The sequence below is a fragment of the Schistocerca serialis genome, chromosome 4, assembly GCF_023864345.2.
Source record: "Schistocerca serialis cubense isolate TAMUIC-IGC-003099 chromosome 4, iqSchSeri2.2, whole genome shotgun sequence".
In the NCBI taxonomy this organism is placed as follows: Eukaryota; Metazoa; Arthropoda; class Insecta; order Orthoptera; family Acrididae; genus Schistocerca; species Schistocerca serialis.
The window spans coordinates 503,385,102-503,529,280 of NC_064641.1; positions in this window are offsets into that span (position 1 = coordinate 503,385,102).

Sequence of the window (144,179 nt, forward strand, 5' to 3'; positions counted from 1 at the left end):
CATTTTTTCTATTTCAAGTTACTATATATTCAAATAGATGTCTATAAGTTCATAAATTACTCTTGTTCATAATGTCACACCTATTTAGTCGAAATATTACAAAAATTATGCTTCAATGCACAATTTTATCTTGTTTCATAATATTTCTAACTGACTGGAACATTAAAAATTTCTTGCTTGGAGAGAATGTAACAGATAGCATGTTTTCCATTAAAAATATTTTTCTCACAAAATAATGAGGTGAGTTAATTTTGGTGACTGCAATCAGGAGACCCGAGCTCAAATCCTGGTCTGCCACACATTTTCACTCATTGCCGCTGATTTCACAAAGTTCCAAAGCAGCTGACATCAATAATTTGTTCCCTTCCCTTTCCTCTCCTTTCCTTTCTCCCCTCTCCCAACTTGAATTTACATAAGATGTACCACAGCTTTGGATTCCATGTGGTGACTGTTCTTTTGGACAGGCTCGAAAAAACATACATCACACATTCATATCAAAAACAATTTCATTCCATACTAAATCACAATATTTCAAAATGTAAACAAAGTTTTTTAAGTGTTGTGGTCTGGAAACTTCTATTTTCAGTTCATGATTATTTCCCCTACCTTTTATGATTATTTCTCTCTTTGATTTTCCTAATCATAAAACACACAGTTTCGCTTGAATTTATTCTGGTAAGAAAACCAGATGTAACATGACACTTCAGGTTTCCAGAATATTCCGGTGCACACACGCAGATTATAAATATAGTCAAAAACATGCAAAGGATTAGTTCGTAATTTGGTATTTTGCAGAAACACATGAGAGTTTGTCTGTCTCTGCAAACAGTTCTTTGTTCATTTGTTCTCTAAAAATGCAAGCAAACTGGACTTCTTTGCACTGGTGCTCACGCTTTGTATCAAGTGCATCATAGTGTGAATTTTTGATACTGGTTAGTGGAAAAATGTGAGTCTTTTTCATTGTCACTTTCTATTGTGACATATCACTTTTTTAAACAAATGTGAAAGCACACAACTAACTGCTAGCAAGAAAGAAGGTAAATAAATCAAAAAATGAATACTTATCAACACATGGTGTTCTTCCTGAAACTAAGCCCTGTCATACTACCTAGTGAAACAGCAACTTTCCAATGAAGATCTGCAAAAAGATGTGTACATTTTTACCTAAAGTAATAGGGATTTAATTCACTTGTCTTACTATTAGCGATGAGCATCACACACACTAACTTAGCATGCTAATAGCTAGGAGAACGCATGGAGAATCATAAACAATATTTTTACCTACAGATTTCAACAGAAGATTCATGTTGAATACGGGAGATGTTGCTTACACACTGGAAATTGATATTGTATGAAACAGCCAGTGAGGAGTAGTTGTATGAGGTAACTACATGCACACATCATAAAAACAAAACTCTGTTCAGAACCACCACAAAAAAATGCCCTTGATGACTCACAGCAGAGAGATCTACTTTGTGACCCCAGACAACATAAGGTCCGATAAATAAGTTAATACACATATTTAACTAGTTCTCCAATATTTTCATGTACTAGCACCACTACATGTACGTGTCATTTTAACCATTACTTTTAGCAAAGCAATTTCTTTGTTTCAAAAAATTTTACCTGAATTGTTAATGGTTACACATTAACTACTGCTATCATCCCTTGGTTAGCGAATTTTAGGCTGCAGATGATCGAGAACTATTTGCTTGGCATCAAAATGGCTCTAAGCACTATGGGACTTAACATCGGAGGTCATCAGTCCACTAGATTTAGAACTACTTAAACCTAACTAACCTAAAGACATCACACACATCCATGCCCAAGGCAGGATTCGAACTCGTGACTGTAGCAGCAGTGGGGTTCTGGACTGAAGTACCTAGAACCACTAGGCAACAGCGGCCAGCTGCTTGGCATCAGACTACAATATTCGACAACAGGGAACTGGTGAATGAAAAGAGAAGGCTAGCAGAATTTTAGTGTGTTGAATTACCTGGAGAATAGGGAAAACTTCATAGCAATCTTTAGCTCAATCTGCGCAAATATGAAAATATTACTGAATAAAGGAAAGGTGTAACTTAACATTGGCTATGCAGTTCTTCATGATGGAATCCTCAGATGGGAAGTTCTCAGCAAACTTGCTACACTAAATTCAGATAAAATACCTATTTCACAATTATTGCCTTAATCACTGTTGTCACAGGCTATGTATGAGTTACAAAACTGGCAAGGCTCTCACTATTATGCCCAGAAGATGGCATCTAATCATCAGGTTTAAATTGGAGGAACCCTGTGTCTATTGATTATGTTAGTACTTCCTGTTCAGTATTTCTAGCAGCATCATTACTTGCATCAGGTGGTCAACCATTGTAACACTACTTCTGTGCTGTTTCTTTATAAAGTGGATGCTTCCACATGTTGCTAAGTGCATAGCCAATACTTCTATCGACCATTTTGTCATGGAGCATTCACAACAATGCTGCAATCTTGAATGTTTTCCAATGTAGTACATCTTTCCAGCAACAGAAGGCAGCAAAATGCATGACACTCAAACTGACAGATGTCCAGTAAACAGGCTACTGGGTCTCGAAGGTGAAAGAGATCATTTATTGGCAACAAATGTGCATCTTTTGTTCTTTCAATCAACAAATCTAAGAACTCCTCCCACCCTTCTCTGTCTCCACCATTAATCTTATATTTGGATGTACACCATTTAGATGGTCAATGAACAGATGCAGCACCTCACTGCCATGGAGCCAGATTGAAAATTTATTGTCATACAGCTCCAGAAGCAGGATGATTGGAGAGGGCCACTGTTGAATGCCTGTTCTTCGAAATCATCCATGAAAAAGTTAGCTATGTGTGATGACAGTGGCAAAACCATGACAATTACCTCAGTCATTACACAACAATTTTGCAGTGTACAAAAAATATGAGTTTGCCACTATCATCTGCTACATTTTATTGATACACTAATAAACTAATCCTAGTCAAAAGTGTTGTCACAACCAAGTCCCAACAATGCTTAAATTGCTGTCTCTTCTACCTTAACAGTTACCTGTGAAATGAGCTTTCCAAACTAGCTGGTAGAAATAGGATGATGCGGGGGTCATTAAAATCAATATCTGGATGCAGCACTGTTATGAATGCTCCATGACAAAAGGGTTAATAGAGACACTGGCTATGCACTTAGCATAGTCTGTCGTCTACATAAAATAACAGACTGAATATTGCACATGAACTGGCATGAACGAAGCACATAAAATTATATAATAATTTCATATGTGTTAGTAGTAACTAATCATTATACTATTTAAGAGGGGAAAAATCTGCATAGAATACCTATAGTGAATAAAGCCTGTCTATTACCATTTGGCCATCTGGCACACATATATCTGTTCATCCAGAATCCAGGATGCACATGCTACTGGCCTAATACACTATGCAGCATTGATAGATCCCAAATTTTGTAATTCATAATTCTGGACTACACTACCAGAACACTAGACTATGCAGCACTACACTACCATACGTAGTATTAGAATCAAGCATGATCTCTTGTTTGTTTGGATGGTTAGCCCATGGCACACTAGAAGTACAACTCAGGATTCCCGTTGGCTGTGTCATCCAAGGTACAGATATTGGGAGATGGCTGTCAGGGTCTCAGGAAGTCGTTTCTGGTCCTCCGCAAGGCTCACCTCCTCACTGCTGCCATAAGGTTCTTGTAGGTGGGTGTTCTGCTATGGCGCATCTTGTTATCATGATGTAAGCCGTCTTCTTTGTCCTCTCTCAGCCATGTAGGGTTGCAGTTCATAAGCTGATATCTTAGCTGTGAGCGAATTCAGCTTATACCACAGTTCCTAATAGCACATATAGCATATTTTCAGTCACTGGTAACAAATGATACATTGTACCAGAGTAAAACAAATTTTCCTTCAAAAGAATTTGTTATATTGGAAGAAAAAACTACTCAAATTACAGCAAAAGCACATTGTATGAACTGATTGCAAAAATTTAAGCTTCTATACCTATTCTCACACAGGTTTGTTGATTAACAGAACCAACCTTGGAGATTTTATTTAAATGCTGACTCTCATAGTGACAATAATCAAACTATTGGATCCTCCAGATAGGCATAGAATGAACAAAAAGTAACCCCACTCACAGGAAAGTGAGCCACAATGGAATTGCATGCTGCAATGGACTGAAAGTTTACAGGTATAAGAGGAAGCTAAATTTAGTGCAGAATTAAATATGTTTCTACCTGAGAACTGTGTTTGCAATTTGAGTGAATATCTATACCAATAATAACTTCAATGAATAACATCTATACCAATAATAATCCATTACTGTATGGATTTTGTTGGGTATGTTTACATGCCATACTTGCGAAGAGAAATGTACTGAAGCTACTGTCTACTTTGTAGCATTAGTCTGTATTTCAAATAAATTCTTATATGCATAAGTTGTTGAAGTGAGCATGGCAAAAAATGGCTTCTGAAGTTACATTACTCTCCATTAGTGGTGAGAAATGTTACCTACAAATGGCTCTATACTGCCTGTGCAATGGCATAGTCCTCTCTCCTTCTCTTCTCTCCCAAATACCACCATGCTCCCCTTTCCTCCAGCACTGCTTCTCAGTGCTGCACTAAGCAGCACACTACCCTGTCCCACCACAACCCTGCACCTTCCACAGGCTGTATTGGTATTTTCCCCCACTCCTACCCTGTTATCCCTCCCCTTCTCCATCCAAGTACTCATCCATATCCTGACTACCCACTCCAGCAAATATTGCTGTTCACCTCAGATGGAGGGGAATATGTTGAGAGGCCAGACAAATGTGTGGTTCCTGAAGAGGGCCAGCAGCCTTTTCAGTAGTTGCAGGGGCAACAGTCTGTATGATTGACTGATCTGGCCTTGTAACACTAACCAAAACGGCCTTGCTGTGCTGGTACTGCGACCAGCTGAAAGCAAGGGGAAACTACAGCCGTAATTTTTCCCGAGGGCATGCACCTTTACTCTTAAATGATGATGGTGTCCTCTTGGGTAAAATATTCCGGAGGTAAAATAGTCCCCCATTTGGATCTCTGGGCGGGGACTACTCAGGAGGACGTCGTTATCAGGAGAAAGAAAACTGGCGTTCTACGGATCGGAGCGTGGAATGTCAGATCCCTTTATCGGATAGGTAGGTTAGAAAATTTATAAAGGGAAATGGATAGGTTAAAGTTAGATATACAGGGCGTTTCAAAAAGAAAGAGCAGATTTCAAACATTTATTTCTCAAAAACTACAAATGATAGAAACACAATTCAAACGTTTCTTGTCAGAGAAAGGTTCAAAGTTTTTCAATGGTCCGCGCAGAAGTTCCATGCAAATCCGCAGTGGCGCTGGCGTTTGTTTGTAGGAAAATGGCGACGACACCACAGGAACGATCATTTTGTGTGCTGCAATTTGCAAAGTTAGAGTCCATTGTTGGTGTGCAACGTGCATTCCGCCGTCAATTCAACAAACAGCCGCCTCGTCATAAGCAAATTTATGAGTGGCATCACAGATTCGTAGAAGATGGTTGCATCTGCAAGCGAAAAAGCACGGGTCGTCCACGCACATCGGATGAAAATGTCGAGCGTGTCCGTGCAGCTTACGAAAGGAGCCCTAGAAAATCCACGACACGGGCAAGTCACGAACTAAACATGTCTAAAACAACGGTATGGCGCGTTCTGAGTAAGCGTCTGCACATGAAGCCGTACAAACTGCAGTTATTGCAAGCATTGCGTCCTGACGACCACAACAAAAGGTTCGAATTTTCAACTGCAATTCTACAGGACATGGAAGAGGACAATTTTGCCGAACGATTAATTTTTTCAGATGAATCAACGTTTCACATTTCTGGTAAAGTTAATCGGCATAACGTACGAATTTGGGCGAGTGAAACTCCGAGGGACGTTATTCAACATGAAAGAGACTCACCAAAGGTTAACGTCTTTTGTGCAATTTCGGTAAACAAAGTTTATGGACCTCTCTTTTTCATGGAGAAAACTATCACAGGAACCATTTACCTGGACATGTTAGAAAACTGGCTATTTCCTCAACTTCAGGAAGATTCAAATCACTTCATCTTCATGCAAGATGGCGCCCCACCACACTTCTCTGAACCTGTACGACGGTACCTAAATAACACCATTCCAGGACGGTGGATTGGAAGAGCAGGAGCACAAGATCAATGTCATCGTCTGTGGCCTCCCAGGTCACCAGACCTTACTCCCTGCGATTTTTATTTGTGGGGGTACATAAAGGACTGTGTTTATGTCCCACCTATGCCCGCTACTCTTCAAGAGGTACGACATCGAATTGTTGCGGCCGTGAATTCGGTAACTAAAGACCAGTTGCGTCGTGTGTGGCAAGAAATGAGATACCGGTTTGATATTTGTCGTGTAACAAATGGTGCTCATATTGAGGTACAGTTTTGATATTTGTTGTGTAACATTTGGTACTCATATTGAGTGAAGGACCGTTGGAATTGTGTTTCTATCATTTGTAGTTTTTGAGAAATAAATGTTTGAAATCTGCTCTTTCTTTTTGAAACGCCCTGCAGTAGGAATTAATGAAGTTCGCTGGCAGGAGGAACAAGACTTTTGGTCAGGCGAATACAGGGTTATAAATACAAAATCAAATAGGGGTAATGCAGGAGTCGGTTTAATAATGAATAAAAAAAATAGGAGTGCAGGTAAGCTACTACAAACAGCATAGTGAACACCTTATTGTGGCCAAGATAGACACGAAGCCAACGCCAACTACAGTAGTACAAGTTTATATGCCAACTAGCTCTGCAGATGACGAAGAAATCAAAGAAATGTATGATGAAATAAAAGAAATTACTCAGATAGTGAAGGGAGATGAAAATTAAATAGTCATGGGTGACTGGAATTCAGTAGTAGGATAAGGGAGAGAAGGAAACATAGTAGGTGAATATGGATTGGGGCTAAGAAATCAAAGAGGAGGCCGCCTAGTAGAATTTTGCACAGAGCACAACTTAATCATAGCTAACACTTCGTTCAAGAATCATAAAAGGAGGTTGTATACTTGGTGTCAGATAGATTATATAATGGTAAGACAGAGATTTAGGAACCAGGTTTTAAATTGTAACACATTTCCAGGGGCAGATGTGGACTCTGACCACAATCTATTGGTTATGAACTGTAGATTAAAACGGAAGAAACTGCAGAAAGGTGGGAATTTAAGGAGATGGGACCTGGATAAACTGAAAGAACCAGAGGTTGTACAGAGAGTCAGAGAGAGCATAAGGAAACAATTGACAGGAATGGGGGAAAGAAATACAGTAGAAGAAAAATGGGTAGCTTTGACAGATGCAGCAGTCAAGGCAGCAGAGGATCAAGTAGGTAAAAAGACGAGGGTTATTAGAAATCCTTGGGTAACAGAGGAAATATTGAAATTAATTGATGAAAGGAGAAAATATAAAAATGCAGTAAATGAAGCAAGTAAAACAGAATACAAACGTCTCAAAAATGAGATCGACAGGAAGTGCAAAATGGCTAAGCAGGGATGGCTAGAGGACAAATGTAAGGATGTAGAGGCTTATCTCACTAGGGGTAAGATAGATACTGCTTACAGGAAAATTAAAAGAGACCTTTGGAGAAAAGAGAGCCACTTGTATGAATATCAAGAGCTCAGATGGAAACCCAGTTCTAAGAAAAGAAGGGAAAGCAGAAAGGTGGAAGGAGTATATAGAGGGTCTATACAAGGGCGATGTACTTGAGGACAATATTATGGAAATGGAAGAGGATGTAGAGATGAAGATGAAATGGGAGATATGATACTGCGTGAAGAGTTTGACAGAGCACTGAAAGCCCTGAGTCGAAACAAGGCCCCAGGAGTAGACAACATTCCATTAGAACTACTGACGGCCTTGGGAGAGCCAGTCCTGACAAAACTCTACCATCTGGTGAACAAGATGTATGAGACAGGCGAAATTCCCTCATACTTCAAGAAGAATATTGTGGTGTCACCGCCAGACACACCACTTGCTAGGTGGTAGTTTTAAATCGGGCGCGGTCCATTAGTACATGTCGGACCCGCGTGTCGCCACTGTCAGTGATCGCAGATCGAGCGCCACCACAAGGCAGGTCTTGAGAGACGGACTAGCACTCGCCCCAGTTGTACAGACGACTTTGCTAGCGACTACACTGATGAAGCCTCGGTCCTTTGCCGAGCAGATAGTTAGAATAGCCTTCAGCTAAGTCCATGGCTACGACCTAGCAAGGCCCATTAGCCTTACATAGCAATTGATACTTATCGTATAAAGCATGTCTCATCAAGAACGATGTATACAACAAGGATGGATTAAAGTTAAGTATTCCAAAAGCTACGTACTTTTCTTTATAGCATTCATTACGTATCCTGTTTCAGACCTCACGCCATCCTTCGTGTGTTTATAGCGTGCATTGCGGTCCCCTCAAATCACACTGTGTCGGCACTTCTGTCGACACATCAAATATAATAATTCCAATCCCAAAGAAAGCAGGTGCTGACAGATGTGAAAATTACTGTACTATCAGTTTAATAAGTCACGGATGCAAAATACTAACGCGAATTCTTTACTGATAAATGGAAAAACTGGTAGAAGCCGACCTTGGGGAAGATCAGTTTGGATTCTGTAGAAATATTGGAACACGTGAGGCAATACTGATCCTACGACTTATCTTAGAAGCTAGATTAAGGAAAGGCAAACCTACGTTTCTAGCATTTGTAGACTTGGAGAAAGCTTTTGACAATGTTGACTGGAATACTCTCTTTCAAATTCTGAAGGTGGCAGGAATAAAATACAGGGAGCGAAGGGCTATTTACAATTCGTGCAGAAACAAGATGGCAGTTGTAAGAGTCGAGGGACATGAAAGGGAAGCAGTGGTTGGTAAGGGAGTGAGAGAGGGTTGTAGCCTATGCCCGATGTTATTCAATCTGTATATTGATCAAGCAGTGAAGGAAACAAAAGAAAGGTTGGAGTAGGTATTAAAATCCACGAAGAAGAAATAAAAACTTTGAGGTTCGCTGATGACATTGTAATTCTGTCAGAGACAGCAAAGGACTTGGAAGAGCAGTTGAACAGAATGGACAGTGTCTTGAAATGAGGACATAAGATGAACATCAACAAAAGCAAAACAAGGATAATGGAATGTAGTCAGATTGCACTGGGTGATGCTGAGGGAATTAGATTAGGAAATGAGACACTTAAAAGTAGTAAAGGAGTTTTGCTATTTGGGGAGCAAAATAACTGATGAGGGTCGAAGTAGAGAGGATATAAAATCTAGACTGGCAATGGCAAGGAAAGCGTTTCTGAAGAAGAGAAATTTGTTAACATCGAGTATTGATTTAAGTGTCAGGAAGTCGTTTCTGAAAGTATTTGCATGGAGTTTAGCCATGTATGAAAGTGAAACATGGACAATAACTGGTTTGGACAAGAAGAGAATAGAAGCTTTCGAAATGTGGTGTTACAGAAGAATGCTGAAGATTAGATGGGTAGATCATATAACTAATGAGGAGGTGTTGAATAGGATTGGGGAGAAGAGAAGTTTGTGGCACAACTTGACTAGAAGGAGGGATCGGTTGGTAGGACATGTTCTGAGGCATGAAGGGATCACCAATTTAGTACTGGAGGGCAGCGTGAGGGTAAAAATCATAGAGGAGATTCAGAAGGATGTAGGTTGCAATAGGTACTAGGAGATGAAGAAGCTTGCACAGGATAGAGTAGCATGAAGATCTGCATCAAACCAGTCTCTGGACTGAAGACCACAACAACAACAACAACATGTTTGATGAAGGACTTAGTCCAATAGCTAGTAATATCTAGTAGCCTTCCTCAATGTGCCTCTCTGGCACTTGACGCTTCCTCCGTGTGGTGAGTATCAATCTATCCTTTTAATAAAGAAGAATGGATGAGGTGTACACACAATTACACTCGTGTCTGCGTGTGCTGAAAGTGAACCAGATTAATGTTGTACACTGACTCTACTGGTAAATGCGACTGTGGCTGAAACTCGTCTGTAAATTGCGTAGACCAGGTGGTAATATTAAGACACAGTGACTCAGCATCTTCACTACATGGTGAGTAGCAACTATCCTTTTCATAACATTGTCACATTCCATCCTGGATTTTACAGTGTTTAAATTGCCTAAATTATAAGGTTGTGTGTCCAGTGGGATCACACTTGAAGAATCAGTTTACAACTGACTAAGCATATCCTCAGTGATTGCTCTAACACTGATTACTCTTTTAACTTACCGAGCCAAGTAAGACAAATATGGCTCTATTCATAAACCTCTGAACACTAATCAAAATAGGCCTCTTGTGACTTCACACATAATATGAAAAAAATTATCATACACAAGATGCAACATAAGTGATACACAGGACACTTGATTTGAGCGATACAAATGAAAAGAATATAGTGAGGATGAGTCAGCACTGCTTTGCACGTATATAGGTGTGAGTTGCTGGTAGATGGCAAGGCTGAGACCACGCTGTGTGCACACTTTCTACAGGTGGCCTTTAGTGGCTGGCCCATGCTGACGCAGTTGGCAACTGATTTAAGTAGAAATGCATGGCAATCCTACACTCAGCATACTCACATCCATACACACTAGTAGCAGGATACAGCAAGCTGCATACAATTTGCATTCACTGTAGGTACTGCTACTGTGTCTTTTCCCAACAATGTAACTTATTTGTTTCAGAGCAGGCATCTATGAATTCAGTGAGAGCTACTAACCAGACATGGTCATATTTGAATGCACTGATGAAATTTTGACAGAGGCAGCCCAACCTATTGAAAGCATCATCATGTTCGATTAAGCATCTCATAAAATTTAACTACAGAAAATTTATTGTCAATATCATTACAAGGTTGATTTTTTATCTCATTAACAAAACAGTTGTCATATTAGTAGACTCAAACAGAAAAAGAATTAGGCCTATCTGAAAATCAGGTAACCTCAGACTTGAAACCCTCAAACCCTTGGATCACTTTGCTCTTGGCACATGTAAGTGAGAGGTAAACTTTTGGAAACAGTAATAATTGTTCATTTCATGTGAAATCAATTAATGGTCTGGTTATTGATAGCTCAGAGTTTCATAGTTTCGTAGAGCGTTAGTAGGCCTAGTTGTTTGCCTGAACTATTACAAATCAAATTTTTTTAGACCTTTCTTTTTTTGGGTTTTTAATTTTTAGTTTCCAAAATAGCGAAACTATTGTCACATTTTGAAGCATTAAAAATGTCCACATCTCAAACATTAGCCTTAATTTTATTTTACACAGTATCCACTGTGTAGTCTGTGAGACTTTGGGTGTGATAAGTTGAAACGGAAACCTTAAACAGCAAAAATCAAATATGGCTGTAAATTCATTGTTATTTTTTATTTGGTAGAAATTGTTGTATTGCACTATTAATTGTTTTATTTTAACTTCAGATTTGGCGTTCCCATGTTATTTGTGAAAATATTTTAACATAAAATCGAATCAAATACGATCAACAAGACTAAAAATAATTTCCTTAGTTCTACCTTTACAAACACATTACAGTAATACTATTTAATATTATAAATTAAATACTGGTGTACCTGTTACTATTTGTGTTATTTGAGTTCCCTGCAATGAGAAACTACACTCATTTTAAGAAAGAAAAACATTACAGTGAAACGACTACCATCTTATTAGAGCTTGAGATTATATATTTCAGTCTTCTTTTGAATGGCATAGCACAGTTCTGTCATGCAATAGTGACTTATTATTGATAAAACACTTTTTTTGCTTTATAATCCATGTGACAGTTCACATCTCTGTATGTTCTCCCAGTAGCAGTTGTGGTGTTTAATTTATACTGTAATTTATGAACTTTCTTGGAACAGTAAACTTATGAAGTCTTCTTATGTATGAAAGAGTAGGAACTGCTCCACAACCATGCCTAAATAAAAGGTTTACCTCTCCTTTTCATCTCTTGATAGTACACAAACCATCCACTACTTGTTGTCATCGGTACAAGCAACAATCCTGTAATCTGTTCAAAAGGCATGCCATCTGCATCTAGTCTCGCTTGAACTCTGTACAATCAGAAACAACATTTGCTCTTAGCTTTGAATTTGCTTGACCAAGGATAATCAAATGATATTCCTGAGTCACCCTGACTGTTATGGCTTCATAATGTCTTTTAGCCAAGCTCCTTTCTTGAGCTACATACTCATTATAGATCACACAGAAAAAGGTGATAGAGAATATTTGGTTTAACTCACTTATACAATTGGAACAGACTTAATTTGGTTATTCACAGAATTTGGAGAGAACCTTCGGTTGCAAGTCTTTTGACTGTGCTGCCAACACCACCACACACTCCCATTCCAAGTGAAAACTTCACAGAAATGTTCAGAAGACAACCACTGAAGTGGATTACCGCTAATCTTAACTCTAATGAATAGATGTCAGGCTGTGTGTGCATACCAGTTGTCCGACTGCTTCCTATAACAACCTAAGTATGAGGGTTGGAACTTAAATAGTGGCAACTATTCATTCACAACCAATACAAAAGAGTTACACGTTTGCACCTGTTACTGTCCTTCAAAGTAGTCAACAGCGTTGTGTAGAACCCATTGCCAGCAATGTGGAAGGCGTAGTATACTGTTAACAGAGCCTGTTCTGTGGATGGTGCGAATGGAGCAGTCTACTGCCTGTTGAATCTCTGGAACAGTTCTGAAACGAATGCCATGAATTGGTTCCTTCATGTTCGGAATCAAATCAAAGTCACAAGGACATAAGTCCAGGGAGTATGGTGGATGGTACAGTAGTTACCAGTCCCATCGACCGAACACAGCTTGTGCTGTATGCGCCTGCACTCTGTCGTGGAAAATGATGGGTGGGTTGCGCAGAAAGTGTCGCCACTTCTTTCGCAAGGCTGGTCGCAGGTGATGCTCCAAATACGAACAGTAAAACTGTGGGCTGGCAGTCTGCCATGGAGGAACGTAATGCGTTAGGATAACACTATCAGAGTCGTGTACGAGAATCACCATAACTTTAGACCACTCTATTTGCACCATCCACAGAACAGGCTCTGCTAACAATAACGGGTTCTATACAATGCTGGTGACTACTTTGAAGTACAGTAATAGGTGCAAACATGTAACTCTTTTGTATCGGTTGTGAATAAATAGTTGCCACTTTTTAAGTTCCAGCCCTCGTAGTTTGGTGATCGGGCAGCATCATAATTTTCATCCTCCCCCCCCCCCCCCTCCCCCTTCGACAATAATTTATGTACAATAATGTATTTTGACGCTAAAACTACACAGTTACAAACCTTACAAATCTCCAAGAATAACTAAATTTATTTCGCAACACCATTGCGCTGCACTGATAAAATAAAAGCTGATGGCCATTTATTCTGTCCTATAGGCAGAACTACCAAATGTAGTAGACTTCATGGAAAGTGGCAAAATCAAAGATGATACGTAAATTGCTCTTTGAATTTTGGGCAGAAGTGAAAAGCTAGTGTTCTGTACTGAAAACTTGAGCATTTCGTATACTATTACCATTCTTTATGAAACCAGATTTCCCGCATTGGCTGCTCTGAAGACATTAAATAGATCTCAGCTAAACATAGAGAAAAAATTCAAAAGGTCTCTTCTAATATTAAATCCCCTTCCTACTCTGCAAGCAAGGGCCAAGGGAGTCACTAATCCTAGTGCTGAAAAGTTAATCATTAAATGCATGGCACAGTGCTGATACAGTCATATTTATAAATGAGCTATATCAGAGTAAATGTGAATTTTAAATATTTTATATCATAACGTATTTTGCTTTGCATTCATTTCACTAAGTTAATCATTTTCAATTTATATTTTTTTCTTTTTAACATGCTCACTCTAAGCATGCCCTACAGGGACCATGTGCTACATGAGTAAACCGCCTCTGTTTACATCCCATGAAAAGTACGGTATACCATCACTTTTTGCACTATTCCTTGGAAGACCAGTCACAATGTACATATCAATATTTGTAGAAACAGCCAAGGCATGTGCCAAATGTTAGGTCGAAAGTTTTCCAGCTACAGTATGATTACAAAGTGAAATTGTGACTGTTGCCAACTTTGGTCACATAATGCGAACTTATCTCGGATATTTTTGAGAAAAGTTGTGTGAACAGTGTTCATTTCACGAGCTATCGAACACAATTAAGAATATACTGTTTATTATAAAAAAGATGTAAATGAGTCGAGCATACACTACGTGTCCTGTCATTTGCGGAAAACGTTTCGATTTCTGTTAACTAGGCAACATGGGTCGCCCTTTATTCAGCAAAATAAAATGTCTTATTACATACACCGATTCAATACTCCTCTGAATAGTAAGTCTGTAACAAAGCAAAAAATGCCAAGATACGCAACTGAAAAATTTTTGAATCGTTAAATGGCGTGACTGGGATCACTGCTACAAGAAGCCAAAAAGAAATCATAAAATAATAATAACAGCAGGTCGGGAGAATGACGCAGAAGAGAAGAAAATTGTTAAGTCTCAAAAGGGGTAAAATAGTTACATTACCTTGATCTGAAAATAAACGCTATTTGAAACCAGCATACATACAACTTAACGCTAAATGTAGATAAAAATATTAATAAGTAACATCATTTTTAATGTGGTTTACCTGAAATTGTCAACACTTTGTTGCTTGTTGCTCTTATTCTAACAATCATCATATACAAAGAACTTCTTGCTCTGAAAACAAATGAAAGTTGAATTTTACTGACGAATATGTATACCATTTGGAGGAAAACTGGTAATCTACCACTTAAGTAGTTTACTTATTTTCAGCATTCTTCTCAAATGCGTTGCTTTTTCCAAAATTTCGATTTGTTTCATAGTTCTGTCATTCAAAAATATTTTCGATTAGACATATCATTCCATAGGAGGAAGGTAACGGACGATATATAGGAAAGGATATACAATGAATAGCCTTAATATTCGGACGCTAAGAGATTTTACTTTGCTGCATCATAACTATTTTCTGAATGAAAGAAAAATACAATATATCCACGTATTATATGGAGATAGACGTCTAGTAAATGCCGGCCGGAGCGGTCGAGCAGTTCTAGGCGCTACAGTCTGGAACCGCGCGACCGCTACGATCGCAGGTTCGAATCCTGCCTCGGGCTTGGATGCGTGTGATGTCCTTAGATTAGTTAGGTTTAAGTAGTTCTAAGTTCTAGGGGACTGATGACCTCAGAAGTTAAGTCCCATAGTGCTCAGAGCCATTTGAACCACTTACGATTGAAATAAAGCACTCTTCGATGGTCACGTTACTTTAATATCCGGACAGATGGCAGTGCCGCACTTGTTTTCACCGTACACACCGGGGTAAATACTTCGAGTCAGAAGGCAAGTGTGTGTTTACAAGCGCGGTCGACTATCCAGTCGGTACGATGCCACGCAAAGCTAATACTAGTTTTAAGATACGACAGATTGCGATTTTTGACAACGCGAAAGGTAAATCGTGTAGACAAATTGCTGCCATGCTCAACATAAGTGAGAATACTGTGGCAGATACCGTCAGACGAATCAAAAATGAGGACCGTGTCGACTCTATACCGCAAAAGGGCCAGCCACCGAAGCTGGAGGCACGTGACAAGAGGCAGCTAATACGGAAAATAAAGAAGGATCCTACACTCAGTGCACCCAGATTAGCACGTAAGCTGATAAACGAGACTGGCAAGAAGGTACATCCTCAAACGATTCGCAGAGCATAGAATGAAAGTGGCTACAATGGAAGAGTGGCCAGGAAGAAAACGCATGTGAATGAACAGAATCGAAAGGAGAGATTGTACTTTGTCAGGGAGTTTATTACGAAGGATGCAATATGGTGGAACGACGTCATTTTTGCCGACGAAAGTAAATTTAAGTGTTTGAGTCGTGTGGACATAGCATGGTGTGACGGAAGAAGAACGAATTTACCTTCTCAAATATTAAACCGACTGTAGAGCATGGAGATGGCAGCGATCTTGTCTGCAGCTGTATATCGATATTTGGACCGGGCGAATTGGTGTTAATCGACATTATTATGGACAAATATGTCTACTTGAACACATCAAAGAATAATTTACGGAAAAATGTTGAAACCTCGGAGGTATAAAATACGTTCAAGTTTAGGACAATGACCTGAAACATAAGACTCGCATTGTGCAGGAATATTTGTTGTACAATTGTCCCAAAGTCTTACAACCACCATCTCAATCACCAGATCTCAACCCCACTGTGAATGTGTGGGGAGAATTGGAGCGACGTATTAGAAAAACACCAGTATCGTCCAAAGAAACTCTGTAGCGTCGAATAAGAGAAGAATGGGACAGTCTACAAACGGACTATTTAAAAAAGATCATTTGCAGTATGCCACAGCGTTTGAAAGAAGCGATGAAACAGAATGGCTACCTGACAAGGTTTGGAAACATTTAATGTTCCACAAATCTTGTCTTGAAATGATTAGTTCTGCAAAGTGTCCGAATATTAAAGTAAACTGAATATAGGACCGCATTGTATTTAAATAGTATTATAAAAGAACTTATGTACGTTATCGTACAAAAGTTTATGCTATTATTTGCAAGACACATCACAGAATATAATACTTGGTCATATGTTTTGTTTGTTTTGTTACGAATAAAGTTATGATGCTACAAGGTTAACATATCACAGTGTCCGAATATTAAAGTGATTCACTGTACGTCGTCGGCTTCGTACATATTTCCTTGACGCACCACAGTCATGCATGCTGACGGTAAAGGCACCGTTTCTCGAAACTGTTGCGTAATTGTGGCCAACAGGGTATGGGACGGAGTCGGACGTTGCGGAACCATCTCGATAAAGGCGACGAGCACCTCTTCCGTTACCGTAGGCTTCGCCATTCATAAGGATCATTTCGGTGTATGCTACAAAGTTGCTCTCTCACAGACACATGAATAAGGCTCGAACCAGGTCAGAGAGGTAGTGTAGACGACAAATGACATCAGCCGATTCTACGTAACCACCCCGCTCCATGCCTACCCTGTTGTATACCTACCTAGCAAACTTGTTGTCAAATGGCTGTAGCGCTGAACTGGTACGTTTCCGGACATGGGTTCCTGTTCAAAATATTATGTGCTCACTCCCCTCTACAAGTCCTGGAAGTTTGTAACGGGAATTTCCGAACACCCTGCAAAAGTATTACAGCTCTGGCGCCCCTCTCAGCTTGGCACCCCCAAGCGGCAGCTTGTTCGCTCGAGCCGGCCGGGGTGGCCGAGCGGTTAAAGGCGCTACAGTCTGGAACCGCACGACCGCTACGGTCACAGGTTCGAATCCTGCCTCGGGCATGGATGTGTGTGATGTCCTTAGGTTAGTTAGGTTTAAGTAGTTCTAAGTTCTAGGGGACTTATGACCACAGCAGTTGAGTCCCATAGTGCTCAGAGCCATTTGAACCCCTTGTTCGCTCGAGCCTTAAACCTGCTCTGATTAGCCCACAGACTTAGGAAGGTGGAATTTGCCCGTGAATCGATCTGCAGATTCTTAATGAGCTAATGGAGACAGACGACGTTCAAAAGTAACATGGATTTTTTTATGTGATCGATAAGCTCCTTGATATCAAACAGTCTCATTCATCACATGTCAACCCATGCACTTCCTTTACCTCAACAGTAAACGGATTCAGTATCTTGTCCTGGAAAATCTTTACGAAAAGTTTTTCGAAAACCGTACAAAATGCTCTCGAACATAACTCACTGATAAATTTGTCGTTTCCATAGATAAAATTACATTCTTGAACTTCCAAAATGTATCATAGCTGCTATATGACAAAAATCGTTGTCCCAATTTTAATTTCTTTATCACTGCCTCACTTTTGCCTTCCACTTCAAATTTTTGTAACAGTTATTGTTTCAGGCTCCGGTCCAGCAACTGCCTCCTTTTGACATCATTAGTTCTAGCCTCGTTTTCGTTTCAGTGTTTGACCTTTTGCCTGGTTAGCGCTGTTTGCATAACAGGGAATACAACCAAAACCACGGTAAGGAAGACAAAGACAAAATAAATGTTTATTCCACCAATTATTACAAGCTACACTCACTGCTAGGCAGCATGGACGCAAACCAAACATTTGAATATGTATGCTCTAAAATTCCTCACTCGGTATCTAGCAGCTGAGTGAGGTGGCGCGGTGGTTAGCACACTGGACTCGTTTTAGGGAGGACGAAGGTACAAACCCGCGTCCGACCATCTCGATTTAGGTTTTCCGGGACTTTCCTAAATCGCTTCAGGAAAATACTGGGATGGTCCCTTTGAAAGGGCACGGCTGACTTCCTTCTCCATACATCCGATGACCTCGTTGTTCGGTCCCCTCCCTCAGATCAACCAACCAACCAGTATCTAGCTTACAAGTGGCACATTAATACTGAGCCGTGCTGCGGCTCGCGTTGGTGTTGTTTGTAGGTTTCTGTCCTCTGTTGGAGGCCAGACCGTATCGTTTAGTTGACAAGGCTGAGGTTGTTTGTCTTCTTCTCGTGTTGACTGGCGCCACTTGGTTTCGCAAGCGTTGCCTGTCCGCTAGTGACAGCAGCGGTGGTTATCGATATGTAGTAACTGTGGCCCTATCTTTGGGTCGACGTCGTGGTTCTTCCGGGTCGTGTCAGAGTGCAGTTCGGGTGGGGACTCTGGAGGAGCCAGGTCCGAGCTGTGCGAGAATACGCTGGGACCGTTGTCGGCGCGCATGGACTGCCGGATCGAGGGCCTGTGGTCACGAGGGTGCACGACCTCATCGTAAACCGGATCCTGCAAGTTTTGAGTGCCTTTAGATTTACGTAGAGAAACCTGCACCATTGTGAGATCTTGCGATTCTTCAGTGACTTGGGTTCGTGTTGCTGCTCGAAGTGTTGCCGAGGCGAAGAGCAGCGAGTGGAGTGCTTGGGGACGGCGGATCTGATTAGATTTCCTGGACTTCTAATTATTACTTATTGCATTCAGTTTGTTGTATGTTAACCGGGGACCTAGAAACGACGGAGAGGCACCGTCCCCGCCGCAGCCGCAGTGGTCCACAACCCCACGACGACTACCGCACTCCACTTCGCCCCGCCGCCGCCCCACACCGAACCCAGGGTTATTGTGAGGTTCGGCCCCCGGTGGACTCCCCAGGGAACGTCTCACACCAGACGAGTGTAACTCCTATGTTTGCGTGGTAGAGCAATGGTGGTGTACGCTTACGTGGGGAACTTGTTTGCGCAGCATTCGCCGAGTGTAGTGTAGCTGAGGCGGAATAAGGAGAACCAGCCCGCATTCGCCGAGGCAGATGGGAAACCGCCTAAAAACCATTCACAGACTGGCCGGCTCACCGGACCTCGACAAGTCTGCCGGAAGGATTCGTGCCGGGGACCAGGCGCTCCTTCCCGCTCTGGAAAGCCGATTCAGATTGTTACTATTTATTAAGTTCAACCAGCGGTATTTATCCTGCCTCGTGGCCACTAAAGCCCCAGTTACCTGCCCTGGGGGTTAGTGTATGTAACGGCAGTGTACATTTCCTCGCCTTGCCGCTGCTGTCCGATGAGGCGCGTAGTTTGACAGGCTCAAATGGCTCTGAGCACTATGGGACATAACTTCTGAGGTCATCAGTCCCCTAAAACTTAGAACTACTTAAAGCTAACTAACCTAAGGACATGACACACATCCATGCCCGAGGCAGGATTCGAGCCTGCGACCGTAGCGGTCGCGCGGTTCCAAACTATAGTGCCTAGAACCGCTCGGCCACCCCGGCCGGCGTAGCTTGACAGGTTTCTTGATTGTAGGTTGCTTGGCGATTCTTCTACTCTGGTGGTAGTGATGCCTTTCACGTTCCAGGCGCTCTATGCACAGTATTCTGCGGGCAGAGTCCAGACCGCCGGCTCCGGCTTTGGCGTATTTCACATCTTTGCATTTGGTTTATTGGTTGTCAGGTAGCCTCAGCAAGATTATCATTAGTCATTCGTTAGACAGCCACTAATCTGAGTTACCATCCTGTGAAGTGAATGTAACTCTTGGCTGTCTATCTCATCGCTCGCGAAAGTGTTTTTTTGCCGGACCAACTAGGTGGTCGATTCCTGGTGCACCGTCTGTGACTGGCCCTTGTGTTTTATTATTGTATTTGCTGTTTTATTGTATGTTTCTAAATTTTTTTGTATAATTGCCGTTCTTGGCATTACAACACTTTTAAATGACTATGCTACAAAGTTTACCATCATTTTGTCTCACCTGTTTGGTGAAGAGTTACTTGTCCTTTTAAACTAACATTGCTATTGCATTGCTGTTTCACTGTATGTTGCTTAAATTTTTTAAAAATTGCCGCTCTTGGCATTAACGGCCTTCAGCCGTGACTGTGGTTACTTTCCTTAAAATTCTAATTGGGATCACATTGGCTTGTTTTTAAAACATTATTTGCTGTATGAGATTCTCACTCTGCAGCGGAGTGTGCGCTGATACGAAACTTCCTGGCAGATTAAAACCGTGTGCCGGACCGAGACTCGAACTCGGGACCTTTGCCTTTGGCGGGCAAGTGCTCTACCAACTGAGCTACGCAAGCACGACTCACGTCCCGTCCCCACAGCTTTACTTCTGCCAGTACCTTGTCTCCTACCTTCCAAACTTTACAGAAGCTCTCCTGGAAGGTAGGAGACGAGGTACTGGCAGAAGTAAAGCTGTGGGGACGAGGCGTGAGTCGTGCTTGGGTAGCTCAGTTGGTAGAGCACTTACTCGCGAAAGGCAAAGGTCCCGAGTTCGAGTCTCGGTCCGGCACACAGTTTTAATCTGCCAGGAAGTTTCATTATTTGCTGTGTTTGTATTTTTTTGCTCATTTGATAAACAGTGACGCACTGTAAGCACTATTAATTACAAAGTTGTTTATTCCTTCATTAATAACGTGTGATATCTTTATTTATTGCTGAGTCTGGAATTACCGTTTTAAAATAAATGTGTGTAATTGCAAAAGGTAACCAACAGTAACTGATAACGGCCCCGTCCACAATCGTAACCGAATCCTGTCTTCCGCGTTTACCATGTTTCAAACACACTGATGTGAAATGATTTGGGTGAAGGTCACGGTTAAAGCAGGCTCAGACATGGTAATTGGATGTCTCTATAGGCCCCCGGGCTCAGCAGCTGTTGTGGCTGAGCACCTGAAGGATAATTTGGAAAATATTTCGAGTAGATTTCCCCACCATGTTATAGTTCTGGGTTGAGATTTTAATTTGCCGGATATAGACTGGGAGACCCAAACGTTCATAACGGGTGGCAGGGACAAAGAATCCAGTGAAATTTTTTTAAGTGCTTTATTTGAAAACTACCTTGAGCAGTTAAACAGAGAACCGACTCGTGGCGATAACATATTAGACCTTCTGGTGACAAACAGACCCGAACTATTTGAAACAGTTAACGTAGAACAGGGAATCAGCGATCATAAAGCGGTTACGGCATCGATGATTTCAGCCGTAAATAGAAATATTAAAAAAGGTAGGAAGATTTTTCTGTTTAGCAAAAGTGACAAAAAGCAGATTACAGAGTACCTGACTGCTCAACACAAAAGTTTTGTCTCAAGTACAGATAGTGTTGAGGATCAGTGGACGAAGTTCAAAATCGTCGTACATAATGCGTTAGATGAGTATGTGCCAAGCAAGATCGTAAGAGATGGAAAAGAGCCACCGTGGTACAACAACCGAGTTATAAAACTGCTGCGGAAGCAAAGGGAACTTCACAGCAAACATAAACATAGCCAAAGCCTTGCAGACAAACAAAAATTACGCGAAGCGAAATGTAGTGTGAGGAGGGCTATGCGAGAGGCGTTCAATGAATTCGAAAGTAAAGTTCTATGTACTGACTTGGCAGAAAATCCTAAGAAATTTTGGTCTTATGTCAAAGCTGTAGGTGGATCAAAACAAAATGTCCAGACACTCTGTGACCAAAATGGTACTGAAACAGAGGATGACTGACTAAAGGCCGAAATACTAAATGTCTTTTTCCAAAGCTGTTTCACAGAGGAAGACTGCACTGTAGTTCCTTCTCTAGATTGTCGCACAGATGACAAAATGGTAGATATCGAAATAGACGACAGAGGAATAGAGAAACAATTAAAATCGCTCAAAAGAGGAAAGGCCGCTGACCTGATGGGATACCAGTTCGATTTTACAGAGTACGCGAAGGAACTTGCCCCCCTCCTTGCAGCGGTGTACCGTAGGTATCTAGAAGAGCGTAGCGTTCCAAAGGATTGGAAAAGGGCACAGGTCATCCAAGTTTTCAAGAAGGGACGTCGAACAGATGTGCAGAACTATAGACCTATATCTCTAACGTCGACCAGTTGTATTATTTTGGAACACGTATTATGTTCGAGTATAATGACTTTTCTGGAGACTAGAAATCTACTCTGTAGGAATCAGCATGGGTTTCGAAAAAGACGGTCGTGTGAAACCCAGCTCGCGCTATTGGTTCACGAGACTCAGAGGGCCATAGACACGGGTTCACAGGTAGATGCCGTGTTTCTTGACCTCCTGCAAGGCGTTCGATATAGTTCCCCACAGTCGTTTAATGAACAAAGTAAGAGCATATGGACTATCAGACCAATTGTGTGATTGGATTGAGGAGTTCCTAGATAACAGAACGCAGCATGTCATTCTCAGTGGAGAGAAGTCTTCCGAAGTAAGAGTGATTTCAGGTGTGCCGCAGGGGAGTGTCATAGGACCGTTGCTATTCACAATATACATAAATGACCTGGTGGATGACATCGGAAGTTCACTGAGGCTTTTTGCAGATGATGCTGTGGTGTATCGAGAGGTTGTAACAATGGAAAATTGTACTGAAATGCAGGAGGATCAGCAGCGAATTGACGCATGGTGCAGGGAATGGCAATTGACTCTCAATGTAGACAAATGTAATGCGCTGGCCGGCCGGTGTGGCCAAGCGGTTCTAGGCGCTACAGTCTGGAACCGCGCGACCGCCACGGTCGCAGGTTCGAATCCTGCCTCGGGCATGGATGTGTGTGATGTCCTTAGGTTAGTTAGGTTTAAGTAGCTCTAAGTTCTAGGGGACTGATGACCTGAGAAGTTAAGTCCCATAGTGCTCAGAGCCATTTGAACCATTTGTAATGTGCTGCGAATACATAGAAAGATAGATCCCTGATCATTTAGCTACAAAATAGCAGGTCAGCAACTGGAAGCAGTTAATTCCATAAATTATCTGAGAGTACGCGTTAGGAGTGATTTAAAATGGAATGATCGTATAAAGTTGATCGTCGGTAAAGCAGATGCCAGACTGAGATTCATTGGAAGAATCCTAAGGAAATGCAATCCGAAAACAAAGGAAGTAGGTTACAGTACGCTTGTTCGCCCACTGCTTGAATACTGCTCAGCAGTGTGGGATCCGTACCAGATAGGGTTGATAGAAGATATAGAGAAGATCCAACGGAGAGCAGCGCGCTTCGTTACAGGATCATTTAGTAATCGCGAAAGAGTTACGGAGATGATAGATAAACTCCAGTGGAAGACTCTGCAGGAGAGACGCTCAGTATCTCGGTACGGGCTTTTGTCAAAGTTTCGAGAGCATACCTTCACCGAAGAGTCAAGCAGTATACTGCTCCCTCCTACGTATATCTCGCGAAGAGACCATGAGGATAAAATCAGAGAGATTACAGCCCACACAGAAACATACCGGCAATCCTTCTTTCCACGAACAATACGAGACTGTAATAGAAGGGAGAACCGATAGAGATACTCAGGGTACCCTCCGCCACACACCGTCAGGTGGCTTGCGGAGCATGGATGTAGATGTAGATAGAAAAATATCGCAATACGAGAATCACACCGTAATTAGTATAGAGTAATGAAATATTGCGTATAAATTTGCCTAGGTACCATATTTAAGTGATTAACTTTGCAAGATCACAAGTTAGTGTAAGCGCGAGATAGGCCATTGCAGATGTGAAATGTTGGTATACTAATAACCGGCGTAATCACCAGAATTTTGAATACAAGCATGCAAACGTGCTTGCATTGTGTTGTACAAATGTTGGATGTTAGTTTGTGGGATGGAGTTCCATACCTGTTGCACCTGACCGATCATTGCAGGGGCGGTTAATACTGTTTGTGGACGACACTGGAGTTGTCGTCCGATATTGTGCCATATGTGCTCGACTGGAGAGGATCTGGTGATCGAGCAGGCAAGGGCAACTTGTTTACACCCTGTAGATCAAGTTAGACTACAACAGCGGTTATGTGGGCGAGCGTTATCTTGTTGGAAAACAACACCTGGAATGCTGTTCGTGAATGATAGCACAACAGGTGGCATCATCACAACTTTGCGATCAGGGTTCGTGGGATAACCACAAGAGTGCTCCTGCTGTCGTACGAACTCGCACCCGAGCCTATAAATCCAGGTGCAGATCCAGTGTGTGTAGCACACAGATTGGTTGATTGCAGGCACTCAAGTGGACAACTCCTAACCAACACACAGCTGTCACTGGCACCGAGCCAGAACAAGCTTTCATCAGAAAACACAACAGATCTCCACCCTGCCCATAAATGAGCCCGCGCTTGACACCACTGAAGTAGCAAATGACGGTGGTTTGCGATCAGCGGAATGCACACTACAGGGCGTCTATCTCGGAGCTGACTTGGAGTAACTGATTTGTAAGTGTTTGTGGTGTTACTTTGGTGCCATATGCTGCTCAAACTTCTGCTAGAGATACAGTATGATGCGCTAGAGCCATACGCCGAACTCGACGGTCTTCCCTCTCGATAGAGTCACGTGAACGTCAGGAATCGCTGTCTTCTTGTGACTGTACTTTCTCGTGATCCATGCTGCCATCAATCATGTACAATGTACACCCGATAGCAAAAAAAAAAAAAAAAAAAAAAAAAAAAAAAAAAAAAAAAAAAAAAAAAAAAAAGGGGGACTTGCTAAATGCAACTAACGTAACAAAGCTGTGTCGCAGGTCCTCTAAACGCCGAATCCTGTGGGGTACAGTTGTTTGAATGTACAAAATACCACTAGAGAACACTGCTCGTACAGCAGTCAGTCGAGATGTAAACCAATAATTTCATACAACAAATATTAGAAAACACGTTATTAGAGATGAGACAGTCCTTAACGCTTGTAAATTAAACTTCATTACAATAAGTCACACTGCAGAAGTCTTATCACACTCATTAAATGGCACGATGAGTTGTTGTTCGTGATTCGAATTTGAACCCACTGTTCACCAAAGCTTGTGTATCTGATCGAGACTTGACTAGGCATAAAGAGACGTAAAATATCTAAGTTTTTACCAGTATCAGCTTGCAAGACCGAATGTTCAAACCTGGAAATAAATGACTATCTTTTAACACTGCACCATAAACCCCATGAAGCTGATGTTTCACCTGAGAAGTAACCACCACAGGTATGTAATAAAGAGCAAGGCACAAGTGTGGCACGCTATGAAGTAAAGTAGTGGTGATGGACTGGGATTAGAACACAGTACCCGTAAGAACTGTTAACCAAGAACAATCAAATGTCAAATATCAAATATGTTCACCGATAGCGTGATACTGGAACCTGAGATGTTACAGATGATTTTTGCCTGGCAGGAATTCGAACCTAGCACCTGCCGTTCCTGTCTTGTAGCTACGAAGAAATATACATGAACAGCGAGATGTGTGCATGTTCGACTAGAGGTAACGCAACGAATAGTTGTGGGCTACCTGGGACTCCAACCTGCATATATCGTCGTTGTTGGCACCACATGAAGAGGTACCAACTATCAAATTCTCTGTCACTAGTTGTTAGGATCGGTCCGTTCGTAGAGACCTGGAAGAGTTTGGCATCGTGAGGAAACAATGAAATGATGGGAAAGTATCACCGCTAAAGGTTCAAACCCAGAGGAAAAAATGGAATTGATGATTGAATCCTATTCTAGTGTCAAAATCTTCAAAATCTCAAGGTCACTTAAAGTAAGAAATGAAGGACCTATGACAGAACATGACAATTGGTTCATGAACTAAACTAACATTGCTAGTATAAGAAAGCTTACTAGAGACACTGTATCTGCAAACAGCGACTTCCGTCTCTGACAGCCAAAACTAGTTCAACTCTGTTCCTCTCAGAAGCGAATGCGGTCTTGCGTTCTTTACTTTGTGTTACTGGAGGTGGAGAGGGGGTATCTTTATGGCTGCTGGAAACTGGTACGCCCGCGGGAATCGAACCCACACCTTAGTCATTTCGAGTTAACCCCAGTCCAACCAGCCACCGACTTTCACATGTGTTAGCATCATGTTTTTATCATAATGGGACATGGTGCACACGGTATGAGAAGTTTTGAGTTCCACTTGAGCTGTTGTAGTGAGTACCATATTCGTGGTTTAGTGGTAGTCAACGTCACGCAACGGCAAAGCAAAGCCATGATATCAGACCAGTCCTCCTTTCTTTTTCAAGCCGTATTCGGTCTGTGTGTGTCTGATAAGAGCATCAGAAGGTCAGAGTAAGTTTCGTTCATTTCCTAATCAGCCAGTAACAGAAATAACTTGCAGAAACATGTTTGTGAAAGGGCTTATGGGTATCTGTCTCGGTAAGACGAATTTCAGCGCGATGAGTCAGTGGCCGCTTGATACAGACTGACATCCGCTCAAGCGATCACGACGCTTCGAGTATAGAGCCAGTCATCTCCAGCGGACGTTTCTGCACTCGAATTATCAAGTATGACATTATGTAATGCTGTGTATGATATAATACTATGTTTTATTTTATTATGGTCTTATTTTGTTCAAGTTTCTAGTATAGCTCACGCCCTGACAACTGTGATATATCTGAATTTTGACATTATGAGGAGCGTCGTTTATGAATTAGAAAATGGAGTGTAAAACGGAGTAAAGTCTAACATTTGTGATATTGTGTTCGGTTTGTATTTAATAAAAGGATGAAGGCATTAACGGTAATTAAAAATAGCTGTGTCCTGTATGGAGTGACAGCCATTGAGAAAGTCAAGTTGTTCCAAGCACGATCACTTTGAGATAAGTCAATCACTACATTCAGGAAGACAAACTGTCGTTGATGAAAGACGATGCAGTGTATCCGATAACTGGCATGTGTGACGAGCAATTAACCATCGTGTGACACTTACCTTCAGTAGTCATATTGAGGTTAAAATAAAGGAAGGAGGATTACGGTACAACGTCTCGACGGAAACGATTTTAGACATGAAGCAGAATCTCGAACTGGGAAGGATGGGGAAGGAAGTCGTCTATGCCCTTGCAAACGATTAACCCTGGCATTTGCAGTGATAGATTTAAGGAGGTCACCGTAAACCTAAATCAGTGTGGCTGGTGGCGATTTGAAGTACCGTGTGGTAACTTCATAAGGAGAAAATAGTGGGTAAGCCAAAACAAACAACACTGTATCTAAAACGAAGGCCTGTATAAGTCCACAAAACGTACTGTTATTGATGTACATCTGGTACACAAAGGAGGTGTTTCTTGTTACGAACTTCTTCAGTGGGTGTGTCCTTTGCAGTTTACGTTTGTTGCCAACAAATGAGATGCCTTGCAGTCACAGAGTAATAAATGCGACCTTGAAGACAGCACCAAGGAGCTTGGTTGGCAAACACGCCTACCGCACGTCTTCTAATCTGGCACCCGCTTCTGTTTACCTTTCTCGCCTTTTATCGATCCTTTTTAGTTTTTTGTTTTTTCGACTGCGCTTTAAACGTGGCTGAACTCAGAATCAGCAAGTCGCCAGATGCATTGGATCGAGAAGCTACTTAAGCAACATTAGAAGGTTTTCGATAATGAGGTGGAATATATTGTTGACAATTTCTTTGATATTTGCGTCCATGTTGTTCAGTAACCTAACGGGAAACGCTATTAATATGCCCAACACTAACACAACTGGTATCTCATCATAACAACATACAACTAATGGTATCCTAATTAAACGTGAGGTCCTTTGTCATACTCAAGTAGCTTCACCGGACTACAACGTAAATACAACAATGTGGCTGCGAGAAAAGTCGCTGACTGACACACAGTTAACATACGTAGTATTCAGCGATACGATTTCATTAACATATTTGTGTATTTTCAGTAACAGTTCTGCAGTATGTTATGTTTCTTACATCTAGATCTACTTGTTACTGAATGTAGCGAGAGTCTCATGATGACAAAATTCCTAAATATATCGTTCTGAGTTCGATACATCTGTTTGTAAAGGCCCGTCCGCACGCAAAGATCTGTCTGCGCAAATTTCTGTGCACATCACATCTGCGCAGACAGATCGTTGCGTGTGGACAGGAGATTTGCACCGACATGAGGTATGTGCAAACCTGAAGTTGGAGTTGGAGGTTTGAGCGAATAGTCTCAAATCTGTGGGTTCAAACCACATCTGCGCAGACAAGTTGGAGCGTGTGGACAGGAGATCGCCGCAAATCTGGCACGAAACAGCTGCTTGTTCAGTCTAGTGTTTGTATTTGCGCGCACGGAGCATTAAAATGGCTGATGCTCGTCAGTGTTCTAGACAGTTTATCAGTGAGTTCATTGAACTTTATAGAAATGACCCTTGTTTGTGGAAGATTAAAAGTAAAGAGTACAGTGACAGGGACAAAAAGACAGCTGCATACAATGCATTAATAGAAAAATTACGAGAAGTTGACGCACCGGCGAACTGAGAAACGGTAATAATAAAAATCGTTGTGGACTGTTTACTGTGAATAATTATCAAAAGTTCAAATATCTCGAAGATCTGGTGTTGGAGTGGGTGAAATATACCAGCCAAGTTTGTGGTATTTTGTGATTCAAACACGTCTAAAACAGCATAAATATTGTGATTCTTCATCAGCAATAATATTATTTGTAACTTGACAGAATTAATGAACTTGACAGAATTAATGAACTTGACAGAATTAATGAACTTGACAGAATTAATGAACTTGACAGAATTAATGAACTTGACAGAATTAATGAACTTGACAGAATTAATGAACTTGACAGAATTAATGAACTTGACAGAATTAATGAACTTGACAGAATTAATGAACTTGACAGAATTAATGAACTTGACAGAATTAATGAACTTGACAGAATTAATGAACTTGACAGAATTAATGAACTTGACAGAATTAATGAACTTGACAGAATTAATGAACTTGACAGAATTAATGAACTTGACAGAATTAATGAACTTGACAGAATTAATGAACTTGAATTGCCTTCATGAACTCATCCTTCAGGACAGCGTAAATAGCTTCACTTGTGTTGTGTATAATTTCACTCAATGCTTGTTTAGAAATTGCAGTTGAAAATTTAAAGTCCTTATAGCTCCTTCCTGTTGCCAGGAATCCTAATGTCACCGTCAGCCGTTCATGGAGAGAAATTGGTCTTCTCATTTAAGTATTATTTCGTATAATGTGAGAGGTTACGAGCGTTAAGAGACAATTATAAGATTCGACATCCATCTGTAAATAATTACGCCAGTTGATAGGGTGGCCCTGCAACTCTCGCAGTAAATGTACGTGCGAAAAATGCTTTCGCTTTAGCAGCCACTATGTATACCATTTTGACCGCTCTATGTTTCCTGCGTTTTGTCTGAATGTTTTTTGCAACACAAGTTGCGAACACAGACCACAACAGAATTTCTTCAATTCCTAAATTTCAAAATAAATTAATTAAACTTCTGACATTTTTGGCAAGCGTAGTCGCTTGCCACTGATATTTCTTTTCTACACCGACAGATGGCAGGCGAGTAGTAGATTGGAGTTTGTGTCGTGTGAACACATTTGTGTTGCATGTACAGACATCTGCGCCGATATCTGCACAGACAGATCGTTGCGTGTGGACCGGCCTTAACTCTGTCACAGAGGGGGTAAAATGTTACTCTCGTGCCACTTTCGAACTGAGAGCTACTGCCTCTTACTCTTTACAGTGCGACAGTGCGACCAACTGCGGCATTCATCGCCTCCTCATTGCCCTTGTGATGGCTGATACAGGTAATCTGCAATGTCGATAACGAGGTTAGTTGTAGCTTCTGTGTGAAAGTGTTCTCCTCTGTCTGTGAACGTATGCTTGGTAAGTCAATGACACACCAAAGTAGAATTCATTCATAATATTTGATTTGGGTAGTTGATTTAAAAGAGGGGGGAAGGGACCAAACTACGAGGTCATCGGTTTCCGAAGGAAACAATGCCCCAAGGTTCTGAATAAGTCCATGAGACTACATAAAACAGAACGAAAGAAAAAACTACAGCGACTGAAGGGCAACAAACACTTGTTGTTGTGGTCTTCAGTTCTGAGACTCGTTTGATGCAGCTCTCCATGCTACTCTATCCTGTGCAAGCTTCATCATCTCCCAGTACCTACTGCAGCCTACATCCTTCTGAATCTGCTTAGTGTATTCATCTCTTGGTCTCCCTCTACGATTTTCACCCTCCACGCTGCCCTCCAGTACTAAATTGGTGATCCCTTGATGCCTCAGAACATGTCCTACCAACAGATCCCTTCTTCTAGTCAAGTTGTGCCACAAACTCCTCTTCTCCCCAATTCTATTCAATACCTCCCCATTAGTTATGTGGTCTACCCATCTAATCTTCAGCATTCTTCTGTAGCACCACATTTCGAAAGCTTCTATTCTCTTCTTGTCTAAATTAATTATCGTCCATGTTTCACTTCCATACATGGCTACACTCCATACAAATACCCATAGAAACGACTTCCTGACGCTTAAATCTATACACGATGTTAACAAATTTCTCTTCTTCAGAAACGCTTTCCTTGCCATTGCCAGTCTACATTTTATATCCTCTCTACTTCGACCCTCATCACTTATTTTGCTCCCCAAATAGCAAAACTCCTTTACTACTTTTAAGTGTCTCATTTCCTAATCTAATTCCCTCAGCATCACCCAATGTAATCTGACTACATTCCATTATCCTTGTTTTGCTTTTGTTGATGTTCATCTTATACCCTCCTTTCAAGACACTGTCCATTCCATTCAACTGCCCTTCCAAGTCCTTTGCTGTCTCTGACAGAATTACAATGTCATCGGGCGAACCTCAAAGTTTTTATTTCTTCTCCATGGATTTTAATACCTACTCCGAACTTTTCTTTTGTTTCCTTTATATCATTGGGGAGAGGCTACAACCTTGTCTCACTCCCTTCCAAACCACTGCTTCCCTTTCATGTCCCTCGACTCTTGTAACTGCCATCTGGTTTCTGTACAAATTGTAAATAGCCTTTCGCTCCCTGTATTTTACCCCTGCCACCTTCAGAATTTGAAATAGAGTATTCCAGTCAACATTGTCAAAAGCTTTCTCTAAGTCTACAAATGCTAGAAACGTAGGTTTGCCTTTCCTTAATCTTTCTTCTAAGATAAGTCGTAGGGTCAGTATTGCCTCACGTGTTCCAACATTTCTACGGAATCCAAATTGATCTTCCCAGAGGTCGGTTTCTACCAGTTTTTCCATTCGTCTGTAAAGAATGCGCGTTACTATTTTGCAGCTGTGGCTTATTAAACGGATAGTTCGGTAATTTTCACATCTGTCAACACCTGCTTTCTTTGGGATTGGAACAATTATATTTTTCTTGAAGTCTGAGGGTATTTTGCTTGTTCATACATCTTGTTCATCAGATGGTAGAGTTTTGTCAGGACCGGCTCTCCCAAGGCCGTCAGTAGTTCTAATGAAATGTTGTCTACTCCCGGGGCCTTGTTTCGACTTAGTCTTTTAGTGCTCTGTCAAACTCTTCACGCAGTATCATATCTCCCATTTCATCTTCATCTACATCCTCTTCCATTTCCATAATTTTGTCCTCAAGAACAACGCCCCTGTATAGACCATCTATATACTACTTCCACCTTTCTGCTTTCCCTTCTTTGCTTAGAACTGGGTTTCCATCTGAGCTCTTGATATTCATACAAGTGGTTCTCTTTTCTCCAAAGGTCTCTTTAATTTTCCTGTAGGCTGTATCTATCTTACCCCTCGTGGGATAATCCTCTACAGACTTACATTTGTCCTCTAGCCTTCCCTGCTTAGCCATTTTGCACTTCCTGTCGATCTCATTTTTGAGACGTTTGTGTTCCTTTTTGCCTTCTTCATTTACAGCATTTTTATATTTTCTCCTTGCACCAATTAAATTCAATATCTTTTCTGTTACCCAAGGATTTCTACTAGCCCTTCCTTTTTACCTACTTGATCGTCTGCTGCCTTCACTAATTCATTCCTCAAAGCTACCCATTCTTCTTCTACTGTATTTCTTTCCCGCATTCCTGTCAACTGTTCCCTTATGCTCTCCCTGAAACTCTGTACATCCTCTGGTTTAGTCCGTTTATCCAGGTCCCATCTCCCTATATTCCCACCTTTCTGCAGTTTCTTCAGTTTTAATCTACAGTCGTGGTCCACATCTGCCCCTGTAAATGTCTTACAATTTAAAACCTGGTTCCTAAATCCCTGTCTTACCATTATATAATTTATCTGAAACCTTTTAGTATCTCCAGGGTTCTTCCATGTATACAACCTTCTTTCATGATTCTTGAACCAAGTGTTAGCTATGATTAAGTTACGCTCTGTGCAAAATTCTACCAGGCGGCTTCCTCTTTTATTTCTTAGCCCCAATCCATATTCACTTACTATGTTTCCTTCTCTGCCTTTCCCTACACTCGAATTCCAGTCACCCATGACACTTAAATTTTCGTCTCCCTTCGCAAACTGAATAATTTCTTTTATCTCATCATACACTTCATCAATTTCTTCATCATCTGCAGAGCTAGTTGGCATATAAACTTGTACTACTCTAGTAGGCGTGGGCGTCATGTCTATCTTGTCCACAATAATGCGTTCACTATGCTGTTTGAGGTAGCTTACCCGCTCTCCTATTTTTTTATTCATTATTAAACCTACTCCTGCATTACCCCTATTTGATTTTGTGTTTATAACCCTGTATTCGCCTGACCAAAAGTCTTATTCCTCCTGCCACCGAACTTCACTAATTCCCACTATATCTAACTTTAACCTATCCATTTCCCTTTTTAAATTTTCTAACCTACCTGCCCGATTAGGGGATCTGACATTCCACGCTCCGATCCGTAGAACGCCAGTTTTCTTTCTCCTGATAACGACGTCCTCCTGAGTAGTCCCCGCTCGGAGATCCGAATGGGGGACTATTTTACGCAAGAGGACGCCATCAACATTTAATCATACAGTAATGCTGCATGCCCTCGGGAAAAATTACGGCTGTAGTTTCCCCTTGCTTTCAGCCGTTCGCAGTACCACAACAGCAAGGCCGTTTGGTTAGTGTTACAAGGCCAGATCGAATCAATCGAGTCAATCATCGAAACTGTTTCTCCTGCAACTACTGAAAAGGCTGCTGCCCCTCTTCAGGAACCACACGTTTGTCTGGCCTCTCAACAGATACCCCTCCGTTGTGGTTGCACCTACGGTACGGCTATCTGTGTCGTTGAGGCTCGCAAGCCTCCCCACCAACGGCAAGGTCCCAAGGTCCATGGTTCATGGGGGGGGGGGGGGACACACAAACACTTAAACGGACAAAAGTGGAAAAGAAAACCACAAAGACGCAAGGAACAGATAGAAGAAGTGAAAACAAGAAAGCAGGTTACCATGTCTGGCTGACCACGAGGGTAAAAAGGAAAAGCCAGCCACTCTGCAACACATTAAAACCGCCACCCTGATAGCACTAAGGTGGAGGACACAGAGAGCAAATGAGAAAACCCACCCTCGCGAATAAAACGTAAAACTAAAGCTGCTGTTGAGGCATTGTCGCCCAACACCGAAGGTAGGGTGATGGGAAAGCTGAAAGTCCGCCACAGACCGGCTAATAGAAGTGGGCAGTCCAGCAAGAGTTGGACGACCGTCATTCGTGAGCCACAGCGACACTGAGGTGGGTAGTCGCTATGGAGGGGGTAACCATGTGTCACGGACGCATGGCCAATGCGGAGCCGACAGAGAACCAGAGTCCCTGCAAGAGGCCCACACGGTGGTCTTCTGCACATTAGCAGTTTCCTTAATGGCAAACAGCTTGTTGTGCATACTGAGATTATGCCATTCCGTCTCCCAAAGCCACAAAATCTTAAGGCATAATACTGAATGCAGATCAGTTTCAGAGAAGCCATTCTCCATAAGCGGTTTCCACGTAGCCTGTTTGGCCAGCCTGTCGGCAAGTTCATTGCCTGGGATTCCGACGTGATCTGGGGTCTAGGCAAACACCACTGAACGACTGGACCGTTCCAGGGCATAGATGGACTCCTGGATGGTCGCTACCGAAGGATGACGAAGGTAGCACTGGCCAGTAGCTTGTAGGCTGCTCAAGGAGTCAGTACGCAGGAGAAATTACTCGCCTGGGCATGAGTTGATATGCTCAAAAGCACGAGATATGGCCGCCAGCTCTGTAGTGAAGCCAGTGCAGCCATCTGGAAAGGAGTGCTGTACTGTATGTCCTCCATGAATATAGGCAAAGCCATCGAGCCATCGGTGTGAACCACTTCATGGCCGCGGTACATGTCGAGAATCGAAAGGAAGTGACAGTGGAGGGTCGCAGGGTTAACTGAGTCCTGGAACCATGTGAAAGGTCCAGGCGACGGTGCGGCCTAGGTGTACACGATGGAGGTGTTCGTGAACGAACCTCAAGTATAGGTGGTAAATGCAAGGACTCCAGTTCAGAGAGAATGGATCGCACACGAACTGCAATTGTAAACCCTGACCTGGGCCGCCGATACGGGAATGAAGCACCATGGGTGAAAAAACGAGACGGTAATTCGGATGCACTGGAGAACTATGAACGTATACAGCGTAACTGGAGATCAATTGCACACGCTGAACCGCGGATTTAATTTCAAAGAATATTCTTAAAATTTATTTTATTCACTAGCGATTCATCGAGAACATTAACACATTTAATCACACTATGTGAGCGTGGAAATAGTTGCCAGGGGTAACTGATGAAATCAAAATCAAATTGCTTTTAACAAATGGGAATTTTATTCCAAAAAGCTTTTTTTTTTTAAGAAACAGATTTAAAATTATAATCAGAAATCACCCTCTAAATATCAAGTTACAATTTATTCAGAGGCAGAAAGAAACAAAATTTTGAGTGTATGAGCTTTCGTGCTGAGAACCTGGCCGCTCCCTTTTGACACGGCCGAAGTCACGACCGCTCACAACAAACTCTGAAAGACTACACTGGTGCAAATCTGCAACACACCAGATTACCTTAAAGTAAAAGTTTTAACAATTCACACAAGCACACAAACTATGCACCCTGTAGGAGGGATGGAAATGGTACAAAACACTGAAATTAACAGATGAACTTGCCACCAGAGGTGCAACTTGATTTTAACTTATAAGAAAAGTCTTATGGTGAAAGGGTGGCAACTTTGATTACTAAAATGATCATTTAAACAACAGCCCATGAAATGCAATCTTATATAAAAATCATACAATGTTGGCCAAACGAGTTAACATGTTCTACAGTACACATATACCGCCTCTCAAGATGATAGGCAAGATAGAAACATATTTCAGGAATTAGGCCGTTACACTCCAAGCAATAAATTACTTAACACACCGAATCCGGTAAACATGACAGAGGCAGCTATTAACTTACAGCAGATTGATAGAGAGAATACCGAACAACCCGAACCGCAGGTTGCTCTAACCCGCCCCTACTCCACAAGGAAAAAATGGACCACCCAATTCATAAATAACCACCTTCCGGTGGGTGGGCAAACAAAGCGGCTGGTGACCTCACCAAGAAAACAAGTGAATTTAACAACTAAATGTAACAACATTTCACTAATCACTTAACTTCTAATAAACTGTGATTTCTGGAGAAGACCTGGCGCAGCACCCCCAACTCGCTCTCCCGAACCGTCCGCTGCCAGCCACTTCAACGGACGCAGGAAGGCGCGCCGATCTCCCGTCTCACGGCGTCGCAGCTCGCACCGGCCAGACCAATGTCGTGGGTTGACTCCTCTTGCTCTCGTGTCGGCCGCGAAGCCACTACCCCTCGCTATACGGCGCGGCCCACTGGACTGACGTGGCGACCTCACATGCGCCGACGCTCAAGACGGACAAGTCATCTTGTGTCTCAGTGCGCAACCGATCAACCGATCGATCCAACCGCCAATGACCATTGCCTGAGCATCTGGAGCAGACTGGTGGCCTAACGTGCAGACTCAGATGCAGGAACTAAGCCTCGACCAGGCGACCACTCGTTGAGTTCTCTTACTGGTGGAGTGGAAAGACTCCCATTTATCCGGCTTTAAAGATTGATCGGAACGAAAGACATACTATCACTCCGGACGACAGACAGACAGACACTAGCTGCCATATACAAATTCGGGCGAGAGACAGACTAGCAAGCTGGGGACGAGAGACTGACCCCAGACTCACCCAGACTGACCAACTGGCGAGCTCATAGCGCCCATTAAATGCACGTGAACAGGCAACCTTTCCCCTTTCCCATCAGAGGGAGACACCAAAGCTGCGATTGCCACAGCGGCACCACCGCCAGAAACGGAGGGCTACTGCTTCACACAACAACCTGTGGTGGTCTCTTCAAAACAGCAATTTTTACCATGGATCACACGCCTAAACTGCAATGGATGGACTCAGGCCTCCACCAGGACGCTGGTCACTGGACTCGTCTAAAAGCTCCTGTCGCTGGGGGAGAGCCACATTGGTGCACTGGGTCGAGAAAGTGCAACGCTGAGAGTGCTGCCGAACCATAAACCAGGCGGGATTGAACAAGGGCTTTGTAGAGCTGCAGCAGCGTAGATTGATCTGCACCCCAGTTGGTGTTGTTCAGGCAGCGGAGTGCATTGAGGTGCTGCCAGCACTTCCGCTTAAGTTGACGGAGGTGAGGAAGCCAAGTCAATTAGGCGTCGAAAACCAGTTCTAAGAATCGATATGTCTCCACTACAGTGACTGGATCGTCATTGAGGTGAAGTTCTGGGTTCGGATGAACGGTTCGACGTAGACAGAAGTGCATAACAAACAACTTTGCTGCCAAAAACTGGAAACTATGGGCTAGAGCCCATGACTGCGCCTTTTGGAAGGCTCCCTGTGGGTGTTGCTCAGCAACACCAATACTGGTGGAGCAGTACGAAATGCAGAAGTCGCCTGCATACAGAGAGAGTGCGACGGACGGCCTTACAGCTGCTACTAGACCCATAATGGCCACTAAAAATATACACTCAATATGGACCCCTGCAGGGCCCCATTCTCCTGGATATGGGGCGAACTATGGGAGGCACCAACTTGGACACGGAAGTACGAAGCGATAGGAAATTTTGGATAAAAATCTGGAGCAGACCTCTGAGACCCCACTCATATAATGTGGCAAGGATATGATGTCGCCAGGTTTAGTCATACGCTTCTAGTAAATCAAAAAAGGCGGCAACCAGGTGTTGGTATCTGGGAAAGGCTTTTCGGATGGAAGACTTTAGGGTCGCAAGAGTGGCAGAGCGACCCTGGTGGAAGCTGCCCTGACATGGAGGTAGTAGATCATGTGACTCCAGGACCCAGCCCAACTGCCGACACACCATACATTCCAGCAGCTTACAAAGAACATTGGTGAGGCTGATAGGTCGATAGCTATCCACGTCAAGCAGGTTTTTACCGGGTTTAAACACCTGAATGATGGTGCTCTACCGCCATTACGATGGAAAGACGCCATTGCACCAGATCCGGCTGAAGATGACAAGGAGATGTCACCTGTAGTCAGATGAGAGATGTTTAATCATCTGACACTGGATCCGATCTGACCCAGGAGTTGTGTTGGGGCTATGTGCAAGGACTTTCCTTTCCATCTGCAGTTTGAGGGTGCGCAAGGCTGGGGGAGGGGGGGTGGTGGTAGTTCTCTGATGCAGATGCTCGAGCATAGTGCTCAGCAAAGTGCTGAGCAATCGCGTTTGCGTCGGTAGACAACACGCCATTGACGTTAATACCAGGCACACCTGTTGGGGTCTGGTACCCAAAAAGAAGTCTGATCTTCGTCCAGACTTGGTAGAGTGTCGTATGACATCCAATGCTCGAGACTTATCTCTCCCAACACTTCTGCTTCCGTCTTCTGGTAAGTTGGCGAACACGGGCATGGAGCCCCTTAAAGGCTATGATGTACTCCAGGGAAGGGTGCCGCTTATGCCGCTGTAGAGCTCGCCGACGCTCCTTCATTGCCTCAGCTTCTTCTGGCGACCACCAAGGGACTGCCTTTCGCCGGGGCCACCTTAAAGAGCGAGGTATCGTGTTTTCTGCCTCAGAAACGATTGTTGTAGTCACCTGCTCAACCATCACATCGATGTTACCATGTGGGGGAGATTCAATGGTGACAGCAGAGGTGAAAGTTTCCCAGTCCGCCTTGTTTAAAGCCCATATGGGCAGGCGTCCGTGGGCCTGACGCCGGGGCAGTGACAGGAAGATGGGGCATTGGTCACTACCACACAGGTCGTCATGTGCTCTCCAGATGGGAGAAGTCCTGGGCTGCAAATGGATAAATCAATGGCAGAGTAACTGCCATGAGTGACACTGAAATGTGTGGCGGCTCCAGTATTTAAGAGGCAGAGGTCGAACTGAGACAGTAAAGTTTCGACATCTCTGTCTCGGCCAGTAAGCATGGTGTCACCCCACAACGGGTTATGGGCGTTAAAATCTCCCAAAAGTAGGAAAGGTTTAGGGAGTTGATCAATCAGTGCAGCTAATACATTCAGGGGCACTTGCACCATCTGGAGCAAGATATACATTGCAGACAGTTATTTCCTGTGTCGTCCTTATTCTGACAGCCACGTCTTCAAGAGGGGTTTGAAAGGGCACAGTGTCACTACAGACTGAATTTAGGACATAAACGCAAACTCCACCTGACATTTGATTATAGTCACTACAGTTCCTGTAATATCCCTTTGGTCGCAGAGGGCAGGGGTCTGCATCGTCAGGAACCAGATTTCCTGGAGGGCAATGCAGAAAGCAAGTGTAAAGCTTAACAGTTGCTGTAGCTTGGTCAGGCGGTGGAAAAAACCACCGCAATTCCACTGGAGGATAACATCGTGATACTGGAAAGGCATTGAACATTCAATGAGGCAGCTTACGCCTCAGGGTCCCCTGCTTCCACCGACGTATTGCCTGAGCAATCTATATCAATTGTGTCCGACGTTCTGGCAAGATCTAGACCCTCAGTGGAAGCCAGAATCTCCACCTCATACCCAGGCTCAGAGCTTATAGGTAACAGTGGTGTGGGTGTCACCACAATTTCCTTGGTCTTTGGGGGTCTTCTTTTTGGAAATTTCTCGCTGCTCCTTGCGTTTCTCTCGCTGGGAGGGCTTCACTGATTCAGTCTCTGGGACTGAGGAGGATCGTGAAGCCCTACGACTATCTGCTTTTTGGCACTTCATGTACTGGTAGGTGTCATCTTTCCCACTAGCAGAAACCTGGAAAGGGAGTGACCCAAGGGATCCCTTCCTGGCGAGAGGAGCCAAAGAAGACTTACTCTTCTCTAGCTGGGAAGTGGGGGGTGATGTCCCCGATGGTTGGGGAGGGGGGGCAGTGCTTCTGAGGTAGTTGGTGCAGAAGCAACAGGGGGCGGGGAATTGCCCCCCCCCCCTCCCAGCTACCATCAAGGAGGCATGTGTAGCCTTCTGGCTCTGAGAGCCGACTGGAATTAGTGGAACTGATGGGGCTACAACTGTTCTTGTAGCGGCTGCATACGAGGAGGTCGTAGCCACAGGATGCAGGCGCTCATATTTTTTCTTAGCCTTAGTGCAGGTCTGTCGGTACAGAGTATTGTATTCCATGATTTTCCTCTCTTTCTGTAAAAAGTCCTGCAGTCTGGCAGGCAAGGTAAATGATACTCGCCACAGCTGACACAGATGGGAGGTGTGGCACATAGAGTATTGGGATGTGATGGACGTTCACAATCTCGACATGTGACACTGGAAGTACAGCAGGAAGACATATAGCTGAACTTCAAGCACTTAAAGCACTGCATCGGGGAATGGTTATATGGCTTGACATCACCTTGACCTGCTCGGGTAAGGTGTCACACTTGAAGGCCAAGATGAAGGCACTAGTGGCAACCTGATTATCCCCCAGACCCCAATGGACGCGCCGCACGAAGTGAACACCTCTCCGCTCTAAATTGGCTCGCAACTCGTCATCAGACTCAGAAGAAGATACCTGTGGAATGTAATACCCTGGACCATATTCAAGCTCTTATGTGGCGTGATAGTAACAGAACCATCCCCCAACTTGTTACAAGCGAGTAAAGCCTGTGACTGGGCAGAGGATGATGTTTTTACCAAGACTGACCACGAGCGAATTTTGGACAAGTCCTCCACCTCCCCAAACATATCCTCTGAATGCTCTACAAAAAACTGTGGCCTCATGGAAACAAAGGCCCCGTTAGTTCTCATAGATATGAGGTACCAGGGTGAATAAGGTTTGCTGCCATCCTTAGTCTGGCGTTCCTCCCACAGTGTGGCCAGGGAAGGGAATCATTTAGAGTCATGCTTTCTTGCATTGTACTGAGACTTGGAATGCTTAGAGATTGCTTGTGTCTGATCACCAGCAAATGATGACGTGGTACACTTCATCACGCGTCATCCGCCCTGATGCCACCCGCTCCGACCAGGGACCCTTCCCATGGGTGCCACACAGCCGCAGCAAAAGCCACCTGGCAGGATGGTCTTTGCTGAGAGTCCCGATGCCCCACGATGACGGGCATCTATTCCGTGTTATACGTGGGGAATTAGCGGTGGAGGCATCAGCAGAGTGATCCCTGTGTTGTCAGGGGGCTACAGTCAACAGGGTACATGGCGGCCCCACCACAACAGACTGGCTACCGTGCTGGATATCAGGTGCAAAGAAGTGCATGGTTATCGTCGGCACAGAAAGCGACACTGCATAGTGCATGGTGGAAAACGCACCCAGGAAGGTTGGGCAATAGATCTCAATGCACGATGGGCATGATGCACCATGTTGGGTGCCCATCCCCAATTGGCTCGCTCTTCAGTAAAATTCTGAAAAATGGAGGTCAAACCCTACAGGGGACCATCACATAAAGCCCGAAACGTGTGGACTCCTTTTAGTCGCCTCTTATGACAGGCAGTAATACCTCGGGCCTGTTCTAATCCCTGGACCTGCAGGGTCCTGTCATTCCAGGAAGAAACAAAACTATCACAGCGTCACCAGATATGTACCAATCGTCACCAGACATGTACCAATATGTTGTCATGACGTATCATAGTCGTTGGATGACGATTATGTTTCTACAGGCAAAGTCTTTCTTGAGTGGGCTAACAATTTAGGAGCGCATCTTGTGCATCAATGATGCAGCGGCTTAATTACTTTTTCATGAGGAGTTTACTGGTATTTAAGGTAAGAGAGAAGAATGGAAAGTTGTACAGACCACTACAATGCTTACAAAGAAAAAAAAACCCTAATCCACTGAGTTACAGACCCATTTCATTGGCATCGACATGTAACAGGATGCGTGAACAAATACTTTGTTCCAATGATATGAAATACCCCGAAATATATTAACTTTTGACGCCAAATCAGCATGGATTTGCACAGCATCTCGCTTGTGAGACATAGCTGACACTTTATTTGCACCATGTACTGCTTACAGGGGCTCTCAAACTGATTCAATATTTATAGGGTTCAAAAAGGCTTTTGATATCAGCCCTCGTAAATGGCTTCAACCGCATTGCTGTCCAATGGACTATCCTGTCAGTTGTGAGACTGGATTCGTGATTTCCTGTCTGGGCCACAGTTCGCAGTAATTGACGGGCCGTCACTTAGTGAAATGGAAGTGATGAGTGTGATTCCTCAAGTAATGCGATGTAGATCTTCTGTTATTTCTAGTACCTATAAACTATTTAGCACTTAGAGCATTTTTCTTACATTTGTGGCAGGTAATGCTGCCGTCTAGTAAACTACTCAAAAGAGCAAAGCGAATTGCAAAATAATGTTGAAAATATATCTTCATGGTGCAAAACATACTGACTGACCTAAACAATAATCTATGTGAGATTCTTCACATGAATACCAAGGCAATTCCGTTAAAATTCGCTTACACGATATATCAGTCACATTTAAAGGTTGTCGATTCAACTAAATGGGGAAGGAAACCAAACACCGTGTTTTATTGGAAGAGTACGTAGAAGATGCAACAAATAAAGTGACCGCGTGCAACACAGTTGTGCGTCCTTTTCGTGAGATTTCCTGCGTGGTATAGGATGCCTACGAGGATGGACTGACTGAAGACACCGTAGAAGTTCAAAACATGACAGCTCGTTTTGTATTATCACGAAACAGGAGAGATTGTGTCATTATGATAAACGATTTAGGATGGAAATAATTGAAATGTCCGCGTTTTACTTTCGGCGAGGTGTTTTCACTACATTCCAATCGCGAACGTCGTCCACTGAATACCACAATATTTTGTGTTCCCCGACAGACAAAGGAGACATGACTATTGTGATAAGAGACATTGGTGCTTGCCCGATAAGGTTTAGTTGTCCATTGTTTCCACGCCATTTTTGACAGTGGAACAGTAGAGGAATAATGCGACAGTGTTTCAAGCAGCCCTCTGCCAAGCACTTAATTGTGAATTGCGAAGTATTGATATGGGTGTAGACGCAGATGTCAAGGGATGAGTAGCAGGAAGGAAGGAGGAATCTAGGAATGAATAGGTGTAGATAAGTGCAAAGTATTCCTTACTTAGTCGGATGCCACAGTTCGTTTTATCTTAGGACAGAACTAAGAATGGATTATAGGCAAGGGGATATGAAGGAATGCAGTTTCATAGGTTTTGAGAGGAATCACAGAAGACAGTAAAGAAGGGAAACATTAAACGGGAACGTATAGTGTTTTCAATGGAATTCGCTAGATTTGTTTATAATGATTTGGGAGAATGAAGTAGAAGGGCAATAGGGGTACTAATCTAAGAGAGGCTAGAGTGGGTGAGTGATTGAGAGAATGGAAGGGAAATTAACAATAAATAAATGTAGGACGAAATCATCTGTATAAATTTTGGAGGATGGAGGGTGTATTAGTGGGTGGAGTGAAGAGAGAGATGTGTCTGAAGTAACACAAAGTACTTTTAAAGCGTCCATCTAAATTTATTACTTTGTAAGTATATAGACAGGAAACAAATGAAATAAAAATAGAATATTTAACAAACTGTATATTCAAAGGAAACTCACTTCAAAGGAAAACTAACTCAAATTTTATTTTATCTGTTACCAAGTTTTCTTCGACCGGTTCTCAATGAGGAAAAATGAAGAAAAATACGACGTAACACAACGCTTTAAGTACTCTAACATTTTATCCAGAATCCTACATTGTTCCGTATTTCTATCATGCGTCTTGGCATAGACTCTATAAGCCGTCAGACTAACAGTCCGAAGAAGGAACTTCCTCCCAGTGTTCAAGAACGCAGTCGCAAAGGCTGTCAGCTATAACTGGTTGTTTCCGTGGACACTTCTCTATTAGCGTTCTGACGACCTCATCCCACATTTTTTGCATACGGTTAATATTAGAAGCCCGTGGCGTGAAGTCCATGACATTGGCGCCAATCGCGGAGAGCTGACGCTGAACGAATGCAGACTTGTGAACGGGAAAATGGTCCTCACGCAATGTGAAGTCCCCTTCTCTGTAAAGTATTCGCACTGAGAAAAGCGTCACATTTTTCAATATGTGGGTGTCCTGTTCGCTGTTGAGAGTTCCTGCTATCCAGTGAAGAACTCCTGCTCCTGTTGCAGAAACACATCCCCAGCAGGAAACAGACAGTTGCCCATTTCCTCTCGTCGTGGTTACATATTCGTGTAGATCGCGAGCCCCTTGCAGCCTGTAAATTATACTTGGACCGACGCTGCTGGTGGAAAACACCTCCTCGCCAGTGAAAACGGCGTTTTCCCATGACACACTCAGATGGAGCTCCGCATATGCGCTGGTATAAAACATTGTCTCCACTGAGCACTTGTTTCACGGCGGATCGTTGTGCATACAGTCCTGTGCCCCTCAGCCTTTGACGAATCGCGTCGCTGGAGGCGGGGTGGTTGGTCTCCCGCCGCTGCTGTTTTGCATACAGAAAGGAACTTTCTTTGCGCTTAGACAGTAGCTCCCTATCCTCCTACTGTGAGCTCACTCTCTTCTTGCCTGTGCTAGGAGCTCTGTTGGTAACGCATCTTTCAAGATAATTTCTCCACCGTCTCGGTGCAGTGGAATGTGCACAACATACCTTCTGCCAGTTTCTCTGATTGAATATCCACCTCCTTCCATAAGAGCGAGGACTATCTCGAGATGATCTCGCCAGTGAATCATTGCAATGGGTGGCCTGATGTGTTTTTCTGATTGGCGCTCTTATAGTGACGACAGGAGAGGAAGTAAACAAATTTACATCAAAAGGGGTGGCATAGGCTGAGTCATGTGCTATGGCTGTGCCGGCCTGTACTGGGCTGGAGGCTGTCCGCCACTGCCGGCCCGCTTGCTTCGGTCTCATCCGGGCACCAGGCTGCAGCTGGCCGGCCAACCTGTTACACGCCCAGCATGGCTGGCCCTTAGCTCGTGAGCCGTGGCTATTACAGGCCCAGGCAGCAAAGCCACACTCACTGTATGAGAGATCAAAAGTTACGTCTAGCCTGCCCAAGTCTGTAGTATAAACTAACGCAGCGAGAGCTATTTTGCTATAACATGAGCAGGCACATCTACTTTTGACGTCTCATTCAAATATTTAACGAAAAATAAGTTAAAGAATACACTCATAATAAACGTAGCTATCACAGAATATTTGAACTAGCTAACAATCGCACGACGTAGGAAACTATTCTTTTTTGTAAGCGCTCTGCATTAGATCTCGCCTTAAGAAAGTATGCATTGTACCATGATAACTAAGCGAATTTTAAATTTAAACGGTTTTGTTGGTAGCCTTGCCAAATAATTGTGTATACACTGTATACATAGTATATCATTCACATTTTGAGCACTTATAAAGTGTACTCAATGTCTCTGAAACAATAAGGGATGTACGACGGAAATTACTTTCCGCTGAGCCACTGCGGCTATACACAGTTACTGTGTAATTCACAATTAAGTGTTTCGTAACCAGTTCACAGAATCGCTTCAATTTCTCGACCATTCCACTCAAGTATGAAGCTAAAGAGAAACGAACACCAAAACGTTTATGTGCGAGTTCTAATTAATCTTCTATTATTACAGTTGTAATATCATCCTGTGTACGGCAACGGCAACAAAAACTGTTGGCATTCGGAGGACAGAGATGGTGGTTGAGACGTCTTGGATATAACGTGTCACAATGAAAAAATGTTTGTTTTAATATTGCGCCCTCAACTTGTCCCCCTGCCCCCTACAATCTGATGGAAAAAAAACATCCGAAACACTCTCTCGTCTAATTCACTGTATTACGCCCTCAACTTGTCCCCCTGCCCCCTACAATCTGATGGAAAAAAACATCCGAAACACTCTCTCGTCTAATTCACTGTATTACGAATTTAGCTGCCTTCTTTCAACGTTTTCGATGTCCTCCGTTAACCCCGCCAGATAATGATCTAACAGTGCTCAGCAATATTCCAGAAAAGATAGAACGACCATAGTGCTGGCAGTCTCCTTAATAGACTTCTTGGGTCTTCCAAGGCTTGTGTCAATAACCCACCATTTGTTTCACCTTCGTCACAATACGTGATGTTTCCCAGTTACGTTGTTTATGTTTGCAGTCCCTAGGACTTTCGATAGCTCTACAATCCTCAAACTTGTTTTAATTACCGATTTCTCGAAGCTTGACGAAACCTTCTTAATAATCATGCACATAACCTCACACATTTTATTGAATAGGGTCAGTTGTCACGTTTTGCACTCTGAAGATATATTTTCAACATCATTTTGTAATTCGCTTTGTTCTTCTGGGGACTTAGACGACAGTATTATCTGCCACAAATCTACGAGAAATGTTCTGATTGTCTGCTAAACAGTTTATATATATATATTAGAAATAGCAGAAAGTCTACGTCACTTTCCTTGTGGAATCATACTCGTCACTTCCGTTTCACTAGAGCATTTCCCGCCTGCTACTGCACACTGTGACCTTTCAGACAAGAAGCCACGAATCCAGTTGCACACCTGAGACGATTGTCCATAGGAAAGCTATGTAGTTGAAGCCGCTTATAAGGAATGATAACAATCTCTTTTTGGAACTCTATAAATCAATTTCAGAGCTCCTGTATGCAGTACATTGTGCTAATAAAGTGTCAGCTATGTCTCACAAACGTGAGGCTATGCAAATCCACGATGGTTTGGTGTCAGTAGGTAATATATTTCACGGTATTTCATAGTGTTGGAACAAAGTATTTGTTCACACGTCCAGCTGCATGTCGATGCCAATGAAACTGGCCTATGACTCAGTGGATTATGTTTTCCTTTTTTTTTTTTTCCTTCGTAAGCATTGAAGTGGTCCGTACAACTTTCCATTCTTCTCCCTCGCCATAAATGCTAGTATACTCCTTCTGACAATGTAGATAAAGTAATTAAGCCGCTGCATCATTGATGCACAAGATGCACTCCTACACATTGTTAGCCCACTCAAGAAAGACTTTGCCTGTAGAAATATAATCGCTCTCCTACGACTATGATAGGTCATGGCAACATAGTGGTACATATATGGTGACGATTGGTACATATCTGGTGAGGTTGTGGTAGTTTTATTACTTCCTATCTTGCAAGAGTCACTTGATATATTTGCAGTATACTATGCAAAATTCCGAATGAATTCCACTTTGGTATATCATTGACTTACCAAATGTATGTTTTCAGACAGGAGTGGTTACTTTCACGCAGCATCTAGAACTAATCTCATTGTCGACATTGCGAATTACCTGTATCAGCCATCACAATGACAATAAGGAATGCGATGAATGCTACAGTTGGTCGCACTGTAAAGAGTAAGAGTCAGTAGCTCGCAGTTCCAAAAGGGCGCAAGAGTAATATTTTACCTCTTCTGTGCTAGACCTACAAACAGCTATACTGAACTCAGAACGACATATTTAGAAGTTTTGTCATCGTAAGACGTCTCAATACATTCAGTAACTAGTAGATTTAGAGGTAAGAAACATAAAATGCTGGGCAACTGCTACTGAAACTACACAAATATGTTAATGAAATCGTATCACTGTATACTTTGTCAATTGTGTTTCATTCAGCAACGACACTCACAGCCACACTGTCGTATTTACGTTGTAGTCAGGTAAAGCTACTTGAGTATGACAAAAGAATTGGCATTTCATTTCATTAAGTCAGTCATTCGTTGTATGTTGTCATTAAGAGCCACTAGTTGTATTAGTGTAGTGCGTGTTAATAGCATTTCCATTTAGGTTATTGAACAAAATGGACACAAATATCAGAGAAATTGTCAACAATATATCTACCTCGTTATCGATAACCGTCTGATGCTGATTCTGAGTTAAGCCATGTTTAAAGTGCAATCGGAAAAAAACTAACTTTACAGGTGGTTGATCGATAAGAGGCGAAAAAGGTAAACACATGCAGGTGCCAAATTAGAAGACGTGCGGTAGGCGTGTTTCTAGCCACACTCCTTTGAGCTGTGTTTCAGGTCGTATTTTTTACTCTGCTACTGCAAGTCATGTCATTTGTTGGCAACGAACGTCAACTGCAAAGGACTCATCCAAGTGAAGCAGTTCATAACGAATAACACCTCCATTGTGCACCAGATGTATATCAATAACAGGCCGGCCGCGGTGGCCGTGCGGTTCTGGCGCTGCAGTCCGGAACCGCGGGACTGCTACGGTCACAGGTTCGAATCCTGCCTCGGGCATGGATATGTGTGATGTCCTTAGTTTAGTTAGGTTTAAGTAGTTCTAAGTTCTAGGGGACTTATGACCTAAGATGTTGAGTCCCATAGTGCTCAGAGCCATTTGAACCATTTGAATTACATCAATAACAATACATTCTGTGGACGTATACAGGCCATCGTTTGGGATATTGTTTATTTTCTCCCGATGTGAAGTTATCATACACTACTTCAAATCGCCAATAGGCCGCATTGATCTAAATTTACAGTGATCTCCTGAAATATGTACGGTAAATGCCAGTATTAACCGTTTGAAATGGCTTAGGCGACTTCCTTCCCCATCCTTCCCAGTTCGAGATTCTGCTAAGCGTCTAATCTCGTTTTCGTCTAGACGTTGTACCGTAATCCTTCTACCTTTCTTTTAGCCGCGCGATCTCAGGCGCCTAGCCACGGTTGGCGCGGCTCCCCCCGTCGGAGGTACGAGTCCTCCTCCCTCGGGTATGTGTGTGTGTGTGTGTGTGTGTGTGTGTGTGTGTGTGTGTGTGTGTGTGTGTGTGTTGTCCTTAGCTAAGTTAGTTTAAGTGAGATTAAGTAGTGTGTAAGCCTAGGGACCGATGAACTCAGCAGTTTGGTCCCATAGAAACTTACCGCAAATTTCCAAATTTTCCTTTCGCTTAACCTCAATACGAGTACTGAAGGCACGTGTCGCACGACGGCTGACTATGCGCCACACTTGCCAGTTATCGGATATCGGATGCACTGTCGTTGACCATGGCAGAAATTCGCAGAATGTCCTTCACCAACGCCTGTTTGTGTTCCTGAACCTGGTGATTAATTTATCTCAAAATGGTCGTACTGAAACCGTACAACTTGACTTTCTTGATAGCACTCACTCCTTACAGGGCACAGGCGTTTCGAACTGCATCCACTGCTTTCACCGTTTCATTAAACGCAAACAGAGCACAATATCGCAAATTTTAGACTTTACTCCGTTTTAGACTCCATATTCTAAAGCATAAACGACGCTCGCGAAACGTCTAAAATTGGAAATATTCAAGTTTTCAAGGTAGGAGCTATGCTACAAACTTGAGCAAAATAAGGCCAAAGTTAAATACGCTTATAGCAACATGTCACACAAAATCGTCACAGAGCATGCTTCTCGGCTTTTGGCAAGATCAATGTGTAATTCTTTTATTAAAAAAAAAACGTCAGACGGGAGATAAGGAAAGGATAGGTACTTCATTTCAGTTTCTACAATAAAATGTTAGATCACCTGTCACTTTAGTTTTTGGACATCTTCCTTGTTCTTTAAACCATAGAGACAGGGACTCAGTCTCATTTATTTTACGATGATTCCTTGTCTCCACAACAAAATGGCATATTTGACGTGAAATATGACGTCTTTTGAGGATGTGTTCTTAACTTTACACTGGAGCAGAAAGATACAAATCAGCGTGGTAACGGTTGGGTGACTGCTGCATTTGTGCGTTATCCAGGAGATACGGTGAATGCCGTTGTAGGACTGCACGCATTTAATTCAGAGATGTTATTGCTTATCGCACCTTTCAAGTAACCGAGGTTTTCAACAGGGGCATTGGTACATCATATTTCATGTCAAAAACTCCATTTGTTGTGAGGACAAGGAATCATCGTAAAATAAATGTGACTGTGTCTGTGTCTGTATGGTTTAAAGGACAAGGAATATGTGCAACAATTAAAGTGGCAGCTGATCTAACATTTTATTGTAGAAACTGAAAGAAAGTACCTATCCTTTCCTTATCTCCCATTTGTTTTTTTTTAAATAAAGAAAATACACATTATTTTCTGCCATAATGGCTATGTTTGTGGCCCGTGACTGTGTGGGAAAATTATTTATTTCAAGTTTCTGCTACCAGTCACTTTTTATTTTATTTTATGCTTAATCTAACATAATGCAACGCGTTTCGAATATGTTCTGTTCATTTTCAAGTGTTCATACATACATACATACATACATACATACATACATACATAGAGAAATGTTACTTAAAAATAAACAGTCTTAAACTAGATTAGTCTAGAACACTTTGTCCATTGTTTTTAATTTTTTAATGTAGCTGCTGGTGTGACATTTGGGGGGAAGGAGGGGGGCGGTGTATATTTAGAAATCGAGATCAGTGATGTCTTCTGCTGGTTTTCTTCTTTGTTGATTCAAGAAATGTCAACGTAAATAATTGACTAGAACCAAGAATATCGATACAAAACCTCGATAATCGATACAGACTCACATGTTACAGTCCGCCATCTTGTGTTGTGTGTATAACATCGAAGCAATTTGTGCAGTGGCAATCAGTGACAAAATATAATGTGCAATAGTGTAATGTCAATCAACAGCTCCGCCATTACACCAGTGATGCAAGTAAAGCAGCAAGACGATGAAATTGTAAGTGATCAACTGTCATATAAAAAACTACAGCAAATCTGTATAAGGGCACTCAGGGATGCTCTCCGTGTGATGCACCTCTGGGCTTCTCTGTGAGTCTAGCTGCCGCAAGCTGCCAGAATTGAGGTGAGAGAGAGAGAGAGAGAGAGAGAGAGAGAGAGAGAGAGAGAGAGAGAGCGAGCGCCGTCAGGCCAGCGGCAGCCGGCCCTTACTCCCCCCGCACTTGAGTTCTAAACTACAGTCACAGTCCCATTCTCCACCTCTGCCGTCACCCTCATGCAGCTTAGGACCAGCCTGAGTGGCCCTTCTTTCCTCGCACCCCAGCGAATCCCACTGTCCCTGTTGCGTCCCCACTCTGCTGAACTTGCCTACTTGTCCACAAGTCTTCACAATGTTTGGGGCCAGCCACCTTGGGCCTGTAGCACTTAGCCGTAGATTCTGCCACGTACATTACTGCTTTGCTTTCCCCTCTTATTGCCATTCATCAAAAGGAAACGTGGGAAACAGTGAACGAGACCACCTCTCGGTAATCTTCCGTATCCTGGAGCTGTGTGGTTGAAACTAGAGTGTTTGCACAGTGATTTTAAAATAAATCAAGTAGATGGTTTGTTTAAAATGCCCTTTCATTTATAAAGTACAGAAGAGAAGTTTGAAATCAAGCGGTTAGGGGAACAGCAACCACAAGATTTCTTGGTGTCTCAAGTCGACGCAAAGAAGAAGAGAACTTTCTGCAACACGTACATGGTTCTGTAAAAAGTCTTAGTTAACAGTGAGTATACAAGAATTATTTGGTTTCTATTGTGTGTTATTTGGTGGTGAGGCATTGCGAACAACAGTCAGCCGTAAGGATCTAAAGCATTTAAGTTAACGAACTAAGAAACCAGAAAGTGCTGCATTTAGAAAATCCTTGTAAATACAACATGTTTGGAACAATTAATATTGGTGCTCAGTTTGATTCGGCGTATAAAATGTAAGCTCAGAAACACAATGAGTACGTTACGAAGAACATAAACATATTAAGCAGAGTGCTTAATGCGACGGTTGGAACTTAAATAGTGGCAACTATTTATTCACAACTGATACAAAAGAGTCACGTGTTTTCATCTGTTACTGTCCTTCAAAGTAGTCACCAGCGTTGTGTAGAATCCGTTGCCAGCGATGCGGAAGGCGTAGTATACAATTAGCAGAGCCTGTTCCTTGATGGCACGGTGACTACTGAACGGTACGTGAAGGTTTTGAAAATCGATTTCATTCCTATTATCCAAAGTTACCCGATTTCGACAAGATGTGGTTGATGCAAGACGGAGCTCGACTCCATCGGAGCAGGAGAGGGTTTGATGTCCTGGAGGAGAACTTTGGGGCCCACATTCTGGCTCTGGGGTACCCAGAAGCCACTGGCATGGGCCTCGATTGGTCGCCATTTTCTCCGGATGTGAACACATGCGACTCCTTTTTGAGGGGCTATATTAAAGACAAGGTGTACAGAAATACGGCCAAAACCATTGCTGAGCCGAAAACAGCCATTCAGGGGGCCAGCGACAGCATCGATGTTCCGACACTTCAGCGGGTCATGCAGAATTTCGCTATTCGTCTGCACCACATCATCGCCAATGATGGCAGGCATATCTAACAAGTCGTAGCCCAAATCCGATAACTGTAGTGACGTTTACATGTTGAATGAAGAGCGTGCACGCCGCAGTTTGTAACTAATTTACGTTTTTTCATATAGTTCAATAATTGTCACCCATTACGAACATCAACAGAAGGAGAGCTGGCGAACTTCGGTTTGAACCCAAACAACTCGGAAGCCCTAAGGCTATTCACTACAATATGTCACCACAGCACACAGCATTGCTTCATACATCTCTCTCTCTCTCTCTCTCTCTCTCTCTCTCTCTCTCTCTCTCTCTCACACCCACACACCCACACACACACACACACACACGAAGAGTGAGTTCTCATCTGCATACATTTCATTGTTAACAACAGTATTTCGTGGATTATATTTATAACTGCATATTTATCATATTTACTGTCATTAGAATATGTTTAAGCAGTATGGAATAGATGAAGGTTACATAATGAACACTTCAGAACAATTCCGTTACAAAGTTTACCAACTTTTTATCTGGGCTCCACCCATAAAAGTGAGCATGAGCCGCCACTGCACGAGGGGCGCCGTAACTGTGGGATCTCTATACATGATTAACCACAATTATTAGTAGTAAGCGCTTGAAGAGCCATGGACGCTTCAGTGTAAGATTTGTATACAGCGAGTACCACAATCAGTACTGAAAACTGACATGGGTGAAGGTGTAGTAGGGAAATGGTATAGGAAGGGGGAAGTGGCACCAAATGAAAAGTCGCTTGTGCGTAAAAATCATTTCAAACCGGCCCTGCTCATATCTATCACTTGAACCCTTCCCAAACAGAAGTTAGATTAAGCGATATGCATCTACAAATGGAAATACATTGACGGAAAAAAATCGCAACGCCAAGGCGGAGTTTTGTGCGACCCAAACGGAAGTTGCTAGGCGTGTTTCTACATCTGAAATATGTCTATTCAAATTTCGTGCCAATCGCATAAGAGTGGCGCTAGTGGCGCCACTATGAGGATGCAGATCGGGTTTGTTTTAAATACGCGCCGTAACGGTCGTGAGCGTTAGTTACTTTTGAAGTTGAACATCGTAAGTTGAAGCCAGTCAAGAATACCTAGAAGGCGGCAATATCATCACCACCACCTCACTGGGTTTGAACAGCGTCGTGTAATAGGTCTACAAGAAGCTACAAGAAAGTGGGAGGAAGGATATGAAGCTGACAGCTTAGGCACCAAAACGACTATTATACTCCGAAGCGTATGTATGTGAGAATATGTGGGATTAGCATTATAATTTAATTTGCATACTACACAGTTTTCACTGCCTATGTATCACAATCTGGCTGCATAGCTGTTGTCAGGAGGCAAAAATTGAAAAAAAAAAGAAAAGAACGGATGTGCAAGTAAATCGTCCATCCTATTCAACATTTCTTTCATATAATGCACACTTATGGGCAGAGAGCTTAGGTAGTCTCTAATCGTTACAACGGTACCTGTCGCTGTTGAACTTCTATTCCTTCTATGGAATGTTGTCCCACTTTTCACAGTGCTTTCTTGACGAACAAATATAAAAGCGTCGATGGTAATCTGCAAACATATCTTATTGAATTGTAAAACTGAATTTCGCGATTAAGCTCAGTGGGCTTCTCGATGCCGACCCACTGCCGTTTCATCCTCTACCTATGGCGGCAGAGAGGCATGAGGTCAGCACGCCACTCCACTGGCTGTTGGCCAGGTCTTGGAGCCGCTCCATCTACTTCTACATCTACGTACAGATTGCGCAAGCCAGCGTATGGCGCGTGGCGGAGGGGACCGTGTACCACTAGCAGTCATTTCCTTTCCTGTTCTATTCGCAAACAGATCGTGGGGAAGGCTACTGCCTATGTGCCTCCATATGAGCCATAATTTATTGTTTCTTATTTTCGTGGTCCTTACGTGAGATGTATGTTCGCGGCAGTCAGCTTCAAATTTTTCTCAAAAGCGTTCCTCGAAAAGAATGTCGCCTACCCTCCAGGGACTGTCATTTGAGTTCCCTAAGAATTCATGTAAGAGTTGTGTGTTGTTCGAACCTCCCGGTAACAGATCTAACAGCCCACCTCAGAATTGCTTCGATGTTTTCCTTTAATCCGACCTCGTACGGATCCCAAACCCTCAGGCAGTACTCAACAACAGATCGCATTAGCGTCCTATATTTGATCCCTTTTACAGATGAACGACAATTTCCTAAAATTCTCCCAATAAACCAAAGTCGACCATTCACCTTCCCTACCACAATCCTCACATGCTTGTTCCATTTCATATCGCTTTGCAACGTTCCGCACAGAGATTTAAATGACGTGACTGTGCCAAGGAAGACTGCTAATGCATTTTCGGCACATTACGGGTTCGGTTTTCCTACTTCTCTGCCTTAACTTACATTTTCCTACATTTGAAGCTAGCTGCCATTCATCACACCAACCAAAAATCTTGTCCAAGTCATCTTGCAGCCTGCTACAGTCACCCAACTTCGACTCCTTCCCGTACGCCAGTCTCAGCAAACAATCGCATGTTACTATTCAGCCTGTCCGCCAGATCGCGTACGTATGCAGAAAATAATATCCGTTCTGTCATACTTTCCTGGGGCAATCCTGACGATACACTTGTCTCTGATACTGGTTTCTGTTACTTAAGGAGTCTCCGAGCCACTTACATATCTGGGAACTTATTCCGTACGTTTGTACCTTATTTAACAGCGTCGGCATTGTGGCACCGTGTATATGCCTTACGGAAACCTAGGCACATGGAATGCACATTTGCCCTTCATCCACGCTTCGCACGATATAACGTGAGAAAAGGGAAAGCTGAATTTCACACGAGCAGTGGAGTTCTGCAGTAATCCGATGTTAGGGATGTTGGTCTGTAATTTCGCCGGTCCATTCTATCTTTCTTATATGCAGAAGTCAACTGCTCTTTTTTCCATTTGTTGGGGACTTTGTGCTGGGCGAGAGATTCGCGATAAATGCAAGCTCAATAAAGGGGCAGTGCATAGAGTACTCTTTTTAAAACCGAACTGGGATTCCATTCGGACCTGGTGACTTATCTGTTTTCAAGTCTCTCCGTTTTTCCCTACGCCAGGGATGCTTATTACTAAATCGTCAATACACGAATCTGTTCGATGGTCAAACGACGGCATATTTGTACGTTTCTCCTGGTTGAACGATTTCTTAAACGCAAAATATAAAACTTCTGCTATCTTCATGTGCCACACAAGCCCGGTCAACGAGTGACTGGATGGAAGCCTTAGACATGCTTAGCGAGTTTACGTGGGACTACAATTTTCTCGGGTTCTCTGCCAGATCTTTTTCTAAGGTATGACGGTAGTAGTAGTTGTATGCTTCGTGCATACATCTTTTCACAGACGCTCGAATCTCTGCTAACTTTTCGCTGGCGTCATTCACTGCGTCTGTTATGAACCGAGAGTGCAACAGCCTTTGCTTCCTGAGCATTATCTGAGTTTTATTATTAAGCCATGGTGGGTCTTTTCGGTCCTTAACCCGCTTATTAGCCACGTAATTCTCCAGACTACGATTTACAGTATGTTTAAACTTTGTCCATAATTCCTCTACATCCACGTTACTAGAAGTAATTGCTAAAAGCTGCTTCTCTGCTCTTTCTAGAAGAGAGACTCTCCAAGCCATCTTGGCTGATTTATTAGCTTTCGTAATTACAGTTGCTATAATGACATCGCAATCACTAATCCTTGTCTCTCAACTGACGCTGTCGATAAGGTTCAGCCTGTTTGCAGCTAAAAGGTCTAAGGTATTTCCATTGCGTGCGGACTGGCGAAGTGTATGCTCAACACAGTTCTCAGAAAAGTGTTCAAAAGTACTTTGCAACACTGTCTGTCTGTACCCCGCCCGCCCTCCCCCCCCCCCCCCCCCAATGAATCTATAGACGTTCCAGTCTACTCGGAACAAAGACGTATCTAACTAGCATTGCATGATACGGGTATTTACATGCTACTGACTTTCAATGTTTTGTAAATAAAACCGCCTTTTCTTGCTGCAACTTAATTTACACTACTGGCCATTAAAATTGCTACATCACGAAGATAATGTGCTACAGACGCGAAATTTAACCGACAGGAGGAAGATGCTGTGATATGCAAATGATTAGCTTTTCAGAGCATTCACACAAGGTTGGCGCCGGTGACGACACCTACAACGTGCTGACATGAGGAAAGTTTCCAACCGATTTCTCATACACAAACAGCAGTTGACCGGCGTTGCCTGGTGAAACGTTGTTGTGATGCCTCGTGCAAGGAGGGGAAATGCGTACCATTACGTTTCCGACTTTGATAAAGGTCGAATAGTAGCCTAACACGATTGCGGTTTATCGGATCGCGACATTGCTGCTCGCGTTGGTCGAGATCCAATGACTGCTAGCAGAATATGGAATCGGTGGGTTCGGGAGGGTAATACGGAACGCCGTGCTAGATCCAACGGCCTCGTATTACTAGCAGTCGAGATGACAGGCATCTTCTTCGCATGTCTGTAACAGATCGTGCAGTCACGTCTCGATCTCTGAGTCAACAGATGGGGACGTTTGCAAGACAACAACCATCTGCGCGAACAGTTTGACGACGTTTGCAGCAGCATGAACTATCAGCTCGGAGACCATGGCTGCGGTTACCCTTGACGCTGCATCACAGACAGGAGCGCCTGCGATGGTGTACTCAACGACGAACCTGGCTGGGTATACGAATGGCAAAACGTCATTTTTTCGGATGAATCCAGATTCTCTTTACAGCATCATGATGGTCGCATCCGTGTTTGGCGACATCCCGGCGAACGCACATTGGAAGCGTGTATTCGTCACCGCCATACTGGCGTATCACCCGGCTGATGGTATGGGGTGCCATTGGTTACACGTCTCCGTCACCTCTTGTTCGCATTGACGGCACTTTGATCAGTGGACGTTACATTTCAAATGTGTTACGACCCGTGGCTTTACCCTTCACTCGATCCCTGCGAAATCCTACATTTCAGCAGGATAATGCACGACCGCATGTTGCAGGTCCTTTACGGGCCTTTCTGAATACAGAAATGTTCGACTGCTGTCCTGGCCAGCACATTCTTCACATCTCTCACCAATTGAAAACGTCTGGTCAATGGTGGCCGAGCAACTGGCTCGTCACAATACGTCGGTCACTACTCTTGATGAACTGTGGTATCGTGTTGAAGCTACATGGGCAGCTGTACCTGTACACGCCATCCAAGCTCTGTTTGACTCAATGCCCAGGCGTATCATGGCCGTTATTACGGCCAGAGGTGGTTGTTCTGGGTACTGATTTCTCAGGATCTATGCACCGAAATTGCGTGAAAATGCAATCACATGTCAGTTCTAGTATAATATATTTGTCCGATGAATATCCGCTTATCATCTGCATTTCTTCTTGGTGTAGCAATTTTAATGGCCAGTAGTGTATTTTTCCTTACGCGTTCAGCCTTTTTCTTGCTCTAAGGGATCATCGCTGGGGTCTACAACGATACAGTTTTGTTATTTTTAGGTTAAAAACAGTTCAAGTAGCGATTTTTTACGTAAATAAGTAATTATTTTTATGTAAATAAGTAATTACGTAAAAAATTGCGACGTGAATCTAAAAATAAGAGAACTGTATCGTTATAGACCCCACTGATGACGCCTTGGAGCAAGAAAAAAACGAAACGCGTCTGGGAAAAATAAATTAAGTGGCAGCAAGAAAAGGCGGTTTTCTTTACAAAGTAAGTATTTCTGTGCTTGCTGCGGAGGATGGCCACGCAAACAGACCTGTTTCTTTGAATGACTCTAGAACTGTCACAGTGGAATCGGGTGGCCGGTAAAAACAGCCAACAATTAGCTTGGTTTCACTCAACTTCGGCCTCAATAGAGACAGTACTTTTGTCAACTGCAATGAATGCATCATCTCCTATGGCGCCTGATCTGTGTTTCCGATGTACGTTCCATAATTCGATAAATGTCAGGTTTCAGGCGGCTCTCGGTCCCAAGAATAATTTTAGCGCGAGAACTTTCCTGGAGGGCAGTAATTCGGGAACTTCCTTACGAATCGTTCTACAATTTACTGATAAAATTTTGACAGTCGGAATGATTTTATTCTCAGCGCGAACTGACTTCACATTCTGCGTATCGATTGACGAATGTTCATTAGAGTACCGCCTAGCCTATAAAACATCCCATGAGCACTCCACAAGTACTCTTCTACCTGAGTAGCCGCTTCCTTTGTGTAGTGCATCCCTGACCTGTCAAGCAGAGCCCTAGAAATCACCAGGCGATAACGCCAACAGAAATATCTGCAGGCAAGTCACAGACCCAAGAAAGCTTATGGGTAAGACCCTCCACTCGGCTTCAAACCAATGGACCCTGATCAACTCCGGGAAAAATGCTGCAAAGCATATGGGTGAGAACGACCACTACGCTCCAAACCAAAGTACGCTGATTAACTCTGAACAATACTGCAAAATGTGAGCTCTGCTTGACCCTGCGTTCGAGGCCAGCAGTTTCACCACCTCCTGCAGCCATCTGTATGAACTAAGGATGGCCTCAGAAACCATGCGACAGGCACTGTTGGTGCCAGCGTGAGCCCCAACTTGCAAGCACGATAGGTGCAGTCAAGGCCAACTCCACATCTCGGATGAGGCTCCCTCGGCAGACATACCGAGTGACTTTGGGTTTCTTTCCAGCCCTGAAGGCTTTCTTCCTAAGGTTCTCCGTAAAGCGTCCAACATTGGAGCTCCCGTTAGCTAGCACACCCGCGACCCTGTGTGCCTGTTCGGATCCTACTGAAGGATGACCTCAAGTTCACTCACAGGGCGTGTAGGCGTGGCCAGATGGTCAACCCCCACATTGACCTTACGACTCGAACGACGCGAACGCGTTACCACCCTCCACTGACCTTGCCGTCAGGGCAGATACAATGCGTCGGGCACACTAGGAGGTGCCTCGGCAGCAGAGCCCATGGGCGAAACACGCGACACATGAGGTGTCATATACGATGCGTTTCGATTCTCTGCCACCGCTACACCACAAGGAAGTAGCCAGAAGAAGACTGAACGTAGCCAAAAACGCATTCGTTTGTTCGCGAACTGTGGACATCTCCTCCTGCGTCCACACACAGCAAGCAAACATTGTACCCATGCTAGCAAGACGAACTGAAGATGTAAACTACAAAAGTAGACGGAAACGTTACCAATGTACGCTGATGCGTAATGAACGGCGTAGCTAACTTGTCAGAATAAATGAAGACTGTGATACAGACTGCCTGAATTTACAATCTTTTAAATAGAAATACACGTACGAAATTTAAAACATACGCTACTACATCGAAGCGCCAAAGAAACTAGTATAGGCGTGCGTATTCAAATACAGAGATAAGTAAACAAGCAGTATAAAGCGGTGCGGTCAGAACGCCTATATAAGGCAATAAGTGTCTGGCGCAATAGTTAGATCGGTTACTGTTGCTACAATGGCAGGTCATCGGGATTTAAGCGAGTTTGAACGTAGTGTTATCGTCGGCGCACGAGCCATGGGACACATCTCCGAGGCACCGATGAAGTGGGGACTTTTCCATAGGACCATTTCATGAGTGTACTGTGAATAGCAGGAATCCGTTGAAACATTAAACCTCTGACATCGCTGCGGTCGGAAAAAGGTCCTGCAAGAACGGGACCAACGACGACTGAAGAGAATTGTTCAACGTGAAAGAAGTGCAACCCTTCCGCAAATTGCTGCAGATTTCCATGCTGGGCCATCAATAGTGTCAGTGTGCACCATTCAACGAAACATCATCGATATGGGCTTTCAGAACCGAAGGCCCACTCGTGTACCCTTGTCGCCTGCACAAAACAAAGCTTTCCGTCTCTTCTGGGCCCGTCAACACCAACTTTGGACTGTTGAGACTGGAAACATGTTGCCTAATCGGACGAGTCTCGTTTCAAATTATATCGAGAGGATGGACGTGTAGGGGTATGGAGACGAACTCATGAATCCATGGACCCTGCATATCACCAGGGATCTTTTTAAGCTGGTGAAGGCTCTGTAATTGTGTGGAGCGTGTGCAGTTGGAACGATATGGGACCCCCGATACGCCTAGATACGACTCTGACAAGTGACGCGTACGCAAGCATCCTGTCTGATCATCCGCTTTAATTCATGTCTACTGTGCATTCCGACGGACTTGGGCAATTCCAGCAGGACAATGCGACACACCACGCGTCCACAATTGCTACAGAGTGGCTCCAGGAACATTTTTCTGAGTTTAACCACTTCCGCCGCTGGCCACCAAAGTCTCCAGACAAGAACGTTATTGAGCATATCTGGGATGCCTTGCAACGTGCTGTTCAGAAGGTATTTCCACCGCCGGGTACTCTTACGGATTTATGGACAGCCCTGCACGATTCATGGTGCCAGTTTCCTCCAGCAGTACTTGAGACATTAGTCGAGCCCGTGCCACGTCGTGTTGCGGCACTTCTGCATGCTTCCGGGAGCCCTACACGATATTAGGTAGATGTACCAGTTACGTTGGCTCTTCAGTGTCGTAAAACACAGGAAAAGCTAAATACGTAACTTGCCGCTCTGGAGATGTGAACAGGCGACAGCTGAGGGCCTCTCACACATGCAGCACCTCAGTTGGTACCACGTCTCGGAATGGAGTCTGTACAATTCCTTCCACCAGGGAAAAATGCCTGACCGTATCAGCAATTGCAAAGGCTCCTGTGCATGGCAGTCGGACGCACTGACCACTCAGCAACGCAGGTGAGCACTAACATACCTTACACCATTGTGAACCGAGTCTTTTTTTTTTGTATTTTGCACTTTTATTACTACCGCTTAGTCTTTGAGGTCGTTGCAGTTGGCTCATATTTGTCAGTCCTCTATACCCATTCGTGTTACGATTACGAACATCGTATTTCATCTTAATCTGCCGATGGCTTTTCCCAAGTAAACCAATGATGCTCAGGTGTACCGGTTTTTCTGTTGCCTTATTTTCTCTGTTACGCACGTTAGCAGTTGTCTGACGCGGAAACGGCGTTGGTGCGGGCAGCCGATGTGCCGGGTCAGTCGACGTGTACCCGCTACCCGGCGAGGCGGCTGGATCGCGTTACGCGTGGCACTGCGATGCCATCGGGCCTCTCCACACACGTGCCGCGCCGCTGCTCCCACGCTTATTGCTGACTTTCGCCGGACGTGGTTCTCTGTTAAGAGCTTTCTTCTGCTGCTTACCGCTGCGAATTTCACATTCTTATGACTCTGTTCGAGGTCATTCTCTGATAACTGCTCACAGACTTGACTGCAGGAGCAGTACTGCTTATCAGGCCCGGATCTAAGGAGGGGGAGGGGGAGGGGGAGGCAAACCGCGGTATCTGCCCAAGGCGGCAGTTTCAGGGGGGCGCCAAATACATATCCTTGAAGTAAAAGGCTGTTTCACAAAGCGCCTAGCATCCAGCGCACGTTGGCCTATCGACTTATTTTGAAGCTCATTCCAGTTGGTTTTTTACCATTTTTGATCACATTATAAGTTGATTTCTGAACCAATCAGAGAAAATTATTAGCTAATAGGCAATAAAGCGTGCAAATTTTCTGAACAGTTTTTATTCCCCCGGTCACAAATAATCCCATTCAGTATTAATTGTGAGTTATTTTTGTAAGAAAAGTGATCCATCGTAACATCAAGCGCCGGTGCGTCGGCCCAAACGTTGCAGCAGAGAAGGCTGTGAGGCGACGTCAGCCAATAGAACCCTGACTAGGACGACACCACGACAGCAGCTGTCCCTATGTTGTGTTGTTGTTGTGGTCTTCAGTTCTGAGACTGGTTTGATGCACCTCTCCATGCTACCCTATCCTGTGCAAGCTTCTTCATCTCCCAGTACTTACTGCAACCTACATCCTTCTGAATCTGCTTAGTGTATTCATCTCTTGGTCTCCCTCTACGATTTTTACCCTCCACGCTGCCCTCCAATACTAAATTGGTGATCCCTTGCTGCCTCAAAACATGTCCTACCAACCGATCCCTTCTTCTAGTCAAGTTGTGCCACAAACTTCTCTTCTCCCCTATCCTATTCAATACCTCCTCATTAGTTACGTGATCTACCCACCTTATCTTCAGCATTCTTCTGTAGCACCACATTTCGAAAGCTTCTATTCTCTTCTTGCCCAAACTATTTATCGTCCATGTTTCACTTCCATACATGGCTACACTCCATACAAATACTTTCAGAAATGACTTCCTGACATTTAAATCTATATGTCGATGTTAACAAATTTCTCTTCTTCAGAAACGATTTCCTTGCCATTGCCAGTCTACATTTTATATCCTCTCTACTTCGACCATCATCAGTTATTTTACTCCCTAAATAGCAAAACTCCTTTACTACTTTAAGTGTCTCATTTCCTAATCTAATTCCCTCAGGATCACCCGATTTAATTTGACTACATTCTATTCTCCTCGTTTTACGAAGAGAAAATAAGGGCCGCTCAGCCAAGCCTCGCCGCATTAGAAGACCAGCACTAGAAGACGAGCCGTCATCCTAATTCTGTAGTCGTGACTTATGTTTTGCTTGCATGGACATTATATACATCGAAGGACATTGATTATTTACATGTCACCATTTGATTGCGACTCACCATTGTAAGTAGGCAAAGTTAAACATTGTCAATTTAACATATTACTGTCAATTTAACATATTGTAATAAACGCCATTAACAAGATTTGCTTGAATTGTTGTTTAGCTGTCCGAGAAAGCAGCTTCTTGGCGTCGTGTTTTACACGAGTGAGCAGGATCCCACAGGAAGCAGGATATCATACTGGCTGACTGGAAGGAGATGCACCACGGGAATTTTTAATTTACACTGTCCTCAATTTAAGTTTGATGGCTTCCATTGCAAAATATACAAGTCTGAAATCGACAGAGCGATATACAGTGACGTGCAATAGAAGGATGCTGTGTGAAGAGGCGCGACACTGCACTTTGACACACCAAATAACATGCCTTACATTTCCTCGAATTTACATCTTTTGTATATCAAACCCTTCAGAAACATGTACGCTACAAAATGAAAAATTTTAGAAAAATATTTGTTTTTAAATTTTTTACTTCCTATCTCAAACGCTCTAGCGGGGAGGAGGGGGGGAGGCGCCACTGTGAAGTTTTATCGTAGATCGAGGGCTGCTGTTTATCGAGATATTCTCCTGGAGTCAGCAGGCACTGACTGAAGAAAATTTGGAAATTTGTGTTATGTTCCTATGCGACCAAACAGCTGAGGTCATCAGTACTTGATCCAACTTAAACTAACTTACGCTAAGGAAAGGACCACCCCCCCCCCTCCTCCGCCCCACACACACACTCCCGAGGGAGGACTAACCTCAGACGGGGGCAGCCGCGCGAACCGTGGCAAGGCGCCCTAGACCGCGAGGCTACCCCGCGCTGCACTGACTGAAGATATAAGCGGTAGTAAAGTACCATTACAACACAGTGCCTAAAAAGTTTTTCGCTTACTTAATTTTGTAACCATAATGTAACTGTGATGTACTTCCTGTCACATGTATCCCTCATTATTTTATTAATCTAGTCATGTAGTGAAATGTCAAAGAATTAATTCAAACGAAGTAATTAAAAAAAGAATATTGTAGTTATGACGTAGTAAAAACGCTGGCCTAGTCAGGGAAATTTGCTATTGTATAGAATCAAAGCATATGTTTAAAATAAGGAGTATTGTCGCTGGGCGCCTATGCGCCGGGCCGGGCAGAAGTATTCGGCGGAGAGAGTTGCTAGCGACAGGTGGTCAAATTCAGACGCGAGTACGTTAGGAATAAACTGCAAGAATTTTTGTATATGTCAAGCCATTTTATGTTGTTGTAAATGGGCACAGTACATTGTCATCAAGAGGAATTAATATTCAAGAAGAGTATTGTGGGTCCAAACTTGTTAAATGGAGCGACTATTGTCGACGAATAACGCCTTACATCGCACCAGCAGCAACTCATTAAAGTATGATCCGATCCGTTTTATCTTTACATCGTACGAGGTTAGCAAGCGTAGTAGTCTTGCTTAATTGACAGAGTGCTTAGTGCAGCAACTGTTATTATGTAAATGAACTTTACCTCAATAATTTACCTAACAAGATCCTATCCTACCACCGTTACTGACTCCGAGAATACCACCAGTGTAAGAATAGTAAAATATTGAAAGCGATGAGCTTGTTTAATTTTAGAAACTAAGATAAAGAAGTGCAATTTACAAAACTGAGAACTATCGAAAATTGTCATTTAACAGCAATGAGCATTGTTCCTTGGTAGAACAAATAGTTAAAAGAATGACGATTAACAGTAAAAAAGAAAAAGCGTAATTTAAATGAATATAGACAAAATAATACTTCAGAACATTAGTTAGTTACTTTCATGTTCCATGGACCATTTTGCACGATAAATCGTCAAGATGTGGAACGAGTCACTTTACATTCACATTGCAAATTAATTTGTGGTGTACAAATTAATTTGCCTATTTGTACTCTAAACATCACCATATAATTACTTTTATTTTTTTCCCGAAATGAAAACAAGATAAACAGATTGAGTTATCAATTCGTACCCACCACGTTTTACACATTACAAACATAGAAATTCTTCTACGGAATAGAAGAAGTTGTCAAGGAGAAACTTTTTCAAATTATTTCCAAATTTTACCTTGCTGTCTGTTAGTCATATATCACTGCGTAAGTGGTTAAATGTTTTTTGTTACAGCGTTGTGCACCCCTTTCTGTGATAAAGGCAACCTTAATGTTGAGTAATTAATGTCATTTTTTCTTCTAGTATTGTGATTATGTAACCCATTGTTCCTTCTGAACTGTAGTGGATTATTTGCAACAAACTTCATGAGGAAATAAATATACTGTGAAGTAACGGTCAGAATGTCCAACTCCTTAAACAGATGCCTACGAGTGATCGTGGGTGAGCACCATATATTATTCTTACAGCACGTTTTTGGGAAATGACGACCTACTTTCTTAAAGATGAGCAGGGAAAAGTGTGCGACTGTGAGACTGTTGGAGTCATTCGTTGCAGTTTGTGTGACAAACTCTTATGTTTTCATCACTTTTTTGGGAGTAATTATCACATCCACAAGAAAACCTAAATTGGGCAACGTAGATGAATCTTTTTACCCATTCGCCATGTGTACAAGTTAGGTGGGTCGACGACATATTCCTGTCATGTGACGCACATGCCGTCACCAGTGTCGTATAGAATATATCAGACGTGTTTTCCTGTGGAGGAATCGGTTGACCTATGACCTTGCGATCAAATGTTTTCGGTTCCCATTGGAGAGGCACGTCCTTTCGTCTACTAATCGCACGGTTTTGCGGTGCGGTCGCAAAACACAGACACTAAATTTATTACAGTGAACAGAGACGTCAATGAACGAATGGACAGATCATAACTTTGCGAAAATAAAGAAAAACGTTTTTCTCTCGAGGGGAGACTTGAACCAAGGACCTCTCGTTCCGCAGCTGCTCACGCTAACCACGGGACCATGGCACTCCTGAGCTCAGATTATCCTTGATGTTGCCTATCTTCGCATGGACTACTCAGTTTGTATATTTTGCTTATTTTTTCATAGTTCCACTCAACTTCTTCCTGTTTTCTCGATTGATCTGTGTTCAGTTTTTCAAGGCCTATCCACTATGCCAACTTATAACTAAATCTGAGGAGGGTGCGATGCGGAGGTTCCTTTGTTAGTACTGGTTTTCCATCTGAGCTCTTGATATTCACACAAGTGGTTCTCTTCTCTCCAAAGGTCTCCCTAATTTTCCTGTAGGTAGTATCTATCTTACCCCGTGTGATATACGCCTCTACATCCTTACATTTATCCTCTAACCATCCCTGCTTACCCATTTTGTACTTCCTGTCGATCTCATTTTTGAGACGTTTGTATTCCTTTTTGCCTGTTTCATTTACTGCAATTTTATAATTTTTCCAAGGATTTCTACTAGCCCTCGTCTTTTTACGTACTTAATCCTCTGCTGCCTTAACTGTTTCATCTCTCAAAGCTATCCATTCTTCTGCTGTATTTCTTTCCCCTGTTCTTGTCAATCGTTCCCTAAGGCCCTCTCTGAAACTCTCTACAACCTCAGGTTCTTTCATTTTATACAGGTCTCATCATCTTAAATTGCTGCCTTTTTGCAGTTTCTTCAGCTTTAAACTACAGTTCATAACCAATACATTGTGGTCAGAATCCACATCTGCCCCTGGAAATGACTTACAGTTTAAAACCTGGTTCCTAAATCTCTGTTTTACCATTATGTAATCTATCTGAAACCTTCCAGTGTCTCCAGGCCTCTTCCACGTAGACAACCTTCTTTCATGATTCTTAACCATGTGTTAACTATGATTAAATACGCTCTGTGCAAAATTCTACCAGGTGGCTTCCTCTTTCATACCTTACCCCCATTCCATATTCACCTACTACTTTTCCTACTATCGAATTCCAGTCCCCGATGACTATTAAATTTTCATGTCCCTTCACTGTCTGAATAATTTCTATTATCTCATCATGTATCTCTTCGTCATCTGCGGAGCTGGTTGGCGTATATACTTGTACTACTGTGGTAGGCATGGGCTTCGTGTCTATCTTGGCTACAATAACGCATTCTCTATGCTGTTCGTAGTAGCTTAGCCGCTCTCCTACTTTTTATTCATTATTAGACTTTACTCCTGCATAACCCCTATTTGATTTTGCATTTATAACCCTGTATTCACCTGTCCAGAAGTCTTCTTCCTCGTGCCACCGAACTTCACTAATTCCCAATATATCAAACTTTAATCTATCCATTTCCCTTTTCAAATTTTCTAACCTACCTGCCCGATTAAGGGATTTGACATTCCATCCCCGATCCGCAGAGCTCAAGTTTTGTTTCTCCTGATAATGACATCCTCCTGATTAGTCCCCGCCCGGAGATGCGAATGGGGGGCTATTTTACCTACGGAATATTTTACCCAAGAGGACGCCATCATCTTTTAATCATACAGTAAAGCTGAATGCCCCAGGGAAAAGTTACGGCTGTAGTTTCCCCTTGCTTTCAGCTGTTCGTAGTACCGGCACAGCAAGGCTGTTTTGGTTAGTGTTACAAGGCCAGCTCAGTCAATCATCCAGACTGTTGCCCCTGCAACTACTGAAAAGGCTACCGCTCCTCTTCAGGAACCACGTGTTTGTCTGGCCTGTCGACAGATACCCTCCGTTGCGGTTGCACCTACAGTACGGCTATCTGTATTGCTGAGGGGAAGGGTGGGGGCATATGACATTACTGAGTGAAAATTAGCAAAATATGTCAACTTACTGATTCCTCTATCTCCTAAATTTGCTATGATTTTAAGTGGAACTGTGGCTGAACTAAGTTGTTCTAGTAGTTCCAAAATGTGTGTTTTCCAGTTAAAATTCTCATCAATACGGACATCTAAGAATTTTGAAGTTTCCACCCTATGTATTATTTTATCACCATGTGTTGCACCGCCTTCAGATTTAATGGTAGGATAGCCGAGTGGACAGCCTATCAACGGTGAAGACTGAACACAGATCAAGCATGAAAACAGGAAGGAGGTCTTCTGAACTTCGAAAAAAGAAGCAACACAGGAACAGCGGACGGTCCAAGCTCAAAATGTGTAACATCGAGCGAGTTGTAAAGCCAAGGTACACTTGATCTGTGGCAACGATGCTGGACCACAAAGTTCACCAAATTATGAACTGTTCGTTCGGTCATTGAAGTGTTTGCTCTCTTTCCGTAGTCTCGGTAACTGTCATACTATGGTTACAGAATATTAGCCGTACTGAAACAATATATTGCCATCGTAAGTATATCTGGTGAATAGTGAGAGCAGGCGAAATGCTGTATAGCCTTTACAGCAGGGCTTCACAACATACGTGCTCGCGGAGCAAGCTGTGAGCAGCAAGGCGCGAGCACGGAGCAGCGCGAGCACGTTGCCTCCACTACCGGACCAGAGCGGAGAGTGGGGAGAGTCATGTGAGGCAAACAACAGCTGCCGCCAGTCAATGTAAATCCGCGGCCAACTGCAGGGATATCACTCACGAATTATACTACGACAAATGAAACAAATAAAGGAGAATGTACACGTGCCAGATAATTTTATTAGCTTAGTGTATGCCTCTACATTCGTATTAATTTGTGAACTGTTACACAATAAAAGGTGTCACTGAAGTGTGGGATTCTCGGTTATCTTGTACCTTTTGCCCTTTACAATTGCGTTTATGTTCGGAGTAATTGTTCTTGTGCATTGTAGGCGCAGCGTGTAGTTTAAATTTCGATCAGAAAATGCGTTTCTCAGGCGCGTCTTGTTACATTTCATTGCAGAGAACAGTTGTTCACAAACATACGTGGAACCGAACATTGATATTATTGTAGCCGCCAGTTTGTGCAAACGAGGAAATCTATGCTGAGGGAAGTGTCTGTAGAATTACAAAATGTTTTTCTTGTTCTGAAATTTGTCTCCGTATTCTCTGTCACACTTCAGGTCAATAATTTCTAGTTGCGGCTCAGGATGAATCTCTTCAATATTCGCTGAATATGGAGAGGAGAACAGATCAAAATCACTGCCTAGTGCTGTCAGATCTTGAAAGCGTTGATCAAATTCTTCCTTAAGGGCAACTAAACTATGTGAATAACGTTCACAGTTTTTGTGAACATCTTGCATGGATGGTAATTTAGGAAAATGAGCTAGATTTGCTGTTTCCAGCTGACTCGCCCAAAGTGTCAATTTCATTTTAAAAGCTCGTATTCGATCTATGAAATGAGTAATTAGCAGATCTTTACCTTGTAGTGAAATGTTCAAAGCATTCAGATGGTTAATTAAATCTGCTAAGAACGCGAGATCACATTTCCATGAAGGCTCTTTCAATTCAGGAACACACATGTTATTTATTTCCATGAACATATTTATCTCATCCAATAGGCAAAAAAATCGATTTAATAATTCGCCACGACTAAGCCAGCGGACCTCGCTGTAATAAGGCAGGCTACCATACTGGTTTTCTACGTCCTCAAGAAAGCTTTTAAATTGTCTATGTTGTAGCCTATGCTTCCTTATATAATTGGTTGTACGAACAATAACACTCATCACATTTTTTAGAGTGATACTCCTTGCACATACGTTTTCCTGGTGGATCACACAGTGAACGCCGCTTATTTCATTTTCTCCTTCAACAGCGCAACGAAACCTGATTTTTTCCCTGCCATCGCTGGTGCACCGTCTGTAGACACTGAAACTAAAGAGTTCCACGAAAATCCTATACTTTCAACACTTTCTTCAACACTACTTAAATATCACCTCCAGTTGCAGTGTTCTTCATGACTACTACATCAAGGAGCTCCTCCCTCACCTGAAGATCTCTATTAACACCTCTAATAAATATGGCAAGCTGTCTGTTCCAGTGATGTCAACACTTTCGTCCAGAGCTAGAGAATACGCCATAAAATCTTTACAGATATTTGCAAGCTGGCTCTGGACGTCGTCTGCCATGTCCTGTATGCGACGCATAATGGTCGTATTAGATAATGGCACAATCAGAAACTGTTCAACTTGAGATGGACACAAATGTTCCGCTGCAGCTACCAAACATTCTTTTATTAAATCGCCATCAGTGAAGGGGCGCAGGGAGTTTGCTAAAAGCAAAGCAATTTTGTAACTCACTCTGAGAGCTGCCTCAGTTGATTTTTCTTCGTCGTCCAGATCTTCTTCGGATAGCTTCTGTTTAACTTAAGTTTAATAACTTCCTGTGCACCATCTGGTCCATCACATTTTCCACTTCCGTAGTCTTTCACGTGGTACGACATATAATGTCGCTGCAAATTAAATCTCCTAAAAGAATTCAGCGTTTTGTGACACTAAACATTTTGCAACTCCATCTTTTTTTGTAAACAGATACAATTCCTCCCAATGGGGGTTGAACTGCGAAAGCATGGTTGGGGTTACACAACGGCGACTTGACATGATTCTTAACTAGCGAAGTGACTGTTGGAGCTGATCGTAGTACTTTAAACGTTACACAGTCGGTGCGAATTCAATAGGCATGCTGCGGCCCTATTCAAACGTGCGCGCGCATTTTTCCCCTCCCTACTCCGCGACCTTGCACCTGCTCGCGAGCACGTGCCTGAGCAGACGCGAGTACTCGCGCTCAAAACCGGCCAGTTGTTAAGCCCTGCTTTACAGTAATGAAAACAACAAATAAATGGGTGTGAACTATGTAACAATAATGGAATCCAAGAGTCAAACTTCCAGACAGGTACGCCAGAGTCATAATATGTGGTACTTTTGTAGAACAAATAGGATGTACGTAGGCCTGGAGCCTCATCGCCTAAAGTGCGCGTCATTTATGTTGGCGGCCGAGTTTAGGTTCGTTCTGCGCATCTCACGTCACAAAACACAGTCAGCCAATGAACAGAGAACGACGTTGCCACATCTCGACTTCAGTGCAGAGCATGGACGAGTGTCTTCAGTTTTAGAAACGTTCAGTCATAAATAAAGTAATAGAACAAAAGCAATGTCTTGATAGCAGACATTCTTTTATAGAAAGTTTGGAAAAAGCATTCTTTATACCAATTGCTTCATATTCTATTAATTAATTAAACCAAACAAGCAATAAGACTCCTAATTCCGGTGATAGCAAGGAAAGGTGTTTGTATCACTCTCACGAACCGCTTTTTCGCAATAAAGAACAGCGGTAATTGTTTATTTCCTATTGTACTTCGACGATGCACGAGTAATTCATAGTCATACCAACAGTCTTTGTCAGTATTTTGCGTGACGTGTTATAGTCCTCATGGCGTCATGCACTTAGACCAGGTGCATTAGTGTAACGGTTAAGGTGTTGGGCTGGTACGCGAAAGGTTATGAGTTCAAATTTTGTGCGATGCTAAATATTTTCATTTTTTAAAAACAATATCGAAGTGTCTTACTTTACGAATTATATTCGTGTGAATGCAATTTTTTGAAATTTCTAGTGCTTTGTCTCTTCATTAACCCTTTCGCTGCTGCAGACACGTGCTCCCCGCATTCCGCGCTGTGCGCGATTTTGTCATCACTGCACTGCTCGCCTGTGCAGACACATGGTGTTCCCACTGCTTTGACACACTTATCATTCGATTTCACGAAAACTATTTGGCACAAAAATTTGATTTTTACACGTCTTCTTGACTGATACCTTCCCCCCATAAATGACTTAATTTTGTTTCGATGTTCAACGCAGTTATTATGCAGCATTAAATGTAGTAAACCATTGTACGAAATTTTGAAGAGTTTGCAGAGGTAGAAGTCCATAGCGTATACTTTCCGTATGGTCGATTTTAGTTGCCACAATGTTGAGAATGAAATGTGGACAAGATGCCTAAATTTCATATAAAATTTACTGTCTAACAATATCTCATTTAATTGAAGTACGACATAGGTGTCGTATGTAATATTGAGAAATATTCCGTCTTTCGCGACTGTAATAAAAGTATTATTTACACCGGACGCGTTTGGCTTTATTTTAAAGCACTTCAACCAAGGAAAGGTATGGCACATACACAATGGTACTCATGTTCTCTTTCTCGTTTTTGTTCCACATTCGCAGTTTTACCAATGGTACTGAAATATATTCCTCTTCTGCAACTGTAATAAGGGACTTATTTAGACCAGACGCGTTTCTCTCTTTTGAAGCATCTTCAGTGGACAGTATTTTGTCTTCTCCATTGCCAAGTCACCTTTCGTAGTTTTGTGCTGCGGTAACACAATATTCAACGTTTGTGTTGGCAGATCAGTGTTTTAGCAAATAAATGATGTTTGTGTGTGCCACACACAAAAATTATATTTGACATAGCTCAGAGCACTTCACTGATAGACGGTATATTCAAGTCCTAATGTTTTTGTAAGTCCACAGTTTTGTTTAATATATTTTGTCTACTTCCTTTTGATTGATTGAAGTGCTTTAAAATAAAGCCAAACGTGCTCAGTGTAAATAAAACTTTTGTTACAGTCGCGAAAGACGGAATATTTCTCAATATTACATACGACACCTATGTCGTACTTCAATTAAATGAGATATTGTTATACAGTAAATTTTATATGAAATTTAGGTATCTTGTCCACATTTCATTCTCAACATTGTGGCAACTAAAATCGACCATACGGAAAGCATACTCTATGGACTTTTACCTCTGCAAACTCTTCAAAATTTCGTGCAATGGTTTACTATATTTAATGCTGCATAATAACTGCGTTGAACATCGAAACAAAATTAAGTCATTTATGGGGGGAAGTTATCAGTCAAGAAGATGTGTAAAAACCTAATTTTTGGGCCAAATAGTTTTTGTGGAATCGATTGATAAGAGTGTCAAAGCAGTCGGAACACAATGTGTCTGCACAGGCGAGCAGTGTAGTGACAAAATCGCGCACAGCGCGGAATGCAGGGAGCACGTCTTTGTAGCAGCGAAAGGGTTAATGCGGCCGTGGTGGCTTTACTTCATGAACTGCGCGCTCCTCCCTACACGTAAGCTTGCGAACTATGCTATACTATGGCGCTGCTTCTATTGGCGCGTGCGTCGTGTGCAACTGGCAACGCAGCAATCTCCCGCGTCTGGGCGGGCATGCGCGAGCCGCCAAGATAAAAGAATTGAACTATAGTAACCCCGGGATCCCAGTATCAACCCGCTGGTGAAAACACACAGTGTCTCTGAATCAAGTTTCGTTGTAGGTCTATTCTCTACACCTCACTCCTGCAAATGGACGCTAATCACGAGACAGACTCAAATTTGAATACAGTGAACAGACACGTCTGTGACTGGACGCACAATTCATCAATTTGTGGGAAAAAAGATGGAGCCACGAAGGAGATCTGAACACGGATCTTTCACTTTGCAGTCCAACAGCATTTTTTTATATTCCTTTGTTTTTTTTCCCTTTTCTTCTATTTGTATTATCAGAGTGACTTGGTACTATCATGAAAACTACGGTAGAACATTGTCAAATCGTTATGTAATATTGGGCCGCGCGGGGTAGCTGCGTGGTCTATGGCACCTTACCACGGTTCGCATGCTCCCCCCCCCCCCCCATCCCCTCCTCCTCGGGCCGGGAGACTCCCCCCGTCGGAGGTTCGAGTCCTCCCTCGGGCACGGGTGTGTGTGTGTGTGTTCTTAGCGTAAGTTATTTTGAGTTAGATTAAGTAGTATGTAAGCCTAGGGACCAATGACCTCAGCAGTTTGGTCCCATAGAACTTACCGCCAAGTTCCAAATGAGAGAAAAAATTAACTATAAAAGAAAATTAAATAAAAAGAGAAACGAAAAAACTCGAGAATATACACGACTACCACTACCAAGTTCTCAAGCAATTTTTTATTTAGTTCTTTATATTTTAATGATTTTTTAATTTATTTATTTTGTATTTTTTATATCTATGTTTTTAGTTGTTTTATAGAATCTAAAAGCAGAAGGAGAACGAAATCAGATTATATTCCAATCGCTAACTAAGCCTTCCTTCTAGAGAAAAATTACAATTTGATTGCAAGGATTATATACTCTCATGTGTATATATACTTCATCTACACAGATTGTACAATAGAACTGGAGCGATTTTCAGGAAAAACACAAAACAAAACGAGCAGGGAAAACTAGGAGCGAACAAGCCGAAGCAAAGCAGATGGAAGCGTACATAGCAATGGAAACACCTATCATCACTAAGATTAAATTAACCAACACCTTGCCGACGAAAAACAAGATTCAATATGTTGGTGAAGAGGTTTCGATATGTGTTCCAGCGATCACAATACGATATGTGTTTTCTACCGTGGAAAGAAGGAAGAATCTGGCGCAATATGATGTCCGTAGTTTATTCAGTCTCAGAAGATCAAGTAAGGAAGGTCAGTTGTGTCCTAAACCAAGATCAGTTTGCAGTATGACCTCCACAAGTAAAACAATGTCGTATCGTATCTGCAGACTTACAACGACTACATAAAGCTTTCTCGCTAAGCCCAATATAGAAAAGTCTCTCGTTCATTGGAATCAAGTTATTTACTACCTTTAACCACGAGGACGCTATGCCCACCGTAAAAATCGAAAGACTGATATTGAACCAAACTGTCGTCAGGTTGTTTGCGGCGATTCTCTTTCAACGATCTGGCCAAGGAAATCCTTCCCAACGAGTCTTTAAAAATTTCGTGATGAGGACGAGCTTCATAAAACGTCGGCCCCTAAATGGCTCACCGAAAAATAGAAGTCACGAATGTGTTTTAACTTATAAGTTTTACGACCAACATCAGTAGGGGATTCAAGACTAGCAGGACGGACACACAGAAATAAACGAGACGTGAATGTGAGAGTTAGCTGAGTTATCGTCAAAACAGTAGTTTCTTAGCCATCATTGAGGGAAGCGGATAAACTTGGGCTACGTAATATGCTTTGCTTAAGACATATCTATCCAGTATTCTTTCTGGAGCAGATTAAGAGAACGCCTTTCATGTTCTTGTATTGCTCCCTGAATTTTGTCCCTAAAAGATTTCCAGCTGAGCATCATCATTTTGAATGGTCAACGATCAATGATGATAGCGCTAGACGTATGCCGATCCGCTGCAGTAGCTCTTGGAACAACACGCGTCATCAAAACCTCGCAAAGTAAGAAGGCTGCATTTACCTTCACTAAGTAATGCACCTGAATGACAATTATAATCGATTACAGCCTTTAGTAGAGGTATCTCTGCGGGATTGCGGAGTACCATTACGTCATCCGCTTATGCACGAACAGCTATAGTCTCTCGGGAAAGCACCCAACCTTTCAGCTGGAATGCCATCATCAGAATGAGGGGCTCCAGAGACAACACAAACAAACTCATTAACAGCGTGCTTCCTTGAGGCGCTCTCCGATTGATATTTATCGGGGGGCGTCAGTTCGTCATTAACAACTACCGAAGCTGAAATACCAGATAACTGATTTGAGAGCACTCGCGGTGTGTCAACAGTACAAAAAATTATCTTCAGAATCCGAAGCAAAAAATCACGACTAACAAAGCAAATGCCTTATCAAAGTCTAGAAAAGCAAGGACCCAAGGAAAGAACGGTATAGCAGCGACCGAAACTACATTAAAACTCTCGACTGTAGGGGTAATAATGGTACGACCAGATATGCGTCTTTGGTGTTTTGCAACAATCGTCTCCATCAGAGCCGACATTCTACTATTAACTGCCATCGACAAAGTATTATAATTAAAGTTTAGTAAAGTAACTGGGCGAAGGTTGTAAGGGCAGCCGGTCCAGGGCGTTTCGGGATTAAAACAATTTTTCCAACTTTGAACGAGGTCGGCACTACTCTCCCTTGTAACACTTCATTCAAAAAGTACGTAAAGCTAGCACTCAGCAGCGGCCCAAAGCGCACCCAAAATTCCTTGGGAAGTCCATCCAGACACGGGGACTTTTGAGAAGGCAATCCTATAATAGGTTTGAAAACTTCCTCAGGCTGAAAGGCAGCTACGAGCGTTTCATTAAGTCCAGGTGTAAGTGTCGTATCCAAGGTACTGACTAGCTGGTCGTAAGAGGTATCACTGGACTCAGCGGCCTTAGATGTCTATATAGTTTGGCTGTAAGATACCCAACTAGGCCTATATCAGCGTGCACCATTACGACACGTCCATCATGTGTGAGAGAATGAATACAAGCACTCTGGCGACGGGTCTTATGCCGAAGCAAATGATATGAATAAGTCAGTTCTTCCGTTACCAATGAACGTGGCTTGGATTGCATTTTGAATCCTACCGTTTCTATCGTCTTCAAGGTTAACAATTTGCCTTTACACCTCACACATCCGCAATTAGCAGAGGGGCGTGATCCGCAGCATCATAAAGTTCACGCGGGCTGGAATAGTGATACAGGCTGGAATAGTGATATTCGTAAGTTCTCCGAAAGTCTCGCGCTTTGGCAGTACAAAAAAATATCAAAGCTTGCCTGAGCCTCGGATTTGCCAGTTGTGTCCACCAGTCAAGGATGGAAGAGTAATTCCCAGTGGACCGTAGAGTACGATCTCACACGGCTCGCATCACGTCATCGAGGAGTCAGGCAGGTGAGCGACGTTTAACATCCACAGAGTGCGAAACAATTTGACTGGTTGCCGTTCAAGATCGGTAGTTTTAGTCACAGTACAGTGATCCGTAAAGGAAGCAGAGACGACTTTAACATAGAGAATACTATCGCGCAGCAGTATGGTAAGTACAACCTATTTAATCTGCTGCTCTAAGTGCAGTAAAGTGGGTAAATGTAAAGTCGGATAGTTACATATCCAGACGTCTTCCAGGCTTACGGAGCGGGCCAATTCATGTAATTCGGGGAAAAAAATTAAAATTTGGAGATTGATCTGCAGGACGCAGCACACAGCTAAAATCACCACTCAACAAAGTACCCAGAGTACTCTTACGCAATAGATAAAAAATTTCCTCTTTATAAAAACGCGGACGATGCACTGTGCGACCAGTGCCAGACGGAGCATATAAAATAACCAAGGCAAGATTAAAAAGCTGACAACCTATGCCCCTGCCAGAATCCAATATTTCCACCTCAGAAATAGAAATGCCTTCGCGTGAGAATAAGGCGGCCCCCTTAGAATATTCGGGTGCTACATTAAAGATCATGTGAAAACCAGGTAAGAGAAATGCCTAAATAACACCACCTGTAAGAATACTATGTCCGCACATGAATCATAAACGAATTGACGCAACAAAGCCAATCTCAATTCTGATTCCACACGATCAACATTTAAGGAAAGGAACGTGTAGGCTTGGGTCATTGACCACAATGACACAGTAATTTGAGGGACGTACTGAGCAAAATTATGTAGACAGCTGAGCGCCAAGGCCCATTGTGGGGTCCACAGATGAATCACGCGTTGTGGGACCAGCACCCCCATCATCGGTACCTTTTTTTATTGGATTTCTTACGTGCCACGGTCAGGTTGTATAGCTGCTTCTGTCAGCTACGCGATGGCGATCTCGGCAAACGGAGGTGTGGATGGTCGTAGGCACAGCTTCCTGCCCCCTCAGAACAAGGGTTATGTAATGCAGGTCCAATCATTAAGGCGTAGGCATTCTGTGCAACCACCAATGCAACAGGTGATGTTTTTTCACCAGTTTTATTCTCCTCTAGAGTTGCTGTAGGTGGAAAATTCAGGAAAACTCAGGAAACCGTCGATGGCGAAAGGCGAAGGAGAAAGACATTGCCACATCTCAGACTGTAAAGGGATGACACAAATACGAAGGGCGGAAGGGACCCCGCTTTCTCTCTACACACAGGCAGCTTAGAAGGAGCCACTTCGCGAGCAGGAGATACACTGCAGATAATTCCATCGCCACCGTACCACACACGGGAGTTATCGTAGACAGAGAGAGGAGCAGTGGACAAAGTCCCTGCGGAGGAGGTTGAGGCAGAATGCTCAGCCAAATCCTCATCCTCACCATTGTGAGTGCGATGTCACTTGTTCCTCACTGTCGCAGGTTCTGTCCTGAAGACAATAGGATTCAGATCGAGTTGCGGAGATAAGGGCGGAAACACTCTTACAAGATTATCAGAACTGCCTTTTCGTTCATTATGATCCGAACACTCTGTTCAAGAATCACAAGAGGAGGAGGTATACTTGGAAAAGGACAGATGATACGGGACGATTTCAGTTAGATTACATCATGGTCAGACAGAGAATCCAAATCAGATACCGGATTGTAAGCTGTACCCAGGAAGCAGATATAGACTCAGATCACAAATTAGTAGTGATGAAGAGTAGGTTGAAGTTTAAGAGATTAGTCAGGAAGAATCAGTATGCAAAGAAATGGAATACGAAAGTACTAAGAAATGACGAAACACGCTTGAAGTTCTCTGAAGCTATAGATGCAACAATGGGGAATAGCTCCGTAGGCAGTACAGTTGAAGAGGAATGGGTATCTTTAAAGCGGGCAGTCACAGAAGTTGGAAAGGAGGAGGAGGATATTAGTGTTTAACGTCCCGTCGACAACGAGGTCATTAGAGACGGAGCGCAAGCTCGTGTTAGGGAAGGATGGGGGAAGGAAATCGGCCGTGCCCTTTCAAAGGAACCATCCCGGCATTTGCCTGAAGCGATTTAGGGAAATCACGGAAAACCTAAATCGGGATGGCCGGAGACGGGATTGAACCGTCGTCCTCCCGAATGCGAGTCCAGTGTGCTAACCACTGCGCCACCTCGCTCGGTAGTTGGAAAGAAAAACACAGGTGCAAAGAAGGTCGATGAAAGAATGACGTACAAAAATGCTCAGGTGAATTCAGGCATACAGAACCACAAGTCGTTGAGGAATGAAATAAATAGGAAGTGCAGGGAAGCTACGACGAAACGGCTGCGTGAAAAATGTAAAGACATCGAAAAACAAATGATTTTTGGAGGGACTGATCCAGCGTATAGGATAGTCAAAATAACCTCCAGTGAAATTAAAAGCAAAGGTGGTAACATTAAGAGTGCAACAGAAATTTCACTGTGAAATGTAGAAGAGAGTGCGAAGAGTACATTGAAGGCCTGTATGAGGGGGGAAGATTTGTCTTATGTTATAGAACAAGAAACAGGAGTCGATTTAGGATGGGGAATCCAGTATTAGTATGAGAATTTAAAAGAGCTTTAGAGGACGTAAGATCAAATAAGGCTGGGGATAGATAAAATTCCATCAGAATTTCTAAAATCATTGGCATAAGTGACAACAACACAACTATTCAAGTTGCCGTGTAGAATCTGAGACTGGCTACATACCATCTGACTTTCGGAACAAATATCATCCACATAGTTCCCAAAACCACAAGAGCTGACAAGTGCGAGAATTATCGCACAATCAGCTTAACAGCTCATGCATCCAAGTTGCTGATAAGAATAATATACAGAAGAATCAAAAAGAAAATTGAGGATGTGTTAGATAACGATCAGTTTAGCTTTTGGAAAGATAAACGCACCAGAGAAGCAATTCTGACGTTGCGGTTGATAATGGTAGCAAGACTAAAGAAAAATCAAGACATATTCATAGGATTTGTCGACCTGGAAAAAGGGTTCGAAAATGTAAAATGGTGCAAGATGTTTAGAATTCTGAGAAAAATAGGCTTAAGCTAGAGGGGGAGACGTAATATACAATATGTACAAAAGCCAAGAAGGAAAATAAGAGGACGACCGAGAACGAAATGCTCAGATTAAAAAGGGTGTAAGTCAGGGATGTAGTTTTTCGCCCCTACTGTTCAATCTGTACGTCGAAGAAGCAATAATGGAAATAAAAGAAAAGTTTAGGAGTGGAATTAAAATACAAGGTGAAAGGGTATCATACGATTCGCTGACGACATTGCTATTCTGAGTGAAAGTGAAGAATTACAGGAGCTACTGAACGGAATGGACAGTTTAATGAGTACAGAATACGGATTAAAAGTAAGTCGAAGAAAGACGAAAGTAATGAGAAGTAGTAGATATGAGAACAGCGAGAAACTTAACATTAGGATTGATGGTCACGAAGTAGATGGAAGTAAGGAATTCTGCTGCCTAGGCAGCAAAATAACCAATGACAGCCGGAGCAAGGAAGACACCAAAAACAGACAAGCACTGGCAAGAAGGGCATTCCTGTTCAAGAGAAGTCTACTAGTACCAAACATAGGCCTCAATTTGAGGAAGAAATTTCTATGAATGTACGTTTGGACTACAGCATTGTATGGTAGTGAAACACGGACTGTGGGAAAACCGGTTCAAATGGTTCAAATGGCTCTGAGCACTATGGGACTTAACTGCTGAGGTCATCAGTCCCCTAGAACTTAGAACTACTTAAACCTAACTAACCTAAGGACAACACACACATCGATGCCCAAGGCAGGATTCGAACCTGCGACCGTAGCGGTCGCGCGGCTCCAGACTGTAGCGCCCACAACCGCTCGGCCACTCCGGCCGGCGGGAAAACCGGAACAGAAGAAAATCTAAGCATTTTAGATGTGGTGCTGCAGACAAATGTTGATAATCAGGTTGCCTGATAAGGTAAGGAATGAGGAGGCTCTGTGCAGAATCGGAGAGGAAAGGAATATTCAGAGAACAATGACAAGTAGAAGGTACAGAATGATAGGACATCTGTTAAGACATGAGGGAATGACTTTCATGGTACTAGAGGGAGCTATACAGGGCAAAAACTGCAGAGGAAGATAGAGATTGGAATACATCCAGCAGATAATTGAGGACGAAGGTTGCAAGTGCTACTCTGAGTTGAAGAGGTTGGCACGAGAGAGGAATTCATGGCGGGCCGCATCAAGCCAGTAAGAAGACTGATAACTTAAAAAAAAATCCGCAGCAGAGGTAGGTCCGACTTGGGGAGTGGCAGTAATAAGATCAGCAACCGTTGATATGCGTAGCCTGTACTAATGACGGCTTTAATACAAACACCCTCCGCAGCCAGTTAGACCGATCGTGTCCACTTTCATTACATAGGAAGCAGGTTCTCTCTTGACTGATAAACATGACACGAATGCGGTATCCATACAGTTGTAAATATGATAGAATATTGCATTTGACATGCATATCGACAGAATGAATTCCTCTATAACACTGTAATCTTTGTTGAGGAGACCAGCTTTCACGACGGACGTTTTTCACGTTACCATAAAGAGTCAATATGTCCTTTAGAAAGTTGTCACCTATGTTCGACGAGAGGTTGAACACTCGGACATTGGTATAGTCAATTTCAGCATCTGCGGTTAACACCATACTAACGGAAATATCGTGGTGCTTGAAGGCTATTTGAGAACCATGTCGCTACATTAATCTTTCAAAGTGAATCCATAAATTTCACACAAAACACGTACTCGTCTGCGCCAAAATAAGCGGTGTGACGCTGATCAGAGTTCACATGAATGGTATCGACAAGCCATCCGTGGATTTCTAGAGACACAGGCTGCATGTATCGCGTCGTTTTATGGAAAGTAAAGCTCACAGTACCTTTTCGTGGAGTACAAGTGGAATCCATAGTAGCCAGAGAGGAGCGGCCGGCGCCGCTGCAAGTAGACGAACGCAAACAAGCAGTAAGGCGGGGCGGAGCCGTTACGACTCACTTGGCAGACAGAACAACACTGACGAGGAAAACTTAACACAAGCGACGCTGCGGCAAGCGAGGTAAACAGGAACCTTCCCGCTCGAAGCGGAACTATAGCTTGACCACATAACGACGACACCGAGGCTCTTTCAGATCGCTCAATGTTGCACATCATAAGCTTCTGTTTCTGTTTGGCTTCTTTTTCCACAGTTGAGTACACCTTCTTTCTCTTTTCGTGCTTAATCTGTGTTCGGTTTTTGGTGGGCTACCCACTGGTCCATCGTACCACTAAATCTGACGGGAATTTCCCTTGTAAGTTACAAATCCATGAAGGACAAATCAACTTTTATACAGTTGCCCAAGTCGACTGTTGGTATTGTGATTGTGAAATGGGAAGACTAAGGATTAACCATAGCTAAACCAAGATCATTTGGACCTCAGGTACAGTCGTGAATTGCAGAGGGTGGTTGAGAAACACACATGAAATCAGAGGAAGAAACTGCTCGTGAGATGTAACGTATATGCAACAAATTTACAGCAGCAGCGGCTAGCCCTAACCTGTATAACACTGTGTGTGTGTTGTATGAGTGTGTAAGAGGTCCATGATTAAGAAATTTGTTGCTAGCGCACTCGAGCAGATGTAATTTCGATGTATTGCTCACGCGCTGCCTGCGATATGTAAGCTATAAGAGAATCTCAGACCAAAGAGCAGTGTTGTCAGCAGTAGCAGTAAGTAGTTGCTAGCGAGCAGTCTAGTGTATGGTGTTGGCTGGGCCGGTCGTGTGCAGCGATGGCGGAGTCTCAGCGTTGTAGTATAAGGTAAAAGCAGCCTCGCGCATATGTAGTACTGTTATCTCAAGTCCCACGTAAATATTTAAAAAAATCTCTTAATAATAATCTTTCTCATAAAAAGTAACTTTTGACGATCATTCATTTCAATTTAAAGAATTTACTAATTTCTCCAATCCATGGTCATCCCGATTATTGAAAAAGAAAAATCAGTTGTTCTTTTTATACATGGCAAATCTATCTGCCAGCATTGCACTGAGCTGCGCCAGTAAAAATTTCTTACAGGAGCAGATATATACACGTTATCCGGCGACCTAATTGAGGTAAGGTTTTTCAATTTATTCATAATGAATTTTCAGGGCCATGACGCAGCACTGCTGACGTCCAAATTTACCAGTTTAAATTCACAGTCATTATTGAAAGGTTATAAGTCAGCGACAATTTTTTTATTGAGAGATTAGTCACATTATATTATTGGAAGGTTACGCTAAATGTGAATGATATAAATAATTACTGTTTTTACTGTTGGGAGGTTACGGAATTTATTTTGTGGGGAGGTTACAGTAAACGTGAATATTATTTATAATATTTTTTATTTTTTGTGGGGAAGTTACACTTGGCGACCCTGCCAGGATCGTATTTTTGTGCATTTCTGAGAAGAAGTCATATATCTGCTCTTATTTACTTAATATTAAATGTAGTTTGCATCTCGCGCAACGAATTTACTAATTTGTCACTCTTTGTTTCACAGATCATCGGCAATTTATTGTTCTTTGTTGGAATTGTATTTGTTCCATTTTTGCTTTGTCTTTGTTTGATTTTGTGCTTAACTTGTAGTTGTGAAAATGCCGCGAAAAACTGCTAACAGTACATCGCGATGTGCAATGAGTGAAAAAGCTGACTCGAATAATTTGACCGATCATACTAGCGACAATCAGTGTAATAATGATAATCCTCTAATTACAGATAATCAGTGCATGCCAATCACTAGTAATGATTTTGATCCTAATGATGAACAAACAAATTCAATTATGTCCACAGTAAATGTAACAATTGATGACATGGCACATTCCGTTACAATGAGCACTGTCCAGTTTGACACGCCTGATTTGCAAAATTTATGTAGCGAACAGATAATTGTTTCTAATGAAGGTGACCAATATACACAAAACACGTCAGATTCATTTGATTCCGATGTAGTGGTCAACAGTGCAAACCCGATAAGCGAACCTTTTCGTGAATCAGACAATGACCAAATGGTTATTCAAAACGTGTCACATGCAGATACACCATCACACATCATAGAAAATGGAGTCGCTACTTTTGGCATGGATCAAGTTATGGCAGTATTGATACAACTTAATGAAAAACTAGACAACAATTCCAAACAGTCGAATGAAAAACAAGACAACAATTACAAACAACTTAATGAAAATCTCAAACAGTTGAACGAAAAACACGACAACCTTAATGAATCGAACAAACAACTTATTGAAAAAATTAAGGCTTGTGCTAGGAACAGTAGTGAAGAAATTAGATCTGTGGCACAAGAATTAAGTAATACACATGCAGCCACAACCAAATTACTTAGAGATGAAATTAGTGCAGTCGCTAAACAATGTTCTGAAAACGCAACACAGTTACGCGACGAGTTTAAATTAATGTCATCAGAACTTTCACGCACACTGGATGCGAAAGTAGACACGAAATTTGAACAACAAAACAGCCAAATTGACGAGCGTTTTAATCACCACCTACAAAGCAGTGAAACGCGTTACCGTAGATTTATACAGGAACAGAACAAAATAAAGAAACAAGTTATGGAAACAATTACTGCACAGAGACAGGAAGATAAGCGTCAAATGTTTACGAAGGCAAAAACATACGTAGACAACAATATTGCTACAGTATCAGATGAAATCAAACAGCCGAACACCGAACTGCATGATGAAATCTCCGATCTTAAAACAAAAACAGACACACACACAGTAGACTTTGAGACAGTGACCAACAGACTTGAACAATTAGAATTAATACAGGACCCCAATGCCATCAAAGCAGACGTTAAGAAATTAAACAAAACCATACGTAAAATCAAAAAACAAATTAATGCTTGTGACACTAAAAACGATAATCAGGTTAAAGCATTGACTGAAAAATTTGATGAATTGGCCAGTCGTATTGACGTTATCGAAAATAACAATGACATCAAATCAGACGATACGTCACCAATTTCGTTCAATCAAACACCCGAATTCCAAGACTTACAGCAGACAATTAGTGAGATAGGTTCGTCCAATAATACATTACGTAGAAAATTGTCGTCCTTACAGCAAGAAGTGACAGAGATGAAAAATTTTTCAGCCTCTAACACGGCACAGCATACGCCACATTCCGAACATATCTCACACTCATACAGCCAGTATAATTTTGGTAATTTACAGAGAGTACGTGACTTAGATTCCGAACAGTCACAGACAAACAGATTATCATTCAATCCTGAACCTGTTCAGACATACAGAGACGATGATTTTGATAACAAGCACTTTCTGTCCATTAGGAAATTTAAGGTATTTAAAAATGACAGAACACAGATTCACCATTTTGACTGGATACAACAATTTGCTTTTGAATTTTCACTGGCATCGCCTGTAACGAAGAAATTAAAATTTATTTGCAGCGCGTAAGTGACCTCAGGGGATTCATTACACTTCGATGAATATGTGCCGTAGAATGCACAGGGCCCAGAGCCGTAGTAGTGCTGTTTCATCTTTAGTTTTCTGCACCGTTGCCTTCTCTTTTACTGTCCTTTATATCTATCAAAACAACTCTTCAACTATCGATCTATCTAGGATTAAGAATGAGTAAAGAAAACCCTTATACAAGTATTACCTGAAAGTGACAGTTTTCATTAGACGCTCCAGGAATGACAATCACCAGCATTTCAATAACAGACAAAATTTTAATCAGCAGTTCCCTTAAAATTTTCAGCAATCGCAGACACAGTTTGGCGACAATAGAGGCTTTTCCCCACAACAACAACAAAACCAGTCGGTTAGCATACCTAACCAACAATGTAGTCTTCAAGGTAAAACAAGTTTTAATGTTTCGCCGCCTACACGTATAGCGTCGGCTCCACCAAATAGTAACGCACAGCAACAAGGAAATCAGTATGTACAGAAAACACATCATTTCAATTCCTATCGCAATGCACCGTATAGCAATGATTATCATGACAGACGTAAAAGTAATGAGCACAGTTTTCAGCGTAACAGTCGGTCTTACCAGCAGCAGAATCATCCACAACAACAGATTATTATGAATGAACCAGTCAGTCGGTATCATCCCAAACCTAAAACGTCAGGAAGAAATAACAGAACAGTACAAATAGTCGAGATGCCACAGCATCCTGCCGCAAATAACAGCACGTCAGAAAGAATTTGACTAGATACAGTGCAGAATGAATCTTCCAGCAACGTAAGCACTACTTTTGACACACAGAATCTTGTTCACGAAAATGTTATTACTTTTGACGACATCCGAGACACACTTTTGCATGAAAAACCAGTTATTCAAAAAACCATTTCCCACCCTGTCATTGAAGTAAAGATCGGATCATCCACATTTTCAGCAGTAATCGATTCTGGATCACCTATGTCAGTTATAAATGAAGAAACCTTCAACGAATGTAACAAAGAGAATACCTATCCTACGTTACCATTAGGCAAAACTAAAGTAAAAGGAGCAGTATCTGGTAAAGGAGTAGATGTAAAATTACAGACACACTTATCGTTTTGTATTGCAGGTCATACGTTCCATTCAAATTTTTGGATTGTGCCCTTATTGACAACAGACGTTATTTTAGGTACGAATTTTCTGGTACAACACGACGCAATTATTGACTTTCAAAATTCATATTTAATGTTAAAGGATGAGAATGTACAACTAGCATTAGAATTTCAGCACGCTTTATCTGCAGAAGAACAAACAATTAATCGGACAGAGGTCATTTCTGCATCACGTAACATAAACTGTCATTCCACATTCTTCACAGATACGTACGTACACAACTACACTCCTGGAAATTGAAATAAGAACACCGTGAATTCATTGTCCCAGGAAGGGGAAACTTTATTGACACATTCCTGGGGTCAGATACATCACATGATCACACTGACAGAACCACAGGCACATAGACACAGGCAACAGAGCATGCACAATGTCGGCACTAGTACAGTGTATATCCACCTTTCGCAGCAATGCAGGCTGCTATTCTCCCATGGAGACGATCGTAGAGATGCTGGATGTAGTCCTGTGGAACGGCTTGCCATGCCATTTCCACCTGGCGCCTCAGTTGGACCAGCGTTCCTGCTGGACGTGCAGACCGCGTGAGACGACGCTTCATCCAGTCCCAAACATGCTCAATGGGGGACAGATCCGGAGATCTTGCTGGCCAGGGTAGTTGACTTACACCTTCTAGAGCACGTTTGGTGGCACGGGATACATGCGGACGTGCATTGTCCTGTTGGAAGAGCAAGTTCCCTTGCCGGTCTAGGAATGGTAGAACGATGGGTTCGATGACGGTTTGGATGTACCGTGCACTATTCAGTGTCCCCTCGACGATCACCAGTGGTGTACAGCCAGTGTAGGAGATCGCTCCCCACACCATGATGCCGGGTGTCGGCCGTGTGTGCCTCGGTCGTATGCAGTCCTGATTGTGGCGCTCACCTGCACGGCGCCAAACACGCATACGACCATCATTGGCACCAAGGCAGAAGCGACTCTCATCGCTGAAGACGACACGTCTCCATTCGTCCCTCCATTCACGCCTGTCGCGACACCACTGGAGGCGGGCTGCACGATGTTGGGGCGTGAGCGGAAGACGGCCTAACGGTGTGCGGGACCGTAGCCCAGCTTCATGGAGACGGTTGCGAATGGTCCTCGCCGATACCCCAGGAGCAACAGTGTCCCTAATTTGCTGGGAAGTGGCGGTGCGGTCCCCTACGGCACTGCGTAGGATCCTACGGTCTTGGCGTACATCCGTGCGTCGCTGCGGTCCGGTCCCTGGTCGACGGGCACGTGCACCTTCCGCCGACCACTGGCGACAACATCGATGTACTGTGGAGACCTCACGCCCCACGTGTTGAGCAATTCGGCGGTACGTCCACCCGGCCTCCCGCATGCCCACTATACGCCCTCGCTCAAAGTCCGTCAACTGCACATACGGTTCACGTCCACGCTGTCGCGGCATGCTACCAGTGTTAAAGACTGCGATGGAGCTCCGTATGCCACGGCAAACTGGCTGACACTGACGGCGGCGGTGCACAAATGCTGCGCAGCTAGCGCCATTCGACGGCCAACACCGCGGTTCCTGGTGTGTCCGCTGTGCCGTGCGTGTGATCATTGCTTGTACAGCCCTCTCCCAGTGTCCGGAGCAAGTATGGTGGGTCTGACACACCGGTGTCAATGTGTTCTTTTTTCCATTTCCAGGAGTGTATAATACACCAGACGAAGCGGACTATGACGTTATGCAAATGATTTCTGAGAAAGTAAAACAAAGCAGTGCAAATACAGACGTCGAACGTACTCAACTACGCAATATTCTTTTACAGCAAGCTCCAGTTTTTGACAACGTCCCTGGTACTATGTCCAATTTTATGTATGAATTTCAAGTTAAACAGCACGACACATTTAAACATTATCCCATTCCGTATATCCACAGAGAACAAGTTAAGAAAGAATTACAAGCTATGCTAGACCAAGGAATTCCTGAACCGGCAGTTAGTCCGTACATAAACCCGCTCCATATTGTTAAGAAAAAGGATGGCTCACTTCGCCTCGTACTTGATTGGCGTCATGTCAACGACATTATTATTAATGAAACAGATCGCCCACAGACACTAGAAGAACTTTTACAGAAATTTCATGGTACTGCTATTTATTCCACATTAGATTTGAAATCGGGATTTTGGCAAATCCAGCTCCATCCGAACTGCAGAAATTACACAGCATTTCTCTGTTTTGGTGATTGTTATCAATTTTGCAAATTACCGTTCGGTTTAACAATATCTTCAGCAGCATTTATTCGCGGTTTGAATAGTATACTTCCGACAGAACTTAAAGACAGAATCACACATATGTAGACGACATCCTTATTGCAGAAGCTAACTGGTCTGAACACAACCTGACTCTTGAACAACTGTTGCAAACTTTTCGTGCGCAAGGACTCACAATTAATCTTAACAAATCGCACTTTGGCAAAACTTCTATAAAATTTCTTGGACATGTAATTTCAGCAGAAGGCATTGCGCCTGACCTGGAAAAACATCAAGCTTTACGTGACATTACTGTTCCCACGACAAAGAAACAATTACGCAGCTTTCTGGGTTTAATTAACTTTTTCCGTAAATTTATTCATTACTCTGCTTTAGACACCCCTAGATTATGCCAATTGACGGGTAAAAACGCTATTTGGTCCTGGGATAGCCAAGCACAGTCTGAATTTGTCAGTGTAAAACAAGCTTTGTTGAACGCACCTCTTTTATCACACCCAGATCTTACTAGAAATTTTTCCATTGCCACCGACAGTTCTAACACCGCTTTAGGCGTACATATTTTTCAGGAAATTGAAGAAGACGGTACTACAGTAATTAAAAACATCGCCTTTGCAAGTCGCACTCTGTCACCTGCTGAACGCAATTATTCTGTCACAGAACTTGAAACATTATGTGTTGTATGGGCATTTACGAGATTTAGGCATCTTCTTTATGGAAGACATGCGACCGTTTACACAGATCATAGAGCTATACAGTTTTTACTTTCCGCTAAATTTACACATGACAGGTTAAGCAGATGGAAACTTTATCTGCAGGAATTTAATTTTACGATTGTTCACATTCCCGGTACACAAAATATTGTAGCAGACGCACTATCCCGTTCTCTCAGCAACAATCAGCAAGACATCGCAACCAACTTCTGCCAAACAAATTTTAGCGTCATGTATATTCAACAAGTCGCATTTGAAAATTTCATTTCGTCGTCATTACGAGACATAGCACAGGAGCAGAGCAAGACAACGTATGGAAAGAAATGAAACACCTTTGGCAAGGTAAGAATAATGTTACCATTAGAAACCATTATACTGTACGCAATGACATTCTGTTTCGCCGCTCTCACCCTGACAGCAACAACTGGTTACTATGCATTCCTGACGAGCTTGTTAACAAATTAATTTGGCATACTCATTTAAGTTACGCACATTATGGAGCCAGAAAATGTTTTCTTATACTGAGACAGAACTGTTATTTTGCGAACATGGAGAAACGTATTCGACGAGTTTTAGTGTCATGTAAAATCTGCCAGAAAGCTAAATCAGACACGCCTTCACACATTCCTCCGTTACATCCTATTGTACCCGTTAAATTGAGACACATGGCCGCTGTAGACATTTTCGGTCCGATTCCCAGATCTAATAGAGGTTTTTTTACATCTTTGTCGCTGCTGAACTCACTTCGAAATTTGTTACCTTCAGTTCGTTACGTAAAGCTACTGTTAAAACTATTTCGAATGCATTTGTAAAAGATTTTTTATTTCATGTAGGGCATGTATTGAAAGTAATTTCCGACAATGGACCGCAATTTCGATCTGCATTATGGACCCGTATGTTACGAGCTAGAATCATTTCTACGATCTATATATCCAAGTATCACGCTTCTTCGAACCCTTGTGAACGACTGGTGAAAGAAATTGGTAAACTATGTAGAATATACTGCCATAAAAAACATATTGACTGGGACATACACATACTCTCATTCCGGGATGTAATTAACTCCATACCAAATGAATCTACTATGCTATCTCCGACTGTTATATTGAAAAATGTTGAACCACCTAACAAAATTAAAGAATTAGTATCTTTTCCTACATCTCGCCTACTACGTCGCCATGAAATAATTGACATTGCGCTCAACAACATCAAACGTGCCGCAGAGCGCCGGAGAAGACAGCAAAAACAGGTTTGTATACGCCGTGACTTTCACATTGGACAGAAGATATTAGTACGTACACACTATTTATCCAACAGAGGAAAGCGTAGATGCAGTAAATTTGAGCTTCTATACGCAGGTCCACACAGAATTCGCAGCGTTCCTGACCCCAATGTAGTAGATGTTGAAACTTTAAAACCAGAAAAAGCAAGGGCAATCACCATGTCTCCAATATTAAACCCTTTATTGAATGAACATACTTTATGATTTATCACACTGTAATGCCATTTACTGATATTTATATGGCCACTTAAGCAATTATGTATATGTGACTACTTACTGATGATGATCATATTTTTTCTTGGCAAGTGCCCGGCAAGGTAAAGTTAGCAGGTCGCTTTTCTTGTCGTTACACATCAGACTGTGCACATTTCTTCATTTTTCGTGTATGTATGATTGTTTTCCTGTTTTGTCTGTATGTACTACGAAATCTTTAAGATATAACAAACACCAGATGACTTTGACATTTTTCCTTATACCTCAATATCTTGACTATTCTACATTTTTTGCTACTACATTATGATACTGTCTGTACATTTTTTACTTGAAAACAGTCTATGTTTTTGACACAATACGTTTTCTGTCATGCTATGCTGTATGCTTAATTATATCACTGGAAACAAGTTTTTATTCAAAGAGTATATGATTTAAATGCTAGATATTAATCCTTATTCATCATTTTCAGAAAGCAATACCGTGAAAAAGAAATAAATTAAACAACCACAGTGTTTTACTATGAAATGGAAATTTTACCATCAGAATGAAGGAAAGAAAATGCAATATCTTGTCATGAAGAGTATGGATCAGAATTAACAAGCATTAACCAGAATATACTATACACATCGTATGATAGCAGTCTTGACTAATTATTTTTCTTTCAGAATACGAGGCGATTGATGCAGGCTGTCAGACAGAACTACATATGTGAGACCTGAGTTTCTCCTGGCGTATACAACTTTCAAATAACTTCCCGGGAATTCAGCCAGGTAACACTTTCAGCGACCGCCGATATTTCGGCGGGAGAACACCCCGCCATTTTCAAGGCAAACTGCAACGGACAGGCGGCGTACATGCAAATTTAATACCTCGGTTCTCGGACAGAAGCAGGAAAGATAAAACACACACACACACACGACACTAGTGCCACCAAAGATGACCAAAGTCAGAGCTATCGACAGTGGGACTATGAATTCGCAGGTGAGGCAGCATTGACTCTGTTCCTCTGTTTTTTGACAAGGGAGAGAGCCGGATTCCAAACAGAGTTTAAACAGAAACCTCCATCCCTGTTAACGAGGGTGCTCGCTAGTTTAATCTCTACTGCCTCCCTAATGACACTGTCCCAATAGCTGGACGTGCATGCCAATATCTCGGTGTTATTATATAACATGGGGTGACCAGTATCCAAGCAATGTTCGGCAATAGCAGATCTATTTGGCTGCTGTAATCGTATGTGCCGTTTATGCTCATTACATCTGTCCTTCACGGTCCTGATAGTTTGACCAATATATGCCATGCCGCAGCTACAAGGAATACGATATACACCCGCCTTACGCAGTCCAAGATCATCCTTAACGGAACTCAAAACTGCTCTAATTTTAGATGGAGGTCGAAAAACACATTTCACATCGTATTTCCGTAAAATACGACCGAACTTATTGGACGTGTTTCCTACGTAAGGCAAAAAGGCAGTAGACTTAGGTGTTGACTCAGAATTATCATCAATCACCCGATGTACAGTTGGTCGATAGCGCAACGCACGTTAAATCTGTCTATCACTACAACCATTTTGACGAAATGTAACTTCAAGATGGGACAGCTCAGCTGGCAAAGTCTCAGCGTCAGAAACGACATGTGCCCTGTGTAACAAGGTACGAAGTACCCCTTCACGCTGAGCCGAATGGTGACAACTATTAGCTTGTAAGTACAAGTCGGTGTGAGTACGTTTCCTGTAGACTGCATGTCCCAATGATCCATCATCCTTCCTCCTAACCAACACGTCGAGAAAGGGAAGACAACCATCCTCTTCCTCCTCCATCGTAAAACGAATGTTCGGGTGGATCGAGTTCAGATGTTCTAGAAAGACATTCAAATTCTCCCTACCGTGAGGCCAAACAACGAAGGTATCGTCAACGTATCTAAAGAAACAGGCGGGTTTTAAAGGCGCCGACTCCAATGCACGTTCTTCGAAGTTTTAAATAAACAAATTTGCGATCACAGGAGACAACGGACTACCCATCGCAACTCCATCTGTCTGCTCGTAATACTGGTCATTAAATAAAAAGTAAGTGGATGTCAACACATGCCTAAAGAGATTAGTTAAATCAGCACCAAACCTGGCTTCAATTAACCGCAACGAATCAGACAGAGGAACACGAGTGAAGAGAGAGACCACATCGAAACTCACTAAAATATCAGAGTCATTCAGCCTCAGTCCCTCCAAACGACGTAAAAAATCAGCTGAGTTCCTGATATGATGTTCACACCGTCCTACTTGTGGACTCAACAGAGAAACAAGATGCTTCGATACATGATATGTCGGAGCGCCGATGTTACTCACTATAGGACGGAAAGGAGCCACTTCCTTATGAACCTTTGGAAGGCCATATAACCTAGGGGGAACCGCACTATAGGTGTTAAGCCTCTTGATTGTGACCTGCGACAAACCACTTTTCTTCAGGAGGCTGTTGGTCTTTCTCTCAACACTTTTCGTGGGGTCAGCATCGATTCTGCGATACGCTGAATCAGATAGTAAACGTTGCATCTTTTGTACATAATCATGTTTATTTAAAACAACGGTGGCATTGCCCTTGTCAGCAGGTAAAATAACAATACTGGGATCAACTTTGAGAGAGCGTAAAGCAGCCATCTCTGCTGCTGTTACATTACTCTTGGGTGGACGAGCCCTAGTCAAAACACGGCATGCCTCCCTCCTAACTTCCTCTGCAGCGTCAGGAGGTAGTTCGTTTTCATTTAATGGTCGCATCTGAAGTGTCTGATTTCACTTGGGATTGGTTGGACGGTGCCTCATGGACCCAAGCTGACTGGGAGTACAACTCCGTTACTGCCCGGCATTTGGCAAAGTTTGAACGTTTTCATCGCGCGGAGTCCGATGTTATATCTCGACGTTCTGTGATAAATCTCACAGAGAAATCTTTTCACGACGCAACCCTATCCGTGCTAGGGAAGGGTTTAAACTTTGCACCCACTCCGAAGAATTTGCCGGTACTTGATTTTATTAGTTCCATTGAACAGGCAGTTTGCAAACTACCTCCTGACGCTGCAAAGGAAGTTAGGAGGGAGGCATGCCGTGTTTTGACTAGGGCTCGTCCACCAAAGAATAATGTAGCATCAGCAGAGAGGGCTGCTTTACGCTCTCTCAAAGTTGATCCCAGTATTGTTATTTTACCTGCTGACAAGGGCAATGCCACCGTTGTTTTAAATAAACATGATTATGTACAAAAGATGCAACGTTTACTATCCGATTCAGCGTATCGCAGAATCGATGCTGACCCCACGAAAAGTGTTGAGGGAAAGACCAACAGCCTCCTGAAGAAAAGTGGTTTGTCGCAGGTCACAATCAAGAGGCTTAACACCTATAGTGCGGTTCCCCCTAGGTTATATGGCCTTCCAAAGGTTCATAAGGAAGTGGTTCCTTTCCGTCCTATAGTGAGTAACATCGGCGCTCCGACATATCATGTATCGAAGCATCTTGTTTCTCTGTTGAGTCCACAAGTAGGACGGTGTGAACATCATATCAGGAACTCAGCTGATTTTTTACGTCGTTTGGAGGGACTGAGGCTGAATGACTCTGATATTTTAGTGAGTTTCGATGTGGTCTCTCTCTTCACTCGTGTTCCTCTGTCTGATTCGTTGCGGTTAATTGAAGCCAGGTTTGGTGCTGATTTAACTAATCTCTTTAGGCATGTGTTGACATCCACTTACTTTTTATTTAATGACCAGTATTACGAGCAGACAGATGGAGTTGCGATGGGTAGTCCGTTGTCTCCTGTGATCGCAAATTTGTTTATGGAAGACTTCGAGGAACGTGCATTGGAGTCGGCGCCTTTAAAACCCGCCTGTTTCTTTAGCTACGTTGACGATACCTTCGTTGTTTGGCCTCACGGTAGGGAGAATTTGAATGTCTTTCTAGAACATCTGAACTCGATCCACCCGAACATTCGTTTTACGATGGAGGAGGAAGAGGATGGTTGTCTTCCCTTTCTCGACGTGTTGGTTAGGAGGAAGGATGATGGATCATTGGGACATGCAGTCTACAGGAAACGTACTCACACCGACTTGTACTTACAAGCTAATAGTTGTCACCATTCGGCTCAGCGTGAAGGGGTACTTCGTACCTTGTTACACAGGGCACATGTCGTTTCTGACGCTGAGACTTTGCCAGCTGAGCTGTCCCATCTTGAAGTTACATTTCGTCAAAATGGTTGTAGTGATAGACAGATTTAACGTACGTTGCGCTATCGACCAACTGTTCATCGGGTGATTGATGATAATTCTGAGTCAACACCTAAGTCTACTGCCTTTTTGCCTTACGTAGGAAACACGTCCAATAAGATCGGTCGTATTTTACGGAAATACGATGTGAAATGTGTTTTTCGACCTCCATCTAAAATTAGAGCAGTTTTGAGTTCCGTTAAGGATGATCTTGGACTGCGTAAGGCGGGTGTATATCGTATTCCTTGTAGCTGCGGCATGGCATATATTGGTCAAACTATCAGGACCGTGAAGGACAGATGTAATTAGCATAAACGGCACACACGATTACAGCAGCCAAATAGATCTGCTATTGCCGAACATTGCTTGGATACTGGTCACCCCATGTTATATAATAACACCGAGATATTGGCATGCACGTCCAGCTATTGGGACAGTGTCATTAGGGAGGCAGTAGAGATTAAATTAGCGAGCACCCTCGTTAACAGGGATGGAGGTTTCTGTTTAAACTCTGTTTGGAATCCGGCTCTCTCCCTTGTCAAAAAACAGAGGAACAGAGTCAATGCTGCCTCACCTGCGAATTCATAGTCTCACTATCGATAGCTCTGGCTTTGGTCATCTTTGGTGGCACTAGTGTTGTGTGTGTGTGTGTTTTATCTTTTCTGCTTCTGTCCGAGAACCGAGGTATTAAATTTGCATGTACGCCGCCTGTCCGTTGCAGTTTGCCTTGAAAATGGCGGGGTGTTCTCCCGCCGAAATATCGGCGGTCGCTGAAAGTGTTACCTGGCTGTATTCCCGGAAGTTATTTGAAAGAACTACACATGTTAGTTTTAGTGATAAAATATTCTAGAATTAAGAAGCCCTATACTATGAATTTGTATGAAGTAAATGGTAATATGAATATGAATAACGAAGTGTCTATTTTTTTTTTGCAGATGATAATAAATGATGATGGTAATATGAATAATGAAGTTTTTCTTTGCAGGTGATGATAATGATGAAGTTTATATATTTACTATTAGTTAAGAGATGCTATGTAGTTATTTAAGTATTTGTTGCAGTTCCTTTTGACGGTATGTCTTATGTCGCATAGTATAATGACTGAATGTTTTGGGAAAGACAGATAGAGTACATACATATTGAGTACACGTTTCATTACCTGTTAATTCGAAGTTCACTACTTTTCAGCGTAACATGCATTCCTTCTTTCAGCTCAATAATCCACTTTGTAATTTTTCCAGGAGAAGCTTTTCATGATATTAATATGCTATAAGCATTTAGTTATTAAACATGTTACAGTACTTGCATTTTCTTTACCCAGTTGTGTATCATTCATGAATGTGATCACATATACTCTACTTGTTTCATAACCTTGCTACAGCTGACACATGACGAATGATGTTATTAATCCTTATTTCCAGTAATAAGTCAAAAGCAAATATTTTCATGCCCCAGCAATTAATTATCGATCCCAACGAAATGCATTGCTAGCAAAAAAAAAAAAAAAATATTACCAAACCCAAATATTACCAGTATACAACCAAATAATGCTACCAGTTTAAGATATTTTTCAAGTCCTAAATGTAACGTAAATTTTTCTGATGTATTGATTCCATTATGTCTATGTGTTAGTGGACTACAGACCTTGACTAACAGTTCCAATCTCTTACATTTAAATATGTCTTATGTCACTCAATAACTCCTGTTTTGAATGATGACTTCTGAATAATACTGAATAATGTTTTGTAAAACTATATGAATACTTTGTAACTGGCCAATGAGTGCCAAAAATTACTACAATCAGATGAGTTATGAATAGTGTTTTGTAATGCTCAATACTTGCTACATGTTTAGTAACTGGCCAATGAATGCCACTGTTTACTGTAATATGATGACTTATGCATAAATGCTATGCCATTAATTAACTCTTGCTTTGAATGATGACTTCTGAATAATGCATATAAATGGTTTGTAACTGGCCAATGAGTGCCAATATTTACTGTAATTAGATGACTTACGAAGAATGTTCTGTAATAATTACTGTAATAAGATGACTTATTAATACTGTTCTGTAATACTCCATACATAGTACAGAAATGTTTAGTAACTAACCAATGAGTGCCAATAATTATTCAAATCGGTTGATACACTAATGTAATTCTGAATGATGACTAGCATAAGACTTAATGTCCTTCACCTTCTGACCTAATTACCAGAAATTAATGCAATATCCGTTTGTCCTGTCCCTCCTCATGATCATGGAGCACTATATTTGGTTTTTGCACTAACTCTACGTTGATGTAAGAGTATGCATTCTTCAAGAATGTGGTGTTGACATATCAAGCTGTCCACCACCTTGCACGATGGAGATGTTATTATGGTCCTACTGTTTGGTGTACCTAATGTACTACCAAAATGATAACATACAATATTAATGCAACATTTCCGTGTCTTGGCTACACTGATTAATACTTCAGGGAAGAGAAGTTCAGATTGTCTCACTTGGTGTTGTGCTTCTGTAGAAAGATATGGACTTTCAGTGCAGCTACGTGCAACCTACTGTGCTACAACCATGATGAAATCCTTCCCATTCCTTTCCCAGTTCTTGTAAAATGGTAAAGACTTATATAGTGCGTTTAAATTCTTGTAAAATGATAAAGACATATACAGTGCGTGTGCACTTCTTTTATTTAGTTCTTGTAAAAAACACTAAAGACTTATACAGTGTGTGTGCACTTCATTTCGTTTGTTAATAAGATCAGTTGTCCTAAATATGCTAAAGACTTTTACAGTGCGTGTGCACTTTATGTCATTTGTTAATATATTTTGTACTCAGTGCGTGTGCACTTTATTTCACTCCTTCATATGCCTAATTCATGTAAAAATGCTAAAGACTTTTACAGTGCGTGTTCACTTTACTTATTTAGTTCTTGTAAAAAAATGCTAAAGACTTCTACAGTGCGTGTGCACTTTATTTCACACCTTGATATGTTTAATTGTAGTAAAAATGCTAAAGAGTTTTACAGTGCGTGTGCACTTCATTTCATTTGTTAATAAGATCAGTTGTCCTAAATATGCTAAAGACTTTTACAGTGTGTGTGCACTTTATGTCATTTGTTAATATATTTTGTACTCAGTGCGTGTGCACTTTATTTCACTCCTTGATATGTCTAATTCATGTAAAAATGCTAAAGACTTTTACAGGGCATGTGCACTTTATTTATTTAGTTCTTGTAAAAAAATGCTAAAGACTTCTACAGTGGGTGTGCACTTTATTTCACTCCTTGATATGTTTAATTGTTGTAAAAATGCTAAAGAGTTTTACAGTACGTGTGCACTTTATGTCATTTGTTAATATATTTTGTACTCACTGCATGTGCACTTTATTTCACTCCTTCATGTGTCTAATTCATGTAAAAATGCTAAAGACTTTTACAGTGCGTGTGTACTTTATATATTTAGTTCTTGTAAAAAAATGCTAAAGACTTATACAGTGCGTGTGCACTTTATGTAATTTGTTAATATCTTTTGTACTCATTGCGTATACACTTTGTCAATCAGTAATGTGTATACTCTGTGACTGTAGACTTAGTAAACTAAATAGATTATAGAAAAATTTGTTGCTCATGGCAAGTCCAATTGACTCACCATTGCTGCCAAATTTTTGCCCCCCCCCCCCCCCCCCCCAGTGGAGGGTTATGTAAGAGGTCCATGATCAAGAAATTTGTTGCTAGCGCACTCGAGCAGATGTAATTTCGATGTATTGCTCACGCGCTGCCTGCGATATGTAAGCTATAAGAGAATCTCAGACCAAAGAGCAGTGTTGTCAGCAGTAGTAGTAAGTAGTTGCTAGCGAGCAGTCTGCTGTATCGTGTTGGCTGGGCCGGTCGTGTGCAGCGATGGCGGAGTCTCAGCGTTGTAGTATAAGGTAAAAGCAGCCTCGCGCATATGTACTATTGTTATCTCAAGTCCCATGTAAATGTTTTAAAAAAATCTCTTAATAATAATCTTTCTCATAAAAAGTAACTTTTGACGATCATTCATTTCAATTTAAAGAATTTACTAATTTATCCAATCCATGGTCATCCCGATTATTGAAAAAGAAAAATCAGTTGTTCTTTTTATACATGGCAAATCTATCTGCCAGCATTGCACTGAGCTGCGCCAGTAAAAATTTCTTATAGGAGCAGATATATACGCGTTATCCGGTGACCTAATTGAGGTAAGGTTTTTCAATTTATTCATAATGAATTTTCAGGGCCATGACGCAGCACTGCTGACGTCCAAATTTACCAGTTTAAATTCACAGTCATTATTGAAAGGTTATAAGTGAGCGACAATTTTTTTATTGAGAGATTAGTCACATTATATTATTGGAAGGTTACGCTAAATGTGAATGATATAAATAATTACTGTTTTTACTGTTGGGAGGTTACGGAATTTATTTTGTGGGGAGATTACACTAAATGCGAATATTATTTATAATATTTTTTTATTTTTTGTGGGGAGGTTACAAGTGTCAGTTTCACTGTTATTTAAGCCCTCAACAGATCGTTTCATGGAAAACTTAAAACTAACATTTGGATAAGCTATCTGACTGCGTATTTGAATATGAAAAACTACAGGAAGAAATGAACCTGTTAGAATGAATACCTAAGCCATTTGACTGCGTTTTTGAACAAGAATTTACACGTGATACAGAATCTGACTTGTGCAACGGAATATACTGGACTAGATTACATAGCATATCGTGGTGTGTCAGTGTATCTGTTTTGCCACTAAGTTTTGCGCTCACCTCTTTAGATGATTGCCTTTTTCCATGAGGTTTACAGCAATGCGCAGCAGCATGTAGCAGCAGCTAAAGCTTATTGTTACTAATAATGAATTTAATAAAAAGGAGTTTTCTTGGGTCCTGTTAACTACTAAATAACTTTTGAAAAGGGACTTGATTAATTAAGTCTATTTAAAACTTCGGAATCATCATGAACAAATATTAATAATGACAATGACAAATGACTTATGTGTCAATAACGGTTGAGTGCCAGATTAACAAATTATTTCAATTTCAAAATTGCGTTAACATTTAGTAACCAAAGCATATTATTTAGATGTGGAGAATAATTATTATTATTTGGAGGATAAGGAGGCTTCTTTCACTGACAAGCAAAACATGGGATAATTGTAGACTCGGATTAACAATCACGAGCCTAAACCTAAAGTTCCTTCTGCGCTATGGTTGCGAATATTACCCTGAATTCCACCTTCCAACGTAGTTAAGCCATCTAAACCTCTCCTGGCTATATAAATGAAATCAGGTCTTGAGTGTGGTAAGATCTACCATCACCGACGTGTGGGCAGCGTGACACGTCTTCCGTCTCCGAGCTACTTCCATTCTGGCCGACAGACCTCGTCTCACAACAATGCTTAGAATGGCGCTGCCATGTTCCGCCCTAAGATTGTTACTATAGATATCTGAGTGCTTACTCAATGCAAAGAATAGCGTTAAGCTGGGTGTATTGTTTTATGTAATGGAGAGTGCTGACACACTCCTTACAGAATATAAACGTAGGCTTCCGCGGCCATGGTCACATTCAATAACATTTTTCTGGGTATGTGACATTCGTGTGTTTCAAAGTGTTACCAGTAGTACAGCTAGCAAAACGATTGTGTGTAGGGCTTTAAAAATACTGGAGTACAGTTCTTGAGCAGCTCCTCATAAGCCATATACTTCTGAAATCAGGGCTAAACGACGCTGGGGATGGTGCAAAGAGCTACAGCACTGGACAATGGATGACTGGAAACGAGTGATTTGGAGTGGCTAATCACACTATACCCTGTGCCATGGATTTTAGTTTGGCGAATGGCTCGAAAACATTACTTGCTATTAGTGTAGTACTAACAGTGAAGTTTCGGAGGAGGTGGTTCTACGGTATGGGGCTGTTTTCCGCGATTGCGATGCGGCCCCTTTATTGCGCTTAAGAAATCGCTAAATGTGGAAAGGTAAGAGCACGTTTTACTTTTGTATTGCATCCAGCAGAGTAACCGCTCGGAGACGGTGATTGTATGAGCATGACAGTGCACTTTGGCATTAATCAGCGTCTGTCAGGTAATGATTTGTAGAACATAACATTTCTGGAATGGACTGGCCTGCCCAGAGACCCGACCTGAACACTGTGAAGATAGGTTAGAGTGGACTTTGTTCCAGACCCCAGCGTCGAACATCACTTCCATCTCTGTTTTCGGCTCTTAAGGGAGAACGGGCTACCATTCCTCCGCAGACATTCAGACACTTCATTAGAAGTGCCCCAGAGCTCAGGCCATCGTAAAGACGAATGGTGGACACACCACATATTAATGTGCACTAATAGGTGTCCGGATCCTTGTGATGAGATAATGTACACTACTGGCCATTAAAATTGCTACACCAAGAAGAAATGCAGATGATAGACGGGTATTCATTGGACAGATACATTATACTAGAACTGACATGTGATTACATTTTCACGCAATTTGGGTTCATAGATCCTGAGAAATCAGTACCCAGAACAACCACCTCTGGCCGTAAAAACGGCCTTGATACGCCTGGGCATTGAGTTAAAAAGAGCTTGGATGGCGTGTACAGGTACAGCTGCCCATGCAGCTTCAACACGATACCAGAGTTCATCAAGAGTAGTGACTGGCGTATTGTGACGAGCCAGTTGCTCGGCCACCATTGACCAGACGTTTTCAATTGGTGAGAGATCAGGAGAATGTGCTGGTCAGGGCAGCAGTCGAACATTTTCTGTATCCAGAAAGGCCCGTACAGGACGTGCAACATGCGGTCGTGCATTATTCTGCTAAAATGTAGGGTATCGCAGGGATCGAATGAAGGGTAAAGACACGGGTCGAAACACATCTCAAATATAATGTCCACTGTTCAAAGTGCCGTCAATGCGAACAAGAGGTGACCGAGACGTGTAACCAATGGCACCCCATACCATCACGCCGGATGATACACCAGTACTGCGATGACGAATACACGCTTCCAATGTGCGTTCACCGCAATGTCGCCAAACACGGATGCGACCTTCTTGATGCTGTAAACAGAACCTGGATTCATCCGAAAAAATGACGTTTTTCCGTTCGTGCACCCAAGTTCGTTGTTGAGTCCACCATCGCAGGCGCTCCTGTCTGTGATGCAGCGTCAAGGGTAACCGCAGCCATGGTCTCCGAGCTTATAGTCCATGCTGCTGCAAATGTCGTCGAACTGTTCGTGCAGATGGTTGTTGTCTTGCAAACGTCCCCATCTGTTGACTGAGGGATCGAGACGTGGCTGGACGATCCGTTACAGCCATGCGGATAAGACGCCTGTCATCTCGACTGCTAGTGATACGAGGCCGTTGGGATCCAGCACGGCGTTCCGTATTACTCTCCTGAACACACCGATTCCATATTCCGCTAATAGTCATTGGACCTCGACCAACACGAGCAGCAATGTTGCGATACGATAAATCGCAATCGCGATAGGCTATAATCCGACCTTTATCAATGTCGGAAACGTGATGGTACGCATTTCTCCTCCTTATACGAGGCATCACAACGACGTTTCACCAGGCAACGTCGGTCAACTGCTGTTGGTGTATGAGGAATAGGTTGGAAACTTCCCTCATGTCAGCACTTTGTAGGTGTCGCCAGCGGCGCCAACCTTGTGTGAATGCTCTGTAAAGCTAATCATTTGCATATCACAGCGTCTTCTTCCTTTCGGTTAAATTTCGCGTCTGTAGCACGTCATCTTCGTGGTATAGCAATTTTAATGGCGAGTAGTGTACTTCCGCCGTAATGAAACTATTTTCGCCGGTCGCCGAAAATGTATCAGCCGACTGGCAGCACTCATTAAGAGATGCTGCTGGACTCGCCTGCGTCACTGATATTTCATTATAGCGACAGGTCCTACCCGTTATCTGCGCTCGTTCTCCCTTTACGGGGAAAGCATGTGGCGGCGATTAGTGGATCACGACACGTCCCTTTGCTCGGCTCCAGGTTCGTCCCCTTTCTGTGCCTGGGTGGGGGCTCGTAGAGCCTTCTAGGCCCTTTGTCTCCTTTTTCTCTGTTTCTGTTCCGTATTTTTCAACAGAACATGATATGGTCAAAATACTGTACTCGTGAAGTTAACCTCTTTCAGTATAAGTCTCGTTTTCCAAGACGACCGTACCGTAATATGATAGCTCCAGTTCTGAATTCAGAGTGCCATCGTCCTTCCCAAAAGCTGCTCTTACAGAGAGACTACGCAGTACTTTTCTTCCCAAACGATATCTATCCGCTAGGAAGCAACAAAAAAAGAGTTTCAGGACGCTACACTCGCCATGTTGTCCCTTTGTTCCCTCGCACTGTCTTGTCATGTTGGCTAATGGAAACTGGTAAAGCAACACATGAAATTCTCCACTTTTCCACTAAAATAAATCATCTCTTCATGGCAACATCAACTTAAAATTGTAATAAGTCTTATATTTTAATTAACTCCCTAGAAAATAAACAAAAGTTTGATTAATAAATAACAAATTATAGAGAAAAATGATAAAAATTAGCAGATTTCTAATAACGGGCTATTGAATCATTAAGAACATATACTGTTATGTCCCCTGTAAGGCAGATCTACAACTTCTCTTTACAAAATGCAGAAAAAATGAAAAAATTGTGCAAATAGCGAAAGAACAGGATATATACTGATGACCCAAAACATTACACCGCGACATTCAGCGCCACCTAGTTGCGTTGCGAGAATGAGGCGTGGAATGGAAAGTGTATAAGCGCAGCAGAGCGACAATACGGACCGCGAATGGGGAAACCCACTGATAGAAGCGACTTTGACAAAAGACAGATAAATATGGCCCAGTGCTTAGGACCGAGCATCTTGTAACAGCTAGAGTGATCGGTTGTTCGAGTGGTACTATCGTGAGCATCCATGGAAAGTGGTCGAAGCACGGGATACCAGAAGTAGGCGACAAGGTGTTGCACGACCAACGTTCATCACTAAATGTGGATTCAGGAGGTTTGTTCACTCTCTCATGCTGGATAGGTGGTGATCTGTGGTAGATATGAAGACAGAGTGCAATGTTGGTGCAGGCAAATATGTTTCGGACCGTACCGTTCAACGACCATTCTTGGACGTGGGACTCCACTGGAAACTATTCTTACATGCTCCCAAGCTGATCAAAGGAAATCGTCAATTAAGATTCCGGTGAGAACAGGATCATCGAGAATGGAAGGTGGATCAGTGGGAATGTGTCGCCTGGACGGTTGAATGACGTTTATTGTCATACCATATCGATGGTTATGTCTAAATATGGTATTATCTAGGCGAATGGCTGCCCGATACTTTCACCGCGCATAGAAACAGGCCACTGGGTCCAATATGATGATAAGTGGGACATATTTGCTGGTCTCCCATGAGATCAATGGTAGTAATGCATGCCACCATGACAGCTGCAGACTATGTGAACGTTACTAAGAATCAAATTTATCCTTTCATGCTTGTCTTTCACAACGACAGTGGCATCTTACAGGATGACAGTCCGTCTCGCAAGACCAGAATCGCACTAAAGTTGTTTTAGGAGCTTGACAGTGAACTTACGTTTATATCTTGGCCGCTATATTCGCTGATCTGAACCCGATGGAACACTCTCGGGACCCCATCTGGCACCTATTTTGCTCCCACAGACCAGAGGGCAGTAATTCATCAAAATTGCGCAACCTGTGCGTAGACATCTGATGGTACATTCGTCTGGAATCCTACTAAGGACTTTTCGAAACCATCCCACTCAAACTCGCTACTGTATTACGTTTGAAAGAGGGGCCAGTACGGTATTAAGTAAATAGTCATTTTGTTTTGGCAGCTCAGAGTAGTTTGATTTCCTCAACGAAAAGTTATCGGCGTGATAGGCCACCCACCGATTTGGTTTGGAGCAAATGTCGCTCAAACATTCGATCGAGACCCACAAAACATTCAAGATTTATCTCGTAGTTGTCGCCCTTGGTCAAAAACCCCAGCTTACAATCAGTACCTACTTTTTTTTTTTTTTTTTTTTTTTGGGTCATCAGTCTCCTGACTGGTTTGATGCAGCCTGCCACGAATTCCTCTCCTGTGCCAACCTTTTCACCTCGGAGTACCACTTGCCACCTACGTCCTCAATTATTTTCTGGGTGTATTTCAGTCTTTTTCTTCCTCTGCAGTTTTTATCCTTTACCTACAAATTATGGGTTGCATACTGAAGAGGGGTGAGATCGTCTTAAATCGAAGTCGCTGAAAACGTAGTAGAGCGTGCCTGCTGGGTTCTACTGCAGCTACTGAAACAACAACGTCCTCTCGTCTAACATGACAGCTGTATGCAAAGGATATTATCGACACAACTGAACATAGCTTCGTTATATACCGGTTTAATTTGATGCAACCTAACCAGGAAAGCTATAGAAAAAGTTAACTATTCTGTAATGGAAGTCAAGTCTGCTCTTAACAAAATCTTTATTTACTCTAAAGTTGAACAAGGCAACTCCAAAGTTAGTTGTGCTTAACAGAATTTTAATTTTTAGTTTTACTTCAAACAGAAGTTAATGACAAGTAACCTGCCTTTCATAAAATCATTTTCCTTCTTAAATGGCAGACCGTCTGTCACGACCAACTACAGCGATACTTCTCTGTAATCAGATCCCACAACACGCACAGATTCCCCCTTGACGACTGAGTACCAGTGACACACTACCTTCAAGGAGGATGCAACCAAATACAGTTCTGTGCTATGACATCACCTGCAATATGCATTTGTTTTATTTCTCCAAGAGAGAATAGCCAGCTACTAATGGCCATGTAAAAGGAACAGGTCATGACCAACTTATATCAACTGGAATTTGAATACGGACAGCATGCCTATTGTGCTACTCCTTTCTTCTGTCTGTCGTGGAACCACGTTTAATGCACTGTCGACCTTGTGTACCACTCGCAGTCTAAAAGTCCAACTGCAAGAGGTAGGTAATAGACGGATCGTATCAGAAAATAATTCAGTACAGCCAGTATATCTGTCGTAATTGCCAATCAATATCTCTGTGCTACAAACACGTCCTCGACAGTCTACTGTTCTGCCCAATGCTGCCTTTGACAGTAACTGAAGGATGTCTAGCACAGCCCACTGCTGTTCCACACTTAGAGATAATATTGCAAGGAGGTCCTTGCTTTTGCCCACCGGTCATAGAACAATACACCTACACAACAACCCCAGCCACAGTTCACCACTTAATTTTAAGTGAAAATGTCGCGTGAAGGTTAATGAAGGGTTATTGTGAAGTCATGTAACATTTTCAGTGCTGTGATTACGAGTCTCTGAGATTCCTATATCTTGCCTCACTCAAATGTCATCATTAAATCTTTTACTAAATTTATGAATGATCATGTGTAACAGTTGTATTTCTCTGTAATATCTTATCCTTATTTTTAATGTTCTTAGCCTTGAACTGCGTGACGACATCTGCCACATACAGTGTGTGTATTCACTTGTTGAGCAAGTCTCCACTGACATCACGCATTCGTTGTGTTGTTCTCACGTGCATTTAACATACATAGTATTTATTAAGTTTGTCGTTACGAAGTTAACATGTTTCTGTTTTTTGTGATATGATGTTCAGTGACACATATCTAACGCTGATATATAGATTGTACGCATTTGTAACTTACATGCTTAGCTTTCTGTTTCCACGCTATAATTCACAGTAGGTGCTTACTCAGTTATCCACTTGAACATGTTATTGTCACACGTCACTTATGACATATGGCACATCCCCAATTACATTCATATTTATTAGTACAATTCTTTGTCCAAGTACATCATGATTTACTGTAGACACTTACACATTTCTATACATTCGTATTATATGTGTATGTCGCACAACACTTGTCTCACCAGTTATTCCATTTGTCATGAATGGTTGAGTGTTGTTGAGACGAAATTATTCAATACTGAGCAGTAAATCAAAGAAAGGACCTGTGGCAATCAGAGAGAGACCATATTTTTATGGAGGTACAGAAATTCTTTAATATTTAAAAATATTGTTCTGATATTTCTTCTACGGCTTCAGTAAATTACTTAGATTTTTTCAGTTGAATGCGTTTCATTTGAGTTTTATTTACTTTGACTGTCTAACTGTTGACTGTGATGCTTGCAGAGATCATGCCGTCCTATCATATATCAGCAACTTTTTGCACAGCCTTCAGCCACGTATTCAGCAGTTAAGTACATAAATCGATATCTGTTGGGATCCCTGGGAATGTTTTGTGTTGGTTCATCTCGTTTCATCCTTTTTATGTTTGGCAAAGTTGTCCCCTTTCCCACGTCACTTTTCCTCAGAGTAACTGATACATGATCAAACATTCACAGCTTAAATTTTTCCGTGTACATGTCCCAACATCCTAATTTAAGTGGAGTAAGTCCCACGCAAAAATTTATTGTGAGTGGAAGGTTTTGAAAGATGGCAGATCCTTTTGACCCATTTTTCTTCCACTTAATTTATTCAGTCGAACAGACAATTACATGCCCTATGGTCTATGAGATTATTAGAAAGTGGACTATTAGAAAGCGTTGACAGTGGTTGTGATACTGCATTTACTGCTATCTAGATACATGAAGTCATTACAGATGGAAAAGCTGAACTGTAGTTTGGCAGATGGCCACAGCTGTGGCAGATGAGGCTTTATGGTGTCATTTCTGAGAACAGGCAAATGTCATGTATAGAGGGAACTGAGGGAGACATGAACCAGCGCCTTTGGACAGCGGAAGCTGCTGCAAACGACTCGGCCTAAGCTACGTGGGAGTCACTGGCCATAGGAGGGGAGAGACTTGACAGTGTATTGTCCCTGTGACCGGAGAAAAATTTTTTTACTACTGCTTTCACTAAGTTATGACGGACTGATGTAGTTCCAGTTTTTCCCGGCCGAGGCGAAGTGTATTCTGCTGCTTTGGCAGGAGTCCTCAAGTTGCTTTCTGGAAAGCTTCCTGTAAGATTGGGATCATCTAGGCCAGAGAAAACATTTCACTAGATTGGGCGAAGTGTGGCGACACTGATGGAGGCTGGACATTGGGTGGCCAATAGAGCTGTGGCGTTTCATGAGGTCATGTAGATGTACGATTCGTGCTGTTTCTTGAGTGCACGAAATAAGTATGTTGTGTTAGGGGTGGATGAACAGTTGTTACTCGTCATAAGGAGCGAGACGGTATGGTACATAAAGTGATGTGAGATTGATGCAAGAGTGTTTTAACTTTTTGGCCCAAACTCCATTTGGAGCTTTTGGTGGGCTTGGCTGACGGAAGAGAGTACTCGATTCAGTCTTGAAGAACTGATTTGGTTTAGGTTCTGAACCTGGGCGAGAAGGTAGATCAGAACGAGAGGTGGAGACGGAGGTCCACCATTTGCTCCAGCGCCAAGGGGCACTGGGCACCTCATCTCAAGATTTCTATATGTACATGGTGAGCATTTCGCAGCCCCAGCACTAGGAATATTTAGAATGAATTTCTCTTACTTCATCACACGCTATCAGCAACAGCAGTCGCTATGGGATCTAATTTCATTGTGGTGGTTTGTTTCAGGCTACTGTCCACAGTCAGAGCATTATCCATTTTTTTAAAAGCCAGAATTACAGTCAAGTCGGAATTATGCAAGTCGCCATTCTTTGACGACCTTTGTCAACTGTCTATCATAACAATTCATGAGGAAGAATGTAATTGGTATACTGTGTTGACCTTTGTCCCATTTAATTCATGTCTTTTAGAAATAGATCTTTCGCGATATTTAACTCTGTTATTCAAGAAAACAAGACCCCTTGAGCACCTTTATTAATTTTAGTTATCTATGTGGGAAATAATAAGAGTAGTTGAACCGTTCCCTTTGGAAAATTATTAATTACTTTGCTGGTAAACTTCTACGTTATTTGATACAAAGACAGCTGAGTAAAACTGAATGTACTCAGACAGTTCTCTCTTTACTTATTCTGATCATCGCTAAACTGAGACATAATAATTTTTTTTAGCGCAACGCAATCTGGCTTTAAATAATCCCTGCAAAAGAATGGCCCTCACTAACAATAACCTATACCTTTCATGAATCACTTACCTCACAAAAATCTTCGTTACTCGAACTACTGCAATACAACGAGCCCCAATACTGCCAGCTAAATAAAAGACTCTAACTACTAAAGGCACTAACTAATGATAGGCATAGTTAGCAACTGAAAGATTTTGATAGAGAACAAACAATGTATTTACCTTAATAGTGTTCAAAAGTCATCATATATATATATCTATCAATTCATGACATCCACCTTTACAAATTTCCTCTTTCTGGCGGACCCAAGTCCAGATCGTTCGTTCTCAAAACTAAGGCATCTTTCTCTCCAAATCTACCACTGCTTGCCGCTCACCTCCAACTGCACAACGCTACGCGCTGTTCACATCCAACAGCCCAACGCTACACAAGCGAATATTCCAACAATGAGTCCAACCAGCCACAGACTTCCCACAGCGCAGTCAGCGATTTTCATACAGAGCACTACGTGGCGTTACCAACACAAAAACCTAAACAGCCTACTGACATAGGCCCCCAGCTTTATTAATTTTAGCTATGTATGTGGGAAATAATAAGAGTAGTCTTGGAATAAAAATACGAAATGTTGTCTTCAGTATCACTACACAGCGCCACATTTCTTGTCATTCGTGTTTGAAACCTATTGCCTATAATTTCACCATAGCGTTACTGTAGCAGTGGTTCCGTGTCTTAGAAATATTGAGAGGGACAAGTTCATTAAGTTCATTAACGGTTGATACCTCACAACTAGGGTTGGGATAACTTTAAGAAAAAACACATGGTAGGTGGACCCATATATTTCGTCATTTGTTGTTTCGTGGAACACACTTTATTGCTTTACAAAACTATTGTAATAAGAATTTAAAAATAAACCTTATTAAAAGAAAAAAACGCTGACAATCATTTTAAAAACTTGAACAGGCTCAATTCATTAATAACAAACTTTAACAATTTATACCATTAAGAGCAGGGCTTGAAATCAGGGGTATAGAGTTCCCCGAGCACAAGAAAGAAGTCACACCAATTAGGCGTGGCTGCAAGCCGTTTCAACAAACAGTTTTATCGGTAAAATGATTTACAATGACAGGCACAAAATATACTAACAATTTCCAAACACGGGTAACATCACACAAGTGGAAAACGCCCATCCAAAATACAGATAGGGTAACAAGTCACGCCACTGACTGTAGCTCCTGGAAAGTCCTCAACAACGTATAAGCCTTAATAAAAAAATCCTTTAAGCAATAAAATTCAAAATACCTCAAAATACAGGCAAAGCTGGGAAGGTGAACGGTTTAAATGTGACTCCCAACTGGTACACACTAGCAGGAACATTGAAAATGACCCTTTATAAAAATACAATTGCCGAAAATACAACATAAGTTGGGAGGACATGCAATTTAAACATGACTCCCAACTGGTACACACCAGAAGAAACGTTGACAATGACCCTTAACAAAAATATAGTTGCTCAAAATAGAATATAAGTTTGGAGGACATGCAATTTAAATGTGAGGGTTGGGTTGTTCGGGGGAAGAGACCAAACAGCGAGGTCATGGGTCTCATCGGATTAGGGTAGGACGGGGAAGGAAATCGGCCGTGCCATCCCGGCATTTGCCTGTAGCGATTTAGGGAAATCACAGAAAACCTAAATCAGAATGGCCGGACGTGGAATTCAACCGTCGTCCTCCCGAACGCGAGTCCAGTGTGCTAACCACTGCGCCACCTCGTTCGATAATTTACATGTGACTCCCAACTGGTACATACCAGCAGAAACGTGGACAACGACTTTTAATAAACATACCGCTGCCCAAAATACAAGACAAGCAAAGAACTACAGAAGATGGCTACCACAGCCAGCGAGGAACAAGCATGCAAGTTTCACAATCAGTGGAGTTAGCTAATGACGATTGATCAAAGGAAAGGTTCAATAGTTTATATTGATAAGTAAAAGGCCTTAAAACTTTCCGTAAGTAGCAATAAGGGTGGAAGGTTTAAACGAGTAGTTAAGGGGCAGGTATAGCGTGGAAGAACTTCGGGCTTGTATGTGTGAATTTCTAAGGGACCAAACTGCTGAGGTCATCGGTCCCTAGACTTACACACTACTTAAACTAACTTATGCTAAGAACAACACACACACATGCCCGAGGGGCCGCACGTTCGCCGGCGGCTGTGGCCGAGTGGTTCTAGGCGCGAAGTCCGGAACTGTGCAACTGCTACGGTCGCAGGTTCGAATCCTGCCTCGGGCATGGATGTGTGTGATGTCCTTAGGTTAGTTAGGTTTAAGTAGTTTGTAACGGAACTGAAATGATGGTGGGCTGACAGAAATTTGGAGCCCGCGCGTCGGAAACGGGCGCGCTGGTGTGAGACTGCCAGGGAGTGCACCCTGATGCCATCTATTGGCGAAACTGGGAATTAGCGCTGCCTCTCAGACAATGCACTAAGCTCTCGGAGTCAAATGTGTTCTTTTTCTTGGTAATTATAAGCTATTACTGTATGATTTAATGTTATAAAGCGCTAGTAGTAAATTATTATGACTGGTATGAACTCCAGGGTAATAAATATAAATATTCTTAAATACTAAATGATTTCGGTGAAAAGGTGGTAGGGGAACGCCCCCACTCTTGGTGATACGAGCGTAGCTAGAGGTAGCTGGAGACACAGGGACTGAACAATGGAATGGCCTGGGGAGGCTTGACGTGAACGGACGTGCGTAACTGTGCTCATGCAAAAGTGATTGTGCAACAGCGAAGAGGCGAATATCGTCGCCGTTTGTGGAGTAGAATGCGACGAATGGTTGTCGAAGCCGTCTCTATGCCACTGGGGCTGATTGTAAGAGTTCCTGCGCCCAGATTTTATGGCGGACGTGCAGTAGCTTATACGAGTGCTACAGCTCTAGTTCCAGCCGCCATTAAGGGCATGAGGCGTGAAGAGCAGCGTTAGCCACATGCATCTCACCACCAGCACTGACACGTCTACCCAAGGCAAGACTGCTTGCAATTGTTAAGTCGAACTTTGTATACATGTAAAAGGAGAATACCAGTTATCTTTTATTCAAGTGCAGAGGACAGAATATAGTAATGAGTAAAATTACGAGGCATGTTGTTCATTGTAAAGTGTAGTAACCTCAAACATAGTGTAGTGAAATCAGACTGAGGCCACCATCGCCTCTTTCATTTACAATTCTTTTGGTTGTAGAATACTTTAGCGTTTAAGAATGTTGAAAAGAGCAATGGTCACACCAGAATGAGTCGCCTATTTATAGTTACTTAAATTTTTCTGAGTAACCTTTCAAGTAAAGTCACTTAACTAATTCTATAGCAATTGTCCAAAGAGTAATATCCCAAAATCATTAAATAAGTTGAAGGGTAGAAGTTTGTTAACCTAAGTTGCTTAAATTGTCTTGGTGGTAATTACCAAGCCAACTCACAGAAATTGAGAGAGTATTTGCTTTGTAGAATCACCTAGAATGATCAGAAATAGTGATATTCAGAATTAAGTTTAAATTCAACTCAAGCCGTTTCACTTTGAAACGAGCCAAAAAATTGATTTATTCTTTTGCTCCTTCAGAGCTGGCGACCGTAGTTATAAGTATTTTCAGGAGGATTCGACGGTAAGTCTGCTGCTCTCGTCGTGCTGATAGGATTATCCACTGCTGCTAGCAGTGGTGATTGGATACATAAGGTCACTACCAAGTTAAGTGGGTCAGGTAGGCAGTGTTACCGTGTGAACTGTAGGGCACTGTAGGCCGTGGATCGAACCCGTTCAATATCACAGCTCTTTGGGAAATAGTCCGGTTAGGAGTGTACTAATCATTAGGTAAATACTGGCGAGTAACGGTAAAAAATGTATACGCAAGTGAATTTAGCAAGGTCCATGCAGCACCTAATTAATGTGGTGCAATGGCGAGGGTAGGAGTGGAGTAAAAGTGAGCTGAGCTTGTGGCAGCTGTGCTGTTTTCAAAGATTAACAACGTGAATTCACTACTACCTCTTACCATTAGGACTGAGCTATTTACGGTTTAAATACGTAGCAGTAAGCGCAAAGGCGTGACAGCTACAAGTCCGTATTGGCTTCATACATACGGAATTAGGAAGCGGGTCAGTCCGTCAGTGGAGGGGATAAAAAAAAAAACCGAGTCAGTTGAGAACATACCCCATTTACTGATGGAAAGATTCGGCGGTTCGGTCGCAAGTTCTAAGTTGTAGGGGACTGATGACCTCAAATGTTAAGTCCCATAGTGCTCAGAGCCATTTGAACCATATTAAACCATAACTACAACTTAACACGCCGAGCAAGGGGGCGCAGTGGTTGGCACACTTGATTAGAATTGGGGAGGACGATGGTTCAAACTCCCATTCATCCAGCCTGATTTATGTTTTCCGTGATTTCCCTATATCGCTTCACTCAAATGCCGGGATTGTTCCTTTGAAAGAGCACGGCCGGTTTCCTTCCCAATCCTTCCCTAATCGGATGGGACCGATGACCTTGCTGTTTGGTCTTCTCCCCCAATATCAACCAACCAGCCAACCAACAAATTAACATAGAGGTACTGTACAGTACCAGGATGTCATGCAGCTGTCTCAACTCGCCAGCCATACCACTTGCACACAGAAGTATCACTAGTCTTGATGTGTGTCAGATGCCATGCATCGCTAGTACCAGGATGTCATGCAGCTGTCTCAACTCGCCAGCCATACCACTTGCACACAGAAGTATCACTAGTCTTGATGTGTGTCAGATGCCATGCATCGCTAGTACCAGGATGTCATGCAGCTGTCTCAACTCGCCAGCCATACCACTTGCACACAGAAGTATCACTAGTCTTGATGTGTGTCAGATGCCATGCATCGCTAGTACCAGGATGTCATGCAGCTGTCTCAACTCGCCAGCCATACCACTTGCACACAGAAGTATCACTAGTCTTGATGTGTGTCAGATGCCATGCATCGCTAGTACCAGGATGTCATGCAGCTGTCTCAACTCGCCAGCCATACCACTTGCACACAGAAGTATCACTAGTCTTGATGTGTGTCAGATGCCATGCATCGCTAGTACCAGGATGTCATGCAGCTGTCTCAACTCGCCAGCCATACCACTTGCACACAGAAGTATCACTAGTCTTGATGTGTGTCAGATGCCATGCATCGCTAGTACCAGGATGTCATGCAGCTGTCTCAACTCGCCAGCCATACCACTTGCACACAGAAATATCACTAGTCTTGATGTGTGTCAGATGCCATGCATCGCTAGTACCAGGATGTCATGCAGCTGTCTCAACTCGCCAGCCCTACCACTTGCACACAGAAGTATCACTAGTCTTGATGTGTGTCAGATGCCATGCATCGCTAGTACCAGGATGTCATGCAGCTGTCTCAACTCGCCAGCCATACCACTTGCACACAGAAGTATCACTAGTCTTGGTGTGTGTCAGATGCCATGCATCGCTAGCATGTGTCTTGACACAGTGAGCATTTGTTCCAGTTTCGTGAAGTGATAATCACATAAACTGTAAGTATCAAGACATTTATAACAGAACTAAATCTATTGCTCAAATCAGAATGTCTTTGATCTTGTTGTGATGTTGCTGCATCACAATAAACATAAAACATAAAGAATCTGCGAAATGTGTGCAGAGTTAGATAGCGTTCTAGTTCGATAGCTGTTCAGAGATATGTACGTATGTGTAAACAGGACTGGTTTACGATCCCCTCTGTACAATATGTTTCCATCATATTTTCTCATGGTAATTATATACAAACTGGTAACTGTCCCAGGCTGACAAGAAATGCCCGTATTTTGCACATAATACACGACAAAAAGCCTGGAATGAGCTAAGCAGGTGATAAATAATTATAGATTGGATGGAAATGACAGATTATCAGGGGTATTTTTTTTATAAATGCATGTCGACATTAGTACAGCTTGGTGGAACTCTTGAATATTTATACATATATTATTGGCTATTGTAGTGTAAGAACACCAAGCTAACATATCGAAAAACGATGTCATGGTGATGTGACCAGCTTATGAGCCCTGAATTGATAATGTGTGAGGTCTACTCGACACATTGACTGTTTTAGGTCTGGACTCCAGTGTCTAGCGACAGCCGGCACGATAGCTCAGCGTGCTCGGTAAGAGGGTTAGCTGCCCTCTGTAATAAAAAACTGAGTGAACGGATCAACGATGAACGTGAAGAGGTGTCAGGGGACGTTCGCCCCGAACAAATGCAACGAACAGTAAAGGACAAAATGAGATCAACTAAAAACAAGGGGGGGAGCGTCTTTGATTACTGATCAAAATGTCGTCGGTGTCGGGTTCCAGATACCCCCCCCCCCCCCCCCCAATGCCCAATGCTTAAATTTTGATCACTGGTTAGCATTGGTGGCTGAAGGCTTCCGGCATAAGAAGTCACCCTCATTCTGACAACGGCCTTGTTAGAGAAGGCGGAGCAGCGGACAAAGTTTCAGGGCACTCTCTTGTCCTTGGGGTGGGAAACTGCTCCTAAAGGCGGAAGAATCAGCAATGATCTGCGGCATGAGAATGCATAAGGCAATGGAAACCACTGTGTTAAAGACACATAACATGTATCCACAGGAAATGTGGCCTGTAACTGAAGAAAGTGTCATGATGATCTCTCCATTGGTAAAAGATTCCATAATAGTTCCCCATTCGGATCTCCGGCAGGGGACTGGCAAGGCGGGGGTGACCATGAGAAACATCGGATAACCAACTGTACAATCAACGAAAGCATAACGTTCTACGAATCGGAGCGTGAAATGTCAGAAGCTTGGACGTGGTAGGGAAGGTAGAAAATCTGAAAAGGGAAATGCAAAGGCTCAGTCTAGATACAGTAGAGCTCAGTGAAGTGAAATGAAAAAAAGACAGCGACTTCTGATCAAATGAGTATAGGGTAATATCAACAACAACAGAAAATTATATAACCGGAATTGGATTTGTTATGAATAGGAGGGTAGGGCAGAGAGTGTGTTACTGTGAACAGTTGAGTGATAGGGTTGCTTTTATCAGAAACGACAGCAAACCAACACCGACAAAGATAGTTCAGGTATGCATGTCGACATCGCAAGCTGATGATGAAGAGATAGAGAAAGTATATGAAGATATTGAAAAGGTAATTCAGTACATAAAAGGGGATTAAAATCTAAACGTCATGGGAGACTGGAATGCAATTGTAAGTGAAGGAGCAGAAGAAATTGGTACAGCAGAATATGCGCTTGGGACATGGAATGAGAGAGGAGGAAGACTAATTGAGTTTTGTAATAAATTCCAGCTAGTAATAGCGAATACTCTGTTCAAGAAACACAGAAGGACGAGATATACTTGGAGGAGGCGGGGGTATACTTGGAAAAGGCCGAGTAATACGAGAAGATTTCGGTTGAATTACATCATGGCCAGACAGAGATTCCGAGATCAGATACTGGATTGTAAGGCGTTCCCAGGAGCAGATATAGACTCAGATCACAATGTATAGTGATGAAGACTAGGCTGAAGTTTAGGACATTAGTCAGGAAGCACCAGAACACAAAGAAGTGGGATACGGAAGTGCTAAAGAGTGAGAGATACGCTTGGAGCCCTCTAGGTCTATAAATACCGCCATGAAGAAGAGCTCACTCGGCATTACAGTTGAATAGGAATGGAAATCTCTAAAAAGGTCAATCACGGAAGTTGGAAAAAAATATAGATACAAAGAAAGTAAATGCGAGGAAACTGTGGGTAACGGTAGAAATACTTCAGTTGATCGACGAAAGAAGGACGTACAAAAATGTTCAGGAAATTCAGGAAAACAGAAATACAAGTCACTGAGGAATGAAATAAACGGGAAGTGCAGGGAATCTAAAACGAAATTGCTGTGTGAAAAATATTAAGAAATCGAAAAAAAAGATTGTCTGAAGGACAGACTCAACATGCAGGAAAGTCCAAACAATCTTCGGTGACATTAAAAGCAAGGGAGGCACATTAAGAGCGCAATGGGAATTCCATTGTTAAATCCAGAGGAGGGAGAGGATAGGTGGAAAGACTACACTGGAGGCCTCTGTAATGGGGAAGATTTGTCTGATCTAGCAGAAGAGGAAACAGGAGTCGATTTAGAAGAGATGAGGGATCCAAGACTAGAATCAACATTTAAAAGATTTTTGGAGGTTCAAATAAGGGAGAAGGGATAGATAAGGGAGAAGGGATAGATAACATTCCAACAGCATCTATAAAATCATCGAGGGAAGTGGCAACAAAACGACTATTCACGGTGGTGTGTAGAATGGATGAGTCCGACGACATGCCATTCAACTTTCGGAAAAACATCATCCACACAATTCCAAAGACTGTAAGGGTTGACAAGTGAGCTTAAAAGCTCATGCATCCAAATTGCTGACTAAAGTAATATACAGAACAATGGGAAAGAACATTGAGGATGTGTTAAATGACGATTATAGACTTTAGGACAGGTAAAGGCACGAGAGCGGCAATTCTGACGTTGCGGTTAATAATGGATGCAAGACTAAATAAAAATCAAGACACATTCACAAGATTTGTGGATCTGGAAAAAGCGTTCGATAATGTAAACTGGTGCAAGATGCTTGAAATTCTGAGAAAAGTAGGGGTAAGCTGTAGGGAGAGGGGAACCATACACAATGTGTACAAGAACCAGGAGGGAATAATAAGAGTGGACGACTAAGAACGAAGTGCTCGGATTAAGAAGGGTGTAAGGCAGGGATGTAGTCTTTCGCCCCTACTTTTCAATCTGTACATCGAAGAAGCAATTATAGAAATAAGAGAAAGGTTCAAGAGTGGGATTAAAATTGAAGGTGAAGGATATCGTTGGTACCATTGCTATCCTGAGTGAAAGTGAAGAATTACAGGATCTGCTAAACGGAATGAGCAGCCTAATGAATATAGAATATGAATTGAGAGTCAATAGTAGGAAGAAGAAAGTAATGAGAAGTAGGAGAAATGCAAACAGCGAGAAACTTAGTATCAGGATTGATGGTCACGAAGTAGATTAAGTTAAGGAATTCTGCTACCTAAGACAGCAAAATAATCAATGACGGACGGCGCAAGTAGGACATCAAAAGCGGACTAGTACTGGCAAGAACGGCATTCCTTGCCAACAGAAGTGTACTAGTATCTAACACAGGCCTTAATTTGAGGAACAGATTTCTGAGACTCTACGTTTGGAGCACAGCTCTATATGGTAGTGAAACATGGACTGTGGGAAAATCGAAACAGGAGAGAATGGAAGCCTTTGAGATAAGGTGCTACAGAAGAAAGATGAAAATTAGGTAGACTGATAAGGTAATGAATGAGGAGGTGCTGCGCAGAATCGGAGAGGAAAGGAATATGTGGAAAACACTGACAAGGATAAGTAACAGATGACGGGACATCTGTTAAGACATGAGGGGATGACTTCAAAGGTACCAGAGAGAGCTGCAGGGAGCAAAAATCTGTAGAGAAAGACAGAATGTGGAATACATCCAGCAAATAACTGAGGACGTAGGTTGCACGTGCTACGCCGAGATGAAGAGATTGTTAGGAGAGAGGAATTCGTGGCGGGCTGCATCAAACCAGTCAGAAGACTGATGACACAAAAAAAAAAAAAAAAAAAAAAAAATGCGTTTGTGTTCTGATGGCCGAGTTTCATACGCAAGACGCAAGCCAGACGCCTCTTTCAGCAAGGCGGCCTGGGTTCTCTGTGGACAATTGAGAGCTCAAGTAGCGTATACAGCAGAGCCTCTGCACGAATGCTCGCTTTGCAAGCGCTGCAGGAGTTCATAGTGGTTCCTTTTTCGGCGATATGCACCAGGGACGACACTGGAGACATGCCTCTTGCAGTCGCCATGCACCAGTTCCAAAGAGACAGCTCAGAACGCTACGGTCGCACGTTCGAATCCTGCCTCGGGCATGGATGTGTGTGATGTCCTTAGGTTAGTTAGGTTTAAGTAGTTCTAAGTCCCATAGTGCTCAGAGCCATTTGAGCCACAGCTCAGAAATTGACGATTGTTTACGTCGCCAAGCGACATGTTTACCCCTATTTTACACTATCGAACGCTTTTCCCAGGTTGACAAATCCTATAAACGTGTCTTGATTTTTCTTTAGTCTTCTTTCCATTATCAACGACAACGTCAGAATTGCTTCTCTTGTGCCTTTACTTCTCCTAAAGCGAAACTGATCGTCATCAACGACACCCTCAATTTTCTTTCACCTCATCTGAACGAAAAACTATTATAGCGATGAGATCCGACCTGCCTGCCTATCTAAGTTCTATTAAAATGAGATAATTATGGGAGTGACAAATATTACTTCTCACACCGAAATTACTGGTGGAAATCAATCTGAAATGGTATATAGTCACATCAGGCGGATATCTCGATGAAAGTGCAAGTTGTAAGACACATGCCAGCACCGTGACTAGTTTCTTTTATTAATCTATCTCTTCGTTGTCCCGTGCTGGAGTGGGTGTTCGTATTAGCTGGATTGGGAAATGAGTTAGGAGTGTAGACCCAGATAGACATTTACCCAACCTGCAATCCTAAATAATATTTTGATATACATCTTTCTGAAAAGTTTTTTATATTCACAAGTATTTAGTGAGTGACAAAAGACAATGAACAGTTAAGAAAATCAAAAAGATATTAGACGTATATGACAGATCCCTCTCATCACCCAGATGACCCAGAAATGAGCTGCTACTATCGTCGTAGCGGAAAGTTAATTGCAAACAAACCCTTATCTTTGAACTGAGGGAAGAATTCCAGACCAAATAAGTCGCAAAATTTACAAGGCACGAAGAAAGATATGGAACAGATTAAATTACGAGAAAAGGTTAAAGGGCATGTGGGAACAGTTGAAGCAAGATATCGAAGCAGTACCAGCGCAACAGGTGAATGATTTGGCGCAGATTATGGTCCACAGTAATTCCTACCAGGGTGTGGAAGGTAGTAAGCATCCTTAAGAGTAACTATCGAGGAGGACAATGTAACTTTGAAAGGTGAGATAAATAAAGTACCTGAGATTGTGAAGGCTCAAATGGTTCAAATGGCTCTGAGCACTGTGGGACTTAACATCTATGGTCATCAGTCCCCTTGAACTAACCTAAGGACATCACACAACACCCAGTCATCAAGAGGCAGAGAAAATCCCTCACCCCGTCGGGAATCGAACCCGGGAAACCGGGCGTGGGAAGCGAGAACGCTACCGCACGACCACCAGCTGCGTACGATTGTGAAGGCATTAGTGGTTGCAGATAAAAGCAGTGATGGTGTGGCACCTATTGCTGTGGCTAATATCGCTGAAGTTAACTTCATGTTAACGTTTGCAGTAGGGCAATGCGAAACTAATCGATGACATCGTCAATGGACGTGTGAACTTGAAAATCATATGACAGGTATAGAAAGAATTAGGCCACAACCACAAAAGAGAAGAATGCATGGTAAATGATAAGTGCCGGGGCTTAGAGCCCAATGATTCTGGACCGAAGTTGTATGGGATTGTGGACCGGAAACGAACTCGCCCGTACACGTCACGATTAGTAACAGGAATGTCAGCGATTTTTCACAATCGCAAGAAATTGGTGGTTTCGATTATAAGCATTTCCTGTCTATGTAGGAGATTGAAGTTTTCTGTAATTCGTCAGATTGTATCGATATGAACACTTGGTTACAACACCACTATTCGCTGCCTCCCACATGACTTCATATGGTTCAAATGGCTCTAAGCAATATGGGACTTAACATCTGAGGTCATCATTCCCCTAGACTTAGAACTACTTAAACTTAGCTAACCTAAGGACATCACTCACATCCATGCCCGAGGCAGGATTCGAACCTGCGACCGTAGCAGCCACGTGGTTCCGGACTGAAGCGCCTGGAAACGCTCGACCACAGCGGCCGGCCCACATTACTTAGTGGGTGTAGAATCGCATTTGTATGTGGTTATTTACGACAAGAACCGGCCCTGCGAATGAGACAAATTGCGTGAGAATGCGTGATAGGGCTGATAGGCGACACCAACCCCATCGTGAGAACCGATGGAATCGACAAATTAATGAGCTTTACGAACGCTGGGATTATCGACGCCTGGAGGCAGGATAGACCTAGCTGGAACAGGCAGAAGTACGGGAACGAAAATCGATGTAGAAAGGAGGAACGGAACAATAACAATAGTCCTGTCAGGGTGCACAATGGAGGAAGTAATAAAGTTCCCAGAAGGTGACCAATAGAAAATGTACAAGGCGTTTTCACAATAAACGACGGAGAGCAGAGACAAATGGATCTGGAGGACGATGAGAATGATGGTACGGTGACGATGATGAACTGTTAGGAAATTTAGTTGATGAGAAGATTGAGTCGGTGGGTGAACAGGAGGTTTCCACAGTAAACGAGGGAGAGCTGATACGAATGCATATGGAAAAATATATGATAACTTACATGAAAATTTAGGCCAGACCGGGACTCGAACCCGAATTTCCCACTTATCGTGAGTGGTCGTCTTATCCACTTCGGCTGTCCGGGCACTCCTCCACGACCGATCCAAACTTCCATACGTCACAGACTCATCAACCTCTACGCTCTCATGTTTCGTGATTTCCTCAGGGAGGGATAAGTATTTTATTGTCATTTAACCAGTCGGGGCATGGAGACATCACTGAGATTCCATTTATTTCTTGAAGCGTTTATTAACAAATCTGTCACAGAGTCGGTACATGTATTTGGCGAGTAATTTCGAACCAACTGGTTCATTCTCAGACCTAGTCTACTGAGGCTGCACTGAAAGTGCCTATCTTTACTGATCTTAATAACAAATTTCAAAGTGGCAGTACGTGCTATACGAAATATTGGCAGATGCATGTTACAATCAACTTGTACCTACTTTGCAAGTACGAATCAAACTGTGACAAATTTGTTAATAAAAGCTTCGCGAAATATTGAAAAAGTTGCTGATCCTGTGTCAACAAAATGTTGATATATATATATATATATATATATATATATATATATATATATATATTGGTTTCATTTGTCACAAACCGCTGACGTCAGTTCGGATTCGCAGAATGTGAATCTATTTCGTAATACCAAAGATGTCCATTATGGCAAGAAAAAAGGAATAAAAGTGAGATAGTGTTAATACTTTCATCCTTCTTTACCTTCTCTGCATTACTGCAGATGACGTGTCACTGAGCACATTTGTACTATGCATGCAGTACACGTGCGGTGCCTAGTTGTTTCCACTGCCCTGTGTGGAATACATAAGTTCTTGAACACTTCACTAACCTGCTGTCTTCATGATGATGATGTCCCGATCGCAGAAAACAGCACGCAGGTCGTGGATTCTTTTTCTTGAGGCTGAAATTAACTTCGCATGGAACTGCTGCTACGAATAAAGTATAACTCATTTGGGATGCCACTCGCATTTTTATTGATATAGACACAAGAAACTATTCTTGATCACATCGTATTGAACATATCTTTCCACAGTCATTATATCTGGCTAAAATAACATGAAATGCATCCTTCCACAGACAACATGTTTGTCTACCGGAACCGTCAGAACTGGAGAATAGAATTACATGAATCAAATACTACTATTACAGACAACATGTCTGTACATAGCGACGGTCGGAACTGTAAAAATTGCGTGAAACAAATACTGGTATAACGGACAACATGTCTGTCTACTGGAACGGTCAGAACTGGAGAGCCGGACTGCCCGAGACACTTCGTGTGCCAAGCCAGCAAGGCGTGACCCGAACGCCACCGGAGTGCATCGGCAGTAATACTTTGATTTTAATAATTTTGAAATGACCGATTGATAGCTGGCTGTTGAGAGATGTTTATTTTAAAAAATGAAGTAATTTGGATGACAGGTTTAATTAATAATAGCAACTAAAGTTTAACGTTTTGGCGCCCTACGGCCGAACACAGCAGCCAATCACAGCGCAGCAACATCATTCAGGCGGTCTTTCTCACGCGAATGGTACCGAATCTAACATCTGTCACCGGTGCCTCATCCCACATTGCGTCATCTCTATGCTTCTTGCATCTCCATTGCCCTGGGAATAGCTTCCTGGAGCCTAATATGATGGCTGAATAAGCCAGAACTATTACAGCATGCAGCCCCACCTCCACGTGGTGCTGAATGTGCAGGGGCGGCTGTGGCCTCAGCTGAGCAGTCAAATTTCGCGGGGCAGAGTAGGCTGTAGGTACCTGCTTACAAGACTGAATGAGGCGCTACGGCCCGCACAAAATTATCAGCGGGCTGGCCGTAGTTGTCTAACTAAAGGCTTAGAAAGTATCACCAATCACGAATAGTCACGTGTGGCAAGACCGCAGTTTATTTATTTAATCGTGTCCAAGCCATAGACAACCCACATATTACATATACACACAAATACCAATACAATACACATATGCATAAATAAAACAAACCCAAAATGGGGAGTAACATTACAATATAAAGACAAACATATTATATATCTCATATCACGTCCCGCCAAAATTCAGCGCATTTAACTGCCACTGCCGTAGCGTTTGCCAGATCTTTCCTGCACACTTCCCCCATGTTGCTGCATTCCAGGAGGTGGTCCATTGTTTGGGTCTGTCCGCACTGGCACGTGTCCGTCCCATCTTGGTATCCCCATTTACACATGTTTACGTTGCATCTGCCCACCCCAGTTCGTAGGCGGTTGAGGGTTCTCCATTATGGCCATTTTAGTTCATTTCCAGAGGCCAATTGTTTGTTGAGTGAGATTAGAGGTGCCTGATCTCCCGTAGGCAGTGTTGCTTGCCATTTTGACAATCTGGCCTTTGGTTTTGAGGTTTCGAGCGGCTGAACTGAGGTGAGGAAACTCCGACTTGATTTTAGACGTGTGTGAGGAGGATTTTGTCCGAAGAGAGGCTGGCGCTGGTCGCGCAGCTGCTTGAGGCGCTCTGCTTCGCTTGCTATAGTTCGTCTGATGTTGTGTGGAGCTATGCCACTAAGCAAATAAAGTTGGCTAACCGGGGTGGATCTTAGGCATCCCGTGATTACGCTACAGGCATCGTTCAGCAGAGGATCCACTCGTTTCGCATGTGCTGATGTTTCCCAAACTGGGGCAGCGTATTCAGCAACCGAGTAGCATAGTGCAAGTGCCGACGCACGTAAAGTATATGGGTCGGCACCCCATTTTGTGGAGGTGAGCTTACTCAGGAGGCTGTTTCTTGTTGATAGTTTGCCCCTGACCTTGTCTACATGATGTCTGTAAGTAAGTGTGCGATCAAGGGTGACGCCTAAATAACAAGGAGTGCTGCTGAACGCGATCCGTTGGCTGTTCCACGTGATGTTTAGGGTATGTTTGGCGTCTCGGTTTCAAAGATGGAATCGGCAGGGTAATGTTTTTGTTGCGTTCGGGCGTAGGCAGTTGGCTTCGTGGTATGGCGTTATACCGTTGAGGGCATTCGTAAGGCTAATTTCTATGTCGTTAAAGTTCCGACCCTGCACGGCTATTGCAAGATCGTCCGCGTAAGCAAAGCTCCCTGTCCCTGGTGCAACTGGTTGATCATTCACATATATGTTGAAAAGAGTGGGTGCGAGGACACTGCCTTGGGGTAGTCCATTTTTCTGGATACGCCATCGGCTTCGCTTCCCTCCTAGGTTTACGATGAACCGTCTGTTGCTGAGAAGAGTTGATATAATTTGTATCAGCCCGAAATCATTAGTCATAGCGTATATTTTAGTGAGCAGCAGTTTGTGATTTACAGTGTCGAATGCGGATGAGAGGTCGACAAGTACGGCTCCAGTAATTAGACGGTTCTCGTACCCATGCTCTATGAACTGGGTAAGATTCAAGATCTGTCCAGTGCAAGTTTTCCCAGGGCGAAACCCCGCCTGTTCCGGAATTATCTGATGATCAATATTAGGCACAAGTCGATTCAGCAGCATGCGCTCGAGCACCTTGTACAAGCAGCAAAGTGATGTTACCGGTCTGAAGTTTTTTGGCTCGTCCAATGGTTTGCCGGGTTTTGGAATGGCTATGACCTTGCTCTTTCTCCAGATTTTCGGGATGTTTTTCAGCCGGATACAGGTATTGAAAAGTAGGAGCAACCAGATTTTCGTGTACTCACCAGATTTAAGGATCTGTTCATTCCTAAGGTCGTCTAGCCCTGCTGCTTTGCCAGGTTTCAGAGATTTAAGTGCGGACTCTAGCTCTTCGATGGTAAATGGACGGCTGTAGTAGTTCGTGTCACTTTCGCCACTTCTTATTGGGATGGTTTTTGCTGGAGTTTTCGTTTTCCTATTGAGAACGAACGAGTTGGTGCGCTATTTGGTTGGCTGTTACCGCAGTTAAACCGACCAGACAAGTAGGACTAGAAAGATGCGAAGGGTGGGGCGGACTTCACGTCGCCTGCTGCAGAAGGAGCAGCCAAACGGAGAACAACAGAAGCGGTGCATAAGAGGCGCCGGGCAATAAAACGAAGCGTTCGGAGGGCGCTGCAGCAGCGGCAGTCGCGGGAGCGACGTCTGCGAGTCGCCGTCACGGCTGGGAGGCGAGCGCCGAGCGGCGCGTCCGACGCGTTTCACAGTTCACGGTGACGGAGGGCGCCTCAGTTTCGCAACAGCCGGCAAAAAGATTTCAATTACCGGCGGCGGCAGCTACGCGCACTTCGACTCCGTCTCGCGGAACCGTAGCGCGCGCGGCCCAGCACGCAGCGGGACGCCGAAGAAAGGAAGGAAAAAAGAGCAAAAGGCCCTCCCGCCGGGCGACGGAACGGCCGAGCAGCTTTTGTCGGTCGCGCGCTTCCCGCCTCCGTTCGACCCGGTAACGACTGCGGTCGCCGCGATTCCGCACCCTTAAAAGGAATATTCCTTCGCTAATAGAAAATAATTCTGCCGCTTTACTGCGCTCCGTTCTGCCACATGCTGGCGACCGGCAGCTCGATTACTGTTATGAGGGGAGTAGAAAAAAAATGGTAGTAAAAATGCATACGGTACGGTGGACCTCGTCCTTGCTCGCCGCCATCCGGAGAATTGTCGTCCGTGATTGTCGCACCCTGGGCTTTACGGGCCCCGAGCCACTCTTCCGGGCCATCCGCCTTCTCCTAAAGCTGTAAACATGCAGGTTATGATCTGGTTCTCGCGGTGCGGCCGCCAGCAGTTGGTAACACTGTTCCTCGCGGTTGCGAAACAGGTCGTTTGTCACACAGCAAAGTAGCAATGAGGAAGGGAGCCCCGCTAAGCTGACGTGTCCCTCCCCCCCCCCCCCCCACCTCATCTGCGCCGTACACAGACACAGACGCGGACTTAGCCGCCACTATAATGACGCTTATTTTTCAAGACGGCGCTCCTGACACTTTGCTGCGGAGTACGGCATCATCAAGTGATGAAAATAAATTGCCCCGGCCACCGGCTCGTCCTTACGCTCGCCAAATGATTATTCCGGGTGCCGCACACGATTTTTCTTTTCCGGATCCCCCGACGTTAAGATCCCCAGAGATAAACTCCGCGCAATATCGCACGCCGTGACTGGCGGATTTACAGGACACTTGCCGTTCCAGCGGCAAGCCTGTGATACGGTGCCTCATTCCGGGCCGGCCGCGTAAACTAGATCTCGTGACTGCGAGGCAGTCCGTCATCTGAAGAGACCGCAGTTACGTGGCGGCTGCTCAAATGTTTCAGACTCTGAGGACGCAATTTATTATTGTCGCGTTCTTTCTCAAGTTTTCTCGTTTTTCATTTCCACCAACAAACCATATGCTGGGCGTTATTTTCCTTATGTTGCACAGGTAAGTAGGATGTTTAGGTTTTTATGTTGGTAACGCCATGTAGCGCTCTATATGAAAATCACTGACTTGTGCTGTGTGCAGTCTCTGGCTGGTTTGCATTGTTGGAATTTGGTATTGTAGTGTTGGGCAGTTGGCTGTTAACAGCGCATAGCATTGCGCAGTTGGAGGTGAGCCGCCAGCAGTGGTGGATGTGGGGAGAGAGATGGCGGAGTTTTGAGAGCCGATGACTTGGACGTGTGTCCATCAGAGACAGTAAATTTGTAAGACTGGATGTCATGAACTGATATATATATATATATATATATATATATATATATATATATATATATTATGACTTTTGAACACTATTAAGGTAAATACATTGTTTGTTCTCTATCAAAACCTTTCATTTGCTAACTATGCCTATCAGTAGTTAGTCCCTTCAGTAGTTAGAATCTTTTATTTAGCTGGCAGTAGTGGCGCTCGCTGTATTGCAGTAGTTCGAGTAACGAAGATTTTTGTGAGGTAAGTGGTTCATGAAAGGTATAGGTTATTGTTAGCCAGGGACATTCTTTTGTAGAGAATTTTGAAAGTCAGATTGCGTTGCGCAAAAAATATTGTGTGTCAGTTTAGTGTTGATCAGAATAAGTAAAGAGCGAAATGTCTGAGTACGTTCAGTTCTGCTCAGCTGTTTGAAAATCAACTAACGTAAGGGGTTTACCAGCACAGTAATTCAATAATTTTTCTAAGGAGACATTTCACATTGTGAGAAGAATTGGAGAAAGCTGCCATGTGAGACAGTTGACAACTAATCAATCAGAGACGTGTGTCAATTAAATTCACCCAACTAAACTGAAACTTCTGAAAAAAACAGAACGCTTGATGAATAGAGGAGCTAAATACCCTTTTCTTCAACTGTGAATGAAAATAAGTACTACAATGGCAGGAACGTCTTGTAAATGAGCAAAGAGCGTCTACCGAATCAAGCAATGTGTTGCAGCCAAGATGTGCTAGAGTAAGACTATACCCCCAATTAAGCTAAATGATAATTCGGAAATGGCTTACAGGGCGAATCTACAGGGTGGCGCACGAAATGTGTTACCCTTTTGTGTTTGAATATAAACTTTATTGTCAATACAATCTGAAAGGAACATATATTACAATGAAGAGCCGTCCATGGAGATTTGTTGTAACCCAGCACATGCTCAATATGTCCACCATTTCGTTTCCTAACTTCCTTGAAACGAACACTGAAGTTAGTGATTACCCTACGGCACATGTCTTCAGTAATTTCACTGCTAGCTTGAAGAATAAGTCTTCTGAGCTCCATTAAATCACGTGGACGTTTCGGGAAATTTTTTCCTGTAGGTACCCCCAAAGAAAAAAGTCACATGGATTGAGGTCTGGACTATTGGGGTGCCAATTTTATCCGTCACTGAAGCGACCTGGAAACCTGAGAGAAATGATCCGCATGTCGAAATGCTCGTCTAAAAACTCCAACACAGTGTTTGCAGTATGTGGCCTTGCTCCATCTTGCATGAACCACTGCGTGTTGAAGGGCAAGGCAGTAGCAAGAAGTTGTGGAATTTAATGGAGCTCAGAAGACTTATTCTTCAAGCTTGCAGTGAAATTACGGAAGACATGTGCCGTAGGGTAATCACTAACTTCAGTGTTCGTTTGAAGGTAGTTAGGAAACGAGATGGTGGACATATTGAGCATGTGCTGGGTTACAACAAATCTCCATGGACGGCTCTTCATTGTAGTATATGTTCCTTTCAGATTGTATTGACAATAAGGTTTATATTCAAAAACAAAATTGTAACCAAGGTTAATAAATAATAAGGTTGGGCAGTAAACGCTCTGCTCTGCCATTGGCTGGCCTAGTGACGTCAGCGTGGAAGCAAGCGCTCACAAGCAGACTACACGGCATGCGCGTTTACGTCAAGTTTTTGGCGGAAGATTTTGTTTATACCAGAAATGAGATGTCTAAACTGCGTTTCTGCTGCTAAAATATTACAGTTAAAACTGATGAGTTATATTCTGTCGCAGCTTATGCCTCACACATCGGTAAAATGTCAGATCACAACCACACTGACACACACTTGAAATTCGAAACCCTGGCTCAAATAAATCAGAAACTATTCATTTAATCTCATTGAAATGAATTTACTTAAGAGCTCGAAGTTGCACACACTTGTTTGTAAGAACAGCATTCCTTCTTTCTAAAGCCGCTATAGTATTCATCAAAATAACTTTATCTGTGTCTAAAAAAAAAAAAAAAAAAAAAAAAAAAAACTGTCATCTGTACATGTGCTCTTATTATGATGTTTCTTATTTGGTGACGGCTTTTCCAGAGTTTCCAGAGATTTCTTATGTTGTTCTCGTTTCTTATACCGTTTGGTTCTGTCTTCTGTTGCGGGTGACACATTGACAGTCGCACTACAGCACGGAAAAGTGCGCAAAGGAACTGCATCTGGCTTGAGCATTCTTTTTCGGGCCAAATTAAGCAATTCAGACTGTAAATCCCTTAAGTAATCTGTTTCTGCGAAATGGCGAGAACATATTCTTGCATGCGAACATTTACACTGTCTTTCCCTCAACATTTCGACAACCATAGTTTTTGTAATGTTTCATTACGCGGGAAACTGTGATATATTACGTCAGTTCCCTTTGTGCTCCAGTTGTAGGAAAAACAGCCCGTTACAGCACAGCCTGGCATTGTACTCACTTGTAGATTCTCCAATAAGAATTTCACAGGACGAACCATAAACTATAGAGCTGGCGAGCACAATGTTGATTCCGCTGTCCACTATCGCTAACTATTGCAGTTCCGAATCAAATATCAATTACAGCAGAAACCAACACTCCCGAATTCCAAATGTTTCCGCTGTTGACTGGGTACCTCAGAAGAAAGAACTCAATCAAAATACTCCTTCAAACACAAAACAACACAAGAAAAACAATCACGCACAATTCGAACTGTGTACTGTTTGGCACAGCTGCCTCCACCGTGACGTCATGTGCACAACCGAGAAAACACGTTGCTTTCTGCGCATAGCTTTCTGCGCCCCCCTGATTGTAACACATTTCGTGCGCCACCCTGTATGAAGAGGATGACAATGACCTCATTATATCATCAAGTATTTCGGCTTTAGATGCATCTTTATGAATGAAATATATTTGTTTGTGACAGTTTGACCACTTGAAATAGTCACTCATGAGACACTGAGAGGTGGCATGAGCCCCCTCTCATATTTCTATCTTACGATTTTCCTCTCTAATTGCATGCAGTGAAAAGTCGCTATTCCTTCACACGCGGACTTCCCACCCAGCGTCTCTCGTCACCCGGGTGGTCCAGTGACAGGCGGGCTCCGCTGATCTGGAAAGGGTTAAGCCGACGGGTGTGAGGAAGTCGAGTGAATGCTTTGCAGACGCCGACATTGTCAAAAGACACGCCTGGAGGGGTCTGAAGTAGCGGCTGGGCTAGAGGTTCCGTTACTTCGCAGAATCTTAGCGAAAACACTTTCTGGCGGGCTACCAGCGAGGCGTGGGAATGACTTGTGTACCCAGGCAGTTGTGGTGGGAAAATTCCCGCGCTTTCTGCAAAATAGTAACTGTGATTGGCTTGCTCAGGGCATAGCCCCGTGACGTAGCAAAATCAGTGGAGAAATTGGCGCCAAGAATCTCCATTGGTGGAATGGTAGTACTCCGGCAATGGAGTGGAATTTTCCGCCGGTTTTCGAGTTGCTGATTGGAACGTTTAACCATGGCCACTGTCGTGGGGGCGGGAATGTTGTGTGTTTGGCCTGTACGGGTGCTCTAGGTAGTCGGCTCTCGCTTTTCGGTCGAGGACGTCGAAGCAACGAGCCATCGCCTCCGGTACGCCAAATCGTGTTCTTGCAGTTAAGAAGACAGATTGGTAAGGTATATCCGCAGCACCGGCAGACAGGGACTTTCCTAGGTGATAATCAGAGCTCAGCAGAGCGCGCCTGTTCGTCTTTTTCTAACTTTGTTCTGTCTTGAGTAGCAGCAATTAATGTTGGGTTAGCTGAGTGTCTCTCTTAAGGTTTGAGTGGCAAGGAATTGGCTCCACATACCACTTTGTCATAAACCTCACAATCTAGTTTATTGACAACTTCACCTTCACAGTGTTTGTTTGAGTATCCAATTTGAGCCAATTTGATGTATTATAAATGTTTCATGTGTTTTTGTTTATTATTTTGTGTCTTTTATTACACTCCTGGAAATTGAAATAAGAACACCGTGAATTCATTGTCCCAGGAAGGGGAAACTTTATTGACACATTCCTGGGGTCAGATACATCACATGATCACACTGACAGAACCACAGGCACATAGACACAGGCAACAGAGCATGCACAATGTCGGCACTAGTACAGTGTATATCCACCTCTCGCAGCAATGCAGGCTGCTATTCTCCCATGGAGACGATCGTAGAGATGCTGGATGTAGTCCTGTGGAACGGCTTGCCATGCCATTTCCATCTGGCGCCTCAGTTGGACCAGCGTTCGTGCTGGACGTGCAGACCGCGTGAGACGACGCTTCATCCAGTCCCAAACATGCTCAATGGGGGACAGATCCGGAGATCTTGCTGGCCAGGGTAGTTGACTTACACCTTCTAGAGCACGTTGGGTGGCACGGGATACATGCGGACGTGCATTGTCCTGTTGGAACAGCAAGTTCCCTTGCCGGTCTAGGAATGGTAGAACGATGGGTTCGATGACGGTTTGGATGTACCGTGCACTATTCAGTGTCCCCTCGACGATCACCAGTGGTGTACGGCCAGTGTAGGAGATCGCTCCCCACACCATGATGCTGGGTGTTGGCCCTGTGTGCCTCGGTCGTATGCAGTCCTGATTGTGGCGCTCACCTGCACGGCGCCAAACACGCATACGACCATCATTGGCACCAAGGCAGAAGCGACTCTCATCGCTGAAGACGACACGTCTCCATTCGTCCCTCCATTCACGCCTGTCGCGACACCACTGGAGGCGGGCTGCACGATGTTGGGGCGTGAGCGGAAGACGGCCTAACGGTGTGCGGGACCGTAGCCCAGCTTCATGGAGACGGTTGCGAATGGTCCTCGCCGATACCCCAGGAGCAACAGTGTCCCTAATTTGCTGGGAAGTGGCGGTGCGGTCCCCTACGGCACTGCGTAGGATCCTACGGTCTTGGCGTGCATCCGTGCGTCGCTGCGGTCTGGTCCCAGGTCGACGGGCACGTGCACCTTCCGCCGACCACTGGCGACAACATCGATGTACTGTGGAGACCTCACGCCCCACGTGTTGAGCAATTCGGCGGTACGTCCACCCGGCCTCCCGCATGCCCACTATACGCCCTCGCTCAAAGTCCGTCAACTGCACATACGGTTCACGTCCACGCTGTCGCGGCATGCTACCAGTGTTAAAGACTGCGATGGAGCTCCGTATGCCACGGCAAACTGGCTGACACTGACGGTGGCGGTGCACAAATGCTGCGCAGCTAGCGCCATTCGACGGCCAACACCGCGGTTCCTGGTGTCTCCGCTGTGCCGTGCGTGTGATCATTGCTTGTACAGCCCTCTCGCAGTGTCCGGAGCAAGTATGGTGGGTCTGACACACCGGTGTCAATGTGTTCTTTTTTCCATTTCCAGGAGTGTATTTTAGTCTTAATAAATCATATTGTTATTTTGGACAGAACTTTCATTCTGTTAATCGGTAGAGCAACCCATCATTTCTCACTACGTTAATGAAACCTTCCTTTATTTAACTTATTTATCAAATTAAATTATTGCAGGTGCCAAACTTTTTTCTACTCCACTTGCAGGGTTGATTACAGTCAGTTTGCGTATTTTTTTAATCCATGTGCAACAGCAAAAGTCGGAGTTAGAATAGGGGGGGCTTAGAGCATCATTTACATATGTAGATTCTAGAAGAATTTAGTGTTAAATACACTGCGTGCCCCAGCACCTCGCATAAAATGGCGACCCTGCCAGGATCTTTCCTGTGAATCACTGATTAACATACAGTATTCTTAGTAGGAACATTCAAATTTTTTTTCTCTAGTATTTTAATGATTAGTACCCAAGTTTTTTTACTTGTAGTTCCGCGATTAGTTTTTATTAGCGGCGCATGATTACAGTTTTTGTTTTCAGTGTATATATTTTTTGTGTGTTCATTGTTTTTTTGTGTTTCTTTGATGTGGTGTCCGTACCTCATCACACTTTGTCGGGTTTGTGTGCAGTTTCTGTACCACAACAAATCGTGCTTGTAGTTACAGCGTTGGAACAGCGTTGTTGAAATTTTATGTCTATGTGGAAAAATATTCGAAGTAGATGATTTTTACTGTGAATTTTAGATAAATTTGTTTTTTCATGAATGAGCACGAGAAGTAAGGCACGACTATTATCGAGCGAAACTAAAACAAAAGAGGGTAGCATAATGGATAAGAGGCAGGTTACTGACGAGGATAGGTTCGGAGATGAGATGGGCACATTTTTAGCAGCACAGGACGACAGGGTCATTGATGAGGAAGGTGATTTGGACGCGATCTTGGAGCAACGTCGCGACCGTGATTATGATAGTGAATTGGAGGATGGAACAGAGACAGGCACACAGGTCGAGACGGTGGCAGAAGTTTATAGTCAAACGAACGAGTGCAGACAGAGGACAGCTCGGTCACGTCAGAGCTCTAGCGCCCAGGTGTCCAGAGTTACATCACCCATGTTTGAAGAGGATCAAAAAGATGACGTAAACCCAATACTGAGCTTCCTACGATCAATGAAAGAAGAAGCTGGTGAACAATGTAAGAAGGAGAAGGCAGAAGATGAGAAACAACGTAAGAAGGAGAAGGAAGAAGGTGAGAAACAACGTAAGAAGGAGAAGGAAGAAGCTGAGAATCAACGTAAGAACGAGAAAGAAGAAGCTGACGTACAGCGTAAGAAGGACACGGAGGCAATAATTTCGCATTTAGGGGAAATTCGTGGGGAATTATTAACAATAAAGAAAGAATGTGAAGAAGCAAAACAAATGTCAATGGTAGCACAAAAAGTAGCAGGCCTAGCCAAAACTGCAGCAACAGGGGCAATGAAAATCGCAAGAGTAACTTCTCAACTCGCAGGGCGCTTGCGACGTGCGACACAAGTCCACTCCAAATCCATAGCGGCCTTAAAGACTCAAGGTAATATTGCGGTTACGAACATCACGAAACGAATGAAAGAAGTAGAGAGTCGGATAGCAAAACTAGAGCGAAACGGGCGCACGAGCACTGCGCATTCGGATGCCAATGATGGAGTACACAGGATTGTGTCTCCGAGGAAAAGCCCCCCGTGCTCTAGCCCAGTGACAGCGTGCGGAACGAACAATGCACACGCAGAAACAGCGAGTAATAGCTTCAATAATTGCAGCCCACTTAGAAGAGTGAATGCTGAATGCCACTTCCACTGTGATACAGATGTAGCACATTACAGTAATCAGCAGGATAGATCAGGACTCTCAGCAGACGTGCAAGTATCGGAAACGAGTGACAACACCAGTGCGAGGATCGGACAGGATTTTGATCACAATCACTTCCTGTCGATACTAAAATTCCAAAAGTTCAGAGATAATGGAGGGTCGATGCATCCCAAGAGCTGGGTGATGCAGTTTACAAATTCATTACCGCCATCATGGCCAACCCTGGCAAAATTAGAATTCATGTGTGGACACATCGAAGGCCAAGCCGCGGAAAAGATGCGGAGTGTGGCAGCGACGTGTCAGACTTATCAGGAATTTGTTGATGCGTTCCTGGGGATCTACTGGTCAAAGGAAACGCAAGACAGGATTAAAGAGGAAATAATATTTTGTCCTGAACTGGAAGTGTCCGGGCAAAGGAGCGCAACCAAATTTTTTGACGATTTACTCAAGAAAAATCAATTTTTAGATAGTCCATATAGCAAGGGAGAAATCATCAAATTTTGTTTTTCCAAATTGCCTGTTAGGTATCAACAGACACTTGTCGGCAAGTGTGGAGCTGACATGGAAGCATTCAAGAGTCTATTGCGCGAACTCGAAGTAGTCTTCGATAAACAAGACGCAAAGGACAGGAAGAAGGCGCAAAATAACAAATACCACGGGCCAGCAAGGACAGACGACAACAGATCGCATAATCGCGCTCGTCAGTTAGGAAACCAGGGTTACGGAAATCAAGGTTACGCAATTCCAGATTATGGAAACCAGAGACACGGAAACCAGAACGTCAGGGAACAGGGTCAATCTAGACAAGGAATCTGGGACAGGAGGAATAACGAACGGCAAAGCGACCGTAACTGGAGAGAGCGAAATCAAGGACCACAGGAGAACCAGGAGATTGAAATTAGACCTGCAAATCCTAATGCACGTCAGAGGAGGGGGAGTCTTACAAGGGATTGGAGCTAGTCCATAGGACTCCACCACATCTCTCACACAAAGAAGTTCGTGGAATAATAGTAGTTTAAGTGGTGTTCAGAGTAGAATAGGCAAATATATGAACCTTTCTTTGGGGAACAATAATCGTTACATTAATAGATTAAGATTGTTAAAGTATTAACACGCTGCGTTTTCTCGCATAAGAATTTACTGCTGTTAACTTTTTTTGTCTATGTTCGGGATCTCCTCTGTCGTTGCGATAAGAGGCACTACCTTTCCATGAGCAATGTTTTTGTCCTTTCCTATCTGGTGTCCATGTTAAGGGATAATGATGAGTGACGAGATGTCGCACAAACGGGCGCATACAAGAACGTGCTCTTAGAAGCGTTCTGAGAAGTCGTGATACGCTCCATAGCGGCCACAACCAGTTCGTGAGACGTTCATACCAATGCTTGCAGGCACGCGTCAGTGCACTGCAAGATTGTGGTATATTGCGTGATTTCGAGGATGAATATGGGCAGTATAGTTTTTTGCAGAGCTGCGCCAGCATCGTTGTCTTGCAAGTCGGGGTGAACCTGTGAGCGTTTGGCTCCAATGGTGCCCTAGACGAGAGAAATGCGGGCATAAAGCCTACCATGCCAATGGGCTGGTTGGGGATTTAGCGTGCTGCTCGTGACTGTCACAGATGAATAACCAGGGACTTATACTTGGATATTCGTGACATACTGTGTAGCTGGCGTGTGTTGGGCGACTGAATCCTCAACAGGAACCAGTCCTGGCTTGGTCATATTACATTGCCTCTGGAAAGGTGTGCTTTGATCGCGAAAACCGCATCACATAGAGAAGGAAGTTGCAACTATAAATTTATTGTCGTGTATAGCCATGGCTAACCCAGTCTCTGGAGTTTCAGTGAGGCGTAATGAAAACTCGGAGGTCATGTCGTACGGCGCGCACATCACTGTCGTCAATAGCGGTGAGCAGCGAGACATCTCAACGTAACAGGAATTATGTAAGAGTATTGTATAAGGTAAACAACAAAAAAAAGGAGGTACGATATACTAGGATAAATTAAACTGTAGGATTTAACAATAACTAGATTAATATTGTGGGGGTTTTCTACCACAAGTGTTTGGCGCGCGCCTGTTGGGATGTTATTTTTCAGGTCATCAAATCACAGACCCAAGATGGAGGGACGACCGGCGAGCAAACGTAGAATAGTTGCTTGTTCTTTATAAGCTCAGTAAAACTTCGACCTGCATAATAACATAATTTATTCAAAAGACATAGAATGTAGATCGTTGGCAAATGTTAGTTAATTCTGGAGCATGTCTACTGTCGATCTATATAATTAATAGTAATATTAGTGCGGGTCCGCACATTTAGCTTTTCATCCAGTGTAGCGTCACACACCACGTACAGTAGTGAGACTGGTCTCTACACAAAGATCAAGATAAATTATTTCCATGTCTAAATTTGATACACCAAGATTTTGTTAAAATGATAGCCATAGATTAATAACTATAAACGTAAAATAAGAGTGTCTGTAATGACAGACCATCAATGTGTCATTATGTAAATTTATTATAACATAGAAGGTCATGGGAAAAAGTTAGGCATAAGATTTTTGTCAGAACTGTGCAGATGACGGGTATCGTGGCAATGCAGAGGCCAGCCAGCGCAAAAACAAGAGGTCTTCGGCTACCTGCAAAAAGGCGAGCGTCCGGTCCTGCAAGCTGACAGTCACCGGGCCATATACCTGCGGGATTAGGCGGGATCCTCGCCGGGTCACAAGCGAAAGTGAGGCGGGCTGTTGATACTGACATTCGACCCACATGCGACAGCCTGCTAGCTCTCCGGACGCGGCAGCCGTTTGGAGGGATTCCCTGCGGCAGACCACGTTGTCGTGAGTACACGAAGAAGATCACATATCGTGTCAGAACCTGCGCCTCATGTGCCTCGGGACAGAAGGGGACACTATATACTCACCTGTTAGCGTTTTTACAACTCACTAGCATTGGCCGATCTGCATACACAAAGCAGTATCGTGCCACACTAACAAATGAATGGTCTCATTTCTAACTTCTCCTCTCTATTAGAGAGCAGTTTTAGCAATCGTCGCTCCTAGTTCGATCCTGGATGGATGACCTCACACACTTGTGGAGTCACTCCACATGCCATCATCCCTCGTCGAACTGCAATATTGGGAAACGTAAAGTACTGTCCAGCGAGAGAGGAGACCTAGACTAGTGATGTATCCCAACAAGTAAACCTCAGAGACAATTAATCGACGTGAGGAGAGCCTATCACTGTGTCTTCCTACCGTACTGCCGTGATCATATGTGTGGGTCTTGGTGCAATCTCAACAGAGTACTGCAGATGCTCCAGCACACCCTATTGCCGTCGCAACAACGTAGCAACAACACCCGACGTTTAGCCCTATGTGATGTCAGTACTGTGGAATTTGTGAAGTGCTTCGAATATTTCTAACAATGTGATTTAGTGCCTCATTCTCAGCACAGTCGTGAACTTTGTGCAATGTGCATGCACAACTTGATGGCCCATGAACCTTATTTTTTTTTCTTAAATTTCTTTCTCTTGTGTTGTTTTTGTAATGTATGTTATACCTTGTATGTGTTTGTGTTTTACACTGCAATTCTTATTACAAATTACTGTATTGTTCTCCACACCATGTTTTTTTGTATTTTGTATTTATTGTTGTGTGTATGCAAACAGTGTGCCTGAAGTCCACATAAACTGAAGCAGATACCACCACTGTCATTGTGAATGGACCATCAGTTCAGGGAACATTTTGTAAAGGTTATTCTTGCTGCAGGGAGACAGAATGAATCGGAGGTTGTAATTAGATTCTGAAAGCTCACAAAGAGATTGTTAACTTAAATAGTATCATGTGTGAGTGAGTTCAGGTTATTTTAAGGATTAAAATTGTTGTAATGTCTTGGGCATTTAATTGCGGAGCACTCCAACTCTGATTGTAAAGAATAAATTGCTCCATATTTGGCTCACATGCCCGGGCCATATTTAGAGAATGAATGTCTGTGTGAATCGGTGTTTGGAAGGGGCTCCCTGGGTATGGATGTGTGATGTGAGTGTTAGCGTTCCATATTAAGAAGGTGAAGTTGGCTACATCATAAATAATCCTCCCTCTATGAGCTGCATTTTTTCAGTTGCAGTGATTTTCTTTATAGAGTGCAGCATGTGCAGCCAGTTTGCGAGATTGTTCTTGGGCGATTGACTCACTACCTTGCTCCTAAGTGAGCCAACCGCTCACCAATTTCAATCTAAAATGGCGTAGGGGCTATGAGAGGTGGCATGAGCCCCCTCTCATATTTCTATCTTACGATTTTCCTCTCTAACTGCATGCAGTGAAAAGTCGCTATTCCTTCACACGCGGACTTCCCACGCAGCGTCTCTCGTCACCCGGGTGGTCCGCTGATCTGGAAAGGGTTAAGCCGACGGGTGTGAGGAAGTCGAGTGAATGCTTTGCAGACGCCGACATTGTCAAAAGACACGCCCGGAGGGGTCTGAAGTAGCGGCTGGGCTAGAGGTTCCGTTACTTCACAGAATCTTAGCGGAAACACTTTCTGGCGGGCTACCAGCGAGGCGTGAGAATGACTTGTGTACCCAGGCAGTTGTGGCGGGAAAATTCCCGCGCTTTCTGCAAAATAGTAACTGTGATTGGCTTGCTCAGGGCATAGCTCCGTGACGTAGCAAAATCAGCGCAGAAATTGGCGCCAAGAATCTCCATTGGTGGAATGGTAGTGCTCCGGCAATGGAGTGGAATTTTCCGCCGGTTTTCGAGTTGCTGATTGGAACGTTTAACCACGGCCACTGTCGTGGGGGCGGGAATGTTGTGTGTTCGGCCTGTACGGGTGCTCTAGGTAGTCGGCTCTTGCTTTTCGGTCGAGGACGTCGAAGCAACCAGCCATCGCCTCCGGTACGCCAAATCGTGTTCTTGCAGTTAAGAAGACAGATTGGTAAGGTATATCCGCAGCACCGGCAGACAGGGACTTTCCTAGGTGATAATCAGAGCTCAGCAGAGCGCGCCTGTTCGTCTTTTTCTAACTTTGTTCTGTCTTGAGTAGCAGCAATTAATGTTGGGTTAGCTGAGCGTCTCTCTTAAGATTTGAGTGGCAAGGAATTGGCTCCACATACCACTTTGTCATAAACCTCACAATCTAGTTTATTGACAACTTCACCTTCACAGCGTTTGTTTGAGTATCCAATTTGAGCCAATTTGATGTATTATAAATGTTTCATGTGTTTTTGTTTATTATTTTGTGTTTAGTCTTAATAAATCATATTGTTATTTTGGACAGAACTTTCATTCTGTTAATTGGTAGAGCAACCCATCATTTCTCACTACGTTAATGAAACCTTCCTTTATTTAACTTATTTATCAAATTAAATTATTGCAGGTGCCAAACTCTTTTCTACTCCACTTGCAGGGTTGATTACAGTCGGTTCGCGTATATTTTTTAATCCATGTGCAACAGCAAAAGTCGAAGTTAGAATAGGGGGGGGCTTAGAGCATCATTTACATATGTAGATTCTAGATGAATTTAGTGTTAAATACACTCTTTGCCCCGGCACCTCGCAACACCAGGCAGAGCCCATACCTCTACATACAATATTTCCACAGAATGTGAAGCTTTAGAAGAGCTACAGACTCCTCACACAGCTCTCATGATGAATCTTCTTCTGAGTGGGCATACATTACTACCGTTATACCACGGATTTCAATTCTGGGACCTCCTCTGTATTTGTTATACATAAATTACGTTCCAACTTACATTGATAAAGCAGAAATTGTGCTCTTTGCTGATGTCGCTAACATCATGTAACCAAGCCGAACTCAGAAGCAACAGCAGAAGGACCAGCAAATGAGATATTCAAAAGTATTATTAGTTGGTTCTTGGTAAGTGATGTGTCACACTATGTATTATCATCAAAAACAGTTTAGCGCTGAGTGTGCGTACAGATCAGCATTTGAATTGAAAATCATGTGTTACAGATCTTTTATACATTTGTTATACGCGTAATTTCTGATTCACCTGATGCAAGCACTGGAAAATTATCCTGATTCTCATAGTTTCATCACTGATGTTGCATGGAACAATTTCCTGAGAAAATTACAAATGTGGACACGCAGTATTCATTCCATAGAACGTACTGTAAAGGTAAAATCTGGTGCCTATCAGTGATCTTGACTTATTGACAACTGACAACAGTCTCAGAATACTCTCTCTCTCTCTCTCTCTCTCTCTCTCTCTCTCTATATATATATATATATATATATATATATATATATATAGTACACCAACGAGCGAAGAATCCAAATGAGACGGAAATCAGTGGTTCTGATGTACATGTACAGAAAAACAAATGATCGCAATTTCAGAATTGTTGCATTATTTATTCAAGAGAAAGGGCTTCACAAACTGAGCAAATTCATAACGCGTTGGTCCACCTCTGGCCCTTACGCAACGGCTTGGTATTCGTTGATTGAATTGTTGGATGTCCTCCTGTGGGATGTTGCGCCAAATCCTATCCAACTGGCGCATAGACAGTCAAAATCACCAGCTGCTTGGAGGGTCCTGCCCACAACGCTTCAGACCCTCTCAACTGGGGAGAGATCCGGTGATCTAGCTGGCTAAAGTGGGGTTTTGCAAGCACGAAGACAAGAAGCAGAAACTCTCGCCGTGTGCGGATGGGCATTTTCTTGCTGATGTTTAAGTCCAGGATGCTCTGCCACAGAGAAACAAAACTGGACGTAAAATGTCGTCGACGTACCACTGCGCTCCAAGGCGCCGCGGATGACAATCAAAGAGCCCCTGGTATGAAAACTAATGGTATTCCAGACCATCTCCCCTCGTTGTCTGGCTGTATGGCGGGCGAGAACTACTTTCTCTTATTTTCTTACGATAATTATTTCTCTCTATATAAATATGCGTCAGCAGAATATTTTCACATTCATGGAAGAAAGTTGGTGACTGAAATTGCGTGGAATGATCTTTCCGCAACGAAAAATGCCTTCGTTTTAATGATTGCCACCCTAGCTCCCGTATAATATCCGTGGCACTCTCTGCCCTATTTCGCGATAAGACTAAGCGAGCTGCCCTTCTTTGAATTTTTTCGACGTCCTCCGTGAGTTGTATCTGGTTCGGATCCCACACCGCACAACAATACTCCAGAAGAGGATGGACAAGCGTAGTGTAGATAAGCACTTAGTAGTAGTTGCATTTTATAAGTGTCCCGTCAATGAAACACAGTTTTCGGTCCGCCTTCCCGAAAACATTATCTGTGTCATCGAACCAGTTTAAATTGTTCGTAACTGTGATCCCTTGGTATTTAATTCAACTGACAATCTATACATTTGTGTGATTTATCGCGCAACGGAAATTTAATGGATTTCTTTTATTATTTGTGTGAAGACCTCACACTTTCTGTTATTTAAACTCAATTGCCACTTTTCGCATCATGCAGATGTTTTGTGTAAATCATTTTGCAATTGTTTTGATCTCCTGATGACTTTAAAACACGATAAATAATAGCGCCATCTGCAAACAGTCTACAAGGGCTGCTCATATATCTCCTAAATCGTTTACATAGATTAACAGCAGAGAGCGTATAGCACTTTCTTGGCAAACGCTAGATATCACTTCTGTTTTATTCAGTGACTTTCGTCAGTTACTACGAACTGCAAGCTTTCTGATAGGAAATCACGAATGCAGTCGGACACTAATTAGAAGTCGCTTGTGGGGAATGGTTTTAAAAGTTTTCTAGATATTTAGAATGGAATCAATTTGAGATCCCATGTCAATAGTACTCATTAAGTTTCCATGAAGACCTTGTTGTGTTTCATAGTTTCACAAAAAGTATTTCCGAATCCGTGCTAGCTGTGTGTCAATAGATCGTTTTCTTCGAGGTACTTTTTTTTTTTTTTTGTTTTGAAATTTGTGGTAAGGTCCTATAGGACCAAACTTCTGAGGTCATCGGTCCCTAAGCTGACGCTCTACTTAATCCAACTTAAACTAACTTAACCTAAGGACAACACACACACCCATGCCCGAGGGAGGACTCGAACCTCCAACGGGGAGAGCCGCCCGGGCCGTGACAAAACGCCTCGTACCGAGCGGATACCCCGCGCGGCTCGAGGTAATTCAAAACGTTTGAGCACAGCTTATTTTAATAAAATATTCTCGGGTTTCAAGCTGCGTCAAGTGGTTAACTGCTCACGAGATTACGGCAAATATCTTCTCTGCCATTGACTAGTGTTTGACAATGGCAGAGTAGATCTCTGCCGAAATCTCGCGGGCAGTTAACCACCTGACACGTCTCGAAACCTAAGAGTATTTTATTAATGAATATCGCAGAGAGAGAATGTGTTCGATTGCAGTATATGTTGCAAAATCTTATTGCAGACTGACGTCAGTGACATGGGTCTACAGTTCAGCGGATCACTCCTCTTTCCTTCCTTGAGTATTGGTCTGACCTGTGCGCCTTTCCAGTCATTAAGTACCGATCTTCCGTCGAGCGAGTGGTTGCGTATGATTTCTATGTATAGGACTCTTGTATCAGCGTACTCTGACAGGAAACTAAGTGGTATACAAGCTGGACTGGATGACTTGCCCTTTAATAAGCTATTTATGCTTCACCTATGTTAGTCTTTCTTTATATCCTTACACGTCAGTGTTATGCATTAATCCGAAATGTTGATGACTTGGCTAAGTCTTTGGTCGTGGACTTCCACATTTTGGGTGTTCAGCAAATGTGAGGAGAATATGGAGATGGGAAGGATAGGTGTGTGCGCGTGTGTGTGTGCGGAGGGGTGGGGGAGAAGGCAAAATTTAATGACTCAAAGAAGCAGCATGTGTGTCTCCCCTGAGCGGAATGAATGGGGGCGTTGAAGTGGAGCAAAAGCACCCACATAGAGAGGCTCAAGCGACACTTCGTTTTAACAGCTTACTGTAAATTCGTAAGACGACGTTGGTAGAACTCTCCTGTGATGGTTTGCCCCTTAGTAAAACATTATGGAATACCTAAAAATAAGCAATATCTTAACTGATGATGATTCGATCTTCGTCTGTGTTGGCTGTGGTGAATCCTCTGCTTGCTTTGCTCCATCTGCTGGGTTAGAGTGATGTACATATCACTCGTGTAGGCAGATAAACCCTCCAAAAGCAGTCATCTGTATTGACCCTACACACCTGCAACATTTTGACAGCTACCTTAGATTGGTGGGCTAGAGAAACGTCGCACTTTGCGATCGGCATGCGATTCTTCATCCCAGTTCAAGAAAAAAGTGTATCTATCAAAACGTAGCCCCAGCAATAGGTTTAATAGAAATTCGACTTAAATAAGTGAGGCTCTGGCAACGCTGTATCTTCATGTAGCGTGGCCAGCAACAGGTAACATGAACTCTGCGCTGTGCCACAGCTAACTCATTAGCTCAGTGAGACGAGGCAATGCGGTCAACAACAGATGCGCAGACTTGCCGATGTTCGTGTCGCATTTGCCAACATCTTCTTTTTTTTAGCTAAAACATTAAATTGTGTGCAATTTACGCCTTCACAATGCGGTATCTTCTGTATTTCTTTCAGTTACATTTACCTTCATTTAAACATTAAGACATAACATAAATTTCTTATAGATGTAAACCACGACTGTGTTTTGTGCATCACACAAATAAAGCCAACAGAAAATAATGCCGGGTACAGTAACATAAGCCTGTATTGAATGAGGTATAATAAACACAATAGGTAGGCTAGGCTAGACTGCGTATTACTCTGTACTTTTCATGTCCATGTTTATCTTCTCGGAGCCGGTACGTACATGTACAAACAACGTTCAGTTTAAAGAAGACGTTCAAAGCAAACACTTTGCATCTGCAAACACTTGGCCATTCGCAGGATCATACTTTGCTGGACCTTATGCAACAGACCTGCATCCATCATTGCCGAAGCAGCATGCACGTGAGCTGTTAGGTTGTGTACATCCATGGGTGGAGTACTATAAACTTGTTCCTTTGAGTGACTTCCCAAACAAAAAATTAGTGGATCAACGTCCGAGGAACGTGGAGGCCAGAACATACTTCCACATACTCCGTTATCAATCCGTTTCCCTGGAAACACTTCATTTAAATAGTTACGCACGTCCGTTCCAAAGTGTAGCGGTGAGCCATCCTGCTGAAACCATAATAGTCTCTGAACACCAAGTGGAACGTTTCTTAATGCATTAGACAAATTATTGCAAAGAAACGTACGGTACAGAGGAGCATTCAAATTTTCCAACAATAAGCAAGGGCTACAAAGCAATCCTCCCACGATTCCACATCCATGGGAAAGCCAAAGCGTACCTGAAAATCATGTTCAGAGGTGACATGTTGGTTGTGTTCCGACCAATAAAGGCTGAAAACACCTCCAAGAGTGAAGCTGCCGGCCGTTGTGGCCGAGCGGTTCTAGGCTCTTCAGTCTGGAACCGCGCTCCTGCTACGGTCACAGGTTCGAATCCTGCTTCGGGCATGGATGTGTGTAATGTCCTTAAGTTAGTTAGGTTTAGTTAGTTCTAAGTCTAGGGGACTGGTGACCTCAGATGTTAAGTCCCATAGTGCTTGGAGCCATTTGATTCAAGAGTGAAGCTAGAT